Here is a 108,583-nt window from a genome sequence, read left to right on the forward strand (position 1 = left end):
GATAGATAGATAGATGATAGATAGACAGATAGATAGATGATAGATAGATAGATAGATAGATAGATAGATAGATAGATGATAGACAGACAGATAGATGAGTCAGAGCTATCACACACACATACAGTGTAATTTTTTTAAGAACAAAGACTCAGGTGCGGGAATCTGAGTGGCTGGGGACAAGAATGAGAGGCCATAGCAGGCGAGGGAACAGATTTTAGATTTGGGGACAAAGAGATGTCTTACTTAGGATTCCTGCTAAGATTACTATTGCTGTGATGAAACACCAGGCCCAAAAGCAAGAGACGAAAGGATTTATCTAGCTTACACTTCCACATCCTAGTCCATCCTTGAAGGAAGTCAGGAGAGAAACTCAAGCAGGATCCAGGAGGCAGGAGCTGATGCAGAGGCCTAGAGGGTGTTGCTTACTTGCTTGGTCCTCACGGCTTGTTCAGTCCTGCTTTCTTATAGAAGCCAGGACCACCAGCCCAGGGGTGGCATCAACCACAATAGACTGTGCCCTCCCACGTCAGTCACTAAGGTACGCAGGACCCCATATGCCACTTTCTGTGATGAGACTCTTCCATTAGATCACACCACATTGTCCACCTGGTGACCGATGGCCATAAGTAAGGAAGATATACACACCCTACGAGTGGGGTGGTCCAATGACCCACCTTCTGCATTCCATCCAGTTCCCAGACTCACCCGGGTCTGTAGACAGACTCCGTTCCTAGCCAGCCATCTCTAACCCTTTGTCAGGAAGCACAACAGCCTACAGCTTCCTGATCGTGCCTATGGCACCCATAACCACTGTCCTCTTCAGTGCCTACAAGTCCCATACTTTGGAGGGACACAGGGGTGGTGACACTCAGGGACAGACAACACACACACACACACACACACACACACACACACACACACACACACACTTTTCCTGTCTGTAGCTTTGGCTGTCCTGAGACTCACTCTGTAGACCAGGCTGGCCTTGAACTCAGCAATCCTTCTGTCTCTGCCTCCGAAGCTCTGGGGTTAAAGGCGTGCGCCACCGCCGCCGCCACCACCCAGCATCTTTTATTTTTCTTAGGAAGGATTTTCTATAATTCAGGCTGGCTTCAAACTCACTGAGAAGCCAAGGATGGCTTTGAACCTCAGAATCTCCTGTCTCTATCTCTTAATTTCTGGGATCACAGACATGCCCCGTTGTGTTGGGTTTATGTGGTAGAGGGCTTCTAACCCAGGGCCTCATGCATTCGAGGCAAGCACTAGCCAGATGGGCGTGCATTACTTTACACCGTCCCTGTAAGATAGGTACTCCAGTGTTCCAAGGAGGGAAACTGAGGCATGACAGGCTCATCTGCTTTGGTTCCTGTTGGTCTGGTATCAGGATCCATGGTCTCCTGAGGGTCACATTCACACTCCAGTGCCTTCTCCCTCCCTCTCTCTCCCTTTCTCCTTCGAAAATCCTGCCAACTGTTTTCTTTACCTGCTAGAACCGAGAGCTGCATGTGGAGATTCGGTATCTGAGTCCCAGCTCCCGCCCATCTGTGCCAGATGCCAAAGTGGGCTTCAGCTGGAATAGGCTGGAACCAGGCCAGCCTGTGGAACCCTCCCAGACTGCACAAGAGGCAGCCACTGCCCTGACGGCTAGATTATCTGTTCCCAGCTGACCCCCGCAGCCGGTTCTGGCTCTCTGATTCTCTGCATCTCTACTGGGAAAACAGGACGGGAGTGAGGGTGAGGGGGTGACACACACAGCCACTGTGGGCATTCAGGGTGACAAGGTCTTACTTCCGGTCCAGGACCCGCTTGCTGGTAGCCCTCACATCCAATAGAGGGCGCAATGTGCACAGAAATTTGGCTACCGGCTTGCGCTCCCCTGCCACCCGGGAGGGGACTGAAGTTACTACACCTGCTCGTTTGTCTTTATTTTATCCCAATTCCTCGCCCCACCCACAACAACCACACATATGTTCCTGTAAGCCAAGTGCATGCGGTTTTTTTTTCCCAATATTTTGTTTGTTTGTAAAGACAGAGTTTCACTACGTAGCCTGGCTAGCTTGGAACTCACTGTGCCAACCAGACTGGACATAAACTCACAGAGATTGACCTACCTTGGCCTGTGCCTCGGCCTCCTAAGGTGCTGCTGGACTAAAGCCATGTGCCACTACACCTGTTCCTCATTCTTAGTATTTGTGATGGTGCGTGTTCTCCACTGGACAAAATCTAGAACCACCTGGGAGATGGGCCTCTGATTAAGTTAACTGTAGCAGGCAGACCATTCTCCACTGCGGGTGGAGTCATCCCCTAGGCAGAGGACTGTGCCGTGTATAGTGAAATGACCAGAGCAGCAGCTACCATTCATTGCACTCAGCTTTTTTTACTGTGCACGCCTTGAACAAAGAGCTAAAATAAACTTTTTTCTTTATTAAATTGCTTTCGTCAGGGTATTTTATCACATCAACAGGAAAAGAAACTAAGACAGGACATTCATGGTTCTTACTTCTCCCCCTCTTTTTTTTTTAAGGTTTATTCGTATTGCCAAGAGTATTTTTGGTCCCTGATGGACGCCTTACTTTTATACACGATCTCTAACAGATATCCAGGCGCCCTCCAGTACCAACTGAGCATTCTTACACACACCCATCGCCCAGTTTGAATAAGACAAAGAACACCTGGGTTGCAGGACATTCATTAATGTTAACTACAGATGATAGCCAATTATTTTTCTACTTACCTGATTCTTGAAGGGTCCCCTGGCCTCCCCGGGTGGCCCTTGCTGGCACTCTTCTTGCCACTTGCCCCAAATCCTCTTGGCTTAACTTAAAGAGATGCAGAGCCACTGGCCCTTCAGCCTCTGTGAAGACCCTCTTACATATATAAAACAGACTCCTGCTCGCTGTCGGGCAGCTGTCTGGTACCCAGCAGTTGAGTACTCACCAAAGCAATGCAGACCACTGAACATCCCAAGTCTCGGGAGGAGGCTTATCCCACTGCGAAACCCAGTCGCCATTTCCTCTTCTACAGGGCTACCCAGCTTTCTGGATTCCCCGCAGCTCTTCCTCCAGACAATCTCCTTTCCAAGAATCTGTGCTTCCCCGTTCTGTCTGGGGACAGATTAAACAGACTCTCTGAACCCCACAGTATGCCATGGTAGTAAGTAGCACCCACTCCTGGCTTCTGCCAACAGCATCTGTCTCTAACGTACCCAGCTAAGCTTTCTGCAGAAGTCCTTGGCTGGAACCAGACGCAGTCTCAAAGCCCTTAACACAACTGCCACCCAGTGAAAGTCCAAATGTCTTAGGGGTGAAGGCTGAGAGAGAAACAGTGGGTATGGTAGATTAAACACCTAGATATTGGCTCTGGCTTGCTTGCTCACCAGGACCCTTGAAGATCATCCCTTACCGTCTCTACTTCACAAACGAGTGTCAGCTCAGGGAGTTAAAGGACGTAACTAGGGTTGCTGGCAGGTCATTGTCAAGGTCAGGACTGGAACACGGGTTTGTGGGGGAGGAAAGCAGTCTTCCACGCTGCACCATTCCCTACAGAATCCTGTTCTCTCTCAACACTCCCCACACCCCGTGTCAACATCGCATTTTAAAAATTGGTTGTAAGTTCATAAATAATACAGGGATACATTCTCCTTCTTAAACAATTAAAGTACTCAGGGGCTTGAAAGATGGCTCAGCAGTTAAGAGCACTTACTGCTCTTGCAGAGGACCCAAGTTCAAGTCCCAGCACCCACATGGAAGCTCTAAGCTGCTTATAGTTCCAGCTCCAAGGACCTGAGGCCCTCTTGTGACCTCCAGGGCCACCATACATGATAACAGTGCACAGACACACACGAAGGCCTTCACACATACACATGAGACATAAAACAAATCTTGTCAGGTGGTGGTGTCTCACACCTTTAGTCCCAGCACTTGGGAGGCAGAGGCGGAGGCGGAGGCGGAGGGGGCGGGGCGGGGGCGGGGGCAGGGGCAGGGGCAGGGGCAGGGACAGGGGCAGGGGCAGAGTCAGGCAGATTTCTTTGAGTTCAAGGCCAGACTTGTCTACAGAGTTCCAGGAACCCTGTCTGGAAAAACAAGATAGATATTTAGATAGATAGATAGATAGATAGATAGATAGATAGATAGATAGATAGATAGTTGAGAGAGAGAGAGAAAGAGAGAGAGAGAGAGAGAGAGAGAGAGAGAGAGAGAGAGAGAGAGAGAGAGAGGAGGCCAGGCATGGTGGTGCACACCTTTGATCCTAGCACTCAGAAAGCAAAGGCAAGCAGATGTCTATGAGGCCAACCTTGTGTACAGAGTGAGTTCTAGGACAGCCAGAGCTATATAATAAGACCCTATCTCAAAAAACAGACAAAAATCCCACAAGATTTACTAGAACACAGTGGTGCACTCCCCGCACTTGGGAGGCAGAGGCAGGCAGATCTCTGTGAGCTGGAGGTCAGATTGGTCTATATGGTGAGTTCTAAGCCAGTCAGGGCTACACAGTGAGACCCCCGTCTTTTAAAATTAAAATAAATAAGGGCTGGAGGGATGGTTCAGTGGTTAAGAGCACTGGCTGCTCTTCCAGAGGACCTGGGTTCAATTCCCAGCACCCACATGGCAGCTCACAACTGTTTGTAACTCCACTTCCAGGGCACTTAGCACTTTCACACATGTAGGCAAAAAATAGATAAATCATCAAGAATTTTTAATTAAATGAAAGGACTAGGGCTTTGGCTCAGCAGAGTGCCCGCCCAGCCACACAAAGACCGACACAGACAATGCTATTGATAGCACTATCTCACCTAAGAGCAGGCCCTCCTCTCCCTACGGAGTTCCTGCTAGCCGTTTGGGAGCCACTGTGCTGTGCTTTTTATGTGCATATGCACGTGCTTTCCTCTAGCTCTAAGAGTTAAGTGACACTGCCTCGAGAACTTACTTTGCTTTATTCTATGTAGCTAGTGTGTAAGTGATGTGTTCATTCTATGTAGCTAGTGTGTAAGTGATGTGTTCATTCTATATAAGTAATTCCCCTCAGTCTTGGAACTTACGTCTGTTTATGCTTATACTATCCTTTCTCAGAAATACCACGATACCACGTAGTATTCCATGGGACAAGAGGATCTAACCTATTTACCTAGTCTCTTATTGATGGCTATGGAGCTCATTCCTAATTTTCACTATTAAAAATAGGGCTGATATATATATATATATATATATATATATATATATATATATATATATGGAGAGAGAGAGAGGAGAGAGTGAGAGAGAGAGAATGAACACGAGGGAGGTGGGGAGGATCTGGGAGAAGTTGGAGGAGGGAAAAAGTATTATCAAAATATACTGTATTAAAAAATGTAGGATGGGCGGTGGCTTTGTACACCTTTAATCTCTGCCCCTGGGAGGCTGAAGCAGGTGTATCTCTATGGTCTGAGGCCAGCCTGGTCTACAAAACAAGTCCCAGGACAGCCAGGGCTACAGAGAAACCCTGTCTCAAAAAAAAATGTTTTTAATAAAATAGATAACTTGTTTTAAGTGGAGATGTTTTAAATGTTTAATGTTTAGTTGTTTTAAATGAAGCCGGGTCTGGTGGTGCACACCTGTAGTCCCAACAATCACATTGTGGAGGCAGGAGACTCATGAACTTCAGGCTAGCCTGGCTACACACTAAGATTCTACTTTAAAAAAAAAAAAAATAGGGTATCAGTTGAGACGAACTCCTGTGTGTGGTGATGGATGTTCTAAGTGTACTATCTCTCCCATCAACCTATCATGCTGACAGACCCCTCTCACAGTCGTTTTCTATCTGGGAGCCTCAGGAGGCCTAGTGGTGGGGGCCCAACCCCTGACATCACACACAAAGTTACATCTGTGTAGCTCTGCACGAATTAATGGTGTTGTGGTGCGTGCCTATGATAACCATCCCAGGTTTCAAGTACTTGGTGGCCTCGTGGGAGCCAAGAGACAGAGCCTGTACTGGCTTTTATTCTTTTGTGCTCCAGCTAGCCCGTGGTACACACTCAAGGAGACAGCAAAAGTGTGGCACTGCCATTTCCAGCTTGGCAGTGCAGTATGGAGGGAACCCACGGGGGCCAAACCTGGGCCAAAGCCTGGCTCAACTCTTACGGGGAAGCCTTTGGGCAAGCAATTGACACTGGGGCCTTAGTTGCCATGAGATGACATGGGGCTGTTGTAGAGGGCCGTTAAACGTGGTACTGACGCCTGCATGGACTGCGTGTGTCACCTCTACTCAAGGGCTCTAAAGCAACAAGTTTGAGGGCAGGGATCAAGGTTTGCCCAGGATTTGCAGCTCCCTTGAGCTCTAAACCCAAATCTGTCATGGACAAATTAGGAGCAGTGAGGCCAAGTATTGTTGACACACATCTATAACCCCAGCCCTTGAGAGGTGAGGCAGGAGAATCAGTAGTTCAAGGCCATCCTAGGCTACCTAAGACCCTGCCTTAAAATAAATAAAGTGAAGGTGGGGTTGTAGCTCAGTTGGGTAGAGTATTTGCCTGGCACCCAGGAAACCTGGGGTTTGCCCCCTGGCATTGCATATATCTGGAGTATTGGTTCATATCTGTAATCCTGGCATTTAGGAAGTGAAAGCAAAAAGGTCAGAGTTTCATCTTTGTCTATATAATGAGTTTCAGGCCAGCCTGCACTACATGAGACTCTGTCTAAAAGAATGGAAAAGGGAGAGAAAGAGAGAGAGAGAGAGAGAGAGAGAGAGAGAGAGAGAGAGAGAGAGAGAGAGAGATCGAGATCAGACAGAAAGACGTAGGATCAGGTGATGATGGCCTACGCCTTTAATACCAGCACTGGGGGGGGGGGGGGCGGGGGGACAAAGGCAGATAGATTTCTGAGTTCAAGGCCATAGTGGTCTACAAAGAAAATTCCAGGACAGCCAGGGCTACACAGAGAAACCTATCTCAAAAACAAACACCAACAATAAATAAACATTTTTTAAAAGTATAAGAAAAAAAAACTTAGGAACACTAACACCAGGCAAACTACTGACCTGGGTCTGATTGATTCACAGCAGTGTGTGGCTGCAGAGCCTACCCTGGGCCTGGAAAGGCCTTCAGGGACAGCTCGGACTGAAGCAGTGTGTGGGGTACCACATGTATGAACAAGTGGATGGTCAACATCTACACTGCAACTGTGTGTGTTGGTATGTGTCGGGGGGCCCCCTGAGAGGCAGCAGTGCCTCCCCCAAGGAGCATTTCCAGGCTGTCAGGCAAATGTTTAGTCAGTGCTACACGCCCACTCTGCCAGTCCTGGGGGGAACCCACAGAGGGACAAAGATATCTGTGCTCAAGTAGGAGAAGCAAGTGCTGTCGTTTGTGCTAAGTACCAAAGACACCAAAAGACATACTCAAGTCAGGCACCCAGTTCAGTGCGAACCCATGTGTGGCACTCATGGAGAGAGTATGTTTAAACCCAGAGAACACTGCCTGGAGATGAAGCTCAGTTGGGAGAGTGTTTGTTTAGAATACATAAAACCTGGGCTGGAGAGATGGCTCAGCGCTTAAGAGAACTGACTGCTCTGCCAGAGGTCCTGATTTCAATTCCCAGCAACGGAATTGTGGCTCACAACCATCTGTGATAGGATCTGATGCTCTCTTCTGGTGTGTCTGAAGACAGTACGGTGTACTTATAAATCTTAAACACACACACACATACACGCACGCACACACACAACCCTGGATCAGAGCCCCAGCATCCCTAAAACCAAACATGGTATGAACAGCACAAAGAGGTAGAGACAGAGGGACTGACTGTTGAAGAGCATCCTCCTACATACAGTGAGTTCAAGGCCAGCCTGGGATATGACTCTGTCCTGGGCATTGAATACTCTAAGATGTCCCTGGCCTCCTTTTCTATTCTGTCCACGCACACAAGGCCACAGAGTCCAGCTGAACAAGATCTTCCTCTAGTGGATAGAAAATTCACAGGAGCCTGCCTCTGCCTCTCCTTCCCTTGTGGCAGCTGGTCCTTGTCTCCCTCATGCTACATTCTGCTTGTAGAACTTCATCCTCCTCCTCCCCATACCTACTTTTCTAAACGTGGATGGGTGTTTCACATGTGTATGTATGTATGTATGTATGTATGTATGTATGTATGTATATAGTATGTATATTGTATGTATGTATGTATGTATATTGTATGCATGTATGTATGTATATTGTTTGTTTGTATGTATGTATGTATCTATGTAGTATGTATGTATATAGTACATATGCATGTATATAGTATGTATGTGTGTTATTGTATGTATGCATATAGTATGTATATAGTATGTATGTATGTACATTGTATGTATATAGTATGTATGTATGTATATTGTATGTATGTATATTGTATGTATGTATGTATATTGTATGTATGTATATTGTTTGTATGTATGTATGTATGTATGTATGTATGTGTACCACTTGAATACCTGGTGCCCATGGGAGACCAGGAGGGGGCATTGGATTCCCCTAGAACAGGAGTTGCAGACAGTTATGGGCCGCTGTATCACTGAGAACCAAACTCAGATCCTCTGGAGGAACAACCAGCACTCTTGACCACTGAGACATCTCTCCAGTCCCCTGTTTTTTTGTTTTGGTTCTTGTTTTTATGATAGGGTCTTGCTATGCAGCCCAGGCTAGCCTTGAGTTTACAGTGTAGCCCAGGTTGGCCTCAAATTTATTTCAATCCTCCTTCCTTAGCCTCCTGTGCTCTGGAATTACAGACATACCCAGTGTGGTGGTTTGAATAGGAATGGCCCCCATAGACTCATGTGTTTGAATGCTTGGCCATAGGGAGTGGCACTTTTAGGAGGTGTGGCCTTATTGGAGTGGGTGTGGCTTTGTTGGATGAAGTGTATCACTGGGGGTCGGCGGGCGAGGTTAAGGTTTTCTATGCTGAAGCTACATCCACTGAAGCTCAATTCAATCTCCTGTCAAGATCTGCAGACCTCTCAGCTCCATGTCTGCCTTCATAATGCCACGCTTCCCACCAGGACGATGATAGACTAAACCTCTGAAACTGTAAGCCAGCCCCAATCAAATGTTGCCCTTATAAGAGTTGTTGTGATCATGGCGTCTCTTCACAGCAATAGAAACCCTAACTGGAACATCTAGCACGCATACTTACCTCCCTGACGAGCCCCCACCCACTCCCCTGTCAGTCCACCTGCCTCCCCAGCTCAGAAGAGGGCACCCTTTCACCTTCTCACGTTACCCTGCGTCTCCATCTCTGCTGTGTCTTCCTCCACCAATCTCTGCCATCTCCCTTCCCCCAGCCTCTCTCCACTCCAGAATGGCCACTCTGGAGAGTGCTAAGCAGCCCAGCCTTACCACGCCTCAGCCTGGTATCTTATACGTGTAGCCCCACCTCCAGAGCTCTGACTCTGATGTCTGTAGCACAGAGCAAACCCAGTGATGTGGACAGAGCCTACCTTGGAAGGGCTCCTGGGAAATCGGAAGGCTATGAATGGAGTATGTGCTTACAGGAGACCATGGGTAGGGACCTTCATGAAGAGTGAGCCTGCGACCTTCAGCAACACCAGGGTCTCAAAGTACATAGATAGAACCACCATCTTCGAATAGAGGTCACAGGACAGTCTGTGGTCCCCATCAAAGCATCCTCCTGAGCTGGCAGGGTGGCTCAGCCAGTTAAAGGACAGGCCATGCCAGCCTGACAACTTGAACTTGATCCCCAGGACCCACAGTGGGAGGGGAGAATTGAATCTGAAACGTTCTCCTCTGACCCCCACTCATGCCCCATGGCACACACAGTAACAACAATTATGACTACAATAATTTTAAAGCATTCCCCTAGTCTGAGTGAGATAAGCCCTTGAGTCTGCCTTCTCACCTCAGCCCTTCTCAGACCACTATAAAAATCACCCCTGACTCCACCTCCTTCCCACAATACCTCAGGAGGCTTTGACCCCAGCACTCTCACCTGAGACCTCTGTGGTCCCCTCTCTGTCCCTCTGCAGGCGTCACTGGCCGATGAGGTTGTCCACTTCCTGTTTTTTTATTTTGTTAATGATTTGTTTATTTTTATTATGAGTGTCTTGCCTGCACGTATGTCTATGTGTGTGAGAGTATCGGATTCCCTAAAACTGGAGTTACAGACAGTTGTGAGCCTCCACGTGGGTGCTGGGAATGGAACCCAGGCCCTCTAGAAGGGCAACCGATGCCCTTAACCTTTAATCCGTCTCTCCAGCTCCTGCCCACTTCCTCTTAGAGTCTCACCTCTTACCTCCAGGACTCCACTTCCTCATCCCCTCTCCTTCCACAGTGGTCCATCCTGAGGTCTCACTCAGCTCCTTCTCTGCTGCCTATGTCTGCTCTTAGCTCGCCGCACCTCTCTCTTCCCCTTCGCAGGCACTCCTGATGCTGCTGAAACCTTTCCCTCAGATCTCCCAGGCCTTGAGCCAAGTAGATCTCGCTGTCTCTGAACATTCTCAGACTGATATCAGACATTACTCCCTTCTTCCATCTCCACTCCCAGGATGGTGGACTCTGTGGGGACTCTGTCTGTAACCCCAGACAAGACCTAGAGTTAGTCCTCACTCACTCCTACCCCAAGTCTGTCTGTCTGTGTGTCTGTCTGTTTGTCTGTGTGTCTGTGTGTCAGTGTTTGTTTGTAGACAGGGTTTCTCTGTGTAGCTCTCCCTGGCTGTCTTTCAACTTGCTCTATAAATCAGGCTGGCCTTGAACTCACAAAGATCTGCCTGCCTCTGTTTCCTGAGAACTGGGGCCAAAGGCATGCTTCCAGCACACCTGGGTGTTTTTTAATATTTTTAAAATGAGATTTATATGATAAGTCCCTGGAACTGGAGTTGTAGATGGTTGTGAATTACCCTGTGGGTAGCAGGAATCAAACCTGGTCTTCTGCAAGGGCAGCCAGTGTTCTTAACCACTGCGCTCTCTCTAAAGCCCACCTTCTGCCATTCCTGAAGTCCTGCCTGATTCTGGAGACACAAGCAGCCCTGTGGGTTGAAGGCTGGAATGTGGATGGTACACAGATGTCCTTGAGGCCACAGCCCAAATGAGGGTCTGCTCCTCAGTGGAAGGGTCACACCAGGCAATGACAAGTTTCCTTAAATGTTAAATACCTATTCTCACCCCATCTTTTTCTCCTCATTTGGGATAAGGTCTCCTGTGGTCCAGGCTGTTCTTGAATATCCTATATGACTGATAAGGAACTTGAACTCCTGGTCCTTTTGCCCCTACCTCCAGAGTATTGGGATTCATACGTAATGCCACCAAACCTGTCTGTATGTCTTCCTCTATGTGTGTGCGTGTGTGTGTGTGTGTGTGTGTGTGTACATGCATGTGAATGTGTACATGTAAGTACAGCACTGCTAGGACCATTGTCTTAAGTACGCTGGGACAGGAGCTATGAGCATAAAGCTGGGCATGATGGGTAAAAGCTCTAGCCCTCCGACAGCCCACAGGCCTGCCTCTTACCATCACCACCTATGAACCACAAACTGCAGGTACGTCTCAGTACAATCCACTCACTGTCACATCTGTGGCTTTGGCTGGGACAGAGCGTATTCCCACTTAACCCTGTCACTTGGCTAACCCTGACTAGTGTCCCCAGCTCTGGCCATCTCTCAGGAAGTCCTTATTCTTCCAGGTCGACAACTGCTAATGGTGGTGTCTCAACACCATCACAGAATAGAATGTTCAAGGGACTGGAGAGCCCTTCCCAGGAGCGTCTCATAATGAATGTTTGTATAAGGCCAAGAGCAGAGGAGGTAACAGGTGGGACCCAAAGGGACTGCTTTTAAAGGTATGGGCCAGTATGGGTACTGCATGGACCTGGGCAGTGTAGACATTGTCTATAGAGTAGCTGTGAAGTGACCGGGGCTGTGGCAGGCTCGAAGGGAGAAGAGAAGCCAGTGGCAGACATTCCATCCTTCGCCCTTCTTGTCCTTCAAGCCCCGTGCTGCCTCCCCAATGCTGAGCAGTGTGGAAAGAGACAGGGCAGGTCCTGAGAGGCCGTTTAAGACACCCAGCCTGGATGTGTCTGCTGACCAGAATGTCACTGATGAGAAATCTGAGCGGGACTCTAAGATGATCTGCCACCTCTCCAGACAAGAAAGGACACTCCTGGCCACAGGGTTGCCACTCCTGGCCACAGGGCCGCCTGTGAGCTCTTAAGGGCTTATGCTGGGAACTCAAGGCAGAAATCCTAGAGATGGACCAGGAGAAGGAAGGACCAAATGAGAAACCCCCGAGTAGGACTAAACTCCACCTCACTACTGCAGGGACCACTGAATAGAACCCAGCACCTAATGGGCTTCCATGGCCCCGGGGTTTACAGAGAGAAGGAACGGGCCATGGGGAGACAGGGAGGACCTATTGCTGGTGTGGGGGAAGGCTCACACCCTTCATTCAGTTCTTTATTCAACCAACATGGAGAAACCATCCCTTGCTGGGTCCTGAAAGCGCTGTGGTGTCCGGCGCAGGGCACAGGCCCCATGAAGGCAAAGGGCTCGTTTCCTTGGCCACAGTGGATGCAACCATGAGATGACAAGAAACAGAGGTGGTAAGGCAGGCAGGCTCCAGCGGGAAGCACAGCCTTCCGTTCAGGCTAGGAGAAGATAATCCCAGAGGTAACCAGAAGCAACTCCAAATATCTTGGTGGTTATCCAAATATCTTGGTTGTCTGCTTCCGGAAGACAGTTTCAGTTTTAATTGCTGGGGAGGGCACCTTACCAAGAAATAGTTTCAACACAGGTCAGGGGAGCTGAAAGAGCAGAAGTCATGAGGTCAGATGGTTCCGAGTTGGAATCCCAGCCTGCCTCTTGCCTGGCAGTTCCTGAAGTTTGGTCAGCTTGGGTGTTCTCTCTTAAATCAGGCATACAACAATCGGAACACGAATGAGAGGACTACTTGGAAGACAAGATGCTCATCTCTTCTCCTGTTTTGTGTGTTTCCTATATATCTCAAGGCGGAAGTATATATAGCTCAAGGCGGAGGAAGAGGCGTGGCTTCTGGTCCCAGGAACCGGTAGTGCCGGACGCTGCTAGATTCTTAAAGAAACTCTTACAGCATGCAAAGATGTGGGGGAGCCCTGGGATGGAGGAAAAACAGGTGTGTGGGGTTCCAGAAGGAGGAGCAGAGGCTTCTATAGAGGGGCAGAATTCGGGGCTGAACATGATTCCCAGAGCGCTTGCCTAGCATGTATGAAGCCCCAGGTTCCATCCCCAGCACCGGCGCAAACCAGGCATGGGGTGCACACCTGAAATCCCGGAACTTGGCAGGTAGAGCAGGGTGATCAAATGCTGTTTCGGACTACACAGCCAAGTTTGAGGCCAGCCTGATATACATGAGAAGCTGGCTCAATTTTATTTTTAATTAATTAATTAGTTAATTAATTAACTTATTGGCTTTTGGTTTTCGATACAAGTTTTCTCTGTGTAGCCCTGGGTGTCCTGGAACTTGCTCTAGAGACAAGGCTGACCTTGAACTCAGAGATCTACCTGCCTCTGCCTCCCAAGTGCTGAGATTAAAGTCATGTGCCAGCTGGGCGGTGGTGGCGCACGCCTTTAATCCCAGCACTTGGGAGGCAGAGGCAGGGGGATTTCTGAGTTCGAGGCCAGCCTGGTCTACAGAGTGAGTTCCAGGCCAGCCAGAGCTATTTATTGAAACCCTGTCAGCTGTGAAAATATACATACATACATACATACATACATACATACATACATACATACATATATCTATCTTTCTGCAAACTGAAGAATACTGAGTTCAATTTGTGGTAGCATGATGTCATTTCCCTTAGGTATAACTCCTCTTTATTTCCGTTTCCTGTCTGCTCCCTGCCTGAGCCTGACACTGCTGATTAACTTCCAAGACACCATGTAAACACAGCCAGTTTGAGTCCCCCTCCCCCTTCCCATCCATCTGAGACACAGACCCTCACCCAGACTGAGATGATGACTCCTCTCTCCACTCTCCCAGAAGCAAGTGCTCCATCGGCCACCTTGTAACCCTCTCCCCCAACATTGTGAACACTAGATCATAGTAACGTCTGTGCAATTGGAAACAGTGGCGATAGGAAACAGTATTTAAATTTGGAGAAGAAAGTAACTAGTTATAATAGGATGTAGTTCTGTGCTCCTGTGGTCCGGCCCTTAGGAGGTAGACCCAGAGGATCAGGAATTCAAGATCATCACTGGTCATAACAAGTTTGCTGGCGTGGGCTACATGAAACACTGTTTCAGCCCGGCAGTGGTGGCACATGCCTTTAATACCAGCACTTGGGAGGCAAAAGCAGGCAGATTTCTGAGTTCGAGACCAGCCTGGTCTACAGAGTGAGTTTCAGGACAGCCAGAGCTATACAGAGAAACCCTGTCTCGAAGAAAAAAAAAGAAAAAAAAAAAAGAAACACTGTTTCAAAGGATATAAATATTTATATTTTATTATATACATATATAATATATAGATATTATACATATATTATTCACATGTATAATATATACATCTAATGTATCATATGTATATGTACAGAGATATAATTTTTTTAAAGACAGAGTAAGGCAGGGTGGGGCAGGGCATGCCAGGACATCCCCAGGATTCAGGATGCAGAGTCAGGCTATAAATTCCAAGCCAGCCTGGTCTACTAAATGAGTTCCAAACCAGCTGGGGCTACATAGTAAGACCTTGTCTCAAGGGAGGGAAAGGGAGGGAGGAAAGTAGCTTTCAGTTAAATGCCCCTTTTTCATACCTAGTCCTGGAATAGACATCAAAGTTAATGCCAAATGTCACATCAGCAAAGGTTCTCTCCAAGAAACACATCGATTCTCTGCACATAAATGCAGACTCCAGTTTAACTGGGTTATCAGTCTAGACTTGGCACAGGAAGACACCTCACAGGTAGGACACCCAAGACACCCAGCCAGTATGGGCAAAGTCTGTGGGGGTAAGAATCTATTGGGAAGTAAGCAGCCATGCCCAGCACAGGTGCTTGTTCCAAACCTGCAAATGTCAGAACGCCAACCTTATACCAGACCCTTGCACTATGACTCCTTTTATGACTACTCCTAAATTCAACGGACAGGAGCCAGGTGTGATGACACAAGGCTGTATTCCCAACCCTGGAGAATTAGAAACAGGAGGATCAGAAGTCCAAGGTCACTCTGGGCCGCTGCATAGGGAGTTTAGAGCCAGTCTGGGTTACGTAAGACCCTGTCTCAACAAAGCAACCAACCAACAAACAACAATAAATAAATAAGGGCTGGAGAGATGGCTCAGCGGTTAAAAGCACTGACTACCCTTCCAAAGATCCTGCGTCCAATTCCCAACAACCACATGGTGGCTCACAACCATCTGTAATGGGATCTGATGCCCTCTTCCGGTATGTCTGAAGACAGTGACAGCGTACTCACATACAGAAAATAAATACATAAATCTTTAAAGGAAAATAAATAACAAACAAATGAAGTGCCCTAATCTTTTCTCCTTTTAAAGATTTATTTATTTTACGTTGTGCATGTGAGTGCTTGGCTTGCATGTGTGCATACCACCTACATTCCTGGTCTGAGTTTAGAAGAGGATATTGTATGCCCTGGAACTGGGGTTACCAGTGGTTATAAGCCACCACGTGAGTGCTGGGAACTGAACCGCCGCCATCTTTTACAAGAGCAGCAAGTGCTCTTAGGCACTGAGCTGGCTCTTCAGCAGCAGCAGAGGTAGTGCCCTAATCTTAACATGGAACTCTTGGAGACAGAGCAGTAGTGAACAGGACAGAAGCTGAACTTGCACTCAGGGGCTTGGCAAATTCCACGGGGCTCTAAGAAGCACCAGGCGGGAAGGCAAGAGGTACTACGGGCGGAGACAGATGTCTAGGTGTTCGTGAGCCACGCAACCTGGGTGCAGGGAGCTGAACTCAGGTCTTCTAGGAAAACAACAAGAGCTCTTAACTGATGAGCCCTTCTCTCTAGCCCTCTTCAATTTTCTTTTATATTTATTTATTCATTTAGTGTGTGTACGGTTGCCCCCAGGTCAAAGGACAACTTGCAGGATTTTCTTCTACCATATGGTTTCCTGGGCTCCAAATCAAGTTTCAGGTCTGACAGCCAATGTCTTTACCCACGGAGCCATCTCACTGGGCCCAGTTTTCTGTCTTTAAAATCAAGACTTCAAAAACTGGAGAGATGGCTCAGCCGGTTAGAGCACTGGCTGCTCTTCCAGAGGTCCCGAGTTCAATTCCCAGCAACCACATGGTGGCTCACAACCCTCTGTAATAGGATCTGATGCCCTCTTCTGGTGTGTCTGAGGACAGCTACAGTGTACTCACAGACATTAAATAAATAAGTTCAGTCAGGCATGTTGACACACGATTTTAATTTACAGCACTCAAGAGGCAGAGGCAGGCAGATCTCAGAGTTCGAGGCCAGCCTGGTCTACAGAGTTAGTTCCAGGACAGCCAGGAGTACACAGAGAAACCTTGTCTCAACAAAAATAAAAAATTCCAGCATGATGAACATTTCTACTCAGCTCACTTCTCTCTACAGTCTAGGCTGCCAGCCCAGGAACCAGTTTCACCTAAAAGCGGCCAGCCTTCTCACTTCAATAAACCTAATCAAAACCATCTCCTACTGCAGGGTACCCAGCCTCCCACCCCCACCCCGAGGTGAGTCTCTCAGGCTGACAAGTTAGACTAATCATTACAAGGCCTTACACAAGCCCTGTGGGACAGACAGACTGAGTCGTTCAGAAGCCGTGGAGATCCAGATAAGGAAGTGTTCAGTCCTGGAGAGGAAGCCCTCCTGGGCTGTCCCAGGCTGTGGGGGACTAAGGGCTCAAAGGGGAACATCCCCAGTGCCTTGCCTCCTGCCTGGTCCTGCTGGTTCAGTCTGGTCTGTTACTGCACAGCTTGGCCTCACTGTACCCCAGGCCCCGACCTCACAGCAGGCTTGCTTTTTAACCAGTCCAGCTTCTTAGGCTGGTCTCGTCCACAGGGCTTTGTTTTTTGTTTTGGGAGAGTTTTCTGTTGTCTTGTCTTTTTGAAACGGGTTTCCGAGTAGCCTGGGCTGGCCTCGAACTCCTGATCTTTCTGCCTCTACCTCCCACACTGTGGAATTATAGGCATATGCCACCTTGGCTAACTCTCAAAGCATGTTTCAGGGAATTCATCAGAGTCTGGTGAAAGAGCCCTCAGGGGTCCCCTGACTCAGGGAGAAAAAGGATCTGAAAACCATGGATGGAGCCCAAAGCTGCTATATTCTTTTTTTTTTTTTTTTTTTTTGGTTTTTTGAGACAGGGTTTCTCTGTATAGTCCTGGCTGTCCTGGAACTCACTCTGTAGACCAGGCTGGCCTCGAACTCAGAAATCTCCCTGCCTCTGCCTCCCAAGTGCTGGGATTAAAGGCGTGCGCCACCAATGCCCAGCTCAAAGCTGCTATTTTCTTTCCTTATTTTTTAAAGATTTATTTATTTATTTAATGTGTATGAATACACTGTAGCTGTCTTAACCAGAAGAGGGCATCAGATTCCATTACAGATAGATGTGAGCCACCATGTTGTTGTTGGGACTTGAACTCAGGACCTCTGGAAGAGCAAACAGACTGTGCCCTCAACTGCTGAGCCATCTCTCCAACCCCAAAGCTGCTATTTTCACACATAATGTTTGGGAACTCTCTCTCTGCCCCTCCCTTACTTTTTTCTACATATGTTGCAATGTGTTTTGTGTACATGTTTGTGGGTGCACACACATTTGGAGGTCACAAGCTCTTCCACCTGATTCATGGAGGCAGGAGCGCTCAGTCAAACCCAAAGCTACACGATATGGCCAGTCTGTATCTACCTTCCTAGGCTGGAGTAACAGGCATGCTACGATGCTCACTCAGCATTTCCATGGGTGCTGGGTATTTGGCCTTAGGCTTGCACACCACGTGCATATCCACTGAGCCATCTCTCCAATCCCTCAGGGAGCTCTTTAGCCCCCACATCTCCATGGTCACAGTGAAGGGTGGTAAGTTTACTTCAGCTCTGTTCTGAAATAAACTGTCCTTAAGCCGTAGGTCACCTGACTACAACGAAGCGTTGACCTTGGAGAAAGACCCTCTTTGCACCTCTGAGCATTAGATTTAGAAGAAGGGGGAGGAGGAGGGGGAGAGAGAGGGAGAGGAGGAGGGGGAGGAAGGAGAAGAGGAGGAAGAGGAGGAGGAGGAAGAGGAGGAGGGAGGAGGGGGAGGAGGAAGAGGAAGAAGAGGAAGAAGAGGAGGAAGAGGAGGAGGAAGAGGAGGAGGGAGGAGGGGGAGGAGGAAGAGGAAGAAGAGGAAGAAGAGGAGGAAGAGGAGGAGGAAGAGGAGGAAGAGGGGGAAGAGGAAGAGGAGGAGGAGGCGGCAAGGTCGTATGTAGCGCAGGCTGACTTCAAACTCCGACAAGGATGACCTTAAACTCGTGATCCTCTTACCTCCACCCCCTGAGCATCGGGATTAGAGGCATACACCACCACACGTGTGTGGAACAGCCCTGGGGGATCAAGCCCAGGCCTTCCTGCATACTGGGCAAGCACTCTGCCAACTGATCCTGGGCATGGAATCTTGAAATGGAAACCTCCAAATCCTCACAGACTAACAGCAATACTGTGACTACGATCTTAAATGTCCCCACAGGCTCATGTGTAAAAGCGTGGTCCCAGCTGTTGTCACTATTTGGGAGGGCCTAGTGTAAGGAAGTGAGGCCATGGGGCTTGTGCTTGACGGGGTTATCGGGTTATCGGTTATCACGAGGCTAACCATGATGGGAGGAGCCTTCTCCACGCACTCCACGCACCCCACGCACCCCACGCACTCCACGCACTCCACGCACCCCACGCACTCCACTCTGTGCTTCATCATAGGCCTCAAAACAGTGGGGCATCCGACCACGGCCTGAAACCACAAACCAAACGAGGCCTTCCTTGCTTTAAAGTCACTTTTCTCGGGTGGTTTGTCAGGAAAGTGAATCCCCCAAAGGACCCATAGCTTACAGCACTTGTAACTCCGGCTCCGGGGGATCAGACACCTCTTCTGGCCTTTAATAAACATAAAGTAAAAATAAATATTTCAAACACATAAAAGTATAAACCTTTGGAGAGAATGGGACCAAAATTAGTTTGTAGGTGTGACAAAATGAACACATGTACACACGAAGTCTCTGCAAAAGATTAAATGCAAAGGGTGTCCACAGGCTGGGAGGTCTACAGCAGAGGTTGTTTGGGGTAATTGAGAAACCACAAGACTATCTCTAATTACAGGGACCTGTCCCAGAAAAAGAGGTTCTACAAAGAACCCTAAAACCTCAATTTAAGCATTCTTCTTTCACCACACCCTTGAAACAGGGCTGTCAGCAAATTGAGTTAATGTTTCTTGTGAACATAACACTGGTAAGATTTATGGACATACAGAGCTCTCTCTTTGACTCCAATGCCCACCCCTTTTTGGACATCAGCTGTGGCTCGCCAGGAAGGCACTGAATTATCCCAGAAAGTCCACCTCCAGCTCTGAAAATCCACCAGAGGCCAGATGTGGTAGCCAGCGCTAAGGCTAGCATCCGGGAGAGAAGGGCCAGCCTTCTCTTCCTAAGCCACGCAGCTCTGGGGAAGCAAGGTAAAATCAATAGAAATCTGGCAGCCGGAGTGGGCAGGACACAGGTAACGAATGGCCAGCTGGTTCCTCCATCCTGGTTGAGCAAGGGTTGCCTCCCTCTGTTTGGCAATGTAAACACTGGGCCTCAAGCACACGCCCACTCCAGGTTTCATAATACCCAAGGGTATCCCAACTGTGCAAGAGCTATTTTCAAATTCTCAAAATCAGTGTTTCCTCTTCCAAAAGCCATCCAAGAAGACAGATGGCCCGTCATACAGTCAAGCAAATGGCAAGAGGTCATCACTACCCTGAAGCAAGTCCATAATCCCTTTCATCTCAGGAAAGGGAGAGGAAATGACTCAAATTTGGTAAAACCGTTTAGCAAAAATACGTCCCAAAGGCTGAGAATGAACCAATGGTCCACAGCCAAACAGATCAAGAAGAGCAAGACAATATGCCAGTGTTCTTTCTTTGTTGAAGAGCGAATTTCAAAATTGGGAAAGGAAAAATGGTGTGGGATGGACGTATGGATGGGATGGACGTATAGATGTAAAGATGGTGTGGGAAACTCCAGCTCTGCATTGAACTCCAGTGTAATGAGATTTCCACCAAAATCTTTTCTCAGCCTGAGCCAGGCCTAGCCCCACCCATGCATAACCTCGGTCCTCGGGAGGCTGAGGCAGGTGTACACGTACGAGCAAGTCAGCCCGGTCTACAGAGACAGCGCCAAGCCAGCTTGCACTAGAACAGGAGACAACCTAGAGTTCTCTAACCAAGAGCCATGAAGGAACATAAGAGGTGACGAAAGGGCTGGAGAGATGGCTTAGTCGTTAAAGGCTAGGCTCACAACCAAAAATATAAGAGGTGACAAAAGCCAAGACCATACTGGAGGCAGGGCTGATGGCATTGGGGATGTCAGGGAAGACCACCTGACACTCCTGCCAGAGACGGACGGCCTCTACAGATGCTGCAGGCAGGTCCCTATCTGCAGCCATGGGCACATCCTTCTGGGTGGATGGGATAGACTTATATTTAGTGTCAGGCTGGATCTGCAAAGCGAAGCCATCAGCCAGGCATCCTGAGCACCAAAGCCAAAGGGGATAAGCCGCAACTCCCCTTCAGCCTGAGCCTGTGGCTTGCCCAGAGACACACAGCAAGCCCGTGACCAGTTTCCAACCATGCCTATCTAGGAGCCTTTCCTACCACATCCTTCTGTAGCAATGTGGCAGAGTAACACCGTGGGTGGGCAGGACACCAGCAAAGACAGTGCAAGGAAGTCCATGGTAACTCTGGAAGACGAGAGGGACCTGCAACCCGACAGGGGTGGCTTTCTTAAGGGCACGGAAGGGGAAAAAAACAAAAGCAAGCTTATACCCCCAAGGAAACATTATCTGTGATTATAAATATTTCATGGGCAAAGAAAGTACCGGCTGTGGGCATGGTGGGGTGGGGGGGGTAGGCTACAAATTAGATCTCCCTTTGCAAAGTGATAGGATGGCTGGAAGGGCAACCAGGCCGGGGCTATTCTGGGCAGTGTGCTCCAAGATCCTGCGTCACAGGCACTAGCCTATGTTGAAACCACAGGCTTCTAGTGGTCAGCACAGAACACCTTGGGAGGAGCGTTTAAGTCCTTAAGAGACTGGAAGGGACAGCAAGGGTAGAGTCATTCAGAGGACAGTGACGAGCTTCTACAGCTGGGAGGCAGGTGAGGGGGCTGAGAGGGCACAGCAGAACAGCTAGCACCCTGAAAACACACGGCAGGGCAGGGGGAGGGGAGGGCCCAGCTCTGGCTAAGTGAACAGCCGGAGAAGCTCTGAGATAGCACAGGTCGAGCTGCCTTGTGAAGGGCAAAGGTCCAGGCGAAAGCAGGTTGTGTCAGGCTGAGGACAATCGCTGCTTTCCTTTGCCCCAAGACAGAGGCCTCATCCACCCCACCCCCACCCCCGCGAGTCCACCTTCCAGGAGCTGCGGAGACAGCAGAGAATTAAGAGTCCACTAAGCCCCAGCACCAAGGCTGTAAACACACTAGCGAAGCAGCGGTGTGTTGGTCAGTGCTCTGCCACAGCTGGGCTACCCCTAGAGTCCACTATGGCAGCCACAATGCACCAGTCCTTGCAGAGGGCCAGGTTAGGAAGGACACAGGTATGCTCCCAAAATACCCAGGATCCCTTGAAGCAAACTCAGCCAGAGGGGACCTGGGAGCTAGACCTACTCGGGTCAAGACATAAGCCAAGTTTCTGCCTCTTAATATTCAGGCGGTGGCTCCCACCTCCATCCCCACCTGCTAAGGTTTGCCCTGAGGTGTTCCAGATAGTCAAAATGGCAGTCTGTAGGATCATAGCTGGTAGGAGTGAATAGAGGCCTCAGCAATAGTAAAAGTGAGAGCTGGGGCTGCTAGGAGAAAGACAGAGGCCTGGTCTGAGGCCCAGGTTTCCTACATGGCCTCTGAAACTGTCCTCCACCTAAACCCAGGGACTGTGAGAAGCACATACCTGGGTCTTTCCACAGCACACGACTGCTATAACTTAAGACTATACACGGCTACCCATTTGGCACCTCAGAGGAACTGCCACTTACCCACCGGACTACCCCTTCCCTCAGGTCCTCAGGCCTCTCCAAGAACACCCAAGCTCCATGTTCTGAAGGGGTGGATCTAGGAACCCCAGACTCATCTTTGACCTCCTCCATATCAGCCAACTGCCAATCCCACCTCTTCAAGCACCTATGTCTGAGTGTGCCGCAGTCCACGGTGGCATCTTGTAGTACTAGAGTCCGTCCTCTTCAAACCCTCCTCAAGGAACAGGCAACCCACCTCCCCTCCTCGTCCCTAAATACCCATTACATGCATCTTAATGCCTTTGGATAGGATAAGCCTCCTTTCCTGGGCCTTGCAGCTAGGAGTCAATGGAGGTCCACTCTTCTCCTGACTTGGTATGACAGGATCGGAAGTGGCCTTGAAGTCTCACAGGTGAAAGGTCTCGGTATTCACTCCGAGGTCTGTAAACACGCTCCTTTCTCCCTAGCAAATTCCCACTCCTTCAAAAGGACAGGAGTGCACACCCGCTCATTAATTATTCACAGATCATAAACACTCACACAACTGCTTAGGTCTAACACACTCCCAACGGCCAGAAGGCTCCCTCCTGCCCCTGCCCAGTTCACACTGCACCCAGCCCCTTAAGGAAACCCTCATCTGGGCTTCTGTCACATTGCCTATTTGAAATGCAGCTGAGGCAACCCTTTCTCTGGGACAGCACTCACCTGAAGGTCTAAGGCTTCACTATAAACCCTTGTCAGAGGAATTTATTGGGCTCCTTTGTAATACTCTTTAAGTGCCGGGAGGACGAGGGCCACGCCTGCTTCCTCTCACCTTTGCTCTCCCGGAGCATGCATGTGCACAGTCATAATACAAAAAACAGCCAATACCGAGCGCTTCCTGTCACCAGGGTCTGCTGCAGGCGTTCATGGGCACTGCGTCTTTTAATCTTTGTATCAGTGGCACCAATTGGTCATCATCATCACACATCATGAGGAGACACTGAGGCTCAGAAAGATAAATCAACTTGCCCAATGTCATGGGGGGGGGAGCTATGACTCAAACCCAGGCACCCTGAACCTAGAACCTGTGACCACCACCCTCGTGAACCTGTCGGAGGCCAAGAAGATGCTGTAATAAGTGGCTATTGGATCTTTTAATTTGTATTTTTTTTATTTTTATGTATAGGTGTGTCCTTCGAGCAGGTGTATCTGTGCAGCACATGCATGCAGTCTCCACAGAGGCCAGAAGGGTGCATCGATCCATCAGAACTGGAGTTAAAGAAGGTTGTGAGCCACCGCATGGGTACTGGGAATGGAACCTGATCTTCTAGAAGAGCAGCCATTGCTCCTAACCACCAAGCCATCTCTCTAACCTCACAGTAGCTTAAACAAATGACTTTGTCAATTGAGAAGACTCTATTAAAGAAATAAGGGAGTACTTACTCGCCACAAGGAGATCAACAAGTAAAAAGAAAAGAAACAGTTGTGCAGTCACTGCACAGGCCCAAGGTTGTCAGATGTAAGAGAAGCCCAGGCCATGCCTGGAGTCTGGGGAGGACACCAGCACTCAACAGCTTTAGTTACCCACCTCACGACCACAGCTCAGACAGCACAGGAAGAATACACACAGTAAAACATTTATTCTGTTCCAGGACACTGTCACCAGTGTGGAGTGAATAGCCGCTTAGCTCAGAGCCTCTCTGCTCAAACAAAGTTCTGAGCGATGGCTAACACCTTGGAATATTCTCCTTCCCTTCGGCGGAGGCTGGTCGGGATGGGTGTTTTAATTCGGGTCCCCACAGGGTTGCCATTGTCCTCGATGAGGACCACGTTGTTGGAATCAAACTTCGGGGTCATTCGGGGACCAGGCATTCGTTGTCCAACGATGAGTGCTTTCTTCTTCTGCCCCCTGATGGCCAGCAGGATCTGGTCGCCCACCTTGCCTACCCCACTCTTGTTATAGACGTGGATGCACCGGGGAGGCCGATGGTACGGGGTGTTTCCCAGGGCGCTGTTGTCCACGACACGGACCCGAGTCATCTTCTGGATTGCACTGAGGCTCCCAGAGGTGCTAATGGGAGAGAAAAATCAGTCTGTGACAGAGATCTCTCTGGGCCTCTCATAGGGCAGGAAGGTGCATGCCAGCTACATGCATGTTCATACATGTACAGACAGGTGCATGCCAGCTACATGCATGTCCATACATGCACACACTAAGCAGAGTGACCCGGAACCAAAATAAAAGGTCAGGGGTTGTAAAGATTAACTGCCCACTTCCTTATAATGGAGAGCTTCTAAGGTTTGCTGGCAAAGACCTGTATCCTAGCACTTGAGAGGCTGAGGCAGAGGACCACAGACTTGAGGCCACTCTGTGTTACTCTCTCGTAAAACCAAGAGCTTCCATCGGGTGTCAAGATATCAATTTTTCTGCAACAGGAAACTTGATGGCATACTTCATCTCAGCCTTTGCTTTCTGAAAGTTGAGGAGGGCTAAAGGCGGCTCCATGGGCTGCCTCACCCCATCAATCCGGCAAAACCTGCTCCCCCAGGTCCTGCTTCCTTGTTCTCAGGAGTCTGGGAACCTGGAGACTCTATTCTGAGGGAGCCCTGACACAACGTGGCAGAAACTACAAACTGTCACGATAACAACTTTTTAACCCTAGCAAAGGGGTCTCGTTTGCTTTTGAGATGGGTCTTCTACATTGCCAGTTCCTGAGACCGAGCGAACCTCCTGCCTTAGCCTGTAAACATGGTAACAGGAGTGTCTTGCGGCACCACTACCCTCTAAACCCGTTCCTTGTCAGAAACAGAAGAGTCTCAGGAGCAGACCCAGTCTTGCCCCTGTGGAGCTCCATCTCTGGATGGTGTGATGTTTCCCAGGACAACCCAGGGCCCCCAGTACCTCTCCCCACATGCCTGCCCCAGGGCCTCCTGCTAGGGACTCCACCTCCGCGCCATCTCTTCTTTGTTTAGCCTTGACTTTCCACTGCAGAGCTCTCTTCAACTCGTGCTACACACACCCCGCAAACTCCAGAGGTCCCAAGTGACCTCCCACCCACTCTGCAAGCCCCTCCAGTGCGGCTTCCCCAGGAACACCCTAGAGGCTTGGGCAGGCAGGACCCACTTCCCTTCTAATCGCCCTCACCCTCCTCCCCTATCGGCTCTACTCACACACATGAAAGTGGCCCACAGAGGACAACAGACAGCCACTGGTACTGTCCCCACCACCACGTGGGTCCTAGGGATGGAACTCAGTCAGGACACCAGGCTTGGTGGATGCCACCATTTACTGTGAGCCACTTCCCCCACGCCTACCACAGCTTCTTAGAGTTAGCTGCTTGGCAGCGCGTTTCTGAGAGAGGCCTACCTTTAGAACTCTTCTGCACAAGAAGCAGTTCTCACTCATCTCTGCAGGATGCAGGAAGAAAGGGGAAATAGGGTTTCAAAGGGAGGGCACTGAGGCTGAGGTGGGGCCATCTTGGTTTGGTGAGGAAGCATGGACTGACAATGACCGTGCAATGTTGTAATTAAAGGTTAATTTTACTGTGTTTCCTGGTCCAAGAATGCAATTCTGGCTACATGGGAGACCGAAGCAGGAAGATGGCAGGTTCAAAGTCATGTGGGCTCCAGGGTGAGATCAAAGTCAGCTTGGGAAACTTGTCTTGTCTCAAAATTACAAGTAACACAGACAGCTGATAGCATGCACCTGTAATCCCAGTGCTCAGAAAGTAGAAGTGGGAAGTGGCTAGCCTGGTCTACATGGAAATATTTAGGCTTGTTATAGCTATTAGTAAAACTCTGTTGTATAAAACAAACAAAAACAACAAAAATAAAAAACCTAGATTTTAGTCCATGGTCCTGAAAAAAAGAAATTCATTCTTAAAGAAAGTTTGGGGTCAGCAAGATGGTTGAGCAGATCAAGGTGCCACCAAGCCCAAAAACCTGAGTTTGATCCCTGAGAACCACACTGTGGAGAACCAATTTCTGCAAGTTGTCCTCAGACTTCCACATGTGTACCATGCCCAAACACACACAGACACACAGACACAGACACACACACACACACACACACACACACACACACACACACACGCAGAGTGATTTTTTCAAAATGTAAGGGGTTTAAAAGCCCTAGGAATGACAGGCACAAGCAGCACTCTAAGGAACTGACAGGGACTGAAAACAGCTTCCATCACAGGCCACTCTTTCCTCACAGCCACCTAACCCGTCCCCCATGCTGATCCCAACAGCTCTCTGAGTTCCTACTCCCATTCTAGTCCTACAGGATCCAGCCAGAGTGACAGGCTTACCAGGGACACTCCTTAAGAACAAGATGTTAAGTATTACCTGAAGCAGCGCTGGCTGAATGCTCTGCTGACATGGGCAAAGGAGCCCCAGAGCCCAGGAAGGACAGCCATGGGGTCCCAAGATGGCAAACCTGCAAGAAAGGGGACACAGGCTGTTCTCTCTGGGGACATGTGTGAGAGGGGACACTGTAGCACAAGTTCATTAGTCACTAAATAAGAATCTTTTGAAAGACACACGGATGATTAGACAGAACTCCAGCTCCCAATTCTGCTGACTCACACTCCCCGAAGGTCAGCTGTAACAGACCAGCATAGAGAACGCCCATCGCCCTCAGCTTCCCCAGGCAGCAGAAAACACGGGAGTCCTTCTGCATACCTGAGTTAGCCACAACTTCCCAAAGGGGCCACAAAATTGAATGCAGTTCCCTTCTTGACACCAGTGTGCCTCCTGAAAGTGTGCCAGTTCAGCACCCAGGAAAAAAACAGATTAGCCCAGCCTGGAGGCCAGGTCTGTAATCCCGACTATTGCGGGTTGGAGGAGCCACATTCCACTCGTGGCTGGACGAGACGGTGAGAGCCTGTCTAAAAACTATTAAACCAGGTGCCGTGGCTCACGCCCGAAATCCCAGCTTCTGGGAGGCCTAGGCTGCAGAATGAAAAGTTCAAGACCTGTGAGCTACACGGTGAGTTCCAGGCCAGCCTGGGCTATAAGACCCTGACTCAAAGAAATCAGTAAAGACAAAACAAAACATGGGGCTGGAGAGGTGGCACAGTGGTTAAGGGCACTAGGTGTTCTTGCAGAGGACCTTCCGGCCTCCTTGAGCACCAAGCACATATGTAGGCAAACACTAGAGTGCATGAAACAAAAATAAATGATTTTTTAAAGAGCTGAGAACAGCTCAGGGGTAGGGTGCTTACACACATGCTGGGCTCAGTTCCTAGGCTGAAGTGAGGTGAAAATGTCGCGGATCTAAGCAGCTTCCTAAGCTGCCGTAAGAATCACCCTTCCTCCAAATTCGAATGCCAGGACACCTGTAGAGCCCAAGGTCGGTCAGCAGAGTAGGGCCAAAGCCACCCTTGCCAAGGCACTGACCAAAGTCTATATTTGGGTGCGTCTCCCCCACAGCATGGAAAAACATCCACAGACAGGAAACAAAGCTACAGCACCTAGGAGTCAGGAGTCCAGTTCACAGGACTTGCCTCTGTTACTCCCTAATACAAGCTCGCGCACACACACACACACACACACACATGCACCCCCGAAAGGTCCTGTAGGGCATGAGCATCATGCAGCATGCTGAGGGATATCACCCAGGGGGGGATCCCAGCTGTCAGCAGGCCAGCTCTTCCACCCAGGCGCCTGACTGCAGACGGCACCGCTGGAGAGCCCCGCTGGAGAGCCCCGCAGAGCCATGCCTGCGCACTGGAGTATTTACACAGCTCTGCTCAGTGAGGCTTCAAGGCGCCACAGATAAGACTATTTAATAAAGGTGGTGGGGAGAATTCACCACTCATTTCCACGTGGGGGCATTGCATAAATGCCAGTCACTTGGTGCCTCGCCGCAAATCCCAGCACCTCAGTGTTCTCCTTGAGACACTTGTGAAGTGCTGGGCTACTCTACAATCTGAAAACAACCTGACGCAGATAGCAGCTAACTCAGGGAACCCGAGCACTGGACAGATGAGGCCAGCTTTACTAAGATCCTGTGCAAGTCATCTGTGAGCCCAGGCACTGGCGATGTAGAGAACCCAGCCCGGGCTGCGCGCTCCCATCTCACTTCATAGATGAGGATACTGAGGTACAGACACTTTTAGTGATCTACATAGAGCCTCACAAGGAGCCCCAGCCTCAGACCTCTGCACCCCCAGGCTTTGAGTTGTCGGTCCCTCTGTTTTCTTGAATCTTTGCTGAGGTGGTTATACGAAGCCACATATTAGGCTAAATGCTGTGCACTGTCATCTCATTTAACTCACAAACACTACCATGCAGTGTATACCATTACTGACCTCTCTCTCTCTCTCTCCCTCTCTCTCTCTCTCTCTCCCTCTCCCTCTCCCTCTCCCTCTCTCTCTCTCACACACACACACACACACACACGAGACCAGAGAAAAAGTTGACCAAGGTGAAACAGGGGTGAGTGACAATTTGAACCACAGTAACCTGCTTCCTGAACTGTCACACTTACTCAAGCAAGGGTAAACACGGCACCCGTAAATATTAGTATTTCTCCACAACTGTTAACAAACTCTACTTCCATCAAGAATACTGACATTTGCCAGGTGTGGTACATGCCCTCAATCCCCAGATTTCAGGAAGCCCAGGTAGAGTTTGAGGCCAGCCTGGTCTACAATAGCAAGTTCCAGGACAGCCAGGGGGCTACAGATAGACCTCCATCTCAAAAACCAAAACAACACTGATTACATGTCCACTTTGATCATAGGGAGCTCACTGCCTACTGAAGGACTTGAAATACCAGGTGAGGAGACCCCCTTCAATCTGACCTAAGGTTTGGCTATGTCCTGTCTGGGGAGCACTCAGTGACTTCCCAGGCCCCATCCAAGATTTAAAGACAATCTGTGGTGTAGGGTTCAAAAGGGCTCATGGTCTGTGTATAACTAAAAGAGGGTACAACTCACCACATCTCTGATGAGCAGCCAGTCTGTGCCCTCCAATGCCAGCAGGCCCTCAGGCTCACCCAGAGGAAAGGGACTCCCTGGTTATTCAAGATGAATTGATGAAGCTCACATTGTCGATCCTGGGGCGCAGGAACCTCATCTCTGCAATGGGCTCTTAGACTCCTTGCTACTTACTACCCCAAATTCAGAAACTTAGGACACCTCAAATGGCCAAGGTATTGGGGAGGCGGGAACTGTGTGCCCTACCCTCGAGCACAGGGGCCATTCCTATAGAGAAGACTTCAAGTTTTTTTGTATGACAGGGTTTCTCTACGTAGCCTTGGCTATCCTAGAACTCAGAGATCCGCCTGTCTCTGCCTCTGGGCACTGGGATTAAAGGTGCATGTCACCACTGCTCAACTTTCTTAAGAAAAAGCCCATGATTACTTTCAGTTTCTAAGGTATCTGGTACTGACTGTGACCTCTGACCTCAACCGCAGCTGACTTAGCAGTGAAGACAGCAGCATGCACTGCTGTGGCCTGAAGGCACAGGCGCAGACACTCACCTGCTTCTCCAACACTGGGAAAAGACCTCAGGTCCCGAAAAACAGCAGGAGAGCAATAAATAAACTAGAAGCCCGCCCACACATGCTGACGAGACACAGGGACCTCACAGGGAACCAACCCCTCTAAGGGTCTCCTGGTGTCAAGATGGTGCTAGTGGTTGGGGAAGCACATGCTTTGTCTGGAAGGCCCTGGAAGTATGTCCTAGTGTAGTGTGAACACTGTCCACCACTAAATAACCACCTCGGATGGGGACTTCAAAGAAACTCTTAACAGGCCTTTGTGTTATTTGCTAGCAAGAGTCCATCCTGTAGACAGGCTCTGAGGCTTGGTAGACCCTAGCACACAGAATGCTGTCTCTTTCTAAGCCTTGTGTTTGCCTGGATGGTCCTCCATATTTCTTCTGACACTCACTTAGACGGAGCCAGGTTACTGGGAAGATTCCAGTGCTAGAGGTGGCCTTTCATGTGACTTCCTGGCCAACTCAGGGCATTATCGTCCTATTTCAGAGTGTGAATCACAACCTGCCCTTTGAAGGGCAGGGCAGAGATGATCTAATCAATGAGAAGCATGGCCCTTTCCCCGCTTGGTTAAACTCCATTATGCTGCAGAGGCATAAAGGGTGGGGATTTGCAGGTGTGAGGTGCACACTAGGCTCATCCATGCACGTCCCACTGGGATGCATGCTCTGTGGGGAAGAGGCCTGCCCTGCTTGGTTAGAGCTGGGGGGTGGGGGGAGAGCAGCTACTGACACAAGGCTACAGCTAAGGGCCTGTCGAATAGAGCCCAGAGTTTCCGTGTGTGTTTGTGTGTTCTGACTTTTTTTTTTTCCTTTTTTCATTTTTCAAGACAGAATTTCTCTGTGTAGCCTTGACTGTCCTGGAACTCCATCTGTAGACAAGGCTGGCCTCGAACTCAAGAGATCTACCTGCCTCTGCCCCCTGAGTGTTGGGATTAAAGGCTTGCACCACCACTGCCTGGCTTGACTTTTTCATGCATCTAGGTTTCTGATGTCTTAGAGCAGTAGTTTTCAACCTATGGGTCATGACCCCTCTGGGGTCAAAGGATTTTTTTCATAAGGGTTCCCTAAGACCATTGGAAAACACAGATATTTGCATTATAATTCATAACAGTAGCAAAACTACAGTTATAAAGTAGCAATGAGGCCGGGCAGTGGTGGCGCACGCCTTTAATCCCAGCACTTGGGAGGCAGAGGCAGGCGGATTTCTGAGTTCGAGGCCAGCCTGGTCTACAGAGTGAGTTCCAGGACAGCCAGGGCTATACAGAGAAACCCTGTCTCGAAAAACCAAAAAAAAAAAAAAAAATAAAGTAGCAATGAAAATGCTTTTATGGTTGGGGGTCACCACAACCTAAGGAACTGTATTAAAGGGTTGAGGCATTAGGAAGGTTGAGAACTACTGCTTTAGAGTAGTTTTCATTTTCAGTTAGGTTTCTTTTTTGTTAGGTCTGGTGGATTTTTGCTGTTATTCATACTTAGGGCTAGAAGAACAATCAGAAAGTACCCACACTTGGTATGCTTTGTGGGGGGTGGGGAGAGCACCGTTACCTGAGGATATTTATTTATTATTGTGTGTACGTCATGTAGACACCAACTGTGGAGTCAGATGTCTCCTTCCACCTTTACCGGTTCTGGGGAGCAGACTCAGGTTCTCAGACTTGTGCTTAGATGCTGCTGCCTAGCTGAGCCATCTTTTGCAGGTATTACTTGGGTTTTGAATTTCAGTTACAAAGTAACCAGCAAAGTGTCTCGCTATACAGTTATGCAGTACAATGAGCATCAGAGACCTATACATTGTTTCCAAGCCAGGTCTGCGAGCACTCGCTCTGGAGGAAGGAAGCAGAAGAGAGTCACCTTTAGCCTGGCAATTCTAAACCAGCTTCATTTTACAGAGTGATTCCGTCTCCAAAATCAAACAAATCATGTTAAGCAGGAAAAAGCAAAGGCCTGGCCACGCTGAAGACCACCATCCTTCCACACGAACCCTTCCCTTCATTTTGGCCCAACAAATACTCATATTTGTGGCTTAAACACTTGTTATTGTTTCCCTACTGGTCCATTCTCTCTCTCTTTCAAGAGTTTATCTTGTGTATATAGTTTAATCTCATACAAGTTTAACATGTTGCCAATTCTCAAAGTATTCTCACCAGAGCACTGTCTGATGATTTCATTCCTTTGAATCCATTGGGAACAAAAACAAATAAGAGCCTCTGCCTGAAGGAGGCTGGCCCAGTGAGGACTTATATCATTTTGCAGGTAGAGGAATGAAATCCAAAATGGTACCACTGCTTGCCACTCCACCCAGGTTATAAGGCAACCAAGTCCAGACCAGAGCTCAAACTTGTTCCTATCTCAGTATACTCTGTAGGGCAGGGGTATGGTTCAAATGCAGTTCTACCCACTAAAAACGTCACCAAAACCAAATACAAGTTCAAAGCCAGCCTGGGCTACATGAGACTGTGTCAAAAAGTAAAGAAAACAAACAGCAAACCAAGGCCAGGTGTGGTGGGTCACCCCTATAGTAACAGTATTTGGGAGGCAGAGGCAAGTGGCTCTCTGTGAGTTCAAGACCAGCCTGGTCTACATATTGAATTCCAGGCTAGCCAGGGCTACATAGTAAGAACCTGTCAATAATAATAATAATAATAATAATAATAATAATAATATAAAACCACACACAGCACAGCCTAAGGCATAGCAGAGGCTGATGTGACTCACCTCCCAGGTATGGGCTTCCCAGCATCAGTACCAAAGAGCAGAGCTCCTTTTAACGACATGAAGATGAATTTCTACGACAGCTGCCACTGAACTCTTCTCAACTTGGTGTGCAGTTTTTATCTTATGTTTAACTTGCAATGAGGACTTAACTACGGCAGTGGCAAGGAGCCAGGAATAAGAAGTCAGGTAGCCAGAGGAATGAAGGACAGCAGGGTTAGACCCAAAGAGGAAATGCTACTTGCAGGACTCATCTCTCAGCGCCAGCCTCTCCCCTCTGAGAAGTCTGCGACCTTTGTATCACTTCTCCGGGTCTCTGAATCGAGGACAAATGGCTCACTGGGAAGAGTAACGCCACTTTGATATCTAAGTGCTTTAGCTTTGATTAGGGGAACAACCACTCAAGGTGGGGAATCCTTCTGGTTTACAGGGTTAAACAGCTGGTTTCCTGTGCTCGGGGTTGGAAGAGTGGTCTCACTCCTCATCACAAGGGTCTCCCTCCTCCCTAGAAAATCACACAGTCCTCCAAGTCGTCCCAGCTTAGAGGAGAGGGGAGACAAGAAAGTGCTTCCTGACCTTCCGAGGACATGCATGATTTTTATAGGTGTTTTGATGGGACACCTCCTCTGGGACCGCACACATTTTGTGACCCAGAACAACACTGTGAGTCCTGAATCACAGTCCTTTCTTGAACACTGACTATAACTGTTAACATACCTATAAAATTATACCAGATAAACCTTCAACCTCTAAAATGGACGACTGAAATGGGGTTGGGTGGCACACACATTTAATCCCAGCACTTTGGAGGCAGAGGTAGAAGGGTCATAAGTCTCACATAAACAGACAAACCAATAAATGCAGGCTAAGCTATGCCCTGGCTTCTTGAGGCCTTCCCAAGATCCCATAGACCCATGTAAAATAAATAATGGGAAAATACATTTGGGCAGGTCCACATACGACAGTGGACATCACTATCCATGACAGAGGAGCAGACAAGACACTCTTTAAAGGACTTTTGGCTTAATCCCAGCACTTGGGAGGCAGAGGCAGGAGGATCTCTGAGTTTGAGGCCAGCCTGGTCTACAGAGTGAGTTCTAGGACAGCCAGGGCTACACAGAGAAACCCTGTCTCAAAAAAATAAAAACAAAACAAATCAAAACAAGAAAACAGATAGAAAAGTTAAATAAATAAATAAAAGTAGTTAGTAATGAAAAAGGATCTGCTATATTATGCTTTACATAAAGCAGGTTATCCATTTTATCCACAGGGGTTCTTGGATGTGTCTTTCCTGTGGGACTTTTTACATAATTGTACTGATTTGGGTGTGTATTTGTGGAAAACTAGCATGACCCACTCCCTGGAACAATAAAATTCACTTTGAGGCCTAATAGCACTGATAATGGATATCTAGAAGACAGAAGTAGAGGGCCTGGTAGCCTGATCTGGGAACACTGGAAGATATTTCTGAAATTCTACTACTTTAAAAAAATAAATAAAGTGACAATCCGAGCCTCTGGTTCCTGAGTCTGTTTCTCAAGTGGCATGCTGTAATATGCCCAGAATCTTGGATGATGCAAAAGTCCTTAATTTTGCCAGGGCGGTGGTGGCGCACGCCTTTAATCCCAGCACTTGGGAGGCAGAGGCAGGCGGATTTCTGAGTTCAAGGCCAGCCTGATCTACAGAGTGAGTTTGAGGACAGCCAGGGCTATACAGAGAAACCTTGTCTCAAAAAACAAAACAACAACAACAACAAAAGTCCTTAATTTTGTTTTTTGGAGGGTTTTGTGCCACCACAGGTGTGCCACCACAGGTGTGCCACCACAGGTGTGCCACCACTACCAACCAAGCCCCATCAAAAACTGTTTACTCAATACAGCTCCTCAGAACCCAGACCTACAGACTCCAGCCACCAGGCAGTCTACAGTTACAGCCCTGGACAGTCTGCAGTGACAGCTGCAACTCCATCTTCTTTCCCTTACCACCAACAAAATCCTCAATGTTGGGGGATTTGTATGTTTGATTTGGTTTTGTTGAGACACGGTCTCAGGCAATCTCAAGCTGGCCTTACATGCCCAAAGCAGCTAAGGATAGCCTTGAACACCTGCCTGCATCTGGGATTACAGGCAAGCCCACTGATGGCTCATTCCACGTTACTCATTGTGAGTATTACCTCTGCTTCTTCAGAGGATTTAAACCGACTGAAAACTCAAAGCTAAGGAAAACAAGAGGTATGTATGCAAGAGATCAATATTTTTCCAAACTTTTCTACAACACACAGAAACACTATAAGACACCCAATACACTCTCATACCCTTGTGTCCCAAGACAGAACACCTGCTACTGTAAGCGCAACACACACACACACACACACACACACACACGATGGCCATGATCTACTAAACTGACTTCCAAGTCGCTCATCAGAGTGTCTGAAAGACACGTCAACAGACCATATCTTATAGCTGTACCCTCCAGCTACGGGCAGCTGAATATCCACAAAGAGCAGACACACTGGTCAGCATGGTAGTGTCCAGTCGTGATGCGAGACCCTGGGTGTCACCATTTCCCCATGTAACCCAAGGTGACTCCGTCTCAGCTCTTGTGACCGCTACACAGTCAGTCCCTTAACGTCTCAGCCTGCAAAACTCACTTACTTCGTACAGTGGAAAGCAGTATTTCCTCTGTCCCCTCTAAGACCTCGAATTTAACAGGTGTTGTTTATCCTGTCTTTGTGCTAGTGATGTGTGGTGACATACAGAAAAGGGGCGTTCCGCCTCTCCATCTCCCCAGTCTTAAACACCCCCCTACACACACACACACACACACACACACACACACACACACGGCTAGATGAGGTCTTAACAGGGGAATCCCCTGGGCCAAAGAAGTCATTCAGCCTGACAGAAGCGAAAGCAAGGACTCCCTCGTTACATCACAGAAGCTTCTAGCGAACTCATCTCCAGACCCAGCAGGAGAGAGGCAGATAAAACCAGCAGGAGACGCGTCAGAGCAACTGGGCTAAGCCACTTAGCTCAGGCTAGATCGCAGACCCCATCCCTCGAGGCACTACATCTCGGACCTGGGTAAGCAGGTGAGGAGAGCATCGGGGGCGCGTGCGAGGCGCGGACCCCGAAGCCCTCGGCAAAGAGAAGGCAAGAGGGTCCAGATCCGAGGCCTCGCGTAGGGCGAGAACCCTTCTCACTTGACCCTGGGTTTCCAAGGGGCCCAGCATAGCCTGTCCTCACCCCTCCCCGACAGCGCCTCCCGCACAGCAGAGAAGAAACCGGGAGGAGTAGCGCAAGGGGAGCGAGGTGGCCCCAGAACCTCCACCGTACCGCGTTGACAGCTTGGGAATCTCCCGCCACGGACCCCGCCGGCAAGGCCCCACCCCGCACGCTGCGCCTGCGCGCCGGTGGGGAGAGCTCCGTGAGTGCGCGCGCACTTTCTACGTGTGCGGCGTGGGGGCGGGTCCTGCGGGAGCCCCGCCCTCGTCCCCCTCTCCCTCCCTCCTCCGGCTCCCCCTCCCCCACGCGCTGCCGCGGCCGCCGCAGGAGCCCAGAGCTCAAGCCGCCCGGCGACTCCCCCTCCCCCTCCCCAGCCCCGCCCCGCCCGGAGCCGGGGCTCCCGAGTCGGAGCCGAGTCTGCGCCTAGGGGTGAGTACGCGGACCCCTCCCCAGCACCCCTTACTTGGCTCCTAGGCTCTCACCCACCACCCCAAGGAAGAGGGGGAAAAAAATAAAAGCACCGGGACTCAGCTGCGCGTTCCCTCCCTTCCACCTCCTGCGGGACCCAGAGGTGCCCGGGCCCCACGGGACCCAACGGAGGCACGCTTTGTCCCCAAACCCGCACCGTCCCTGGCCAGATGTGAGTCCTCCCACCCCTGTCGGGGCTCCAGATGTGCGCCGTCCTGTGCCCCCGCCCCGCTGGAATATCCCAAGGGGTGGGACCCCTCTGTCCCGGCCCTCGAGTGCCACTCTAGTTCCACCTGCTCCGTTCAGGTGCGCGGCCCCCTGCACGGCCCTCCTCGGGTCCCAGCTACTCCCCAGCCGCCGGCGCCGCTGAAGGGAACCACCCGCCTCCGCCCCCGAGTTTTGCATTCTAGGGTCGCCAAGTCCGATGCCCTCGGTCTCTCTCTTTTTTTTTTATTCTTGTTGTTGGGGACGAAGCTGGCCTCAAACAAGGGGTCCAGGCTTGGGCAAAGGGCAGGGCTCGAGGGTGCTAGCACCAGACGAGTGGCTGCCCCAGCCCCGGTGAGGACTGATCTGCCGGCTGGAGAGGGCGGCCGGCCCGGGGAGCATGTCCTCTCCTGCGCCCCACACAGAGCAGTTCATTCATGAGCCGCCCGGGCCTGCGTTGGAGGGTGCGGTGGGGAGAAGATTCAGACCCGGATCCGGAGTAGGCAAAGGCCCTATTGAGGGGGAGGGGGCGCGCTTTGTCCCTCCCGGCCGTCTTGACCGCCTGGTGCGGACTGTCCCAAAGCTTGTCGTTGTGTTGCCCAGAAAAAAACAAGGATGCCCGGGAAGTGGGAAAGAGAGGTCAGAGGGGCTGGCTGCCCTTGGAGGTTTGTGTTGCCACCCGCCTTGGTCCCCTGATCGGAAGTCTGGCGGCCCGTTGCTCAGAGGGGCTTGGGGCTCTGCTCCCTACCTAGTACCACTCCCTGACCCTGAACCTCCTCCCGGTCTGCAGCAGTCCGGGATGAATGAGATTGTACCCAACACCTCCTGAAGAGGGGCCCACAGTCCTCTGCCTTCCAGATGATATGTGAGAGCAGGGGAAGGGGAGTGGCTGCCAGGCTCAGGTGGTGGGTATACTGGCAGCACCTTTGTCCTCCGGGGTACCAAAGGGTCTACGTCCTGGCATGTTCCAGGTAGCACATGCCGGGGCCTGCTGTTGAAGTCTTGGCCAGTGAGTGAGCGAGTAGGTGGGTGGGGATGTTTTGAGGCAGAAGATGGGTGATAAGTAGCTAAGAACCCCTTTTTGGCATCGGTACAAATTCCTTCCAAGTACAGCAGAGTAACAGAAAACCGGGTTCAAATCCTGGCTCTGCTGTTCTTGAGCTGTGCGACCTTGTCAAGTTACTTAACCAATCTGAACCTCTGTTTCTATCTAAAAGTGTGAGGAGTTATTACCACCTCCTTCCGAGGTGCGTCTTTGGGATCCAGTAGTTTAATGCAGGTAAATAGCCTGGCACTCTGCCTGACAGTTGATCGTTTATAATGGGTTCACGTCTCTGAACTTCCTGACCTATCGATCTCCTCTGGAGTCCCACCCTACCTACTGCAAGTGGGTGGGGGCACATTCTAGGACTTGGTGACAGAGTCCTTAGTATAGAGGAAGCCCCCTTCTCCTCACTGAAGAGTTCTATTGTATTCCTGTCATGAAATTATATGTTTTATTTTGGTCTTAACCAGCCTTCCTCCACTAAAACAGCCTCTTGGAGTCTATGTCTTATTAATAACAGATGATTGTGTGTTTTATTTTGTTTGAGATGAGATGTCATTTAGCCGAGGCTAGCCTTGAACTCCTAATCTTCCTGCCTCGGTCTTCCAGGTGTATACCAGAATGCTTGCCTTCAACAGCTGGTCCTTTTTTTGTGATGGTTTTTGTTTGCTTGCTTGCTTGCTTGCTTGCTTGCTTGCTTGCTTGTTTTAAGAGCTATGAACTAGAGTTTTGGTAGTTTGTGTTGTTTTGGTTTGTTTTTAATTTTATTTAATCTTTCAAGCAGCCACGGGGCTGAATTATTGTCTCGTTTTATAGGTGAAGGACTTGAGCTGGTTGAGTACCCCTTCCAGAATAAAAGCCAAATGTGTTTCACCTTATGGCCCTTGGTCCTCTACCTCTGCCTCAGAACTTGAACCCACAAACCCCACACCTGAGTCAAGGATCAGTTATGTGCAAGAAAAAAGGCAGACCTGTAGATTTAGAGCATGGCATTCTTCAGAGCTGGTGCTGACAGCCCTTAGAGCCCTGCTAGTGGACTCTCCTATTGGCAGGAGCAGCAAAATGCCTGGGCTTACCTCTGGATCTATCACAGAGTGCTGTGTGACCTTCCCCAGGTTATTTGCTGTCTCTGTGCATCAGTGGCCTGTTGGAGTTGTGAGGGGTGGCAAATAGCAACATTTACAAAGTGATTAGTGAAGTAATGCTGGGGACAGAATAAAAGTGAGGCAGGCCAGGTGTGGTGGAGTATATGTGTGTCTTGACTTGGAGCCCAGCCTAGGCTATATAGCTAGATTCTGAAGAGATGTGGAATGGGGGCCTGCCTATAGATACAATGGCTACACCTTTGCCTTTCCCAGAGTTCCACCAAAGCCAAGCAAAGCCATTGGTATTTGTTACAGATTGGAAGACTGAGGCTCAGATGGCATACTAAGAGTTAATTTCTTACGCACTGTAAGAATCCAAAGAAGCCCTGAACTCTACAAGGAAAATAAACAAGCAAGCAAAAAATAACTTCTAACCTATAACAGAGTTTTTGTTAGTGAAATGCCAACCTTGATTTGGTTAAGCTAAAGTCCTCATTTCTATACATTACCAACTTCTAGTATCCAACTAGAGAAATGCTCTCCCAGCTGGCTGAGTCTGATAGGGAGAACCTTCGCCTGCTTCAACTATCCCCAGGCATGCTGCCCTCCGCTCGGCTCCCCAGTGCTAGGCTGGATTTGAAGGCAGTTGCCCTGGATGACACAGCCCAGCAACCCCACCCCTAAAGAGCTCGAAGTCACCCTGTCAACTAGCAAAGCCACGGCCCGACTCCACCTCTCACCTGCCCTGTGACCTTCCTGGGCTCCACCCCCTTCTCTGTGTCCCTATTTCCTTCCTGTGGATGGGTGATCTGGGTGTGCCTTGCTTGCCTTGGGTGCAGGGGAGGATCTGTGCAGTTCTATCCTGGGGAGCTCTCACCCACTGTAACAGAACCACATCTTGTAGAAGCTCCCAGAGTGTCCCATCTTCCTTCAGAGTAGAGAAGACAGGAGCGGGAGGATGACATTAAAAGAGTTTGGACAGTGGGTGGGAACAGGCACCGAAGTTCCTGGAGTTCAGAGAAGTTAGGACTGGGGATGTAGCATGTTTGGTAACGTGCTTAGCATGCGGGCAGCCCTCGTTTGGCTTTCCAGCACTTGGGAAGTAGAGATAGGATTTAAGGTCATCCACAGCTTCATAGCAAGACTATAGCCCGTCTGCAGTACGGGAGACTTTGTATCAAAGGGGGAATAAAAAGGTGGGGGAGGAAGGGCTAATCAGAGCCTCCCTCCCCAAAATACCTATACCCACCTTTGACCTGTCCTGGCGCCTCAGCGTCTGTGTATCTTAATTTATACACTGAGACACAGACAGACAGACAGACAGACAGACACACACACACTCCTCCATTCAGAGACCACAGGTCCCTTTATTTCTGCACACTGTCATGTAGTTATCTAGCACCCTATTCAGACAGACACACATATGACCACATTTACATATCTGAACATATGTGTGGACTGCTCTTGTATTCACTGGCCCAAGAACAAATAATAAACATTTTATTTATGAAACTTCAGTATTTACAAAGGATCTTAAGTTGGAGATCGGTCTAGGCTCCGTAAAGAGACTTGGTGAGAGACAGAGACAGTGCCGGGTTCCGGACTGTGGATACATTTTTACCTCTCTGTGATTCTTTGTTACAAATTAGAAGAGTGGGGCCCAGCTACATCTTCATCTGTTCTAGGCCTGTCAGCAAAGCGCCCCTGTTCTGAGAAGGGTCCCAGCTTAGGTAGAAGCTGTTTTAGGTTTGCATTCCAGCTTCCATCATTTTACTGGTAGTGAGACCTTGTGAGAAAGTACTTAACCTTTCTCAGCCCTGTATTCACATCTTTAGTGACAGTGATACAACTCACAAGACGTTTGAGGGTTAAATGCAGCCATGTATGTTATTCTTTTGTTTTAAAAGATTTGATATTTATTTTATGTGTAGGAGTGTTTTGCTTGTATGTGTCTGTGTACCATGTGGGTGCAGTACCAGCAGAGGCCAGAGAGGGTATCAGAGCTGGAGTTAACAGATGTTAGCGGCCTACCCTGGGAATTGAACCCTTGTTGTCTTCAAGAGAAGCCAGCGCTGTCGTCTGCTGAGCTAGGGCTGGAGACCCATATATTGTTATTCTTAAAACAATGGACACTAGATAACTAGTACTTGCTACAATGATTAAACCCATGTGTTTTTAAAGGCAACTTTGGACCGGAAAGAGGAGCCTGTAGAACACATGCCGGGAGTTATTTTCTGCTCTGTCCTGAACCAGCCTTTGCAGAGACTCCTTTGGACCAAGAGAAACACACAAACAATGCTCATGTCCTCCTAGAGAGCGCCTAGCTCCTGCCCTGTGTGATTGAATGTTTGAATGGGATGAGGGTACTCCAGGGCTGCTAGGACACCCTAGGGGGCTGAGGGACAGACAGTGGTTTCCAACTTGCTAGTCATCTCTTCTAGATTTGTTGTTCTCTCTCTTTGTCTGATTGCCTTTCTTCCCTTGGGACCCTCCCCCAGGCAGACCGTCCATGTTGTCAGCAGAAGGGGCCCCCAGGGGCCCCTGAGTAGGGCCAGGGGGAGCTATGCTGCTGTTGTAACTGTCTCTGCTGCAGTCACACTTTCTCCAGCCTGGGAACCTCCTCAGGGCCCTGCTCAGCTTTGTCCCCAAGCACTTCCAGAGCCCAGGGCTCCAACTGACTTTCCCTTCCCTCCTCTCCTGCCCTTCATCCACTCAGAGCACAAAGGCTGTGGCAGGGCACCAGGCAGGCACCGGGCAAGACAGTAGTACAGTGGTTGCTGGGGGCCTTTAGAGGCCTCGCCCACTCTTCCCTCTCTTTTGCCAATGGAAAAGCTGGCTGAAGGGCACAGCATTCCCAGCCTGCTCTGCTCTGTAGACAGAAGCACAGCATTCTGGGAGTTGTAGTCCTTACACCCCTCTGTTTCCCCTTGTACAGCTAGTTGAAGAGAAGGGAGGAAAGCTGGGTTGGAAATGTGGTGGAGAAAAGCAGATGTGGCTGGGGCCGTCGTGGTGACATAGACCCTGACGGTTGGCTCTTTTACCTGCCTTCCAGCCCATTGGTCGCTCCGAGGATACAGGAGCAGCTCTGATGCTGAACATCTGTTTAGAAGGTGGTTGTGTGGAGGAGGTTAACAGAATTAAAAACTCTAAGCGCATTTGATCATTCTGGTTTTCTTTTCATATTTTTCGCTTGAACTTAGCCAAAAGGCAGAGGAGTCTCCCCCCGCCCCTTTAATTCTTCATTCATTTATTATGATTACAGAGATTGAATTTAGGGCCTCTTCTGAGAAGAGCAGAATGTTGGCTCTGGATTCTTATTCTCTGGCATAGGGTCAGGCCTCTACCCATCATTTTAAAATGTATCTCTATCGCTTTATATGTATGAGTTTTTATCTGCATGCATGCATGCATGCATGCATACATACATATGTGTGTGTACCACATGCATGCCTAGTGCCTGCAGAGTTCAAAAGAAGGCATTGTATTCCCTGGAAACTGAAATTATGATGTGAGTCTCCATGTGGGTGCTAGGAACCCAACCCAAGCTCTCTAGAAGAGCAACAAAGCTCTTAACCTCTGAACACCTCTCCAGTGCCCACCCCACCTCACTTCTGCTTAGGAGAGATTCTCTGTAAGTTGGGGGTGAAGCTGTTCTCCCCATTAGGATCAGGGTGTGCTGCGCTAACCTAGGGTAGAATCACAGCCAGAGGGCCATGAAGTAAATCCGTGTGATACGCTCGTCTCTTCTCTAGGCTCTTATGTCTCACGAGCAGAGTTTCTACCCACTGAGGCAGCTGGTCAGCCCTCCCTGTACCCATCTTGCTAGGCCAGGGTGGGGAAGGGATGAACCCCGCTGACTGACTTGCCCTCTGCCCAGGAGGACCATGCGGCAGTAGCAGCCATGCTGCCGTTCTTGCTGGCCACACTGGGCACCGCGGCCCTCAACAGCAGCAACCCGAAGGACTACTGCTACAGTGCCCGTATCCGCAGCACTGTCCTACAGGGCCTGCCCTTTGGGGGAGTCCCTACCGTGCTGGCTCTGGACTTCATGTGCTTCCTTGTGAGTGATCCCAAACTGTCCCCCACCTGGGCCCCAGACATCCCCTGCAAATATCCTCCACCTCGGACCCCAGCCCACCTCCTCAGACCTAACCAAGAAAGAGGGATTGTCACTTTCTAACTACTGACCGTTCATCTAAGCCAGGGTCCTTGCTTTTAAGTTAAGTTCTGACCCCTTTGTTCCTGACCCCTGGCTGCACACAGCTGTTCCACTTGCTCCCCCTTTGCCCTCAGGCCCTCCTGTTCTTATTCTCTATCCTCCGGAAGGTGGCTTGGGACTACGGGCGGCTGGCCTTGGTGACAGATGCAGACAGGTAAGAAAGAGCCCGGGTCTGTCTCCCTTCGCTCTGCACACAAAAATTGCGTTCCACGATGCCTTCAGGGAACACCAGCCTTCTCCCCTCCCCTCTGTTGGGGGATGGAGAGGGACTAGTAGACCCTAGGCCAACATGGGATGGTGTGAGGACCTTTAGTCAGGCCTCTGTCCCACACTGGTCCCCAGGGATTCTCATCCGTCACACCTAATCCTTTCTGTTCTCTGTCCCCAGGCGTCGCCGGCAGGAGAGAGAGCGAGTGGAACAGGAATAGTATGTGGGGCACCAGCCCCCTCATCCACACTAAACCTGCTCTCTTTTTTCTTCTTTTTCATGCTTCTTCTCTTCTCCTCACTCCGGGTGCTGGTTTTCTCTTTTGCAGTTCTCTCCTCTGCAGACTCATGTTTCAGATTAACGCAGGCGCGGTGTGCTTTGCAGCGCAGGGGCCTCCTCAGCTTGTCTCTGCCCTTCCCGGTTCAGTTCCTCCTCTTAGGCTCCCTGCCTAAGAAAATCCCCTCTTGTATACCCCTGCGTTCTTAGCCTTCACTGGCAGGGCCGAGGGACCGTCCTCCGGGAACTCCCTAGACAATCCAGCACAGTGATGCAGAGACAAGATCGGGTGTCACCGACAGCTTCCCATCCCCTAACAGCTAGTTCTTCATATTTCAGGGTTTCTTGCTCCGTCGGAGGCCTGGCCTGGGCTTTGCCCAAGGAGCCCCCCATTTGTGGCCTTTTTGACTCCTTGTGGTCTCTGTCCGTAGGACTGGAATTGGAGCTGTGGCAGCTAGTGGCTCAGGGAAACCGAGGGGAGGGTCCTGCCCAAGAGACATCTTCCAGTTTTGCCACCCTCATTGGTTCTTCTGGTCCCTGCTTTCCTTCACTTCCCTTTTGCTTTGGGGGGGGGGGGGGGTAATAGTGTTTCTGTTGCCTACCTCCCACTCCCCCTGCTGGTCATCTTTGGAACTGCAGGGACCTCTAACATTCTTGCTTCTTTATTCTGGGCAGTGATGAAGACACCCTCTCTAATAAGGCCCACCAACAGTGACCCCTCAAGTAGACATGTTCGAGGGAGGAATGGGTAGGGGGAGATCACTCTTGCTTCAGCCTCTGCGCTTTCTGTGCCTTCTTTAGTCCCTCTGGGTGCTCATAGCTGGTCCTCTGAGGCCCGCACTCCCCCCGCTCACCTTCTTCTGCTCTGTCTCCCCACCCCCAGTGTGGCATCAGCTATGCATGGGGACAGTCATGACCGGTATGAACGACTCACCTCTGTCTCCAGCTCTGTCGACTTTGACCAAAGGGACAATGTGAGTGTCCTCCCGATTTCCTTGGGTACACTGCCGTAAGGTCAAGGACATTAGTGTGGACTCTCAGCAGAGGGAGTGACTTGCTAAGGCTCAGAGTACATCAGTAGGCCTGGAGCTCTTGCAGCACAGGCCTGGAGCCTCTAACGTTTGTCAGTTCCAGACTGTGTCTGCCACAGTCGAGTTTGATGCCCACCTCCACTATTGACGAAAACTCCTTTTTTCTTTGAACGTGGCTTTAGAAACCATGAGCCTCAAAGGTCTGTGCAGTAAAACTTAGACACCATTGATTATAACGCCCTTTTTCTTTGATGTGGTTTTAGAAACTGTAATAAGCCTTGAGGGTTTAATGCAGTAAGACTTAGACACTGTCGTGCTATACAGAGCTTGCCGTCTGGCATCCGTGCACATAGGGACCTGGTGTCTTGCCGGCGGGTTAATGCTGACTGAGCAGCCCCTTCAGACATGACAGGCCACAACAGTCCCCAGACCTCTTTCCATCAGATCAGGTGCACAGAATGCTAATCCTCACAGTCTGGGGTGGCCCTGGTCAGTCTCGTTTGGGCTGGGGCTCCTGCAGCAGCCTTAGCAGAGATAGGCGTCAGCTTCCTGAGACTCACAGGGTATGTGGCAAGCTACAGGGATCGTCCCTGCCAGACAGGTGTCCAGATGGCCCCCAGACTTGAATGGAGCTCAGGTAACCAGTCCTGCATCTCGGTCAGAAGGCACATTCTCACATCCTGTACTAGACATGGACCTTCTCTTGGTAGAAGGTAGGGTGGGCCCTCTTTCTAAGCAGGACTGAGAGGAGGACAGGGAGAGATCTGTGGCCCAGGGACCCTTGATTTTGGTCCCCCCAAGGTGGACTGGGAGACAGGCTGGAGCTTAGGCAGCGTAGCAAACTTCTCTGTTCTTGTAAGTCATGATTGTTTATTTTTAAATATTTTTACTTTGTGCATGCGTGTACGTGTGTGTGTGTGTGTGTGTGTGTGTGCTCATGTGCTTGTGCACTCCCACTCACCCATATACAAGAAGCACGTGTGTGAGATCAGAGGACCACTTACAGGATCTGGTCGTCAACCTTGGCAACAAGTACCTTTGCCTTTGCTGAGTAACCCATCTTATCAGCCCTATTTTTTAAATTTAATTAATTTATTTATGTAAGTTTGTGGATATGTTTCCCATACATGCACATATGAATGTGGATATGTGTACATTGTATGTGTGGAGGTCAGAGGACGACTTTCAGAAACTGACTCTCTCCTTCCACCATGTGGGTCCCTAGACTTGAACTCGGGTCACCAGGTTTTGCTGCAAGCACCTTTACCTTCTGAGCCATCCTGCAAGCCCGCAAACTCTCATTATTAGATCCCAGTACCTTCCTTGAACCCCATCCCCATCTGGCCCATAGAACCTCAGGGTTTTGAAGTTATCTTCATCTCCAGATTTGTGTGTGTGTGTGTGTGTGTGTGCATGCACGTGTACACGCATGCGTGTGCACACATGTATATAGGTACATGGAAAGAACAGCAGTCACATTTGACTGTTGTTCCTCAGGTAGTAACCTTGGTTTTTTTTTTTGGTTTGTTTTGTGTTTATTTACTCACCGTGATGCACATGCATACTTGTGCACACACTAAGCTGTGTATCTGGAGGACAGAAGACAGCTTGGGCAAGCCATTTCTCTCCTCCCACCATGTTAGATTCCAGAGATCAAGCTCCAGTTATCAGACTTGGCAGCAGGGACTTTTATGAGCCATCTGGACAGGCCCACTTGGTTTTTCAAGACGGGGTCTTTAACTGGGACCTATGGCTTCCTAGTAGGATAACCTGTCTGTCCAATGAACCCCAGAGATCCATCTGTCTCTGCCTCCCCTGGACTGGGAGTGTGCACCACCACACCCTGTTTTTGTTTTCTGTAAGACCCAGGGATTGAACTCTGGTCTTTTTGCTTGCAAGGCAAGCACTTTACGGACTGAGCTATCCCCCTCTTCCCCACTCATGAGATAGAGACCAAGGTATCACTCATACTAGGCAGATGCTCTCCCAGACACATCTGTGGTGGTCCTGGGGTGGGTATAGGAGCTGTGTCCTCGTGATGACAGGCTGGAGGTGATTCTGAGAACCTGATGGGTGGAGATAAAGGAAGTGGAGTCAGGTTGTTAGGCTGGGATCTCCAGTTCTGTTCCCTCTGTTTCCCCAGGGCTTCTGTTCCTGGCTGACAGCCATCTTCAGGATAAAGTAAGTGAATGGTCTGCACACTCTAACGAGAAAGAGACAGAAACCTCAACACCTGTCACCTCCCTCCAAAACTGAGGCCAGCAGCTTTGAGGGCCTTAGGGCTCCTAGCATCACAGTACCCTATGCCCTACTCCAAGAGGCCAGGCAATGGGGGCCCAGCCTCTGCTGAACCCCCCGAATGCTTATTCTGACCCACCATCTCCTCTGTGACACCCTGCACAAGATCAGCCGTGCCTGGTCTACCAGCCCTGGCCACAGCTTGATTGAGACCAGAGTCCAGAGCCCCCACCTCAGCCTCTGTGCAGCCAGTAGGTGGGGGCACCAGGCAGGCTGGAAGCAGCCAGGCAGCCGCAGGCAGGAGTCAGCAGCCAGCAGGCAGAACTCAGGAGGTCCAGCCAGAGTCCACAGGCAGACAGTGAGCGCTGAGAAAGGCAGAGAGCTGGGACAGGTCAGCACTGGGCCCTAACCATGCTCTGGGCCCTTGACCATGGGTGCTCAGCCCTGGTGGCCTTAAGGCCCTAGAAGGAGCTGCTGCCCACGTCCCAACCTCCTCCCAAAACATCCCTCCTTCTTGCCCCTCCCATTTCTGTCTTCCATCTTGCTGTCTTTTCATCTCCATTCCCAATCTTGCTTTCTCTTCTCTTGCTCTTCTTTTTGCTAAAACTTGGATTCGTCCTCCTCCTCTTCTTCCTCCTCCTTTTCCTCTCCCTCCTCTTCCTCTTTCATTTCTTCTTCCTCCTCCTCCTCCTTTTCCTTTTCCTGCTCCTCCTCCTCTCCTTCCCCTTCTTTTCCCTTCTCCCTTCCTCCCAGGAAATCGGGATGGGAAGTCTGTCTCAACCCCATTGCTGCCCCATCAGCAGGGCTGACTAGGGTGACTGGGGGTGGGACAGGCCGGTTCCAGTCTTCCGTCTGCTGTTCTTAACCAGCATCTTCTGTCTGCCTCTGGTGGGCTACAGGGACGATGAGATCCGGGACAAGTGTGGGGGCGACGCTGTGCACTACCTGTCCTTCCAAAGACACATCATTGGGTTGCTGGTCGTCGTGGGCGTCCTCTCCGTAGGCATCGTGCTGCCTGTCAACTTCTCAGGGGACCTGCTAGGTCAGTGAGGGCCAGGCGGCTGGAGTAGAAGGGGCAGAGGGCGTCCGTTCTGACCCCCCCCCTCCACCATCCCCTTCTCCTTCCCGCCTTCCAGAGAACAATGCCTACAGCTTCGGGAGAACCACCATTGCCAACTTGAAATCAGGGTGAGTCTGGGCAGTTCTGCAGTAGGCTGGGGTCTAGAGGGAGAAGCAAGAGACAGGAGGCTGCAAAGACAGATGGACACAGCTGAGGTAGACCCTGCTGATGCAGTGACCCATGTGTCCTGTGCTTCCCACAGGAATAACCTCCTCTGGCTGCATACCTCCTTCGCCTTCCTGTACCTGCTGCTCACGGTCTACAGCATGCGGAGACACACCTCTAAGATGCGCTACAAGGAAGACGATCTGGTGAGGAAGTGCAGCCCTCAGGGTGGCCGCCGTAAAGTTGGGGCTACCCAGATTCCCTCCTACGCACACACGGGATAAGGATGCCTCTTCAGAGGTCCTGGGCAGGCCATGCCTGTCCCTTCTCATGCTGAGCATGACCCTGGGGAAATGACTGTGGCTGGTGGTAGAGTCAGTCAGATGATTGTATTGTTATCTCACTTGATGAGGATGGTAGAAATATTCCTTGAGCTTCTACAGCTGTTTACCCAGCCTGGACCAAATGCTAGTCACTGTGCAAGGTCCTCAAGGTTCTGAGTGTCCACCCACCTAGTGACTCCTGAGACCCCCTCAAAGAACAGCCACCTCATGGCTCTTCCATTTGGCTTCTATTATAAACCCTCCGCTGAGGCCTGACCGGTTCCTAAGGCCTGCTCCATCCCCTAGCCTCTGCCTGTATCCTCTGGCTCTTCTAGAGCCCGCCCACAGGAAGACAAGCCCGCTTCCCTCTTTCCCAGGTCAAGCGGACTCTTTTCATCAATGGAATCTCCAAATATGCAGAGTCAGAAAAAATCAAGAAACATTTTGAGTGAGTAAACGGCCCATCCCACCTCAGGCCTGTAGACCCTTACCTGTCCCTTAGCCCCAAGAACATCTTGGCACCCCTGGACCCATACTCAGCCGTGGGAGGCCCAGTCTGAGGGGAGCGGATCAAGGAGGACCTCTCACATGCCAAGCCGGGCTGGTCTCCCACTTTCACTGAGTGACAGCCAGCCCCTTGGAGAATTGGAGAGGGCTGAGGAGGTCACTCAGGATACAGCCCATGTTTAGCATGTACAAGGCCTTGGGTTTGATCCCGAGCACTTTCAAAAACTAATAATAATAATTAGCAAATGAAAGAAATAGGAGGGACTCCTGAAGAGTGCCGCCCGTGACATTTGTTTCATCCTCTGCCTTGGACTGGGTCATGGGTGGTTGGCCCAGGGTCCTGAGGTGGCAGCTTCCTCAAAATTACCAGCAGCACTTACTTGGTGCATATACAGATGTTGTGGGAAAGCTATGGACTGTGGTGGCATCTTTTAGCGTCTCTGGCTCTGCAGTTCAGGTATCTGGGTACTGAGTCCATGGGGTAGAGAGTAAAGAGCTGCCAGGTGTGGTGGCTCACACCTTTAATCCTAATACGTGGGAGTCAAAGGCAAGTGGATCTCTGTGAGTTCAAGGCCAGCCTGTTCTATAAGAGAGGTTCAGGGTAGCCAGAGTGACATAGGGAGATGGACGGTGTGCACACAGAATTAGAGGTCCTGCTGTGGAGACACGGGGACACGGACGGTGTGCACACAGAATTAGAGGTCCTGCTGTAGAGACACGGGAGACGGACGGTGTGCACACAGAATTAGAGGTCCTGCTGTGGAGACATGGGGAGACGGATGGTGTGCACACAGAATTAGAGATCCTGCTGTAGAGACACGGGAGATGGATGGTGTGCACACAGAATTAGAGGTCCTGCTGTAGAGACACTGCACACAGAATTAGAGGTCCTGCTGTAGAGACACTGCACACAGAATTAGAGGTCCTGCATACTTCGATTCGTTTATTGCCAAACTCTCTGAGTTACTATAGCAGAAGACGAATGAAAAGTCACCCAGGCTCAAGGGTCACATAGAGGTCAACTGTAGGAGCTAGTCAACAGTCTCAACTGAGATTGGTCCAAGTCAATCCGTGACCCAGATTAGGAACCAGCCAGTGGGTATGACAAGGGACAAGTCAGTCCATGACCCAGATTAGGAACCAGCCAGTGGATATGACAAGGGACAAGTTAATCCATGACCCAGATTAGGAATCAGCCAGTGGTCATGTCAAGGGACATTACTGGTCTGAATCGAAGCTCAAGGTTCAGATGGATTCGGGGTTTATTCTTTCTTTTCTCTTTTTGAGTTTTACTTGTTTTTATTTTATGTGTATGGGTGTTTGACTATGTATGCCTGTGTACCATGTAGATGTGGTACCTGTGATGCCAGAAGACAGATGATGTGGCTGTGAGTGGCCGTGTGGGTGTTAGGGATCAAGTCTGGTCCTCTGGAAGGACATCCCTCCAGCCCCAGGTTTATTCTTTTTTTTTTTTTTTTTTTGGTTTTTCGAGGCAGGGTTTCTCTGTGTAGTTCTGGCTGTCCTGGAACTCACTCTGTAGACCAGGCTGGCCTCGAACTCAGAAATCCGCCTGTCTCTGCCTCCCAAGTGCTGGGATTAAAGGCGTGCGCCACCACCGCCCGGCAAACTATTTATTTATTTATTTATTTTAATGTAAGTACACTGTAGCTGTCTTCAGACACCCCACAAGAGGGCATCAGATCTCATTGCAGATGGTTGTGAGCCACCATGTGGTTGCTGGGATTTGAACTCAGGACCTCTGGAAGAGCAGTCAGTGCTCTTAACCACTGAGCCATCTCACCAGCCCCTCCCCAGGTTTACTCTTGAGGTCCAGGTCTGCTGCTATTGGTCCAAATCAGCGTTCGGTCATTGTCCTGGAGCAGGTCACTTTGTCATCCCGTCAGCCGTTGTATCTCAGCAGGATCAGAGGCAGTATCTGGTCAGGTCACATTCCAGAGCTGTGTCACAGGGATCTGGAGCTAAACACTGATAACTGATGGGTGGGTGCTTACGCATGTGACATACACATATTGAACATCTTCTGCATGTAGGCATAGATATTTTAGAAGCAAGTCCTGCCCTCATACAGCTTACAAAACAGGCTGAGGGAATGACTTGGAGTTCAAGCTTACATCAGCGTAAGGGCACACTAGGTTGAGAGGGGGACTAGTGTGTGCTCAGGGTCGAGTGACATTTTGTCCAGTTGGACAGTTACCAGCTTCCATTGACATGTCCTGATGCAGACCTCTAGTGACCTGCTCTGGGCAAGGGCTCAGTATAACAGCAGTAAACAAACCAGATATCTTCCTTCCCTTAGTCCTAGGAGTCAGAGGATCTCACCTTGTGGGGGTGCTAAGGTGCCGTCCTGAGTGAGGAAGGGGGATGTGTGACAGGGAACCTCACATTAGAACACATTAGAGCGGAGGAGTGTACCCTCCCGGTCAGCTCTGTGATGTGCTGTGGGAGACAAACGGTCAGGCTGGTGCTTCAGGGTTAGTTCTAATTTTGTTTAAGAAAATAGCCTGTGGTTAAAACTCTGTGGTACTCACTCGAAAAGCAGGTGTCAAGAGGATCTGGTCTTCGTTTAGACCCTGGGGCTTTGAGGTGAGTGGGATGAAGTCAGCCTTTCATCCATGGCACTGACTGTGCTGAGCGCTTACTGTGGGCAGGCTGTTACAGAGGAGGACTCGTGTGAGGATTAGCAGCCAGCCCTTGTCCACACTGAGCTCTGGAGCAGACATCAGTGCTCAGAGGCTCCTGGTCCAGGTTTAGGGACCTTGTGGAGTAGAGAACCACCCCAAAAGAAGGAGACTTAGCTTTAAAGGATTTGCCCTTAATCCCGTGTGAGGGTGAGAACGTAACCTCCCAAAGAGGAAGTTCAAAGAGCCATGACGGGTAGAGCTGTGGCCACCTGGCAAGTTCATTTTCAAGGACCCTGGGCCACCTTCGACTTTCTAAATTCTCATGAGTTTGCGTCATTCGTCTTGCTGTTGAGGAACTTTATCATACATGTCTCAAATACTTGGTGGCCTCTCATTAAATTTTAATACAACATCAAAAAGATGGGAACTCAGTTGAGATTAAGGACTGGGTCAGGTTGCAGTCGGATGGGAAGGGCACTGCTAGGTGGATCAGCATTGTTGTGAATGCTCCCCGGAGCCAGTGCCAGCGAGGCCGGGCAGCCAGCCCTATCAGTCTGTCTTTCAGGGGTCGAGGGTGAAGGTCAGCCCTGGGTCTGGGTCATGGCCAGGGTTAGAGATCTGCTCCAGGATCAGTGTCTTCTTGTTGTTGGGCCAAGATTGGTTGGCGTAAATCCAAAGTCAAGGCCAAGTGTTAGATCCGGACCAGGACTTCTGGGAACAGGGCAAAGAAAACAGCCTGTAACTAGAAACAGTTTCTGTGCACCTCAAGTTTACAGCCCTGGACAAGAATCAGACCACAGCCTTGGCCTCCCTAGCCCCACACAGCAGTACCCTCACACAGCTGGGCTCTCAGCACCTGCTGCCTTCACACAGGCCCCATGTATACCTGCACCCAGTCCCCACTCCTAGTGTAAGGACTTCAAAGCTCCATTCTTGAGCACTGTAGGCTGAGGGTGGGTAAGCTGGGATGTTGAAATGCTGGCGTTCTGGATGGGAGTGAGGGCAGGCGTGTGGATGGGGCCCTGCAGGGCATGACAGCTGCCTGTGTTTCAGGGAGGCCTACCCCAACTGCACAGTTCTGGAAGCCCGGCCCTGTTACAACGTGGCTCGTCTCATGTTCCTTGACGCCGAGAGGTACCGGGTTGGGGACAGGGAGGGTGCCACCCAGGGTCCTCTGCTCGTCGTGGAGGGGCTCTTGGCCTCCTTGTAGGAACAGGGCCTCCCTGTCAGGTGGTTTGGGGGCATTTTGAATATGACTAGACCTTGGGAGTCTCTGTTGCTTCCAAGGCCTGGAGCTTAGCGTACGTTGCAAGAGGGGAAGGTCTGTGGTCCCCACCTAGTTAAGGACTTAACCCTCTTTAGCTACAGTATGAGAAATTTATGGCAGGCTACAAGAACTGGCTCTCCAGAAATGGGCAAGGAGACCCTTGGATGGAACTGTGGCTGAGCCGAACAGGCTAAACAAGCCCACTAACAGGACAGCCCCTGCCCTTGGGGACTGAGCTAAAGCAAGCTTTCTTAAGTCTTATCCACCCCCAAGCCCTCTGCACCTGAGAAAATTTTACATGACATCAGGCCTGTAGGCACATAAATAGAAATACAAGCCGAACATTAAAGAGAATAAATCATAAGATTTCTCTTAGACAGGTAGTGGCGCACACCTTTAGTCCCAGCACTCAGAGGCAGGCGGATCTCTGAGTCTGAGGCCAGCCTGATCTACAGATTGAGTTCCAGGGCAGCCAAGGCTACACAGAGGAAACACTGTCTCACCCCCATCCCTCAGAAGAAAAGAAAGAAATTTTTAAAAATTCCTAGGACTGGCAGGCTGGCGGGCTGGCTGAGTTGGCAAAGAACTTGCCCTGAGGAGCAAGGACCTAGGGTTATTCCCCAGCACCCATGTAAAAGTCTCATGTGTCATGGCACACACTTGTGACCACTGTGCTGGCGAAACACAGGCAAGAGACCCTACATCAAAGGAGGTGGGTACCCAGAATGAGGATAGTACCTGAGTTACCCTCTGGCCTCCCCAAATATGTATGCGTGCATGCACACACACTCATTTTTAAAGCATTCCTTAGTCCTCATACAATCTTAATAATCTTATTATTAATAATAATCATATTATTATTAATTATTATTATTATTATTATTATATGAAAAGACCTGGCTGGGAAAAATGGGTCAGTGCCTGCAGCATTTGTCATAGAAGAGTAAGGACCTGTGTTGGAGTCTCCAACTCTTGCGTACAGGGTAATCTCCATGTACAGCTAGAACCCTGGTGTGCTGGGGGCAGAGACAGGCAATCCCTGAGACTTATTTGGTCTGGCCAGATTTATGAGCTCCAGATTCACTGAGAAACCTTGCCTCAAAAACTAAGATGCAGTGACATGGTGACCCACTGGGAGGCAGAGACAGTCAGCTCTGACTTAAGGCCAGCCTGGTTTACATAGTGAGTTCCAAGATAGCCAGGGCTGTGCAGAAAGACTCTGTTTCAAACACAAAACCAAACAAACAAAATGTAACTTGTAGAACAATCAAGGGACACATCCCACGTCAACCTCTTGTTCCCATGTATACATATACACACACATATACATTTGCACACGTACATGAACATGTATACGCCGAGGAACACACATAGCACAAAGATGAGAGCGTACTCCTAAGGTGGATGGATGTGTTTGTCATACACAATACCAAAGAGAAATGACATTAGGAAAATATTAACCCTTTGTTTTCCACAGTTAAACCATCATTTTCTACAAGAACAAAAAGCTTTGTATGTATGGCAGAATCACTACAGCTCATTAACACAGTCTTGACCCTGAACCAGACCGTTTCTGGCAACAGTTGCGGGCTTGGTGGCGTAGGCCACGCAAACCAGGCATACTGTGTTCAGAACCAAGCTGCCGTGGAGTTGCTTGCTGCAATACAGGCAAGGTCTGCTAGAAGTATCTCAGGTTCCTGATGTGTTTCTGTTGAGTTAATCCGTGGTGGTTGCATTTTCAGAAACATTTGACCGTGGCCTGATTCTTCCAATACCCTCACATCCAGTTATGTGATCCCACATTGTGGCCCCACAGTTTAAGAAGCTTTGGGTTTCTTTGTGACCCCCAGCCCCCAAGATTAGTTCCTTCCCTTACCTCCCAGCCAGTCCCAGACACTAAGCAGTGGGTGACTACTGGCCCCCGATCCCACAGGAAGAAGGCTGAGCGGGGGAAACTCTACTTCACGAACCTGCAGAGCAAAGAAAATGTACCCGCCATGATCAACCCCAAACCATGCGGCCACCTCTGCTGCTGTGTGGTTCGAGGCTGCGAACAGGTACCGTGTGGGCTGGCTGCTGAGTGGCCGGAGTCCCTGGCAAGGCTGGGGAGGTCTGGGCAGGTTTCAGTAGACATGGATGCCCCAGGGTAGTCACAGCCCCTACCTCAGGACAAATGTGGTAGACAGTTAGACCCACAGGTAAAGAGACTCCTAGAGAAAGAAGGCATGGGTCCCATCCCAGCAAGCCTCCAACTGCCTCCAGAGTCCATAAAACCCCAAATCTTTCTTTAAATATTATCTTTATGTGGGGAGGGTGTACCGTGGGGCATATATGGAAGTCAGAGAGCAGCTTGTGATAGTTCTCTCCACCCCGTGGATTCTGTAGCTCAACTCTGGTCATCAGAGTTTGGTGGCAAGCTCCTTTTATTCACTGAGCCATCTTGTCAGCCCTTGAAGCCCCTGTTCTCACTGTTTGGTCTGTCCTGTTTGTGATAACTTTTAAACCCATAGATTAGGCAAGCATAGCAGGGGGCAGGGGGCTGGGGTGTCGTTCAGTGCTGGCTTAGCATATACAAGGCCATGGGTTTGATCCCCAGTACCATGTAAATCAGCCATGGCACATGTCTGTAATCCCAACACTCAGGAGGCACAGGCAGGAAGTTCAGGGTCATACTCCGCCTTTTTTTTTTTTTTAAGATTTATTTATTCATTTTATGTATGTGAGTACACTGTAGCTGTCTTCAGACACACCAGAAGAGGGCATAGGATCCTATTACAGATAGTTGTGAGCCACTATGTGGGTGCTGGGAATTAAACTCAGGACCTCTGGAAGAGTAGCTAGTGCTCTTAACCACTGAGCCACCTCTTCAGTCCTCTCCACTTTCTTTTTGGGGAGGGGAGTGTCAAGACAGGGTTTCTCTGTGTAGCCCTGGCTGTCCTGGAACTCACTCTGTAGACCAGGCTTCAAGAGAGTTTCTTCGAACTCAGAAATCCACCTGCCTCTGCCTCCCAAGTGCTGGGATTAAAGGCGTGCGCCACCACCGCCCTCCACTTTTAATAAGTTCATTAGTTACCCTGCTCCTTGGCTTCCCATTGTGCCCACCTTGTGAGATCAGAACAAGGACAGAGTGACTCATACATACGAGACAGCGTCAGGGAGCATGGACTGATCCTGGCTGAGGCTGTGGGTGCCCCCCAGCTCTGAGCAGAGCCCCTGGCCCTGCCACCTGCAGGTGGAGGCCATCGAGTACTACACCAAGCTGGAGCAGAGGCTGAAGGAAGACTACAGGCGGGAGAAGGAGAAGGTGAACGAGAAGCCTCTGGGAATGGCCTTTGTCACCTTCCACAATGAAACCATCACGGCCATGTGAGCTCCCCCCCACACACTGTCGCCCCCCCCACCCTCACCCTCTCACGGGGCCCTGTAGTCCCCGCTAGGGACCCCAGTTGGGACTGAAGTAATAAGTACCTGTTTCCCTAGCATCCTAAAGGACTTCAACGTGTGCAAATGCCAGGGCTGTGCCTGCCGTGGGGAGCCGCGCGCCTCCTCCTGCAGTGAGGCGCTGCATATCTCCAACTGGACTGTGACCTATGCCCCCGACCCTCAGAACATCTACTGGTGAGCCGCTGGGGTGGGACGGGGCTGCTTACAGAATGAGGGGCGGGTTCCCGGAAGGTTCCACGATCTTCAGAGCGAGCGGCCCCTCCTCCACCTCCCCAGGGAGCACCTCTTGAGCGGGGGGGGGGGGGGGGGGGGGCGGGGGGGGGGGGGCGGGGCTGCTTACAAACTGAAGGGCGGTTCCCTGGAAGATTCCAATGTCTTCAGAGCGACTCCTCCCCCGCCTCCCCAGGGAGCACCTCTCCATCCGAGGCTTCATCTGGTGGCTGCGCTGCCTGGTCATCAATGTGGTCCTCTTCATTCTGCTCTTCTTCCTCACCACCCCGGCCATCATCATCACCACCATGGACAAGTTCAACGTCACCAAGCCTGTGGAGTACCTCAATGTGAGGCCCATGCCTGCCCAGCCCTCCAGGATATGCCCCGAGCATCAGTGCCAGGCGGCATCCCTCCCCCTCATCCCTAGCATAGTTCTCTGATTCTGGGTGCTCCAGCCTAGCTCCTTTGGGGTGCTTCGGCATGAAGCTCCAGGCCGCCCAGATGACAGTAGGTTGCACCCACGGCCGCTTGGCCTCCTCTACCCTCCTGCTGTGTTGAGAGTATGTTTCTTTGAAGCTCAGTCCTCAGGAACACAGTAGATACGATGCAGACCCCAGTCCAAACCAAATCCCCGCCGCTCTCTAGCTGACCACACTGTCACGTCCGTGCTTCCTCAGTTGACGGATTGGAGAAATGAGCCAGTGTCATGGTCATGAGGTTTAGCATGTAGAACATGCACAAGTGCTTGGCACACAGTAGGTGTGCGGCACATGCTCACTGTCAACATCATTCGCCTAGGAAGTCGTTCTCACAACCCCAGCCTCTGCCCTCACCCGGCCCTCCAGAAGTTGTGAACTTGTAGACCCACCCACCTGCCCGTCTGTGCTTGACACTCCCTGTCCCCTACAGAATCCCATCATCACCCAGTTTTTCCCTACGCTGCTTCTGTGGTGCTTCTCGGCTCTCCTCCCCACCATTGTCTACTACTCTGCCTTCTTTGAAGCTCACTGGACACGGTGAGCTACCCACACTCCACCCACCGGGTCTCGGGGCAGCCCTTTGGTCTGAAGGTTCCCTGCCCGGGGCCCTGTCCTCTCCCCTAGAGAAGTCCCCACCACCCAGAGGAGCCTCCCGGGGCACTGTTCCAGTGTGGGTCGGCCTGCTGTGACCTCTGCCTGTGCTCTGCCACTACCCTCCTAGCTCCGGGGAGAACAGGACCACCATGCACAAGTGCTACACCTTCCTAATCTTCATGGTGCTGCTTCTGCCCTCCCTGGGGCTGAGCAGGTAAGCGCCAGGGGACCGAGTGGGAGCCGGGGTGGGTGCTCATGATAAGAAGAGAGCTACCGGACCAGAAGCCTACCTGTCCCAGGCTTCCCCAGAGGCTCGTGGCAGACCCTCTGCACAGGTGCCCTGCCCCATGCCGGCTCCCGTCCTTCTTCCTACAGCCTAGACCTCTTCTTCCGCTGGCTCTTTGACAAGAAATTCCTGGCTGAAGCAGCTATTCGGTTTGAGTGAGTGATGAGGACACTTGGGGAAAGAGAAAAATAACAAGGGTGGATGTCACCAAGCTTCCAGCTGTGAGGGGTGGGGTTAACATCATGAGTGTCCTGGGTTATCCAAAAGTTGGCCCTCGGGGTATTGGGTACTTGGATGAAACGAGTGTTGGGGCTCGTGATCAGGAGTGCACCTGAACAGCTGAGCACATGTTCAAGCTAGATTTAAGTCTTCAGAGCTCACATTTGGGGGTTCTATAGGGACCCAGGCCCCTATTCTAGGACTGCTGTAGGAGTCTTGAATTTCTCCAAGGAGATGGGAGAAGTATTTGTAGTGGGAACTTGGTCGTTATCTGGAGGTGACTTGGGGACTCCCAGAGTGTCCCTGAGGGTCACTAGAACTCATACCTCTGTCTACTGAGGTCTCTTAGACTGACCACTGAGTAGCCAGCTCTGGGCTCAGCTGAGGATGCTAATGTGGCAGTCCCCGTTAGGGACTAGCTTGGATGCATACTGTGGCTCTCATAGTCTCAGGCTCCAGGCTCTTGCTGGAGTTGTCTGTGACTGTCTTGGACTTAGGAACTCTCTGGTTCTTGTCATTCTGCCCCCCCCACACACACACACACACACACACTCACACACGAAAGATACCTCAGGGTTTCTGAAGCTGTTGGGGAGGGAGTCTGAGGCTCTCCTGTAGGAGAGCCAGAGTCAGAATTTTCTGTGGAGGTCTCAGCAGTTATTTGCTGCACACGCTGGTGACCTTTTATGGCCTTGAACTCTCAGCTTGGATGTTTTCAGGGCATGCCGTCTAGGTAGGTCTCTGAGCTGGCTGGTATTCAGGGTATGCATCTGGGCTGGCTTTGTTATTTTGATATTCTGGGATTCACACTGTGGAAGGACTAGGGCATAGGTATTGGGAGTCTAAGCCGGGAGTCTTTATGTAGAGGAGGCAACAGAGGGTGAGAGCATGGGGTGCTGTCATGCTAGCAGTGGGCAGACAGCTACCAGGTCACCCCAAGGGTGCAGTGCTGGAGCACCTGCTGCCCGCAGGTGTGTGTTCCTGCCCGACAACGGCGCTTTCTTCGTGAACTACGTCATTGCCTCAGCCTTTATCGGTAACGCCATGGACCTGCTGCGCATCCCAGGCCTACTCATGTACATGATCCGGCTCTGCCTGGCGCGCTCCGCCGCTGAAAGACGCAACGTGAAGCGGGTATGGCCGCCTAGGGCAGCGGCAACACGCACAGCGCCCTCTGGTGGCCTAACCAGAAACAGCAGCAGTCAGGCTCGGGTGGTGGGCATAAGGATGCTGGGACTTAGGGACTTTAGTTCCCATCTGAAGCCTCAGTTTCCCCACACATATAGCTATGGGTGGACATAGGTGTGTAAGAGATCCTTGAGTTCGGAGAGCATAGTGTTACGTGCTTGGAGTTGGGAGAGGTGTAGCTCCCTTGATCTAGGGTCCCTCTGCCCTCATTCCACAAGAGGGCGCTGGAGAACCCGTCCCCTAGTCCGCTCAACTTTTGCCCCCACCTGCCCATGTCCCATCACTGCCCTGCCTGGCTTCCCTCTCAGCCACAGCCCCCTCCTCCCACCTGCTTCGCTGTCCCATGCACCACCCCCACATTAGGTCCCTCACTCCCAATGGCTTCATCCCCAGCCCTAGAGCTCCTGGCCACCTCCTGCCTGCCCTGCATTCCTGCAGCCTATCCCCTCCACCCTGAGCCACCCTCCTGCCCATGTCCCCCCCAGCATCAGGCCTACGAGTTCCAGTTTGGCGCAGCCTACGCTTGGATGATGTGCGTCTTCACGGTGGTCATGACCTACAGTATCACCTGCCCCATCATCGTGCCCTTCGGTAGGCACCGCCGCGCCGGGACCTGGGCCCTGCTCGGGGGAACCCAGGGCCTCACCCGCTCCACTCTAGTAAGGCAGGCCACCCTGATTGGACAGGGCCCCGGCTGGGAGACCGGTCCCTCGGGCCTCCCGCCTGGTTCCTGGCTCAGTCTAGGGCTAGGCCTTGGGGAAGATGGGGAAAGCAGTTCTGTCAAGATTCGGCCCACCTGACATGCCTGGTCTCTGAGTCAAGCCACCCACCTCCGCAGTATTTCCTGGCATTGAGGCCTTTCTTTGGGTGTACATGAACATACCTCCCTCTGAGTTGTTAGACACATATACACACATTCCTATACCAACAAATACACTTGTACACACGTTTCAGAATTTAAGAAAATCCCTTGGCTTCCAGAGTGGGCTAGGTCCTTGTACCTCGTAGACATGTCCCAGTGCAGGCAAGCCATGTAACTTGGGCAGGTCTCTCGTCCTCTTAGAAGGTGTTCAGCTAAGTGTCTCATGGACCACCACCCCTCCATAGCCTCTACGTTCCCCAGTAACATCCTAACTCTGTACCCACCCTCTGTGGCTGTAGAAGGCTCCAGACTCTCAAACTAACCTCCTCGCCCTTGTTTAAAGCTCCCTCGGCTTCGGGAAGTAGAACCTGCCCTTTAGTTTACACTCAACTATTTAGGGACGGGGTGGAAGAAAAACGTAAGATGGGTTTCAAAGGCTTCTCGCTCAAATGAATGGCTCTCTGGTGGTCGTCATGGGGGAAGGGGGGCTGCCGGGATGAAGGAACTGATGAGGGAGAAGCTGCAGCTTCCAGCTATGGTAGGACGAGGAGCACTGCCCTGTCCTGGAGCTGAGGGAGGGACAGGACAGGAGCAGAGACCGGCCCCTCAGCTATCTCAGAAGGCCAGGACAGCCCGTGGTCGACACACAAGGCCTGTGGGCGCTGATTCCGAGGTCAGGGCCATTGGCTTTCCTCAGGGCTCATGTACATGCTGCTGAAACACCTGGTAGACAGGTACAATCTCTACTATGCCTACTTGCCGGCCAAACTGGACAAGAAGATCCACTCGGGGGCTGTGAACCAGGTGGTGGCTGCACCCATCCTCTGCCTCTTCTGGCTTCTCTTCTTCTCCACCATGCGCACGGGTGAGGGCCACCATCCCGCTCGGGTCAGGTGGCAGGGACAGAAGGGTAGAGAATGCCAAGAAGGGTCTCTGTGAGGTTGTGTGGATGGGATGAAGGAATCGGAGGTAGTGAGCCCCTTGGAGGAGGAGGCGGTGACCCCGTTGTCCTTCCCACCCCAGGGTTCCTAGCCCCCACATCTATGTTCACCTTCGTTGTTCTGGTAATCACCATCGTCATCTGTCTCTGCCACGTCTGCTTCGGACACTTCAAATACCTCAGTGCCCACAACTACAAGGTATGGGGCAGGAGAGAGGTAGAGTGTGGGTAACCACAGACGTTTTCTGGGGGCGAGGGGCGGGGTGGTGAGGGTGTTGGGCCATGATCGGGGCTAAAGACAGGAATGTATCCTCCCCTCTCCCTGGACCCCTTAAAGATTGAACACACAGAGACAGATGCCGTGAGCTCCAGAAGTAATGGACGGCCCCCGACTGCTGGCGCTGTCCCCAAATCTGCGGTGAGTGCCTTACTCCGCAGCCTGGGGTCGGGGGGTGGGGTGGGGGGGTGGGGATGGGGCTTTGACCTGCAGAGACTAAATCCGGGTAGCCCTCCACAAAAGCCAGCCTATACCAGATCTCATGACAGTGGATACCAGAATGGAAAAGACTTGGTTTCCTCTTACCCACTGTGTCCCCTGGGGCACTGCCCACTTTGTTGCCCGCCCCACCTACCCACCCATAATGGACAGCTAGTCACCTTACCCCTATTCCTTTTCCTTCAGAAATACATCGCTCAGGTGCTGCAGGACTCAGAGGGAGACGGGGACGGGGACGGGGCTCCTGGGAGCTCAGGCGATGAGCCCCCATCGTCCTCCTCCCAAGACGAGGAGTTGCTGATGCCACCTGACGGCCTCACGGACACAGACTTCCAGTCATGCGAGGACAGCCTCATAGAGAATGAGATTCACCAGTAAGGGGAGGGAGGGGCCCTGGAGGCCACGCCCTGCCCCTCCCCCCACCCCCATGGACACTAAAAAAAAAACAAAACGCTAATAATTTATTAGAACTAAAGCCCCCTCCTCCTACCCTATCCCCTGCTTTCATTAAGGTATTTAAACCTGGGGATTTTGCCACTCTCCCCATCCGTGGAGGGAGAGAGGGAGCCCCCCCCCCCCAACCTCAGTGAGAACAGCCCCGAGCAGGCCCCGGGGCAAAAGAGGGGTATGGAGGGAATTCCCCCAGATCAGCCTCACCACCCAGTAGTGGCCAGGAAAGGGTTAATGAGAGCCAAGGTGGGTACCCGGAGCCATGGCTGGAGGCCTGGGGAAAAACCAGAGGGAGCAGCCCCCGGTCTCTTTCCTCCCCTTCACCGCCCCTGGATCTGGGCCTCCAGGGACCTGGAACCTGCAGCCCTCTGGGATGCAGGAGAAGGAAGAGGTGCACAGTGGGAGGAAAGAGTCGGGCCTGAGCCAGGGGTTGACCCCGGGGGGCGGGGGGCATGGCTGACACTGGAAAATGGGGTTTTGCACTGGGTTTGTTGTTTTTTTTGTTTTTGTTTTCCTTTAAAATAAAAACAAAAGCTGTGAGTTTGTGTCTGATTGGAGGTCCACCCTGGAACCTCATCCTCTGTCCTCCCAGAAGGACCGTTTGCAGTCCCGGAGTGAGCTTCAGCTGTATTAAAGAGGGGTGTTCAGGAAGAGCCTCTGTGCTCGGTCACCTCATACCAGCCCTCTGCTCTGAACACCCCAAGAATTCCTAAGACGCAAAGGTCAGGAGAGAAAAGCTGTAAAAATCTCTGCTCCGCCGGGCGGTGGTGGCGCGCGCCTTTAATCCCAGCACTTGGGAGGCAGAGGCAGGCGGATTTCTAAGTTCGAGGACAGCCTGGTCTACAGAGTGAGTTCCAGGACAGCCAGGACTACACAGAGAAACCCTGTCTCGAAAAAAAAAAAAAAAATCGTTGCTCCGTGTGGGCTTAGAAAACGGGCCCTGCCTAGCACCTCAAGGTGGCCTTCCTCAACCCCGTACATTCCCAGGGCTCTCCATTCTCCAGCCATCCCAGCTCTTCTCAAGACCCTCAACTCACCTCGAAGCGCTTTTCTACAGTCCATTCAGCAAGGGCACAGCCATGTGTATACCCACAATACATTGTGTGCAGCAGGAGCCAGAAAGCCTCTGGAGTTGTTTCCTTAGTCAAATGAAGATAAAGCCAGCCCCACATACCATTCCCTGACCTCCGTTGACCAGTTTCTCATCCTGTCTGTTTGAGTCGGGGTTTTTCTGTGTAGTCATGGCTATCCTGGAACTCACTATCTCAAAGAGAGATTCATCACCCTCTGCCTCCCAAGTGCTGGATTAAAGGCATGTGCCACCACCGCCTGGGGAATTTTCAATCTTTCAACATACAGAAAATGAGAAAATAAGCTGTAGGCTTCCCAGAGAGAGGAGTCCAGGAGAAAAAAAAAATTACAGGTGGGGCTGGAAAGATGACTCAGAGGTTAAGAGCATTGCTCTTCCAATAGGCTCTGAGTTCAATTCCCAGCAACCGCATGGTGGCTCACAACCATCTGTAGTGGGATCTGATGCCCTCTTCTGGTATGTGTGAAGACAGCTACAGTGGGCTCATACATGAAATAAATAATTCTTTAAAAAAAAAAAAAAACAACAACAACTATAGGCACCAAAAAGCCAGCAGAGACAGCAAAAGGGCAGCCAGTACAGGGCACAAAGACCCCAGTGAAAATGTCACCAGGGACAGAAGCGAGGTCCCTCCCTAGCAGTGGTGATGCCATCTGCACCACAAATACACAGACACTTTGAGCCAGTGCTCAGAGCAACTGACTGTGGCCAGGCCAGTTCCCAGATGGGCAGAAACTGAGGAGCCAGGAGCAAGCATTTTCTTCAGTACTGGTAAGCATATTCTCTCTATGGGTGAGCAGGCCTTACCTTACCACACCTTACCTGGAAAATCCTATTGTCTAACCGAGGACAGACCTTAGCCCTGGCCTCAGTTACCTGCACAGCATGTCTCCTCACATGAAGGTGGGGATGGGGTTCTGGCTCTGCCATGAGGTGTCTCCTGGGAGACTCATGTTCTAATGCTTAGGGATAAGAACTGTGGTGAAACCCACACAGCAAGGGTGCTGAGGAGAGCCCCTCCCCAGAATGAAAGGCTGCAGTGAAGAAGGCCCAAGCCCACTTACTCCTCACTCCTGGCATCAAACAGCATTCGGGTCAGCAGGGAAGAATCAGCGGTAGTATTTAGCAAACAGTGCTTAGCTCTGGTCTGGGTCCTTCAAGGAACCCAAGTGTCTCCATGACCTATTATCCTCCTGCTGGCTGCAGGCATAGAAAAGAGGAAGGGGCCAGGTGGTAGCATGCATGCCTGGGAGGCAGAGGCAGGCGGGTCTCTGAGTTGGAGGCCAGCCTGGTCTACAGAGGGAGTTTCAGGAAAGCCAGGGCTATACAGAGAAACTCAGAAGGAGGAAGGGGAAGAGGGGGAGAAGAAGACAGAAAGACACAAAAGGAAGGAAGGAAGGAAGAAAAAGAAAGAAAGAAGAAAGAAAGAAAGAAAGAAAGAAAGAAAGAAAGAAAGAAAGAAAGAAAGAAAGAGAAAGAAAGAAAGAAGGAAAGAAAGAAAGAGAGGGAAGGAAGAAAGAGAGGTAAGGAGGGAAGGAGGAAGGAAAGAAGAGGAAGGGCAATGGTTGGAGCCACCTGCCTTCTCACCTTTCCTCCCTTTGTAGAATAATAGGCAGGGGATCTGACTTTAGGTTCAAATCCTGGCTCAGCCTCTTACTGAGTGACCCTGAGCAAATACTATCATACCTGCCTAGGGTAGTGGCACTTAGGAGGCAGAGGCAGGAGGATCTCTTGAGTTCATAGCCAGTCAGGTCTACAAAGTGAGCTCCAAGACAGCCAGGGAAACCCTTTCCCAAAAACCCAAAATATAAAATATGATGACACCACACCCTGATCCTCGCCTATCAGATGGGAGTGGAGCTGAGACTGCAGCTCCAGTGACAGTGCTTGCAGCACAGAGATACCAATTCGATCCCCAGCAAGGCATGAACGAGGTGTGGTGTGCACTCAAGATCTGGAAGGTCAGGTGTCCCTGAGACAGCCCATCAGGTAAAAAGCATTTATCATAATGATCTCAGTTCAAGCTCTGGGACCCACAGTGGAAGAAGAGAACAGGCTCTCAAAACTTGTCCTCTGAGTCTCACATGTACCCTGGCAAATGGGTTTCTACTCACACAGGAGGAGGGGGAGGAAGAGGAGAAGGAAGAGAGAAAAAGGAAGAAAGGAAGGAAAAGAGAAGAGGAAGAGGAGGAAAGGAAGGAAGGAGAGAAAAGAGGAAGAAGGAAGAGAGAGAGGAGGAAGAGGACGACAAGGAGGAAACATGTCCATAATCTCAGCACTTGGAAGGTAGAGACAAGGCGGACCAGGACCTCAAGGCCTTAGCTATGCAGTAAGTTTGAAGCTAGCCTTGGCTACATGTTTTCAAAAAATTGTTGTGTGTGAGGGGAATAAGACATGAAGACATAACCTAGAAAGATGTGAGATCGTGGCTGTTTTGTAAATAAGAAACTTTTCAGGATAAAAGTACAGGCTGAAGGTATAGGAGTAACTGCTTCCAGAAATCATAGATTGAGAGGGAAGGGCTTGCCCCAGGTGGCAGCCCCAGTTGGGTGCTTGTCCCCCCTGTCACGGTAAGGACAGGCCTTGGTCCTGACAGATCAGATGAACCAGAGCAAAGGAGCCAAATGAGGAGAGACTGGCAGCAGTTAAACCATTGCCCTGACTAAAGACTCCCCTGGGTTGGAGAGTTCTGGGTGGGGGTGGGGTAGTCTCTGCTCCCCACCCCCCCTCCACTACCACCACCAAGAACCTTCAACTGTCAAGTACTGTGCTAGGTGCTAGCTGTTCTAGGTGTTCACCCGATAGATAGCCTTCAGCATGCTGAACATCTCAGGTAGGCACTCACCGGGCCTGCCCCTCCTGCAGAAATGGGGCCTTTTCCCCCTGAGGCCTCAGACTGGGACCTCTCTTATCAGGCTGGATGCTCTGAGAGGAAAAAGCTCATTTCTTTCTCATACTGTTAGGGAACAACTAGGCAGATGGGTTTTCTCCTTTTATTTCACTGAAGTGTTGGCGTGGGTTGGGATGGCCCCTTCATCATAGCTGTCTGGGGAAGGGTTTGTATAAAAGCCCATCAGTCATTAAAGATATAGCAAACCTTAGGAAACGGAGAAAATCTCTCTCAAACCTAGAAAAGCAGCCTTCTTAGTCCTGAAATATCAGGGCCTAAGACACAGAGCAAGCCACTTGGATAGAGTCTAGCTACCCTCACATCCAGGGTAGATGGGCTGGTAGCAGTCCGGGAAGGAGCGGCTGAGAAGCTGGGGGGTGGTGGGGACAGGGTGGGGGGCATCTAGCTTCAGTAGCAGAGGAGAAGTATAGCTCAACTCCACTCCCTCAACCTCAGCCTGAGAGAAGGGAGGAAGCCAGGCTACTCCAAGGACAAAAGCCCCTAGACTCTGCCTCCTAGCTTCTGTGACAGGCTAGTAACTCTTACATGTTTAGGCTTGAGGGAGACTCTAAATCTCTGAAGTTTTCTGAAACAGTATCTCCGTTTTCTCTGAGCTCTGGAGATCCAGCTATCCATAAAACTGTTGGTTCCCTGATTATAAGGTAATATTACTTTTAAGAATCACTGGGAGTTGGGCCAGAGAGATGGCTCAGCACACTGCTCTTGCAGAGGACCCCCGTGGGGTTCCCAGCACCCGTGTTGGGTGGCTAACTACTGCCTCCTGTAACTCCAGCTCCCAGGAGATGCAATGCCTCTACCCTCTGTGGGCATTTGCACTCAGGTACACATAGACATAATTAAAAAGACATCTTCTTTTTAATCACCGAAAGTAGGGATTGGGGTGTAATTAGGTTGGCAGAGTGAGAGTACTTTCGTGCATAAAACCCTGAGTTCTGTCCCCAGGACCATATAAAACCAGTGTGAAGACAGACCCGTCATCCGAGCACACAGGACATAGACACAGAAGAGTCTGGAGTTCAAGGTCTCCTCAGCTACGTAGAGTTTGAAGCCAGCCTGGCTCTACATGAGACCCTGTCTAAAAGAAAAGAAAAGAAAACACCTAAAAACAAAAACCAACCAAACAAACAAACAAAAACCCAAACAAACAAACAAACAAAAACCCAAACAAACATAGTATTCATATTCAGCATTCTTACCACAACAAAAAGTGTGTGAGGCGTTTGAGAGAAAGCATCTTCTAATAACAAATAAATAGATTTCAGGGATTAGGGGCAGTACTCTTATTTTTTGATTTAGAGACTGGGTTTCACTATGTGGCTTAGGCCTCAAAAACAAGACCCTTGCCAGCAAGGCAAAGATGCTTGCCACAAAGCCTGAGTTCCCTCCCCAAGACCCACAGGGTGGAAGGACAGAACGCACACCTACAGGTTGTTGCCTGACCTCCAGATGTATGCTCTGATACATGTATGCACACATACAAATGAGACCAGTAAATGGAAGTCATAGACAAGATCCTCCTACCTCAGCCTCCCAAATGCTAGGTGTCAGTAACGCGCTACCAGGTTCTTCTTGGATTGAATTTTTCAAAAATCTAAAGGCTCCCAGTCTGATGAAGGCCGCACCCCACCTTTGGGGTTGGCGTTTAGTCTGATGGAGGAGGCAGTTTGGTATGTAGCCATTTCCCTCAACATACTCCATGGCCATCTGCTTGAGCTTCTGCCAGCCTCAGCTTTCTGTCTGTCTGTCTGTCTTAGCTTGCCTCCCTCCCAGCAGCCCATGTGTTGCATGAACTTTTCAAATGTATGACACTGACAAACATGTACTCAGCCCAGGTAAGAGAGACCCCAGTGAGAGACAGGGGTACGATTCCACCAAAGTCCAACTTGGTGAACAATGGGTTTCTTGGGCTTATTTATCTCCATGTGAGGAGTTGCTCACAGGAATATGGGTGACTTGCTTAGAGTTAGTATTGCTGTGATGAAACATGATGATTGGAAGGTAAATTAGGGAGAAAGGGTTTATTTGGCTTACCCTTCCACACTGCCGTTCATCACTGAAGGAAGTCAGGACAAGAGCGTAAACAAGGCAGGCTCCTGGAGGCAGGAGCTGACGCAGAGGCCATGGAGGAGTGTCGCTGACTGGCCTGCTTCCCATGGCTTGCTCAGCCTGCTTTCTTATAGAACCCAGGACCACCAGCCCAGGGATGGCACCACCCATCATGGTCTGGGCCTTCTGCCATCAATCACTAATTGAAGTAAATGTCCCCCAGCTGGACCTTGTGGAAGCATTTTCTCAACTGAGGTACCCTCCTTTCGGATAACTCTAGCTTGTATCAAGTTGACCTAAGACTAGGTAACACAGTGGGCAACCCCGAAACAAATGCATAGCTGAAAAGTCTCACCCTAGCACGGATGACAACTACCTAAAAGCCACACAGATGATTCCCCCACCCCTTTTAACTAGCCTTCCACACTTTATACACTGTGGTACTTTCCAAGAGCACATGCAAATGGCAGAAATACAACCTGCAAGCTAGGAAGGTCAAGAGAGGGTGGCTGAGACCCAAGTAAGGATTCCCCCACGACTCTTTCTTCTGTGAGGAAGTATCAACAGGCCGCCATCTTGGGAGTCCACTGCAAGTAATCACAGCCACTCTGGTGGAGACAACAATGACTGCCGGACTTGCAGCAGAGTGCCTCACGACACCATGTGGCTGGTCTTGGGGTAGCTGTCTTCTCTAGGGATGGTTGCCATAGCAATGGCAGTGGGGGTGAAGTAGGGTGTATGACTCCCCGCTGCCACTGCCAAGTAAGGAGCTCAGACACTGGGGACTTGAGTGGGGACTCTAGGCAGGGTTTGCAGTGAGTATAAAATGACTCCCTGTGCTGGGCAATGACCATGGACAGAGCTTCCAGGGAAATAGGGAGTTAAGAGTGCATCTTCACTGCGCTGGTCTATCCCCAGTGATGCCCAGTTCCCTTGGGTGCCAGCACCTTCTGCGATCCTCTAAGAGCTCCAGCAGAGGCTGAGTGCCCTCAGTCACAGTGTAGACCTGGAAGAAGCCTCCTGGGATAGCACTGAGTGGAAGGCATCAAGTAGCTCACTTCCCTGTGTAGATGACCTGAGATCTGCCCCAGATGTCACAGCCTCTGCAGAGCCACTGACATCTCAGCTGGGTGACCCTTTGTCCACATGGAGGCACTACTGTCCCAAGCACTGTAAGGCTGTTAGCCTGTCTATGGGCTCCATCTGCGAGATGCTAATAGCAACCGCCTCCCAGAAGCGTCTCTAGACATGGTCAATCGTCCTTAGGCTAGGCTAGGTGAAACAGTCTCCTCTGCTGAGATATCTCTCTCTCTCTCTCTCTCTCTCTCTCTCTCTCTCTCTCTCTCTCTCTCTTTCTCTCCCTCCCCTCCCCCTCTCTCTTCAGATAAGGTCTCACTATGTAGTTCTGGCTGGCCCGGAACTTGCTATATAGACCAGACTTGAACTCACAGAAATCCTCCTGCCTCTGCCTCCCAAATACTATATCTTTTGTTGTTTTATTGTTGTTCTGTTTTTAAATGTACATGGGTGTTTTGTTTGCACGTACACCTGGGCATCAAGTACGTTTCCAGTGCCTTCAAAGGCCAGATCTCCAGGAATTAAAGTTCCGGATGGTTGTGAGCTGTCACGTGGGTGCCGGGACTTGAACCTACCTGAATTCTCTAGAAGAACAACCAGTGCTCTTAATCCTGGAGTCCTACCTCTAGCCCATAAGTTTTTTTTTTTTTTAATTTTAAACAATGTGTCTGTGTGTGGGTGTGTGCACGTGAGTGCAGGTGCTCAAGGGTGCCAGAAGAAGGCATCGAATTATTTGGAACCGGAGTTACCAGGTATTTTGAAAGCTCCATATGGGTTCTGGGAGCCAAGCCTGGGTCCTCTGGATGAACAGCCAGCACTCTTAACCAGTGAGCCATCTCTCCAGTCCCTGTGTTTCATTAACTGAGATACTGCCAGAGGACACTTTCCAAAGGGGCCTCATTACTTCCGGTCTTCCTGGAAGGGCTCCAAGGTCTTTACCTCCTTATCTTGTCATTCTTCCCATCCATGGGCATGAAAGGGACATCTCCTGGTGGCCTTGGTCTTCCGGAAACTCTCCATACTATTCTTGTTTGCTTTCTGAGGCAGGGCGCCATTTGCTCTAAGCTTTCTACAAATAGGATATTAGCACTTTGGCCCTGGAGAGACCACTCCACACAGTCAAGAGCCCTTGGTGCATAATGAAGACCAGAGTTTGGAACCCAGCACCCATATAACAAGCTGGGCATTCTGCAAACATTCTTAACTCTAGTCCCCAGGGCTCTGACATCTTCTGCTCCCCCAACCACCCCCTGAAGCACACTCACTCACACACACACACCCATACAGACACAGATGTCTTTTAGATGGATGGTTCTGGAGAGATGGCTCAGTAGTTAAGGACACTGGCTGTGCTTCCAGAAGAGCCCAGTTCAGTTCCCAGTATCCATTTATGGTGGCTCACAACCATCTCTAACTCCAGTCCCAGAGGATCGAGTGTCCTCTTCTGCCTTCTGTGGACACTGCATGCACCTGCCCAGACATGTATGCAGGCAAGACACTCATATGCCTTCTGTGGACACTGCATGCACCTGCCCAGACATGTATGCAGGCAAGACACTCATGCATATTTTTTTAATTAAATAAGGTTGAGTATGGAGGGATAAACCTTTAATTCCATAACTTTGGAGGCAGAGGCAAGTGGATTTCTGTGAGTTTGAAGTCAGTTTGGTCTACATGAGTTCCAAGCTAGCCATAACTACTACACAGTAAGATTAGATAGATAGATAGATAGATAGATAGATAGATAGATAGATAGATACATAGATACATAGATACATAGATACATAGATACATAGAATAAATAAATCTTTATTTTAAAAACTGGGCGTGGGGTGGGCTGGAGCGAGCTAAGCTGGGCTGGAGCGAGTGGGACTGGAGGGAGCGGGAGAAGGGAAGGGGGAAAGTGGACTTGGAGGTGGCTCACTGGTTAAGAGCACTGGCTGCTCTTGCAGAGGACCTAGTTTGATTCCCAGCTCCTACATGACGGCTCACAGCCATCTGTAACTCCAATGCTTGTCTGATCTCTGCGAGCTCCTGCAAGCACGTGGCGTACAGGCACACACTCAGGCACACAAGCGAGTGCACATAGAAGTACACATTACAAAACGAAACTCTCTGTGGCTGAAGATAGTCAGCCCCTGACCTCCGGTGTCTACCTTCCAAACATCTTCGATTCCAGTTGTGCCCACCTGCCCAACTACAGTCCATTCCAAGTTGGGTTTTTTGTCTTCTTGACTGAACAGACATCTGCTATGCCGACAAAATCGGAATGGTGGCTACCGTAAACAGCACCAGGCTCAAGAACAAGGGCGTGGGCCAACACCAAAATGCCTACAACTATAAGAATCAGAACTATGAGGACCTTCGAGCAGCATGTCTCAAGAAGGGGGAACTGTTTGAAGACCCCCTTTTCCCTGCTGAACCCAAGTCTATAGGCTCCAAGGACCTGGGCCCCAGCTCCAAACTCATGCAGGATGTCTACTGGCAGCGGCCCAAGGTGGGCAGGGAAAGGCGGAGGGTCCTGGCACCGGGCTCTGATGCCACCAGAGCTGGGAGCAGTTCTGAACATGCTGCTGCCCAAACCTAGCTTAATCAGGGGCTTGTACCCAAGCCTGGCTGCCACACCCAGGCTGTGCTCAGGGCTCAGCATCCCCCTTCTGCTCGCCTAGATATCAGAGGTAAAGGGAGCTGGGGAAGACCAACCGTCACCCCTTCACGTTCTTATTCCTTTACCACAGGATATCATGCATAACCCCCAATTCATCACGAATGATATCTCTCCCACGGACATCTGCCAAGGGATCCTGGGTAAGTAGGGAATAGAGAGCTGGCCTCCAGGAGGAAAGTGGGAAGAAAAGAGGTTGGGATGGGGACAGGGACAACCGGATGGCTCTCAAATCTGGAAGCAAGTGTAGGACTCCCTGTTTCCCTCTTCCTCCAAGAGATGACAGTCAGCAGAAGTGTGACATTTGTCCTCTATGTCCCTCCTGTCCCTGCTGCTGTCTGGTTTGGTAAGCTGGGGTAATAAAGCAGTTACTTGTTGATGTATGATAAATTACCCAAGGCTTAGTAATTGGAGATGGGTGCAGAAATGCAGTTAGGAGCACTTCCTAAAAAAAGGAAGACCAGAGTTCAGATCCTGGCACCCAAGTTGCAAGCCCATTATCAAAATGCCTGAAGCTCTAGCTCCAAGGAATCCAGTGCCCCCCCCCCACTGGCCTCCATGCACATAGAAATGTCCCACACACACACATGCCACATGTGCACAGGAATGCCCCCCACACACACATGCCACATGTGCACAGGAGTGCCCACACACCACATGTGCACAAACACTCAGACAGACACATACAGACAAAATAAATCTTTTTTTAAAAAACAGGTCTCGCCAGACAGTGGTGGCGCACGCCTTTAATCCCAGCACTTGGGAGGCAGAGGCAGGCAGATTTCTGAGTTCGAGGCCAGCCTGGTCTACAGAGTGAGTTTCAGGACAGCCAGGGCTACACAGAGAAACCTTGTCTCGAAAAACCAAACCAAACCAAACAAACAAACAAAAGACAGGTCTCAAACCAGACTTGGGGCTGGCTGCTGCAGTAAATGGTGCCAGGAGTTCAAGGCCAACCTGGGGCCACATGAGACTGTCTCAAACAACCAGCAAGCAATTCTCACCCCCAGGCTCTCTTGGGAGAACCGCAGAAGCAGAGGGGGCAGGGCTGGCTCCGAGTGCCTGGAGATGCTGCTTCTGAGGTCAGCTGTGCTGTGGGACTCTGGCCCTCCGAAGCCTTGGCTGGATCGAAGGCTCCACTTTGGAGATAATACTGTCCTGTGGCCTGAGGTCTCAGCACCTACCTGACTGTTGGCAGGAGGCTGAGGCCCTTCCCAGAGGTTTGTCTACAAAGTGGATTGGATAGCTGACTTTTGCTTAGTAGCCCAAGGGCTTTTTGTCTATTTGTTTTGTTTGCTTGTTTTTATTTATTTATTGAAATAAAAAAATTCTACTATGTAGTCTTAGCTGGCCTCAAACTCACTATGTAGTCCAGGCTGGCTTTGAACTCATAGAGATCCATCTGCCTGTCTCCCAAGTGTTGGAATTAAATGTGTGCACTGTCACACTTGGCCTCATCTGTTTTTTGCTTAGGATGGAACCCAGGGCCTTCAGCCAGCTAGGCAAGCATTTCACCACTGATGTAACTTGACCCAACTGATCTCAGAGCTCTCTCTCTCTCTCTCTCTCTCTCTCTCTCTCTCTCTCTCTCACACACACACACACACACACACACACACACACACACACACCTCTACCATGTTTTGTTAGAAAGAAGCCCTGAATGTGGCCCATACTCAGGATGCAAAGGATTATGGGGCTAGGGTGTAGCTCAGGGGACAGAGTACTTGGCTAACATGCATGAAGCCCTGGATTCAGTCCTCAGCATCACGGAAAACTGGGTTTGGTGACATGTGCCTATAATCCCAAGATCTAGACGAGGCCAGAGAATTACTCATGAATCCAAAGTCAGCCTAGTCTACATAGTGAGTTCCAAGCTAGCCAGGAGCCTAGAGGCCTTGCCAGATAAAAGGGAAGTGGGGAAGTTTAAGGTTATCCTCAGCTATGCAATGAGTTTAAAGCTAGCCTGGGCTACATAGGAGACCCTGCCTTTAAAAAAGAAAAAAAGTATAAGAGTTGGGTCATATATTTTGAGGAGAAAAAAGTCAAAGGGTTGTCTGTCACAGGTACTAAAACTTCTATAGCATGGACCCAATAATGGGTCAGCGGAGTCTCCTGACACTGCCCTGGGGAGCAGGTTACTTCCTCCTCCTCTTCTTCTTCTTCCTCCTCCTCCTCCTCCTCCTCCTCGAGCCTCCTCCCTACCCTTCATCACCAGGGCAGGCACCAACACAACTTTACTCTCTCTCTGTGGCAGGAAAAAGGGCCGAAATAAGTACAGCAAGAGGCCAAGGGGCCCTGGGATCACAGTTGCCTCTGTGGCTCAGTGGGCTAGAGGGATGCTGGGTAACGGAGGATGAGACATCAGTGACCCCGAGTGCCCTTGCATTGTTGATGACTGCAGAATCTTTAGTCTTCCCTCCTGCCTGCAGCCTCCTGGCAAACCCAGAGGCCTCTAGTCATCACAGAAACTTGCCAGGGCCCAAAAGCTTGGCCAGGACCGGAATTCACACCCCTTACCCGGTCCATCACTGAGGACTGATCCCAGGGGACAGATGACGACGGTAGATGACAGATGGTGGCTCTGTGCTCCATCTTCAGCTAGCTCCAGGGCTCACGGTGGGACAGATACAAGAGCAGCATCTCTAGTGCTATGTGGGTGATGAGGGAAATGGCTTTCTTTTTTTACATTCATTTTCTTTTTTTTTCCTTTCTTTCTTTTTTTTTTTGGATTTTCGAGACAGGGTTTCTCTGTGTAGCCCTGGCTGTCCTGGAACTCACTCTGTAGACCAGGCTGGCCTCAAACTCAGAAATCCGCCTGCCTCTGCCTCCCAAGGTATGTGCCACCACTGAAAGAGAGAGAGAGAGAGAGAGAGAGAGAGAGAGAGAGAGAGAGAGAGAGAGAGAGAGAGAGAATACACATACACCAGAGACCAGAAGAGGGAATGCAATCCTTAGAGCTGGAATTACAGCTGTTTGTGAGGTATTTGAGTTGGGTCTTGTCACTGAACTCTGGTCCTCATGATAGAGCAACAAGACCTCTCTACCCCACCCCTCTCTTTCTTTTTCTTTTGTTTTGTTTTGTCTTTGAGACGGGGTTTCTCTGTAGCCCTGCTCTTCCTGGAACTCGATCTGCAGTCTAGGCTGGCCTTGAACTCAAAAATCCACTTGCCTCTGCCTCCTGCATGCTGGGATTGAAGGTGTGTACCACTACTACCAGGCACGATTTTCCTTTTTGATTTTGTGTGTATGTGCATGTGAGTGCAGTGCCTGTGGAGACCAGAAGAGGGTGTTCTCAGATTCCCCTAGACCTAGAGTTACCTGTAGTGGCAAATGACCTAATGACCTGATATGGATGCTGGGAACTGAACTCAGGTCCTCTAGAAGAGAAAGTGTAGCTTAACTGCTGAGCATGGCTCCAGCTCTTGAATGCTTTGAGACAAGGTCTCACTCTGCAGAACAGGTTGTTGGCAAATGAACTTACAATCCTTTTAGCCTCCACCACCACCAAATGCTGAGGTTACAGAAGTATTCCAGGAGGCATCTTGGGCCTCTGGCCAAACCTGTGCGCAGAGTGGGAACGGGGGCCGCAGAGAAAGAAAGGTTAATGGACGTGTTCAGCAGAGAGGAGCCTGTCCGGCAAGCAAGCAGGATGCTACACAGCCTACCCCAGATTCCCCCAAACCAAAGCGCGTTACCCTGATTAGTGACTCCCTTGACTAAACAAGCACATGAGTTCCGTGTCCCAGAGCCCAAGCTCTGCCTCAGTTTCCCCAGTTAGCTCCTTTCCTAACACTTCTCGGTGAAAAGGAGAGCTCCCTGGGCCTGCCTCTCTGGCTGGGGATCTGGGGCCTCCGCACACGTGGGGCTGCTCACGGAGTAACCCCTCCCTGCCTTCCTTTAAGGGGACTGCTGGCTGCTGGCCGCCATTGGTTCCCTTACCACTTGCCCCAAACTGCTGTTCCGTGTGGTGCCCAGAAGTCAGAACTTCAAGAAGAACTATGCAGGCATCTTCTATTTTCAGGTAAAGGAAAGACCAGAAAGGGGACAGGGAGAGATGGAAGGAGGGAGGGAGGGAGGGAAGGAGGGAGGGAGGGAGGGAGGGAGGGAGAGAGGGAGGGAGGGGGAGAGAGATCATGTATGTAGTTATTTTGTTTTTCAAACATGACACTGTCTGGGAACACTTTTCAACTAATTTTCAGAGAAATATCTGCTTATGAAAGAAATCATGAAAGCTAATTTTTTTTAAAACTCCAAAGAAAATAATTAGTTGTTTATGGCTCTTTTCCTGTTCTTATTATGTGTGTGTGTGCGCACTTGCAAACTCATGTGCCTGCATCCAAAACCGCACATTAGATACCATGACACTGAAAATCTTCACCATGTAATTGGTATGACCTGGCCCTTTAACTGATAAAGGAACGATTCTAACCGTCATAAAATGGGGAGGGGATTTTTTTTTTTTTTTTGGTTTTTCGAGACAGGGTTTCTCTGTGTAGCCCTGGCTGTCTTGGAACTCACTCTGCAGACCAGGCCGGTCTCGAGCTCAGAAATCTGCCTTCCTCTTCCTCCCAAGTGCTGGGATTAAAGGCGTGCGCCACCACCAGCCGCTGCCCGGTGGGGAGAGGATTTTAAGATCTCTGAAATACCAACCTCTAGCTTCCTTTGTTTTTCAGTCTGAATGTGGGTGGGGTTTTCTCAATACTGGGGCAAGACAGGAGGGAGAGATGGAAATGCGGGATTGGGGAGGGATGTTAAGATTTTAAAGCTTTTGCTGACTTTCCCTCGCCTATTGTAAGGAATGACTGGGCCTTGGTCAAGATGGTTTAGTGGATAAGTGCACTTACCCCCAGGCCAAACTTGAGTTTGATACCTGAAACTTGCATGGTGGAAGGAGAAAAATGATGGACAGACAGACAGATTTATCTCCCTCCTCCCTCCCTCCCTCCCTCCCTCTCTCTCTCTCTCTCTCTCTCTCTCTCTCTCTCTCTTTCTCTCTCTCTCTCCATATATATCTATACACTATATCATATACCCATTTATTTTTACAAAAATTCCAGTTAAAGAGTAATTGTTGCCGGTATGTTCTTGTCCTGGCCACCCACTAGAGGGCGCCCTGAGGACAGAGTTCATCTGTATGCAAACAAATGTCCCCTTGCTACCTACAGCTTTGGCAGTTTGGGCAGTGGTTGAACGTGGTGGTGGACGACCGGCTGCCCACTAGGAACAACAAGCTGGTGTTCGTGCACGCCTCCCATCGCCAGGAGTTCTGGAGCGCCCTGCTGGAGAAGGCCTACGCCAAGTGAGTTGCCCAGGCCAGGAACCAGGCTGGCCCTTGAGCCTCCTGGCTTCGGCTACCAAGGAAGGTGGGCCAGGTCACTAACTGAACCAGGGGAGGAGACAGGCCACAATAAGGCATGCCTCACTTTCCCTCACCATTCTGCCTGACTGCTCCAGCTCACGGCTCCTAACAGCGCCCTATCTGCCTGCAGGCTGAACGGCTCCTACGAAGCGCTGGCTGGAGGCAGCACTATGGAGGGTCTGGAAGACTTCACAGGCGGCGTAGCTCAGAGCATTCGGCTCCAGAAGCCCCCTCACAACATGCTAAGGCTCCTCAGGAAAGCTCTGGAGAAGTCTTCCCTCATGGGTTGTTCCATTGAAGTAAGCCAAGCTGGGTCTTGCTGCTGGGCCTTTGAGCCTGTTGTTACTGCGCACCTGGACCCCGAGGCTCTTTCCCCAAACATCTTGTCACTTGCTGCCCTTTCTTTTTTTTTTTCTTTTTCTTTTTTCTTTCTTTCTTTTCTGTTTTGTTTTGTTTTGTTTTGTTTTTTGAGACAGGGTTTCTCTGTGTAGCCCTGGCTGTCCTGGTTCTCACTCTGTAGACCAGACTGGCCTCGAACTCAGAAATCCACCTGCCTCTGCCTCCCAAGTGCTGGGATTAAAGGCGAGCGCCACCACTTGAACAAATTTTGTCCTTTCTTTTTTTTTTTTTTTTTTTTTAAAGAATTTTTTTTTTTTTAAAGATTTATTTATTTATTATATATGAATACATTGTAGCTGTCTTCAGATACACCAGAAGAGGGCATCAGATCTCATTACAGATGGTTGTGAGCCACCATGTGGTTGCTGGGATTTGAACTCAGGACCTCTGGAAGTGCAGTCAGTGCACTTAACCACTGAGCCATCTCTCCAGCCCAATTTTGTCCTTTCTTGAACAATTTTGTCTGCCTGTAGTGTAGAATGGTTGTTCCCACCAGGCATGGCCTCCGCGTTGTCTCGACTTTCTCTTTAGTATTTTCTATGACCCTGAGTAACTCATAATGCTAGTTTTCATAGCTTATCCTCTCCAGGGCGAAGGGAGAAGATTCCAGGAGGGCAGTGACCTTTATTTGATTCATTCACCACTGGACCCTGGGACTTTAGACCATACCCAGCATGCAATAAGCACCCAACAAATATTTGTTCAAATAAATAAATGTACCCAGAGTGCTTCCACCTAACAGCAGTTACGGGGGTGGGCCTTTATTGAAAAGGCAGAGGAGAATGCACTCCCCACAAAGCCTGAACGCAAATGTTTGTGCAAGCTGTTCTCGTAACAGTGAAGAAAACAGGAGTCACTTTTCTGCAGGTGAATGAATTAAGTTAAACCAACTGATTCTTACATAGCGTAGGATACAAACAGCAACGGCCCCTAAAGATAGACTATAATCTGCCTCTATACATATGACTCTAGCCGGGCGGTGGTGGCGCACGCCTTTAATCCCAGCACTTGGGAGGCAGAGGCAGGAGGATTTCTGAGTTCGAGGCCAGCCTGGTCTACAGAGTGAGTTCCAGGACAGCCAGGGCTACACAAAGAAACCCTGTCAAAACAAACAAACAAACAAACAAAAAAATATGACTCTATATGATAGCATCGTCCTGGAGGGGAGGAAGGAGAGGATTTGGGGGGCCTGGCCACAAAGGCCCTTCAGAGATGCAGGTAGTAGAGAGCATGACCCATGCCCTCACTTTGGTGACAGATCCATGAAACTAAACATGTGACAGTCAAGCTGCACAGCCAACCACAAGTGACAAAGCTAAGAAGAGGCTGGAGGGGTGCTTCCCTGGGCTGCTTTTCCAGAGGGTCAGGGTTCAATTCCCAGCACACAGCCATCTGTAACTCCAGTCCCAGGGGATCCAAAACCTTCTTCTGGCCTCCATGGACACTATAAACACACAGTGCACAGACACACACAGGCAAAAGCATTCATACACACACACCAAATCCTTCCGCTAGAGAGAGATGTACAGGTTGCATCGAAACCAGCATCCTGGCACTTGCTTTGTTCTGTGAGCTTTTTGTTTTGTTTTGTTTTGTCCTCTTACTGGTTTGTTTAGGCTTTTTGTTGTTTTTGTTTTTATTTTGAGACAGGGTCTCACTATGTAGCTCTGGCTGTCCTGGAACTCACTATGTAGACCGGGCTGGCCTCAAACTCACAGAAACGTGCCTACCTCTGCCTCCCAAGTGCTGGGGCTGTAGGCTTACCCCACAATATTCAGCTTATAGTATATTATTGCAAAATGGACAGAGGGGATCGGTATTAGGGGCACACAGGCGCACCCTGTCCTACTGCAGGTGAATCAGCAATTGCTTCCAATTCTAAAGTACAGGAGCTGGGGAGATGGCTCAGTAGGTGTTTGCTCTTGATGTAAGATCTGAGTTCAAATCCCCTGCACTCATGTAAAACAAACAAACAAACAAACAAACACTGTCATGGCCATGTGTGCCTATAGATACCCCCAGTGCTGAGCATAGAGACAGGTGGATCCTTGGAACTTGCTGGCCAGCAAGCCTATCCCAAAGCAATAAGCTTCCGGTTCAGTAAGAGATTATGTCTCAAAGTATAAGCCCGAGAGACGGCTCAGGGAGTAAATCAGAGCACTGGCTGCTCTTGCCATAGACGTGGGTTCAGTTCCCAGTACCCGGGTTGTAGCTCACAACACCTGTAATTCCAGTTCCTGGGGATCCAGTGCCTCCTCCTGGTCTCCTAGAGCACCAGGCACACATGTAGCACTGACAAACACGCAAGCAAACCACCCGTACACACAAAATAAAAGTAGACATTTACTTTAAAAAATACAGCAATAACAGAAGAGACTCGGTGGCTTTCTCTGGTCATCCCCATGTGTTCACATACACTACACACATGCGAGTGTCCTCTATAGTCTCTCTCTCTCTTTCTCTCTCTCTCTGTTTCTCTCTCTCTCTCTCCCTTTCTCTCCTCCCTCTCTGTGCCCTCACTCTGTGTGTGTGTGTGTGTGTGTGTGTGTGTGTATAAGTATAAGCAAGGTGTAGTGTCTCATGTCTATAAACCCTCAAGAGGCTGAGGCTGGAGAATCAGAAGTTAAAGAATCATCGGATGGTCTTGGCTACAGAGAATCTGAGAGCCCCTATGCCATATTAGACATGCCCCTACAGATGTAGTATGCGTGTTTTGAATCCCATGAAACAATGGCGTTCTTAGGACTTCCAGGCCAGATCTCAAACGCTGTCGCTTCTTTTCTGTAGGTCACCAACACTAGTGACGTAGAAACAATGACCCATAATATGCTGGTGAGAGGACACGCCTACGCAGTAACGGGCCTAGAGGATGTGAGTACAAGCAAACGGGTGTGAGAGCCACACCCTGCTGTGTCCTGAACTCCTGCCCCCCTACCCCCACCCCAGGTCTACTACAGAGACAAGCTGACGACTCTGATTCGGATCCAGAATCCCTGGGGCCGGATTGAATGGAATGGAGCCTGGAGTGACAGGTAGGGGGCTCTGACCCAAGAGAAGGGGACAAAAACCACAGCAGGGTCCCTGAGGAAGCCAGTGACACAGTGGGGCCTACCCTGTCCCCAGTGCTTCGAGGTTTTACAAGGACTGTGAAGGGTGGCTGCCCTTCCCGTGTCCACTGTTTCCTCTCTGCAGAGCCAAGGAGTGGGAAGAGGTGAGCCCAGATGTTCAGATACAACTGCTACAAAGGAAGGAAGACGGAGAGTTCTGGTCAGTGTGGCTTGGAGGCGTCTCAGACTCCTCACAGGCACCCCTCATCCTGTGCCGTGTGCCTTGGATGAACAGGTCCTGGGTTCCCTCCGAGGCCGGGGGCCCGTAGCTGCGGCTGTGGAGTGTACCAGCCGCGCTGTCTGTCCTCCCGCCCCAGGATGTCCTACGAAGACTTCATGAGCAACTTCACACTGCTCGAGATCTGCAACCTCACCCCGGATGCGCTCTCTTCCTGGGATTACAAGAGCTGCTGGCACACGACCTTCTATGAGGGCAGCTGGAGAAGGGGGAGCACTGCAGGGGGCTGCAGAAACCACCCCGGTGGGTGAGGGCAGCCTGGAAACTAGGCCTGGGCAGGAGGGTCACAGAGTCAGGGTGGTTGAGGGCAGAGTCCCGTCAAACACAGGCAAACATGGCTGGAATCACAGTGCACCCAAAAAGGGCCCAGTCAGGGACAGAAGGCCCGGCCCAGCACAGCCAGTTTGACCTGCGTCTTCCACAGAAACATTCTGGAGCAACCCCCAGTTTAAGATCTCTCTCCCAGAAGTGGATGATCCAGAGGACGACTCTAAGAGAAACGAAATGGTTTGCACCTGTCTGGTGGCGCTTATGCAGAAGAACTGGAGACATGCTCGAGACGGACCCCAGCTGCTGACTATAGGCTTCGTCCTGTTCTCGGTGCGCTTCCGGGTCCCCAGCCACCCGTGCTTCCCCTTTGGCTCCTCTTCCGCCTGCTCCTTCTCCTGCTCCTGCTCCTTCACCTCTCCCTCCTCCTGCTCCTCCTCTTCTCCCTCCTCCACCTGCTCCTCCTCCCCTCCTCCTCTTGCTCCTCTTCTCCCTCTTCCTCTTGCTCCTCTTCCTGTCCCTCTTCCTTCTCCTCCTCCTGCTCCCCCTCCTCCTGCTCCTCCTCCTGCTCCTCCTCTCCCTCTTCCTCCCCTCCTCCTCTTGCTCCTCCTCTCCCTCCTCCACCTGCTCCTCCTCCCCTCCTTCTCTTGCTCCTCTTCTCCCTCCTGCTCCTCCTCCTGCTCCTCCTCCTGCTCCTCCTCCTCTTCCTGCTCCTCCTCCTGCTCCTCCTCCTCCTCCTCCTCTTCATTCCCTGCCATGTAGACCAGGCTGGCGTCAAACACTACCTCCCTAGTCTAGGATTAAAGGTTTATGCTCTTTCTTTTCTTTTTCTTTTTCTGTTCTTTTATTGTTGTTGTTGAGTTTGGGGTTTTTTGGTTTTGTTTTTTTTTTGTTTGTTTGTTTGATTTTTGTTTTGTTTTGTTTTGTTTTGTTTTTGAGACACTATTTCCTTGTGTAGCCTTAGCTGTCCTGGAACTTGCTCTATAGACCAGGCTAGCTTCGAACTCAGAGATGTGTGCTTCACCTCTTAAGACCCCTGTGAGCATGAGTCACCTCAAAGGCTACACAGCCCTGCCACTGAAGTGGGGGTATCTTGTGCTTTTCCTGGGCCTCTGTGCTTTCTCACCCACCCTCTCCCTCTCCCCCTCTCTCCGGCCTGACTGGAATCTTAGCATGGTCAAGCGGCAGAGGCTGGAGGATTGTCATGAGTTGCATGCCAGCCTGGTCTATACCATGAGAGCCTGTCGCAGAATAATATAATGTTGATAGCCTCTGCTATTGTTGTTGGTCCTCTGCTCTACTCTGTCCCTGTTGGGATAACTGAATACCACAGACAGGCTAATTTATAAAGAAAAGAGGTCCACTTAGCCCTCTGTTCTGACATTCCGAGCAGACAGCAATAGTATCTGCTAGGTGTTTGGTGAGGGCTTTTAGTAGGTCATGATCTACGGAAGAGAAAAGCCAGGGCCTCATGTAACCTAGGTTAGCCTTGGCCTTGCTATGTTGCCAAGGTTGGCCTTGAACTCCCGACCCTCCTGCTTCTGCCAAATGTTGGGATTGTAATCGTGCACACCACATCTCACCCTTCTTGTTTCTCCACCATCTACGCATGTATATAGAGTCGTTGTCACTTGTTACCTTGTTGGGCGGCAGTCTCTCTTTGCTCCTGCTGTGTCACAGCTGCTCCAGACTGGCAGCTCTGTGGGCAGCTGGTGTTTCTGTTGTCCTCACCTCCATCTCACTCAGGGGTGGTAGGACTGCAGAGGTGCACAAGCACATCTTGCTTGTTTCGCTTTTCGAGACAGGGTTTCTCTGTATAGCCTTGGCTGTCCTGGAACTCCCTCTGTAGACCAGGCTGACCTCGAACTCAGAGAGCTACCTGCCTCTGCCTCCTGGGCACTGGGATTAAAGATGTACACTACCGCCATCTGGAGAAAATACTGCTTTTTAATTTAACTCAATTTACAGAACCACTCTAGGCAGTCCTAGATAGCCTCGGTCTGGATCATAGACCAGGCTGGCCTCAAACTCGCAGAGATTTGCCTCTGTCTACTTTTCATGTGAGGAGATCACAGGTGAGCACCACCACACATGCACATTAAAAAACTTTTTTTAAATTGTGTGTCTGTGTGTGAGTGCGTGCACATGAGTAAAGGTGCCTGCAGAGGCCAGAGGGGTCAGGAGTTCAAGGCTAGCTTCAGCTACATAGTTAGCTGGCCTGGTCTACATGATACCTGTCTCCAAAAAAATCAAAACAAAACAAGAGCTAGCATTGTGACTCATGTGCAAGAGGCCCTGGGTTCTATTCCCAGCTGTGCATAAAACTGGGCACGGTGGCACAGGTTTGTAAGCCCAACATTTGGGAGGTGGAGGCAGGAAGATCAGAAGTTCAAAGGGTATCCTCAGCTACACAGTGTACTCAAAGCCTGGGCTACAAGACAGAAGACAAAAGGCAAACATGCAGTCGTATGTGCTCTCTCTCCTCAGGGTCAGCGCCCACACCTAGCTATTTCTGTAGGTATGACACTCTGTGGACTAACATTCTAGGGACATACGCTTCTGACTTTAACCTGCACTGATGAGAAAATCTACCTTTGTAAACTTTGGGCAAACTGTAGTTTAAGATCCAAAAGTGATAAATTCTTAATGCTGTCAGCCGATGCCCCACCACCACCACCATGGCTCCGGTGCCCAAATGAACCCCAAGGTAGGTTCACATTTGTGCTCACATGCACACACAGAGGCGTGCACACAGGCACACACACAATGCATACTCACCTAGCTGACGGCTAGAGCCCCTTCATTGCCCTGAAGATCTGACTGCTGACTCTGACTCTCTCTCTCTCTCTCTCTCTCTCTCTCTCTCTCTCTCTCTCTTTCAGGTTCCAAAGGAGGTACAACAGGCTTACACCTGGGCAGGCATCCAGCCCCCTCCTGGCTACAGATGGAATGGCAAGGGGAGGGGTGTGGAGAAAAGTTCTGGGGAACCCTGAGTTAGGATTTCTTACTCCTTTTACCCAATGGTGGGAGTCGGGGAAGGATGAGACCACATTGAGTTCTTGACGATGTGGGAGATGCACAGGCCACAGCAGTGGTCCTGGTACCCACCATCAATCTGGCCCACAAGATGGCTCACCTTGGGAGGTCCAGTCTCCTTGCTCTCCTATGCTAGTCCTGTACCCACCTCCAGGGTACATACAGTTTCAGAACCTCCGGGACATCCACCTGAAGAGAGATTTCTTCGTGAAATACCGGGACCATGGCTTTTCAGAGATCTTCACCAACTCGAGGGAGGTGAACAGCCATCTTCGGCTGCCCCCGGGGGAATACATCATCATCCCCTCCACCTTTGAGCCCCATAAAGATGCTGACTTCCTGCTCCGCGTCTTCTCGGAGAAACACTGCGAGACCTGGTGAGGGGCCAGCCTCGCACGGGGGGGTAGGTGGGAGGGGGGGTGGGGTGGGGTGGGGCGGCGGCGGCACCCTGCCCGAGGGCTGCAGGGTGTCAGATTCCATCTCCCTTCACATGAACCCTATGTTATATTCATGGAGACCGAGACATTGGGATGTGAGGTCTGAACTTGTGGGCCACCATAGGTTTCCTGGGACCTCTGCAAGAGCAGTCAGTGCTCTTAACCACTGAGCCACGGCTTCAGCCCCTCTAAATTTGTAATAGAACTAGGAATGACTCTAGGGCCCAGATTTGATGGAGTATTAGGTAGTGCTCCATATACAATGACAGGACCCTCCCCAGATCACCTCACACCTCTGACCCCCAGTTACCCCTAAGCCTTCACTCTCTTATCCTTAGGTTGCTGGATGAAGTCAACCGGGTTGAACATCTTCAAGAGGTATCAGGAAGCTCTGGACTGGAGGGGTTGGAAGCGTGAAGGGTGTTTTAAAGACTGCCTTCCTCCCTCCTTTTCCCCAGGAGGTTGTCACTGACAAGGATTTGGACAAGGATTCTATACAGTTGTTTGAGATGGTGGCAAACGGGGTAAGAGGGCCAGTGGCAGAGGTGGAAGGGAGGTAGCCATCGGGCCACAGGGGCAGAGCAGGTGACTGGTTACAGCTGTTTCTCCTAGGAAGACGAAGTAACTATGTATGATCTACACAAACTTCTCAACAAGTTGTCAGCTAAATGTGAGTGGTCCACCCCGCCCTTAAAGCTCATCCCCACCCCATCTGGTTCCTACTGTACTCATCCACCCCTTCTTCCTACCCCTTCCCTCCCTCACAGTCAAGAGCTTCAAGACGAAAGGCTTTAGCTTGGATGTCTGTCGCCGTATGGTCAACCTCATGGATGTATCTTTCTGCCCTGTGGCAAACCTAAACCGGTGTTTCCTGTCTTCTCCCCTGACCCCTCCAAGCCTGACTCAGAAGTGGCCATCTCTCCCTCCAGCCTCAGTGCCCTCCCTGTGATGGGGTGAGATCTCGAGGGGGGGCTAGCTAGAGATCCCAGTTCTGGCTGTTAGCATTCAGGAACCCCAAGCCTGTGTGGAAGCCTTCAGTTTCTTCAGCCCCAGAATGCCCTCTTTACTCTAATCCTTGACTAATCTCCCTAGAAAGATGGTTCTGGCAAGCTGGGGCTTCATGAGTTCCAGGTCCTATGGAAAAAGATCAAGAAATGGATGGTAAAGGCCCTTAAAGAAACAGCCAAGAGGCACGGGAACTGACAAAGAAGCCATTAATTAGAACTGTAGAGACACAGAGACACAGACACACACACACACATACACACACCCCAAACTTGTTAGTAACCAGTATACCCTGTTATAGTCATGAAGGGTGCCTGCAGAAAGCACTGGGCAGGATACCAACATCCCCTGCTATGCTTGGGATTAACCCTTCAACTGCTAGAAAGCAGGGACATTAGACGTTCATGTGGCCTATCAGAGTGGCGGGGCCCCAGGATCTTGGGCAGACATCGTAAGTCAGTCCTGTTTCAGGATTCTGTTTTTAACCACTGTGAACCAACGTTGTGCATCTGTCTGTCTTCAGGAGATCTTCAGAGAGTGTGACGAGGACCGCTCAGGCAACTTGAACTCATACGAGATGCGTTTGGCAATAGAGAAAGCAGGTGGCCAAGGAGCGGGGGCTGTCCAAGGCAGGGGGCGGGGCGGTCAGGCCTAGGCCTGAATTCTGTCCTCACGGTCTCCCCATCCGTCCCCTAGGCATCAGGATGAACAACAGGGTGACTGAGGTGGTCGTTGCTAGGTACGCGGATGATAACATGATTGTGGACTTTGACAACTTCATCAACTGTTTTCTAAGGCTCAAGGCCATGTTTGGTGAGTGAGGCACCTGCCCCCTTCTGGTTAGGCCAGGAGAGCTGGCTAGCTCCCACACCCGTTCATTCATCCTGAGACCTGTCACTAACAGAACCTCTCCCACACAGAGCACACACCTGACCTAAGTTCAAGTCCACAACATGCTGGGGCTGTGACTTCTCTCTGCACCCCCATTTCCTTCTCTAGAAAATATGGTACAGACAATAACCATTCTGTTCCAGGGGCCAGGGATGGATCCCAATTGGTAGAGTATTTGCCTAGCTTGCAGCAAACCCTGGTGTAGTGATACACACCTTTAAGCCCAACACTCTGGAGATGGGGGCAGAAAAATCAGGAGTTTAAAGTCATCCTCAGATACAGAGCAAGTCTGAGGTCAGCCTGGGTCAGCCAAAAGACTCTGACTCAAAACATAAATAAATAACAAATGAAAAGATTGTCCCAAGGATTAAAAAGCCCATATTTATAATTCTTGAACTTGGAAAGCTGAGACAGGAGGATCACAAGTTTGGGGCAACCTTGGCTACTTAGTGAGACTTTAAGTTAAAACAATAAGAAGGAAGATGGCTCAGCGTGTAAAAGTGCTTGCTACCAAGCTCGAGGACCTGAGTTCAATTCCCAGGGCCCACTTGGTGGAGGGAGAGAATCAACAACCACAGGTTGTCCTCTGACCTCCACAGCTGTAAGCTGTGACACGTGTGTGCCTGCATGCCTCCTTCACACACAATAAATAAATGTAAAACGAACAATAAGTCAATACTCCCCTTATCTTCCCAGGACTCTAGTCAGAGTAAATGGGTCCCGGGCAAGTGCTCTGAACCAGGACTGTCTCCTAACCAGGATAGTTGTGATTCATTCCTGAGGGAAAAAGGAATACCTTTCTACTACCTTGCAGAGTGTCTCCTTTTTTGGAGAGTGGGTCTTTTAGACCAGCATCTCAGCTCTAACCCCGCCTCCCCTCTACCTCTCCACTCTTCCCCCACCCCATCCCCGCCCCGTGCCCTTATCCTTAAAACAGCCTTCTTCTTATCCATGGACACCAAGAAAACTGGTTCTATTTGCTTGAATATAAACCAGGTAAAGGGGAGGGGACGGTAAGGGTGGTCTGGCCACACCCTGATCCCCCTCCCCTCTAGTCCCGCCCACTCTCCATCCTCTGCTCTCTCTGCAGTGGCTGCATATAACCATGTGGGGGTAGGGAGATGCTGGAGCCTGGCTTCCTCCCTCCTCCCTCCGCCAGCGATGCTCCAGACTTCGTGGTGGAGGCTGCTCTTCGCCTTCGCTTTCCAATGCCCCAGGCGCAGTGTTTACTCCGTGCCCCTGATCCGGGCTGACGGGAACTCTCACCCCCAACCCTCACCCCTAACCCACTCCGAGCACTCTCATGCTGCATTTAGACTAGAAATGAGGTGGATTCTCCCCCAGTTTTTCTCTGGCGAAGGCAGCCTTGCAGCCTAGTGTTCCCGTATGCTGTCAACTCACACCTGCCTGCTAGCCCTCTTGTCAGGAATCCGGCTGCCTCCCCCACGCCGCGTTGTACGTATTATTCTAGTAAACAGGACATGGTTTACCACTTAATTCTTCAACACCGAAGAGGGGGTCCATTATATCTCCGGGAAGCATCTGCAAATGTGCTTGTCTACAAATTACTAGGGGTGCTGCAGGGTTCCAGGATAGTAAACGCACCTCAGTCCCAAGCTAGGAAAATATTACGAGCAATTAGATGGGTTGAGCGTTTGTGGGGTGAAGAGGCGCCGCTGAGCCAATGGCCAGCGAAGTCAATGGCCATGAACTGGGGCTGACAAAACCAGAGGTCACAAGGCCTTGAGGTGCTTTGGTCCTATCTTCCCTCAAATTGGCCCCTCCTCCAAAGACTGCAGGGATCTCAAAGATCAAAAGACAAGCTCAAGGTGTGTGTGTTGGGGATGAGGTGGGGGGTGACCCACGCCTTTAATCCCCAGACTTGAGAGGCAGAGGCTGGTGGATCTCTATGGGTTCTGGCCAGCCTGGTCTACAGAGGGAGTTCCTAGACAGCCAGGGCTACACAGAGAAACCCTGTTTTGTACAACAAAACAAAAACAAAGGACAAACACTTGCAAGAGCCAGCCAATAGATCACACAATGAGGGGTCCCTCCTGGTGAGAGACTGGGGGTCTCTCTTCTTGCTGCTGCACAGGCTGCTGAGGACTGGCTGTGCGTGAGGAGCTGGGGTTTCTCCACCTCCCACCTCACCTCAGGAGTACTTGGATTGCAGATGCGCACCACTTCGTCTGGCTTTTTAAAGTGAGTCCCTGGATTCAAACTCAGGTCATCAGGCTTGAGTGGCAGGCCATCCTCCTGGTCCTCTCTCTCCCTTCTCTTATAAAGCCAGTAATACTGCCATCATAGAACCTTGCTCCTGTGACTCAGCCTCTCCTAGATAAGGCTTCCCTTAGATTAAACCTTCATTCCACAGAGCAATCAGAATACTTCCTGCTCCTGGCTAGAGAGCTTCCTAGGGACCGGTGGTTTCTGTCAGGTCCAAAGGAAATTCCATTTCCCCAAATTCTGGCAGTTAGACAAAAGCCACCAGAGGTCAGGAACTTATGAAGCCAGTTCCCCTCTGCCAAGAGGAGCCTTTTCCCTTATTACTGGCAGCGGGAACAAGTAGCTACCTTCGGTGTCTATTAGTATACCAAAGTGCATGCTGGTCTCCAAGCTCCCTGAGGGTCACAAGAGCCCGTTACACATCAGAGTCCATGTTGGCATCCAGGCTCTTCTTGGTTCTTTTTGCTTCTCCTTCCACCCTGAATTTCCTCCAGCTCATGGGCTTCCCTTCCCAATCTCCTCATAACCCTGCTATTTTCTCTCTCTCTCTCTCTCTCTCTCTCTCTCTCTCTCTCTCTCTCTCTCATCTTCCTCTCATTTGTCCTCTCTTGGCCCACCTCCACTCTTTTTCTCTCTTCTGCCCATGCTCTCCTGGTCTCCCTCCTTCCACCTCTCTCTACTGGCTATGTTCAATCAACTACTTTCTGTCCCGTTCAATCAACTACTTTCTGTCCCGGCTCTGAACTGACAACTCTGGCCGTTCTCGCTCTCATACCCACAGTAAAAACCTTCTCCTTAACCACACCACCGAGCTATTATGTCATCCATTTATATACAATGTTTTCAGTTCCTGCCCACAGCAGAGCCGGGAACCCTGCTGGGATTGACGCTGTGCAGACAGCTGGAATCCCCACCCTTTGAGGTCCCTTCCTAGTTCTCCAGCCCTACCCCAGCTCCTCACTCACTCACTTTAGCGGTCAATTTAGTCAGCCTGCACAGAGCTGCCTCTTCCCTCCGTCATGGCCACACCCGACTGTCTCTTGAGGACTTGGTTCCTGTCCCACCACCCCTTTGCTTTCCTCTCTGTGTCCTTTGCCATGTGATAAGTCACACTCTCGAGGGAGCCTCTGAAAGCACTGTTCCTATCTTCTGGCTGAGCGAGGCAGCTGCCTATTCTCCACAGTGCTTTCTCCCTAAAGAGCTCATCTCCCTGGGGATGGCAGGACATCCCAGCAGGCAGGCCAGTGAGGTTCTAAAACTAACAGGTCCTTTGAACTTTCAAAAGGTCTCAATCAAAACGGGGCTTGGTGGCGCACGCCTTTAATCCCAGCAGGCAGATCTTGGCCAGCCTGGTCTACAGAGTGTGAGTTCCAGGACAGCCAGGGCTACACAGAGAAACCCTGTCTCAAATAAACAAGCAAGCAAAGTGAGACTACTCGACCCTTGACATCAGTATTTACCAGCTCTCTATGAGCAATAGCTGTATACAGTTTGTGTTAAAATACAGAAAACAAGACACATCGTTTTTCTGCTTCTTTGACTCCATCCTGGTGGCTTTCATGTGTCCCCTTATGCACCTCACAGTCCTAGGAGGCTGTCCCCACTGTGGCCTCCCAAGGATTTGTCCCCACAGGCTGTTTGCCGACATTTCTGCTCTTTCCTCCTTAGCCTCCGGCACAGAAATGTCAGCTTACACACGTGAGCTGACTTCGTTTGGGCAATCTAGATTTCATCTCTTGATGACCAACTGCCATTTTCCATAGACGCTGGCCCTCCCCCATACCCTTTCTTTGACTGCAAAGCCTTTGATGTCAGAAGAACAACTCTACCCTGCTTCTCCCCTCCTTCAAAGTATCACCACTGTTCAGTCTTTTGGGTCTCTGAGAAAGTGGAGTCTGGAATGTTCTGGAAAACCACATAATATTAGGTAGTACTTGAAAGCAATGAGCTAAAATGCGATCCAGTCTGGAAACATAATCAGTGTGACGAAACAGAGAATGGGCTCATTAAACTGAAATTTTATTTTTTTCAATGTGGTAAAATACGTAAAACACAAAGTTTATTATTTTATAAGCCAGCAAGAGGGGCTCAACAGCAGGGGAAGGCAGTTGCTGCCAAGCCTGACAATCTGAGTTTGATACCCAGAACCCTTTATGGCAGAAGGAGAGAACTGAATCCCCAAAGTTGCCCTCTGATATCCACCAAAGTACTGAGTCCACACATAAAAAAATACACAAAGTCCACACATAAAAAAATAAATGCAATCAAAAATTGTTCAGCTGGTATCTTAACTCTAAACCGTAATGTAGTGAGTGTGTGTGTGTGTGTGTGTGTGACAGAGAGAGAGAGAGCGAGAGAGCACAAGAGCTTGTACAAGAGAGGACAATTTTCCAGAGTCAGTTCTGTATGTGGGATTTAACTCAGGTCAGGAGTCTTGGCAGCAAACGCCTTTACCTCCTGAGCCATCTCCTCTGCTGACCACTTAACATTTTAATACTTAAGTGTTGAACATTGACTACTTAACGTGTTGGACCAAGACTGAAGCTTCCTCAGCAGAGGCATCCTCTAGATGGCGGTAGAGAGTTCTATCACAATCCTGTCCGACATTTCCTTTCCCTTACGCCATTGGGTACTGCGGGGACTCAGAAATCAGAAATCTTTCTGAGAAATGATGGCATGCGGCAGGCCTAGTATAAAAGGTTTATTGTGGGAAGGGAGGGAAGCAGGGACCTGAAAAGGGGATAGAGGCAGAGAAAAGGGACAGAGGAGGACAGAAGGGTAGAAAAAGAGACAAAGAGGCCGGCTGAGAACACGTGGGAAGAGAGGAGGAAGGAGGGCTTGGGTAGCAAGCCTTCCTCTAATCCACCGCACCTAGCTCACACCTGGAGCCTGGTGATGACGCAAGCTGTTGCTAGGTAGCTGTTGGGCGGAGCCTAGTGGAATTGTCTAAAAGCCAACACTCTATATTTGCTTACATATTTTAAAAGACTTTTACTTATGTGTATGTACTACTATGTGTGTATGCCATGTGTGTTGCAGGTGCCATTAGAATCCAGAAGAGCGTGTCTGATAGTGTGGTGTTGGAGTTACAGGCAGTTGTAGGCTACTTGATATGGGTGCTGGGAACTGAACTCGGGTCCTCACTCAGCAAGAGCAGGAAGGAGGAAGAGAGGAAGAACTTAACCTCTGAGCCATCTCTCCGGTTCCCTGTATTGGCTTGTTTGCCTCAAACTCCTGGCAGTCCTCATGCCTAGCTTCCTGGATGCTGGTATTACAGGGATGAGCCACCATGATCAACAGGTGTTTCCAATCTTTTGACACTCTCAACAGTGACACAACACTGTGCCCCATGTTATGTCATCCCAGTGCAAATATTTCTTTTTGCCTGTCTCTTTCTCTTTTTCCTTGTAAAGACTTCATTCAGCTGGGAAACAGCTCAGCATTGCAAACCGTAGTCTGAATACCAAGAGAAGCCAGAACCAAGAACACCAGAGTCCCTCAACAGGCACTCAGGAGCAACAGACCATATGTAGTTTATTTGGCTTCTCCTTGGGCTCTTCCCTCTGGCCTTCAAGGCTAGATTCAAGTGATAAAGCCAGGATCTGCCCTGAGATAGCTATTATATCGAGTGGCTGGACTCAGTGTAAGGCCCCACCCAGATGGCTTCTAAGGTACTGGAATTCAGTCACCCCTTTTGCCCTTAGAGTTGCTTCTTTAGGGTAGCTTTGTGGTCGCTATATTTCACCACAAACTTTGGGGAGTCTCATCTGGGGTTCCACATATTACCAAAGAAAATCTGGTTCCCCTCTTGGGAAATCTTAGTCTCAACCATAACAGGATTTAAGAACCAAATCAGGAGGAAACTCTGGGATAATCTTATTAAAAATGAAAACTTCTGGGAAAGAGCAAGAAATTCCCAAAGTGAGTAGGCTTTGGCCAGTTTTCCAAAGAAATAGAGAAATAGACAAGAAAAGCAAAAGTAAAGCTTTTATGGCAAGCTGGATGGCTTAACAAAGATGGTGGGTCTGAAAGTGACTGCCGGTGCAAAAGTTCTATAGGTGGCTGGAGAGAGACACACCAGTGGTTACATGAACATTAAATTCCCTACCTAGGGTAGTATGTACCTGCCTTCACCAGCTGCTGCCTGTCTTCCCAGAGCTTCATAAGCAGAGAAATGTGGCGAACTTTTTGCATAATTCCAGTCTGCCGAAGGAATAATGGTAACCCGGTGTCTCCTTGCAACCTAGATGAGCAGACAGACATGTTTGGCTGTGGTTTAGGGTTCATTTTCTACAAGCTGTCTCAATTTTTAGCTCATCTTTGTTCTTGGCTTTTTTTTTTTGAGGCTAGCCTGGAACTCACAAAGAATGAAAATGAGAAGTTGGAGATGGCTCGGTGGTTAAAAGCACTGGCTTTTAAGAACTCTTCCAGAGGACCTGGCTTCTATTCCCGGCACCCACATGATTATTCAGACTTGTCTATAACTCCAGTTCCACCAGGCACACACACGATGCACATACATGCAGGCAAAACAGCCATGTACATAGCTTAATACTTGTTTTTTTGTTATTGTTTTTTTTCAAGACAAGGTTTACTTTGTGTAGCCCTGGCTGTCATGAAACTCACTATGTAGACCAGGCTGGCCTCGAACTCATGGAGATCCACCGGCCTCTGCCTCCAGAGTGCTGGGATTAAACTCTTGTACCACCACAACCTGGCAAAATAATACATTTTAAAAGGCTTTAAGGATATAGAAATGAGACTCTAGGAGACAGTGTAGTATCATGTAGGCTTAGATTTTTCAAAACCTACTTTTAATAAGGGTTCCCAAAAGCTTTGACCCTTTTCAGGATCATCTACTTGGGAATAGCTAGGTTTATTGCTAGTGTACCATCGACAGACATAAGACCCATAGACACGACAGACATAACAGCTCCCTGCCCCAACAAGGAAGTTGAAAAAAAAATTAGCATCCTATCTCTGCTTTGGTACCCAGAAGAGAGTGTGAGACTATTCAAGGCTTCCAAAGCTTCAGGGAGTCCAGGGTCATTTGGGGAGGAGTCTGCTTTGCAGAACCCGATGGGTATGGTGTACCTTTCCCAATCCTTCTGCCAGAAAAACATTAAACAGATTCCTAGGCCAAAGTCTGACCCAGAGCTTCTAGCAAATTGAGACCGAAAAGTACGATCCGTTGACTCCAGCTCAGATGTGTGGGCCTCGGACAACTGCTTAAGCGCCAGCTCATGCCTCCGATATAGAGACCCAATCCTAATGTCTTCTTTTGTCACTGTAAGTCAGCCAAAGCCTCCGGAGTCTCACCCTTAGGATCGGGGTCCGCCCTGAAATGCTGTAACAGCTCTAGGAACTGCTCGAGGGTGAACGCAGAGTTGCTGTCCGTGGAAGACAGACTCGGAGTGGCCTCCATCTCAGTTTCTTCCATCATGGCTGCACTCACTTGAGCTCCCTTCTTCAGTTTCTCATCTACTTTTTATAAGCAAAATACAAACGATTCGTAATTGTTTTTAATTCCATTGTTTTGTATTTATGCGCATGTGTACCATATGCAAGCCTGGCCGGTGCCCCTGGCAGTCAGAAGACCATGTCCGATCTCCTTTATGTAAAGTTACAGATGCTTGTGAGCTGCCATGAGGATGCTGGCAAATCACCTTGGTTCTTTGGAAGAGCAGCCAGTGTTCTTAACCTGAGCTGTCTTTCCAGCCCTTAATTAATTGCTTAATCCTGGTTAATTATAAGATTCCTTAAATACCCACTTGATAAGGAACCATTAGCACTTAAGGAATAAAACATAATTGCTGCTGTTCAGAGATTGATATCTTTCTTTTAATTTGGATAAGATTCATCCCAAATCTTTTCCAGTGTCAGTAGAGTAAATAGAGTTAAAAGTCTTTTAAATATCTGAGCATGTTATAGGGCCTTTTACCAGCAATAGTTTGATGTATCTTAATACTGGTGTGACTAAGATATGGTCCTTGAAAAACCTGGGAACCTGGGTGTCTTTTCTTTCTTTCCTTTTCTCTCTCTCTCTCTCTCTCTCTCTCTCTCTCTTTTTTTTATTTATTTTTTATTTATTTATTTATTTTTGGTTTATCGAGACAGGGTTTCTCTGTATAGCCCGGGCTGTCCTGGAACTCACACTGTAGACCAGGCTGGCCTTGAACTAAAAAATCCGCCTGCCTCTGACTCCCAAGTGCTGGGATTAAAGGCATGCACCACCACCGCCCAGCCTCTCTTTTTTTTTCTTTTGAGACTCCATCTGTTTTTTTGTATATGGGTCTATGGGTGCATAGACACACCTGTGTATGTATGCAGTGCTCACTGAAGTCAGAATATAGTGTTGGCTCCTCTGGAAGTGGAGTTACAGAAGGTTGTGGCTGCTGTAAGCTGAACCTGGGTCCTCTTAAGGAACCTCTGACATTCTCAAGCACTGAGTGATCCCTCCAGCACACCTGCTGGATTTTTTTTGTTTGTTTGTTTGAGATTCTAAGTTTTATTTATGAGTAGGTGTATTGTGTGCATACCATGTCCATGACCGTGCCCACAGAGGCCAGGAGAGGGCCTTGGACTCTGGGGCTCAAGTTGCTGTTGTTATGAGCTGCCTGACATGGATCCTTTAGAAGAGCAAAAGTGCTCTTAACCTCTGAGCCATCCCCAGCCTCAGTGTCTTAGTTAGGGTTTCCATTGCTGTGAACGGACACCATGACCAAGGCAACTCTTATGAAGCACAACATTTCATTGAGGCTGACTTTGCGGGTTCAGAGGTTCAGTCCGTTACCATGATGGCAGGAAGCATGGCAGCATCCAGGCAGGCATGGTACTTGCAGAGCTAAGAGCTCTACATCTTGTTCCAAAGGCAGCCAGGAGAAGGCTGTCTCTCAGGCAGCTAGGAGGAGGGACTTCAGCACCGGGTGGAACTTCAAGACCACACCTCCCAACAGTGCCAATTCCCAAGGGCCAAGCATATGCAAACCACCACTCCTGGTTTCTTTGCTTCTTAAAGACGCAGTAGTAGGAGTCTGGCAGTGGTGTCACATGCCTTGAATCCCAGCACTCGGAAGACAGAGACATGAGGACCTCCAAGTTCCTGGCCAGCCTGGTCTACAAAGTTCCAGGACATCTGGAGCTACACAGAGAATCCCTGTCTCAAATTAAATTAAATTAAATTAAAATTAAATTAAATTAAAAAGTAGAAATAGGTAAAAATATCTTTAAATTTTCTTTTTTGTTTGTTTGGTTGTTGTTGTTTTCAAGACAAGGTTTCCCTGTGTAGGTCTGGCTGTCCTGTCCTGGAACTAGCTCTATAGATCATGCTGGCCTCAAACTCACAGAGATACACCTGCCTCTACCTCTCCAATGCTGGAATTAAAGGCATGCACTATCACCACTCAGCTAAAACTTTTTTTAAAAAAAAGATTTATTTATTTTATGTATATGAGTACACTGTTGCTGTCTTCAGAGATACCAGAAGAGGGCACCAGATCCCATTACAGATGGTTGTAATTACAGATGGTGAGCCACCATGTGGTTGCTGGGAATTGAACTCAGGACCTCTGGAAGAGTAGTTGGTGCTCTTGACCGCTGAGCCATTTCTCCAGCTGAAACTTCTTAAAATACTTATATTTTCACACACACACACACACACACACACACACCCTAAAAACACAAAGGTAAGTCATTTTCTTAACCCATGAAATGAAGTTTAGCATCTCAGAGGGAGACAATTATTTAACAGGGAACTTTTGCAGCTGATGCCAGAGTCATTCATTGTCTCTTACACTTAGGGCTGTGTCCCAGAACCAGAAGACAAGGATCTAAGAGATAACATCTTGACCAGAACCGCACGATTATTATATACACCATGTTTTTTCAACTAAGGTTTTAAAAGTATAAATCTAGAAGCTTGTGTTAAATTTGTGTCGATCCCCAAAGATCCAGGATGTCACCACCTCCATGTGTTTTACCAAAGTTGTCACATTAATGAAATACTCTTATGACCTTTGCCCTTATTTTGACCCTTGAGTTGGCATAGTGGACAGGAGGCCAACCTTAGCCTGTAGAGGCTGCTGCAGTTGGGACTTCTGTCTTAAAGTTTTAGTCTTGTTGCCGGGCCAATGGAACAACTTTAGTTTACATGAGCACTTACTTACGAGTCAATTTGGCATGGAGCAAATGACACAAAACACACAAGCACAACTCAATTCACATTGAATACATATATATACTCACAAAGAGATCTCAGTAAAAAACCAAGACTGTGAATGTCGCCAGGCGGTGGTGGCGCACGCCTTTAATCCCAGCACTTGGGAGGCAGAGGCAGGAGGATTTCTGAGTTCAAGGCCAGCCTGGTCTACAGAGTGAGTTCTAGGACAGCCAGGGCTATACAGAGAAACCCTGTCTCGAAAAACCAAAAAAAAAAACAAAAAAACCAAACAAGACTGTGAATGTCATGGGCTTTTATCTATCAGTCTCACTGTGAAAAGGAAATAACACAAAGACGGTTAAAGAGCACCAAGCATTGGTTTGGTTTGCTCTGCTTCATCCTCTGCTAAGGACACGCATGTGTTGGTTTGGCTTACATGGCCTTGTTAGGCTCAACTTGTGGTAACGCTGCCACTATGTGTGGGGTCACATTTATACTCCTTCATCACAGGCCCTTCCACGTGTCTGCTGTATCAAGACATCCTTTCACCTGTGTCTGCTTCAGGAAAAGTCTTTCACATGTCTGCTTTAGCAAGACAACCTCTCACCTGTGTACCCCAACAAAACATCATTTGATATAACTTTCCAAAGAAACTGGAAGTTTCCACTTCATGTGCTATGTCATCTAACCCAAGAAGCCAGTATGAAATTGTCTTGGAGATACAATTATATATAACAAACACGAAGTGGGTCCTATCTCCACCTCTCTAGCACTGGGATTGCAGGCAAACACTACACACACACACACACACACACACACACACACACCTCCTAAGCTCAAACCAAAGTTTCTATGCTCTTGTAGCAAGCACTTTGCCACTAGACTGGCTGAGCCACTCACTAGTCCTTAAGAACTTCCCTTTTAGGAAGATTAGACGTTTGTCAGCCACCAGGGTTGCAAGTCTTTCCTCTTGACACTGTCACTGTCTTTCCACTGGGGTTGTTTATGTCTGTCACATATTTTGCTCCTTCACTCCCGGTAGCTGTGTTTTCTCCCAGGTATCTACCACAAAGCCCTGCCACTTCCTCATGACATTTGGCCTATGGGTGTCTTGGGTCCTGATTTCGGTAGTTGCATATTATAATTAAAGGATGGAATGCTTATCTACTTTCCCCAGGGTTCTGATTCCCCAGGCCCAACACAAAACAAAACCCGATTAGCATATTCTCAGTAAAACACAGAAACCGGCCTTTAATTCTGCCTCCCACGGAAACCACTTCCTGCTCCATCTTCCTCCGTGCTTCTGTGGGTCTCTGTGTGTGTGTGTACTTCTAGGACCTCTGGGGAGCTGGCAGCCCCCTTTCTTCTCTGTGAGCGCTGGCCACAGTGTGGGAGTTTCCTGCCTGCTCATCCCCACACCTTCATGGTCTCTCCTTGACACCTCCTTGCCTGGTCTTCAAACTCTGGGTCTCACGGGGCCTCGGAATCACCTTCCTTCGTCTGAGTCCCTCTGCCACCTCCCGAAGGGCTCCGGGATACTTCTATTTTGTTACTGCCACCTACCCTCAGGGATGTCCAAGACTCCTTTAGGCTTTGGTTGTGGCCCAGGCCTAGAGTCCTTTCGGCAGTTTTGGGATTCAGTCTGTCCACTACTTGCCTTGCTCAGATTCTTTCTTCCTTGAACCCCCTCCTACAGCACCCAGCCACTGGTCGGAAGGCATTGCTCAACCTACTTCCTCCTGGAGACCCTGTCTAAGGCCCGCCTCCTTCTCTGGCCACGCCTCCTTCCGCCTCCCTTCTCTGACCTCGTGCACATACTGCCTACATCCGTTTTCTATGGACTGCACTTCCCGTGTCCCGTTGTGTCTCCCATCCTGACTGTGCATCGAGTGCTTTTCATTGACCTTTGCACCTCACTGGCCTTTAGAACCCGTACCTAGTGAATACTGAATGAGTCTGAGGCCTAGAGGGACGAATGCCTTCATTCTGCACGACCCAATTCTCCAGCCGGGGGTACCCCAGCTCACCCAGGTTGATGTGCAAACCTCTTGTCCCACATCTGCCTTGCTCCCAACCTCTTCTGTCACCAAGGTTCACTCATCTGTCAAAGGAAAAACAAAACACAAAACATTGAGGTGGGAATTATAAAGGCCTAGAGCTGTGTGTACCTGCAGAAGGTAATGTGATAAACAATCTTGAAGGACTGGTTTTTTTTTGTTTTTGTTTTTTCGAGACAGGGTTTCTCTGTGTAGCCTTGGCTGTCCTGGAACTCACTCTGTAGACCAGGCTGGCCTCGAACTCAGAAATCCGCCTGTCTCTGCCTCCCAAGTGCTGGGATTAAAGGCGTGCGCCACCACCGCCCGGCCTCAATGTACTTTTTAAAACTTATTTTTATTTTATTCTTACAAAGCATTGGAAAGTGCCTGTGTTGCCGTGTTCCTGTGCAGGTCGTGGGACAACTTGTGTGGAATTGGACCTTTATTCAGTTTCCAGTGAACTCATGCTGGCAGGCTTTTATCTTTACCTACTGTGCCATCTTGACAGCCCAGAAACTGTCTTTTGGTTGCTGTTGTTGTTGTTATTGTTTGTTGTATTTGAGAAAGGCCTTCGTGTAGCCCAGGCTGGACTCCAACTCACTAAACAGCAGAGGAGGACCTTGAACTACTTATTCTCCTGCCTGCACCTCCTCAGAGATTGGTGATATGTTCTACCACACCTAACCATGCGTGTTGGGTCCATTATAAGAATGTTTCTATTTACCAGCTGTTTACAATGTTACATTTTCTGGTTCTGTCCTGTCCGATCTGTCCTAACAATCCGGTTACATTTCACATAAAGGTAATCTGAGCTACTGACTGCTTTGCTGAAGACTCCATTCAGTAACAGATGAGCTGAGACTGGACCTGCATAGTTAGATCTGTCAACTTAATCACGCCTGGGTTCGCTGGCTGGTTTTTTGTTGTTGTTTGTTTGTTTGTGTTTCTTTGTGGTGTTTTCTTAGACAGTCCAGGTCTGGCCTTAAATTCCCAGTGTAGCAGGGCATGACCTTGAACTTCTGACCCTCCAGCTTCTACCTCCCAGTGTTAGGGCTATAGGCTTGGGTTACAACACCCAGTTCATGACTGTTGGGAATTGAACCTAGGGCTTCCTGCATGCTAAAGTGAGCAGCTCCATCAACCAAACTACAAACCCACTCTCTGTTTTTAAACTATTATTATTATTTCACTTCTGTCTCTACGTGCGTACGTGTTTGCAGACGTGTTCTGTTTAGCTTTATGCAGGCTTGACACAAGCTGGAGTCATTCGGGAAAAGGGAACCTCAATCAAGAAAATGTCTGGACCAGAAGAATCTATGGCCGGGACTTTGAGGCATATTCCTGATTAATGACTGACTTAGGAGAGCCCAGCCCATGGAGGGTGGGGTCAGTGCCACCCTTGGGCAGGTGCTCCTGGGTAGTAAGAAAGCAGGCACACTCCTTTAATCCCAGCACTGGGGAGGCAGAGGCAGGCTGATCTCTCTGTGTTTGAGACCAGCTCGGTCTGCATAAGTTCCAGGTGAGCCAAGACTGTTACAAAGAGAAACCCTGTCTCGAAATACAACAACAACAACAACAACAACAAAGCAAGCTGGAAAAGTCACAGGGAGCAAGTCAATCAGCAGCACTTGTCCGTGACCTCTATTTCAGCTCCTGCCTCCAGATTCTTGCTTTGAGTTCTTGTCCTGACTTCCTCCAATGGTGGACTATAAAGTAGAACTATAAACTGTAATAAGCCACGTCCTCCCCTGCTAGGTGGTATTTATCACAACAATAGAAACCTAGCTAAGGCAGGAAGTCAGAGGACAACTTGGGACACTTGATTCTTCCAGCCTTTACCTGCTGAGCCACCTAACCAAGGATGTTTTCTGCATTCTGGAAACAGGGTCCCTGTAACTGAGATGAGTAAGTGAGGTTGACCTTGAACTCTGGATACTCCTGCCTCTACCTCCCAAATTCTGGGATTTACAACATTACGCCACCATACCCAGGTCTTCATAATACATTTTTATGAGCAGCTTACTCAGATCCTGAAAGAAAAGAAACTACGAGTCACCGTTTGGTACTTGGCTAGAATTACATCAACTTTTTTTTTTTTTTTTGCTTTTGATTTTTTTTTTTTTTTTTTTTTTTTGTTGTTGTTGAGACAGGGTTTCTCTGTGTAGCCCTGGCTGTCCTGGAACTCACTCTGTAGTTTGTTTGTTTTTTTAATATACCAGTGGGTTTTTTTTGTTGTTGTTTTTTGTTTTTTTTTTCCTCTTGAGATCTGAATTTAAAAGGATGTCTAGACTGTCTAGATGAATCTGAAGAAGAACAAACATCTTTATAACATTTGTGACTTGGTACTTTCCTGACCATTCCCAGGCACACCCATCCAGATATTTAAGGCCCCCTTTTTGGTCTCTGAAATGTATTCCTATTACAGTCTTGCCCAATCATTCTTAAATTTTTTTCTTCCCCCTGAGGCCTTGTGGTTTATGCTGTTTTCTCTCCCTTCATGGAATATGTTAGGCATGTCTCCCTTCATTTCCTCTGACAGACTCTGACTTCCCACCTTGTTCTTCCCACTGTCCTAGGAGCAGCTGTCTAGACGCAGCAGCTGTGTGTGGTGTAGGACTCCCACCTCATCCTCAGGCCGTCAGCTGAGCATGAGGGGATGACAGCTGGTTCTGTGGACACAATGGCCGTATTCTGTACTCAGACTCACTTGGGCCTCATCCTTTTCCCTGACCAGAGCAACTGTTTTCAAGGACGGTCCGGCTCCACCTGTCTGCGCTACCCATCCCCTCCAGCAACCTCTGCCCTCTTTGGTCTGGTGTACTCATGTCTTAGAACACTTCTAGCATGCCCTGCCAGACTGCCTCTCCTGGGCTTGTCATTGTCTGAAATCAACTGGTGAGAGACTTCTCTCACCGTGGAGAAGGTGCAGTTTACTGAGTGTCTGCTAGGTTGTCATATTCAGACACAGGCTCTATTCAGGTTGCAGGTCTATCAACCCAGGCAGATCAATGGTTTCAGATCTATCAACCCGTGTTAAGGGCCTAGTATCTATCTTTTGCCTGTCCACCTCCCGAGATTTGGCACAAAAGCCTCCATCCCTTCTCCTGGGTGATAGCATGTTGCAGTAAATCTCCAACTCCAATAAGCCCGTGCAAAAACCACACAACTCAGTTACAATATTTATAAACTGCAAGCCTAGATTGGGCAGATTTACTACTAGCCTCTATTCCCCAGCTATGAGATCCCTTGTTACTTCTCTGGGCCACATGTTTCTGTTCCATCTTCCTTCCACCTCCTCTTCCTTCATTTTCCTCTCCTTCTTCCTCATTTCCCCCTTTCTAAAAAGGTCCACCCACATCTTCCCTTCCACTGCCCAATCACAGGCTCTAGCCTTTATTTGACCAGTAAAAATGAAGAGAAGGTTCACCTGAAATCATCTGATCCACTCCTCTCCTGGCAGCGCCTCTTGAGGAAGCAGAATTAACATCAAAATATAGATAGCACCAGGGCAACCCACAACAATAGTGACCTTTGCTGCCCAGCCCGTGGTAAGGCTGCCCTGTCTGTTTTTCAGACTTTATGGGAATGTTGGAGATATGGTTCAATGGGTAGAGTGCTTACCTACCAGACACCAGACCCAGGGTACCACATAAATCAAGTGTGGTTATACAAGCTTGTTATCTAGCCCTCAGGAGATAGAGACAGGAGGGCTGGAAGTCCAAGGTCATTATTCAGCTAGCTATACTCGGAGTTTGAGGCTACGTGAGGCCCTGTCAAAAAACAAAGCTGGACATGGGACTCTACTCAAGTGAGCTCAGATCCTTGACTGTATTTCAGGAAGGATTTTCAGAATAAGCCAGAGGGAAGCAAAGTCAGAGTTTGTTTGTTATTTTTGTTTTTTGAGACAGGACCTCTTTCTACGTCGTCCTGGTTGTCCTGCAACTTACAAGGTCGATGAGGCTGGTCTTGAAGTCACAGGGATCCTCCTGCCTCTGCCTCCCGAGTGCTGGGATTAATGCTGTGCCCCGCCACAGGCAGTAGCATATGAGTGTATTAAGTAGAGATTTAAGTATAGTCATCTAGAGCAAAAGACACAGAAAAAGGAAAAACTGTACCCAAAATACAAGTTCAGCCAGAGAGAGAGAGAGAGAGAGAGAGAGAGAGAGAGAGAGAGAGAGGATGTTAGATGTCTTAACAGTTATTATAGCTATATGATTCTGGGCTTTCTGAACCACATTGCTCAACAGATGTGATCACAACAGATTTAAAGATTAACGTTTAAAGATTAAGTTTAGCACATCCCTCCCCCTCTCTCTTTAGGCAAGTTTCCTGACGCAGGCTGGCTTCCAATTGGATCATCCCGCTTCTTCATCAGGAATGCTGGGATTACAGGCCTGTACCACACCACTTTTATGCAAGGCTAAGGAACAAACCCAGAGCTTGATGTAAGCACGCATGCGCGCAAACAAGCACGCAAACCTTTCGCCAGCTCTGCTCCATGCCCAACCCCTTTTTCTTCTTTTAAAAGAGTTTCCTTCTTTGCACATAAAACTGTAAAATGTCTTTTCTGGAGTATTTTGTTCAGGTTTAAGGATGAGACAGCAACACCCAAGATCAGAAACATTATAGGTAATCATAATTTATTCATGGTTTTTGTTATTATGTACGCATACGGCTGTTTTGCCCGAATGTATGTCTGTGCAGCCTGTTTATACTTAGTGCCTATGGAGGCCAGAAAAAGGGGTTGGGTTCTTTAGATCTAGAGTTACAGATGGCTGTGAGCCACCATCTAGGGGCTAGGAGTCAAACCTGAGTTCTCTGTTTGTTTGTTTGTTTGTTTTGTTTTGTTTTGTTTTCGAGACAGGGTTTCTCTGTGTAGCCCTGGCTGCCCTGGAACTCACTCTGTAGACCAGGCTAGCCTCAAACTCTCGAACTCAGAAATCCACCTGCCTCTGCCTCCCAAGTGCTGGGATTAAAGGCGTGCGCCACTACCGCCCGGCAAACCTGAGTTCTCTGGAAGAGCAGCCAGTGGTCTTAACAGCTGAGACACCTCGCTCTATGTGTTGTTTTTAACATCCTTGTTTTGAGAAATATTTAGGGAAATGAACATATATATATATATATTGTTCGAGACAGGGTTTCTCTGTGTAACCCTGACTGTTAGTATTCTGTCTAAACTCCACCTCCACAGTTACCTGGCAATAGCTAGGTATGCTCCTCCCCACAGTTACCTGGCAACAGGCAGGTAGGTCTGCCCACTATGAAAGGGGCTGCCTGCCCCCTCTTCTCTCTCTTGCTCCGTTGATCCCTGCCTTCAGGTTGCCCTCTCCCCTCCCCCCTTCCCTTCCCCCTCTCTCCACGTGGTCATGCCCAGCCTCTGCTCCTCTACCTCTCTCGCTCTCTCTCCCTCTTAATAAACTCCCCCTTGTGGAACCGTCTGGTCGGCTGTGATCTGTCCAAACTGAGCGTGAAAATCTTTTCACTGATTATACTGAAACTCACTCTGCAGACAGACCAGACTGGACTCAGAGCTCTGTCTGCTTCTAGAGTGCTAGGATAAAAGGCATATGCCACCACACCTGGCTGGACCATTATTTCTATAGACAATTTTGGCTTTACCAGTTGTGTTGAAGTTTCTGGCTCCTAGCCAGGATTCCAGAGGGCAGGGTTTACGGCGATGACACAGTGGTTAAGCACACTGGTTGCTCTTCCAGAAGACCCGGGTTCAATTCCCATCACCCACATGGTGACTCACAACCATCTGTATTTCCAGTTCTAGGGGAGTCTAGCCCTCCTCTGTCACCAAATGTCCACACAGTGGAGATGCATTCAGGCAAAACGCCCATATGCATAAAATAACTGTAAATTACACAAAAAGATTCCAGAGAGCAGGGTTCCTCCCCATGTGCCCCTAATTTTCTCTGTCTTTTTATGCCTATCCATTCAGGTGGCCTGAGGAGTAGGGACTTCCTGGAAGTTAAAAACTGAAAAGGTGGGACTGAAGAGATGGCTCAGTGGTTAAGAGCACTGACTCCTCTTCCAGAGGTCCTGAGTGCAATTCCCAGTAACCACATTGTGGCTCACACCCATCTTTAATGGGATCTGATGCCCTCTTCTGGTGTGTCTGAAAATAGCAACATTGCACTCATTTAAAAACAAAAAAAAAGCTGAAAAAGCAGAAGGAAGTCTTTGAGGAACCAGGCCAAGCCTTGTATTTTTGCTTTTGAGAATGTCCCCTACAAGACTTGGGTATTTTAATACTTGGTTCCCATGTTTTGGAAGGTTCCGGAGGCGTGGCCTTGATGGAGAAAGGTTCAGGGGGCGTGGCCTTGGTGGAGGAGGAGTGTCATAGGGGTGGAGTCTGAGAGTAAAAGACTTACCTACCTTCAGTTTTACTGCAGTTCAGAAACGTATGAGTTCAGTTTCCCTTTCCTGGTGGCCTGCCGGAGGCTTGTTGCTTCACACCCCTGCCATGGTGGATGGACCCTTACCCCTTTGAACCATGAGCCAAAAGAAACTTTCTTCCTTAAGTAGCTTTTGGTCTTGGTATTTTATCGACGCACTGATACCGGTAACTAATACCTGAACTTCTGGTTCTCCTGCCTCCATGCTGGGATAGCAGACGTGCGTCACCACACCCAGGTTACATGGTGTTAGGACAATGGTTCTCAACCTTCCTAATGCTGCAACCCTTTTTTTTTTTTTTTTTTTATTTTATTGATGAGTATTCTGTAGCTGTCTTCAGACACACCAGAAGAGGGCATCCAATCTCATTACGGATGGTTGTGAGCCACCATGTGGTTGCTGGGATTTGAACTCAGGACCTCTGGAAGAACAGTCAGTGCTCTTAACCGCTGAGCCATCTCTCCAGCCCATGCTGCAACCCTTTAACACAGTTCCTCATGTTGTGACGACCCCACCACCACCGTTAAATTAATTAACCTGAGTGTAATTTTGCTTCTGTTGTGACTCGTAATGTAAGTATCTGATATGCAGGTTATCTGATAGGCGACCCGTGTGAGAGTCATTTTACTCTCAGAAGGGTTGAGAACCACTCTGCAAAGGGATCAAACCCAAGGCTTCGAGAATGTGCTGAGTCAACAGAGCTACAATCTAGTCCCTAGCTATAGTTTTAATTGCAGGTCCTAAGTGGCCATGGAGTGCTCTGGAGCCCCTGGGTAGAGAAATACAGACCAGCATAGGAGGAAGAGGTGGGAGGAGGAGGGAGAGGAGGGGAGAGGAGGAGGGAGAGGAGGAGGAGGAAGCTCGGTGCTCCCAAGTCTGGCTGAAACCCATTAGCTCTAGTAAACTCTCACCAAGGCATTACCTGTACACTGCCCATGACCCTGCTTGAGCCTTGGTGTGTGCAGCCTGGTTCTTGACGCAGTGGCCTGGTGAACTTAATGCTTGCATATGGAGGACTGTAAGCTTTCCAGAAAGCCAAGTATAGACATCTTTAAATTGACCTTGGGGAAACAGAAGGTTAGATTGGTCTTCTCAAAGTAGCCGGCTCTTCCCTGCACCCCCCGCCCCTTCCCATTTCCTTGAGATTATGGGAAACCCAGGTCTAGAAGCACAGGCCAGACCCTTTGTTAGTGGTGTGTTAGGATGAGAGTCTGGGGCCTGGTGGCCCTAACAGGCTGTCCTTAGTCACCAGTCTCCAAGAGGCCATGTGCAAACATGACCGATGAACAATAAAAAGCTGAGTAAAGAAGGGTGTGTCCAATGTGTCCACAAGATGAAGGAGGGAAGAGGAACCCAGAGGCCCGGTTAGCTCCCAAGGCCATGGTCAGTCATGGTTCTTGGCATGACTTTAGGTTTAAAACAGAAAGTGTCCTGGCTTGTTCCCTACTGCTGTGGTAAACACTAGGACCAGAAGCAACGTTCAGAGGAGTTTACGTCATCTTTTTTGTTGTTGTTGTTGTTTTTTTCGAGACAGGGTTTCTCTGTGTAGCCCTGGCTGTCCTGGAACTCACTCTGTAGACCAGGCTAGCCTCGAACTCTCAAACTCAGAAATCCACCTGTCTCTGCCTCCCAAGTGCTGGGATTAAAGGCTTGGCCACCACCGCCCGAGTTTACGTCATTTTACAGCTTCTAGTTTATCATAGAGGGAAATCAGGACAGGACCTGGAGGCAGAGATTGAAGCAGAGGCCATGGAGGATGTTGCCTGATGGATCGCTCTTTAGGTTTGGCCCCAGCTACCTTTCTGGGACAATACTCCTGGAGTGCTGTCATTAAGTGTGAGCTGGGTTCTCCCATCAGCCCTTAATCAGGAAATGCCCCCAAGGACTTGCCTACAGTACTGTGCAACAGAGGCGTTTTCTTTTCTTTTCTTTTTTTTAAGATTTATTTATTTTATTTCATGTATATGAGTATACTGTCACTAACTTCACACACACTGGAAGAGGTCATTGGATCCCATAACAGATGGTTGTGAGCCACCATGTGGTTGCTGGGAATTGAACTCAGGACCTCTGGAAGAACAGCCAGTGCTCTTAACCACTGAGCCATCTCTCCAACCCACAGGCATTTTCTTAACTGAGGTTCTCTCTTCCCAGATGTGTCTACATTTGTGTCAAATTATCAAAAACTAAGCAACACAGAGGGAAGAGGAGTGCACACTTGAGCAGCCCCGGCTAAGGTCCGCCATAGACCTCATTGTCTGAGCGCCGTGCTTTCTTTCTAGGGTGATCTGAGGAGTTGTCAGAACTGTGTGGAATCTCTTGGAGGGTGGGGCGGGGGCTCCTCTTGATAGCCTCAGTCTTTTGTCCTTCCCAGCCTGAGATTCCCAGGGAAATTCTAAATGATTGGGGGTCTCTTATCTCAATAGTTTGACAGTCAAAGGGAGGGTCCTTTAGAAGATCTTCTTTCCTGCCAGGAAGGTTACACCACCACCCAAGCCTCAGCCAGGAACTGGAAGAGACTGTTTTCTGGCAGCATTCTTTTTTATTTTTCAATTCAATTTTAATTTTTTCTTACTTATTCACTTTTGCATCCCGCTCACTGTCTCCTTCCCTGTCAACCCCCCTCATACTTCTTCCCCCATCCCCCTATCCCCATCTCCACTGAGCTGGTGGGGGCCCCTGGGTAGCCCCTCACCCTGGCACTCAAAGCCTCTGTGAGGCTAGGTGCTTTCTCCTCCACTAAGGGCCAGACAAAGCAGGCCAGCTAGAAGAACACATCCCACATACAGGGAACGTCTTTTGGGATAGCCCCCGCTCCAGTTACTCAAGACCCACATGAAGACCAAGCTGCATATCTGCTACGTTTGTGGGGGAGGCCTAGGTTCAGTCCATGTATATTCTTTGGTTGGTGGTTCAGACTCTGAGCCATAAGGGTCCAGGTTAGTTGATTCTGTCTTCCTGCGGAGTTCCTTTCCTCTTCGGGGGATGGGGGGCTGCAATCCTTCTTCCTATTCTTCCATAAGAGTCCCCAAGCTCCATCCACTGTTTGGCTGTGCGTGTCTGTATCTGTCTGAGTCAGCTGCTGGGTGGAGCCTCTCCGAGGACAACAACCATAACAGACTATCGTTAATAGTGTTAGGGACTGGTGCTTGCCCATGGATGGGTCTCAAGGCAGCATTCTTACCAGCAATGAAAATGCTAGAGGCGGGCTAAGGGGATCCTGTAGGGTGGGTTATTGTGGGGCAGGATAGGAAGGGGGTGGACAGAGGAGTTAAGGCCAGGATGGGGTGGAGAGAGACAGAGGATGAAGATTAAACAAATTCCTTGGACTCAGCCACTGTCTTTCCTTGTTCCTCCCCCTCCTCTACCCCCCCCATCCCCCCCCCCCCTCCCCCCCCCCCCCACTTGATTTTCTCATTGTTACCAGAGACAATGGCCTGTTTCCTCTCTGAGTCTCCCCAGCACAGGGACTTGGAGCTACTCCCTGGTTGCTTGAGACAGGAATTGGAAAGGAATATATCTGAGGCTAGCTGTGGAAGCTGAGGCTGGAAAAGACACAGTGTGACATACTGTGTCAGTGGGGGTGGGGCAGTGTCACAGCATTCATAGGTATTAAGCTTCAGGGCTCTTTGTAGTTTGAGAGTTCCCAGAGGGAGCCCCACAAGCCTGCTTTTTGTTTGCTTTGTCCTGTTGTGGTTATTAACTGACCAGGCAAAAATGAAGAAGATATTCTTTTTTTTTTTTTTTTT

General features: G+C 49.7%; 3 protein-coding genes across 3 annotated transcripts; 2 read left to right on the forward strand and 1 right to left on the reverse strand.

Moving 5' to 3' along the window:
• Positions 1-23,739: 23,739 nt before the first annotated feature.
• Positions 23,740-35,750, reverse strand: Mrpl14 (mitochondrial ribosomal protein L14). Its single transcript, XM_028766580.1, has 3 exons — positions 35,681-35,750; positions 26,469-26,559; positions 23,740-24,192 (listed from the first exon to the last, which is right to left on the reverse strand). The coding sequence occupies exons 2-3, from the start codon at positions 26,537-26,539 to the stop codon at positions 23,826-23,828; spliced, it is 438 nt and encodes a 145-aa protein (XP_028622413.1). The 5' UTR covers positions 26,540-26,559; positions 35,681-35,750; the 3' UTR covers positions 23,740-23,825.
• Positions 35,751-35,884: 134 nt separating this feature from the next.
• Positions 35,885-62,018, forward strand: Tmem63b (transmembrane protein 63B). Its single transcript, XM_028766533.1, has 24 exons — positions 35,885-35,998; positions 42,249-42,431; positions 42,665-42,744; positions 42,979-43,017; positions 43,958-44,048; positions 46,249-46,286; positions 47,243-47,385; positions 47,480-47,531; positions 47,666-47,774; positions 48,269-48,339; positions 52,094-52,174; positions 54,241-54,364; positions 55,540-55,673; positions 55,788-55,925; positions 56,158-56,311; positions 56,874-56,980; positions 57,165-57,251; positions 57,413-57,478; positions 58,514-58,676; positions 59,216-59,321; positions 60,290-60,457; positions 60,616-60,731; positions 60,870-60,950; positions 61,215-62,018. The coding sequence occupies exons 2-24, from the start codon at positions 42,273-42,275 to the stop codon at positions 61,404-61,406; spliced, it is 2,499 nt and encodes an 832-aa protein (XP_028622366.1). The 5' UTR covers positions 35,885-35,998; positions 42,249-42,272; the 3' UTR covers positions 61,407-62,018.
• Positions 62,019-65,323: 3,305 nt separating this feature from the next.
• Positions 65,324-87,514, forward strand: Capn11 (calpain 11). The gene is made up of 22 exons (XM_028766609.1): positions 65,324-65,401; positions 70,846-71,099; positions 71,341-71,410; positions 75,173-75,291; positions 76,436-76,569; positions 76,760-76,928; positions 79,816-79,899; positions 79,975-80,060; positions 80,221-80,295; positions 80,453-80,616; positions 80,798-80,973; positions 83,523-83,534; positions 83,842-84,053; positions 84,452-84,491; positions 84,572-84,637; positions 84,726-84,783; positions 84,881-84,945; positions 85,206-85,274; positions 85,642-85,720; positions 85,815-85,931; positions 86,947-87,005; positions 87,100-87,514. The coding sequence occupies exons 1-22, from the start codon at positions 65,386-65,388 to the stop codon at positions 87,124-87,126; spliced, it is 2,151 nt and encodes a 716-aa protein (XP_028622442.1). The 5' UTR covers positions 65,324-65,385; the 3' UTR covers positions 87,127-87,514.
• Positions 87,515-108,583: the final 21,069 nt, after the last annotated feature.

Source organism: Grammomys surdaster, unplaced genomic scaffold (assembly GCF_004785775.1).
Source record: "Grammomys surdaster isolate TR1022 unplaced genomic scaffold, NIH_TR_1.0 169, whole genome shotgun sequence".
Taxonomy (NCBI): domain Eukaryota; kingdom Metazoa; phylum Chordata; class Mammalia; order Rodentia; family Muridae; genus Grammomys; species Grammomys surdaster.

Excerpts from the sequence above, each read along its gene's own strand:
- Capn11 (XM_028766609.1), top strand. Across the intron at positions 75,292-76,435 it reads CAGGCATCTTCTATTTTCAG|CTTTGGCAGTTTGGGCAGTG; the intron begins GTAAAGGAAAGA and ends TGCTACCTACAG. Across the intron at positions 84,054-84,451 it reads GAGAAACACTGCGAGACCTG|GTTGCTGGATGAAGTCAACC; the intron begins GTGAGGGGCCAG and ends TCTTATCCTTAG.
- Mrpl14 (XM_028766580.1), bottom strand. The coding sequence starts at position 26,539 with ATGGCTGTCCTTCCTGGGCTCTGGGGCTCCTTTGCCCATGTCAGCAGA. Across the intron at positions 24,193-26,468 it reads TTCAGCCAGCGCTGCTTCAG|CACCTCTGGGAGCCTCAGTG; the intron begins GTAATACTTAAC and ends CTCTCCCATTAG.
- Tmem63b (XM_028766533.1), top strand. The coding sequence starts at position 42,273 with ATGCTGCCGTTCTTGCTGGCCACACTGGGCACCGCGGCCCTCAACAGC. Across the intron at positions 58,677-59,215 it reads AAAGACGCAACGTGAAGCGG|CATCAGGCCTACGAGTTCCA; the intron begins GTATGGCCGCCT and ends TGTCCCCCCCAG. Across the intron at positions 60,951-61,214 it reads GCGCTGTCCCCAAATCTGCG|AAATACATCGCTCAGGTGCT; the intron begins GTGAGTGCCTTA and ends CTTTTCCTTCAG.